Source organism: Myripristis murdjan, chromosome 12 (assembly GCF_902150065.1).
Source record: "Myripristis murdjan chromosome 12, fMyrMur1.1, whole genome shotgun sequence".
NCBI classification, from domain to species: domain Eukaryota; kingdom Metazoa; phylum Chordata; class Actinopteri; order Holocentriformes; family Holocentridae; genus Myripristis; species Myripristis murdjan.
Genome location: NC_043991.1, coordinates 1,528,395 through 1,672,198, shown reverse-complemented (window position 1 = coordinate 1,672,198; position 143,804 = coordinate 1,528,395). Strand labels below are relative to the sequence as shown.

General features: G+C 42.7%; 9 protein-coding genes, 1 long non-coding RNA gene and 1 pseudogene across 11 annotated transcripts; 4 read left to right on the top strand and 7 right to left on the bottom strand.

Moving 5' to 3' along the window:
- Positions 1 to 9,185: 9,185 nt before the first annotated feature.
- On the bottom strand, positions 9,186 to 10,262 carry LOC115368762 (gastrula zinc finger protein XlCGF8.2DB-like; the record flags this gene model as incomplete). The annotated part of the gene is made up of 1 exon (XM_030065090.1): positions 9,186 to 10,262. A coding segment is annotated over one exon (855 nt), but the record flags the coding sequence as incomplete, so codon positions are not given.
- Positions 10,263 to 14,689: 4,427 nt separating this feature from the next.
- On the bottom strand, positions 14,690 to 17,408 carry LOC115368748 (gastrula zinc finger protein XlCGF8.2DB-like; annotated as a pseudogene).
- A 9,107-nt stretch (positions 17,409 to 26,515) lies between these two features.
- On the bottom strand, positions 26,516 to 45,881 carry LOC115369178 (gastrula zinc finger protein XlCGF57.1-like). The gene is made up of 3 exons (XM_030065746.1): positions 45,857 to 45,881; positions 44,753 to 44,979; positions 26,516 to 27,536 (listed from the first exon to the last, which is right to left on the bottom strand). Exons 1-3 carry the CDS (start codon positions 45,879 to 45,881, stop codon positions 26,577 to 26,579), a joined length of 1,212 nt encoding a protein of 403 aa, XP_029921606.1. The 3' UTR covers positions 26,516 to 26,576.
- Positions 45,882 to 54,727: 8,846 nt separating this feature from the next.
- On the bottom strand, positions 54,728 to 57,104 carry LOC115369175 (gastrula zinc finger protein XlCGF8.2DB-like). Its single transcript, XM_030065743.1, has 2 exons — positions 57,080 to 57,104; positions 54,728 to 56,322 (listed from the first exon to the last, which is right to left on the bottom strand). The coding sequence occupies exons 1-2, from the start codon at positions 57,102 to 57,104 to the stop codon at positions 55,346 to 55,348; spliced, it is 1,002 nt and encodes a 333-aa protein (XP_029921603.1). The 3' UTR covers positions 54,728 to 55,345.
- Positions 57,105 to 63,696: 6,592 nt separating this feature from the next.
- On the bottom strand, positions 63,697 to 65,688 carry LOC115368749 (gastrula zinc finger protein XlCGF8.2DB-like). Its single transcript, XM_030065074.1, has one exon. It carries the CDS (start codon positions 65,419 to 65,421, stop codon positions 64,315 to 64,317), a length of 1,107 nt encoding a protein of 368 aa, XP_029920934.1. The 5' UTR covers positions 65,422 to 65,688; the 3' UTR covers positions 63,697 to 64,314.
- A 7,634-nt stretch (positions 65,689 to 73,322) lies between these two features.
- On the bottom strand, positions 73,323 to 86,537 carry LOC115369174 (uncharacterized). Its single transcript, XM_030065742.1, has 3 exons — positions 85,548 to 86,537; positions 77,795 to 79,488; positions 73,323 to 73,465 (listed from the first exon to the last, which is right to left on the bottom strand). The coding sequence occupies exons 2-3, from the start codon at positions 79,230 to 79,232 to the stop codon at positions 73,323 to 73,325; spliced, it is 1,581 nt and encodes a 526-aa protein (XP_029921602.1). The 5' UTR covers positions 79,233 to 79,488; positions 85,548 to 86,537.
- Positions 86,538 to 90,745: 4,208 nt separating this feature from the next.
- Positions 90,746 to 96,273, bottom strand: LOC115368743 (tubulin alpha-1C chain-like). Its single transcript, XM_030065069.1, has 4 exons — positions 96,122 to 96,273; positions 92,272 to 92,494; positions 91,931 to 92,079; positions 90,746 to 91,839 (listed from the first exon to the last, which is right to left on the bottom strand). The coding sequence occupies exons 1-4, from the start codon at positions 96,122 to 96,124 to the stop codon at positions 90,862 to 90,864; spliced, it is 1,353 nt and encodes a 450-aa protein (XP_029920929.1). The 5' UTR covers positions 96,125 to 96,273; the 3' UTR covers positions 90,746 to 90,861.
- A 4,747-nt stretch (positions 96,274 to 101,020) lies between these two features.
- LOC115369173 (gastrula zinc finger protein XlCGF8.2DB-like) lies at positions 101,021 to 102,581 on the top strand. The gene is made up of 2 exons (XM_030065741.1): positions 101,021 to 101,026; positions 101,488 to 102,581. Exons 1-2 carry the CDS (start codon positions 101,021 to 101,023, stop codon positions 102,562 to 102,564), a joined length of 1,083 nt encoding a protein of 360 aa, XP_029921601.1. The 3' UTR covers positions 102,565 to 102,581.
- A 3,712-nt stretch (positions 102,582 to 106,293) lies between these two features.
- Positions 106,294 to 108,235, top strand: LOC115368768 (uncharacterized). Of its 2 annotated transcripts, none has more exons than XR_003929068.1 (3): positions 106,294 to 106,467; positions 107,500 to 107,668; positions 108,176 to 108,235. It is a non-coding gene; the product is annotated as an uncharacterized LOC115368768 (long non-coding RNA). The 2 variants fall into 2 exon arrangements; XR_003929067.1 differs by lacking the exon at positions 108,176 to 108,235 and adding an exon at positions 107,841 to 107,956.
- A 120-nt stretch (positions 108,236 to 108,355) lies between these two features.
- On the top strand, positions 108,356 to 110,136 carry LOC115368754 (gastrula zinc finger protein XlCGF8.2DB-like). The gene has a single exon (XM_030065079.1). The coding sequence runs from the start codon at positions 108,469 to 108,471 to the stop codon at positions 109,396 to 109,398; it is 930 nt and encodes a 309-aa protein (XP_029920939.1). The 5' UTR covers positions 108,356 to 108,468; the 3' UTR covers positions 109,399 to 110,136.
- A 10,073-nt stretch (positions 110,137 to 120,209) lies between these two features.
- txnl1 (thioredoxin-like 1) lies at positions 120,210 to 128,600 on the top strand. Its single transcript, XM_030065081.1, has 8 exons — positions 120,210 to 120,503; positions 122,325 to 122,421; positions 123,692 to 123,865; positions 123,955 to 124,077; positions 125,148 to 125,217; positions 125,335 to 125,507; positions 126,740 to 126,844; positions 128,213 to 128,600. The coding sequence occupies exons 1-8, from the start codon at positions 120,406 to 120,408 to the stop codon at positions 128,240 to 128,242; spliced, it is 870 nt and encodes a 289-aa protein (XP_029920941.1). The 5' UTR covers positions 120,210 to 120,405; the 3' UTR covers positions 128,243 to 128,600.
- The last annotated feature ends 15,204 nt before the right edge of the window (positions 128,601 to 143,804 follow it).

Sequence of the window (143,804 nt, the reverse complement as noted above, 5' to 3'; positions counted from 1 at the left end):
CCGGTATGGATTGGATGTATGGCGGCGCCCATGTCCGCCATCTTGCCTGCAGCAAGGTACTCTTGGCACTGGCCGCCCATCTCTCCCTCGTTCCACTTGCTGTTCGCTTCACTTTTCACACACAAGCACCCAGCCCCCCTGCGCAGTTGACAGAAGTTGTAATTTTGATTTGATAATCATTTATTCGTCAGCCTTTTTGTATTAATGTCTGTACTTTATTTTATTTCCTGGTACTGTTTGTGTTTGTACCTATTTCGTCAGTATCTTAGATCTTGCCATTTATGTTTGTGTGTGGAGACATTTGAGAAAATAATTAAAAATAGCCTAATTAAATTATAAAATGTTAATCTAATGCCCAAATAAATCAGTTAATCAATATCTGTGTTTCCCAATAACTGTCTTTTATCAAAATGTAGTTTGTTAAACACTCTGAAATTGTTATAGTAGCTTTTTGATTTGTCTCAAAGAGTGCCCCCCCACCCCCCCCACGGCAAAACCGGACAGGGGACACAACTTTTATCGGGGATACGTACCTTGGCATAACAACGGCTGTCTTCCTAAATATGATGATAAATCATTTGCATTCAGAATAAACGATTTGTTTTTAAAATGATCTGAAAGTTGTGGCTGAACAGACCCGCTAACATGATATTAGCATGTGAAGTTGGTCATTTAGAGTTGTTATCATGCATTGATATTGATATCATTAGCTGTTATTTTCATGCATTGATATTGATATCATTATCTCACAGATGCTGCAGATTGTCTCAGTGTTTTCTTTTGAATCCTAACTGGCGGTTAGCCTTGCCGGGTCTAGGTGAGTCGGTGATGTGAAAATGGCGTTTAAAAGTTACGAACCTCTGTGCAGTCGCACCTCCGGCAGCAAGACGGCGTCCAGGAGCCTCTGCTGCCTCTCCACCTTCAGTTTCAGGTGAGAGTTTTGCAGCTCGTACTCGGCCAGCGTCTCCTCCGGCAGAGCCAGCGTCTCCTCGGCGGCTGCAGGTTGTCGCCGCATCACCTGCGATCTCTGATGAGCTGGTGAGCTGATGATTCTGATTCTGAGAATGTTGTTCTTTAAAACCATTGTAGTCCAGTCTAGAAGTTTGCTGTAATGATGTGAGTTTATTGAAGTACACCGGCACACTGGTGAACTGACCGACGCAGAGAGTATCTGGGGCGGTGAGCTGACCAAGAGCAATGTCAGAGGAAGACCTTTACACAGTGACTACAGACGGTATGTAAATAGGCAGAGAACAAAAGGTGAAGGAAGCTATTGTAAGGCAGTGATCAGGTAGGGTGCGGTCCCGAATGGGAATAAAAGGCATGAAAAGTGTTTGTGTTCACGCCCACAGGATTAAAGGAAAGGGCCAGACGACAGGATGGTCCAGTCAATTAGCAAGTCTGAATCATTTTTTCCCCAGGTCCCGCAGGATTTTAGCCCAAATTTGCTCGTCTGTTCGGCTCATTTCCACGCTGACTGTTTTATCAACCTGACACAATACAATGTTGGTTCCACAAAGAAATTTTGTAAAGGATGCTGCTGCCCCCACATTGTCTGGACTAACGTCTACTCTGCGACCAGTTAGTGATTTTTTGTCTCTGTCTCATCAAGATGATAACATTTTCAGAAGTTGTAAAGTTTTTCACTGATACTCCTGATAATGTTACAGGTACCGGCTGGCACCACATTAACAGCTTATGCTCTCTCTGTAAACAGGAGAAATGAATGAGACACAGAAACTCCACGTCTGTTTGTCTTCTCGCTCAGCAGAAAGAGGGAGGAGGATTTAATAAAACGTGCACTTTAAACCCTCCATTGTTTTACTGTCAGTACACGTACACTCAGTGTTCTCCATATAAAAAAAAACACAACTTCAAAATGAAATACAATTTCTCATCATTCAGCAAATACTGAGTTATAGGCTTTGTTTGATTAAATAAATCAAAATGACAATAACCACTGTTACACTGAAGGTTATTTTCTTCCAACTGAAAATAACACATAGCTTATACTACAAATTATATATGGTTCCTAAGTGCATGTTTCCTCCTTCAACTTAAATCCTTTACTCTTCCAGAAATGCATGAGCTGACAGATTTTCAACTTGTTTTTAACCAGTTTTAGAATATAGAAAATTAGTGTTTAACATTAGCTTTTAACCTTTTTTACAGTACATGAAATCACCATTTTAAACCTTTACACAATAATACACATTTGAAAAATATAAAGACTTCATAAAAACGTTCAAGGAGCTGAAAATAAAACTCTGACTGACGTGACTTGCATAGCAACAGGTGACGTCATCAAGCGCGAAAATACGGCTACTACTCTTAAAACAAGCTTAATGCCGGACATCAAAACATTCAGCGACATGTTAACATACTGCACTTCAATTACTTTCCTTAATTTACTATTCCACCAACCTGTAAACAGGAGAAATGAATGAGACAGAGAAACTCCACGTCTGTTCGTCTTCTCGCTCAGCACAAAGAGGAAAGCTGCAAAGCGGACCAAACTGACGTAAAGCCCCTGGGGCCCAGTAGACGCCACACTGCCCCCTGCTGGTGATCACGCGTTAATTACTCCTGATATGTACATGAAATATTTTAGTGCAACGTTGGTGCAAACAGGTTGAATATCTACAATGGCCGAGAACTAGTGATGGGACGTTTGAAGCAAAGCTTCGAGGCTTGCATCGGTTTGCTGAAAACCACGTGACGAATTACAAACGAGGCCTCGCATTACACAGGTAACGTGACTGGTTCGTTTTGCGTGTCGTTTTTCAAAATAAAAGCACGACAAAACCACGACGCTTTGTGGGTTGTAGTGGGTGGTATTTTGGTTCGCGCGTTTGTAGCACAGTTTTTATTATAATACAATATATAATGATTACCCTCTCCCCTCCCTGCCCCCCTCCGAACATACTGTGTCACCTAAGCACTGCACTTCCAACACACAACACCTAATGTGTTCAATAAATAATAAACATTGATGGCCACGAAAAGCACAAACCAAAATGGGAAAGAAGGTATAGAAAATGTTTAGGAATAAAAAGGGAGAGCAGGGTTATATAAAACACTATAGACTTTATTATTATTGTACAGGGATTAAACACTATTCTATATTGTGATAACATCCATCCATTCATTTTCTGTCACTGCTTAATAGCACTCGTCATTGTGATAACATTTGAAATCTATTTAACCCTCATGTTGTGTACCGGTCAAATGTGACCGTTTTAAAAGTTTTATCTCTAAAAATATATAGTTAATGTGATCAGACTGACCTAAGATTCCATGACTTTGTCCACAAAGAGGATTTCAACAGACAAAATAAATTTTATTGCATACAACTTTGTGCTTTTTATTCAACTTTAGGACGTTCTTGTTGTTCCCGGTCAAAAATGACCGGCCATTAGAAATGAATGGGGGAACTACAATTAGGGTAAAAAATTGAGCTCAAGTACATCCTCATTGGTCAGCTGGGGTCACAGACACACACTCACACACACACACACACACACACACACACACACACAAGGACTGGGTTCGGGAACCTTTTCCCTGTAGAGACTCTCTCCTGCAGGTGCACGACCTGTTGTCAGTTCTCGCAGACACAGACACACACGCACGTGCAGGCACACACACATACACACACACACACACACACACACACACATACACACACACACACACACACACACACACAAGGACTGGGTTCGGGAACCTTTTCCCTGTAGAGACTCTCTCCTGCAGGTGCATGACCTGTTGTCAGTTCTCACAGACACAGACACACACACACGCGCAGGCACACACACATGTACACATCCATGCATAATCTGCCTGAAGTGCAATGCATATGTTTTCAAGGCACATGCAAAAACCTGCACATATTGTCCAACATGTGCATGAGAAAAAGCACAATTGAGTTAACCCACTCCACCAAATTTAGAAGCCTGATTTTGTTATCCGTTTGTTTGTTTGTTTGTTTGTTATCAGGCAAAGACACATCTGATGGAAATAATAATGTTACTGTTGATGTTATTTGTTCATTATCTTGTAAAATTGTGAAATGTGCAGTGCAGTGTTGGGATAATTTCATTTAAATCTTCCCGGTCACTTTTGACCGGGAACACAACAGGTGTTACTTTTTGTTATTGTATAAAAAGTCTAAATGGTTTCAAAATAAATTTCCTTGGGAACTTTCATACAAAGCAGTCTGTGATAAACAGTATACTATGTTTCATCTGATTAGTTCTTATAGTCAAAATAATCCAGAAATTGTGTTTTTTAGAAATTGAATTCAAGGTGCATAGCTCAGATAAATGAGGCATACAGGCCATAAATGATAGATAGAAATTAAAAACCTGTAATATTCACAAGAACTTAAGTTGGTTAAGAGAACTAATGAAACAAATGATGATAATATATGTATTATTACAGTTTTATGATGAGTCTTAATAGAGCGGTCACTTTTGACCAGGAACACAAAGATGTTTAACATGAAATTTTCACAACATGAGGGTTAAATGACTTGGCTGTCATAGTTTAACTCTAGCAACAGATGGGGCTAGTGAGCACTGAATGAAGCTTCGAGTAGCGAACCTTAGGGCAAAGCAATGGGCTGGAAAGCCTCATTGCTTCAGGAAGCTTCATTTTCCCATCACTACCGAGAACCGCCATCAAAAAACGCTGCATTGCAAATAAAAAAGCAACGATCGCTGCAAATAAAAAATGCTGCAAAAAAAACCCAAAACGCTGCAAATAAAAAAAGGAAAACGCTGCAAATAAAAAAGGAAAACGCTGCATTGCAAATTTTTAAAAAAAGCAACGATGCAAACAAAAAAGCCAAAACGGATTTTTCATGGCAGATTTTTTATATTTGTTATATTTAAGCAATAAGCCCCGAAAAGCCGCGGGTTACAGTGATTTTACAACGGCCGAGGGGCGTTCTAAAATGTAAAATCACCGTTGTAAAATTACTGTAACTCACGGCTTCAAGGGGCTTATTGCTTTTATAAAACGGTTACCCTACATATAGCCCATAAAATGAACACACAAGAAAAAAATCAATAATTTATTGGCAGTGATGGGAGTAACGGCGTTACAAAGAAACGGTGTTACTAACGACGTTACTTTTAGCAGTAACGAGTAATCAAAGAAATGACTGTTTCCCCCGTTACAATGCCGTTACTGTTACTGACAATTAAATGTGCTGTTACTAGCCGTTACTTACTACTAATAATTATTATTATTTTATTATCCTTTTCAAAAAATGTGCGTCTTGTGGAGGAAAAGCGGTGTGTCAATTTTCAAACCGGTCGGACTTTGCAGTTTTTCGTAACTTATCAACATGCATGGAGAATGACTGAGCACAAATTACAAAAAGCACATATGTTCCATGACGGCAGAGCTGATAGTATCTCTGCCTGCCATACAGAAGACTGGGGGTTCAATTCCCCACCTGAGCAAGTTGGTATCACTACTTTAAACTGTAATGAATTACTTTTTCAAAGTAACATGCCCAACACTGACAATGATAGATGAAATTTGACAGCAATGTCCACACTGCAACAGCAAAGCAAAAATATGTGCATTAATAACAGGATTTAAGAAAAGAAAAAAGTAATCATAAAAATTACTTTCCCCAGTAACTGAATTACTCTTCTGCAGCAGTAATTGAGTAGTAATCAAAATTACTTTTTTCCAGATGTAATTAGTAATTGTAACTTATTAGTTTTGTGAGTAATTGGTCCCAACACTGTTTATTGGTAATAATGCAACAATAAAACTAAGAACTATTCATTCTTCCACCAAGCAAGATAGAGTGGACAGAATGGTTGCCAAGCAACACAGACGCTAAGATTGCTTTTTCATCTAGCGCCTTCATCATGTCAAATCAGGCTATTTGGGCTCGTTAATGTTGAATTGGATATTTCCATTAATAGTGCAATTGTTAAAATAGTGTTCAATTATGTTTGGACTCCTCTTTGCAGGGACGGCGGCGTGCGTTTCGCGACAGGTACGTCTTTGCACAGACATATGCCTAACGTTGGTTTTAACAATAACAATAACTAGAAAATTCCCCCGCGGAAATTTTGAGAGTGCCTCGGGGGCCGGCGCCAGGGGGTGTGAATGTGACCTCTGTCTGAATCACTGAAAGTTAAGAAGAAGATGTTGCTTGCCACCCTTGTGACCACCAGACCTATGCTGTTTGTAGGTTGTGTAAAGTTATCGCTCTTGCCGAGGCGGGGAGTTGAACCCTGGTCTCATGCATGGCAGGCAGAGACACTATCCACTGTGCCAGTGGAGCTTGTGTGGGTGGAGCCAGAAATGAGGCTCTATAAAGTGTGTGAGCACACAGCATGCGTGACAGTGGTGCTTGGGAGAGAATCCCCTGAATGTAGTGGTCAAACAAATGCATTTTTCTCAATGACAGTAAGTCCGCAAAATAAAAGGTATCATGAGACAGGCAAGGCTTTGGGCTTTCAAACTGTGTCAAAATTATTTGCCAACTCCCCCAAATGCCCGAGTTTCGGCGAGTTAAAAAAGTGTGTTTCTGCTTCTCTCCCCAGCTTGTGGGTTCCAGGTATAATGGGAGTCTATGGGGGAGAGAGCTGGCACTCCTGCCTCGTTAAGTGTCACTGTGTAAAACGTATACGTTGCTTTGCTTTTCTATTCACATTTTTCAAACAGGAACTATTTTTTCCTACTACTTTCCAAGAAATTATGCATGTGGAGTGAAAATTGTGGCCAGTAGAGCAAGTTGAAGACAAAAGTTGTAGGCGATTTTTCAGGGCTGCTCCACTCTAGCTGTGCTGTCTCTCACTCTCGCTCACGCAATACACACTCATTCAAAAGTCAGAGGTGGCTAAAAAACTGACTGCAAACTTAAAATGTGTTTTATGCCAAACTAAAACATACAGGAAAAAATTGAAGATGACACACATAAAGATGAACTTCTGCTGACCCGTTTAAGCTTTGAATGGAGTCTGTGGGCCAAAGAATGAGGGAGCTGTGAGGCTTTGAAAATGCATGGGTCTTGGCTGGCTCCCCATTATTTTTCAGTGAGGGCAAAATCACGATTTGAAAATTGAATTATGAGAAATCGCAAAGTCCGATCAGTTTGAAAATTGACACACCACTTCCTCTCCACAGGACGCAAGTTTAAGACAAAACTTTTAGGCAAATTTTCAGGGCTGCCTCACTCTAGCTCTCAGGAATGCCAGGAATGCCACTCTAGCTCAACTCCATTAGTGTGTATTGCGTCTGGAATTCCGACTTCAAACTGGAATTGCGGAAAAACGGAATGTCAGATCGGTCTGAAAATCGAAACCCTGCTTCTTCTCAATAAGACACACGCTTTTCGTATGTGGTGCGTGGACGCAGGTCAAAAGCTCTGCGCTGTGGAGCCTTGGGAAGTTTTGGCCATTCATTGCGGATGGGTCATGTGACCCGGTTCGTTTGGGTTTTTGTCGCCATGGTAACTCCAGTAATATACAGAAGTCATAGCACACTATTCCCGAATGAGACGCACGTTTTCATAATTATAATGTCATAGGTATCGTCGAAACTGTGGGAGGAGTAGCGAACCGAAATTTGCTATAATAATAAAAATAAGAAACACGCAGAATAACAATAGTGACTCGTTCCTTCGGACCGAGGCACTAACTCCTTCGGACCGAGTCACTAATAATAATAAGAAAAAGAAACGCGCAGGATAACAAGAGTGATCTCGTTCCTTCGGACCGAGGCACTAAATAAGAAGAAGAAGAAGAAACCCGCAGGATAACAAGAGTAACCTCGTTCCTTCGGACCGAGGCACTAATAATAAACTTATACTGTTATTTTACCATACATCAGCACTGTCACATTGTGTCCGCTTTGGGTGGAAATAAAAGGCAGGTGGATCTGGAGGCAGCAGGGAGAGGTAGGCTATTTCTCCAGGGAAATATCCAATTCAACATTAACGAGCCCAAATAGCCTGATGTGACATGATGATGGCACTAGATGACAACCAATCTTAGTATCTGTGTTGCTTGGCAACCATTCTGTCCAATTCAATTCAATTCAATTCAAAGAACTTTATTATTCCGTTAGGAACTTCAGTTGTGCAGAGCATCAGTGCGTACACTTGACATCACAGACACATGCTAGACAACACAGCACAATACAAAATGACAGCATAACACAATGCGTCCCACAGGCAGGTGAGTGAGTTAAAAATACACAGCAGTGAAAGAGTAGGGACTAGTTAAAAGGGATTATAAAAATTGTATAAAACATACAAATAAATAAATAAATAGGTCAATAGATCAGCCATTCATCAGTCTGATGGATGTAGGCACAAAACTGGACATAGCCCTCTTGGTTCTGAATGTGAGTGACCTGTACCTCTGACCTGAGGGTAAGAGACTGTAATGGCTGTGCAGTGTGTGGGAGGTGTCAGAGGCTATTTGTATTCCTTTTAGTTTAGTCCTTCTGTTGTAAATGCTGATGAGTGGGTCCATGTCCTTTCCAATTATTTTGCTGCTCATTGTAATGGTTTTGTTTAGTGGGTTGCGATGGATACTGGATAGAGACCCAAACCACTCTCAAAGCCCACAACGGATGAACTCAGTAGTGTTTTAAATCAGGAACTTCAAGCAGTAGTAGAATGGATAACCAACAATAAACTGGTTCTTAATATCGCTAAAACAAATAGCATTATGTTTGGGTCAAAAACTATGTTAATGAATGAGCCAAAACTAAAGCTATATGTAAATGATGTGGTGGTAGAACAAGTGCAAGAAACCAAACTTCTAGGAATAGCCTACTATTCAATAGTAAATTAACATGGTCTAAACACATTGAGAAAGTAATAAATAAAATGGGCAGAAGTCTTGCTACTATAAGGAGATGCTGTGATTTTTTACCTTTATATTTAAGGGGACGTGTCATTAAAAGTCTTGTTTTATCACACATATAGCTCATTTCCACTATAAAGAGCCGTTCCGTGAAGGGCCGTGCTGGGCTCATTGCTTATGGCCGCGGTACCGGCCGGTGCCGCGGCCACCCGGTCAGGTCGACCGGATCTGACTTTAGTTGCTGCTGCATAGGAGACCACAGAAACACAGGAAAAGCAGCCACACACACACTGTCTGCATTTGCACATCAAACATTTTATTTAATAAACAGACATTCATTACAGTATCCACTTTGCTGGAACTCTAATTCTCTCTGTATGAACACAACATATGTAACAAAATGTGTTGGGATGTGCTGCATCTCTAACATCAGCATTGACTCTGAAGCATCTCCTGCTGCTGCTCTCACTGACACACTCGTGTTTGCTTACATCTGTATGATGCTCAATGAAGCTTCTCCCACGCACATACACACACACACACACACACAGGACTGAGTCTCTACAGGTTCTCTCCAGCGTGGGTTCTCATGTGTTTGTTGAGGGTTCCTTTCTGTGCAAACCTTTTACCACAGAGTGAGCAGACGAATGGTTTCTCTCCAGTGTGGGTTCTCATGTGTTTGTTGAGGCTTTCTTTATGTGCAAACGCTGTACCACAGAGTGAGCAGACGAACGGTTTCTCTCCAGTGTGGATTCTCATATGTGTGTTGAGGTGTCCTTTCTGTGTAAACCCTTTACCACACAGTGAGCAGGGGAACGGTTTCTCTCCAGTGTGGATTCTCATGTGTGTGTTGAGTTTTCCTTTCTCGGTAAACTGTTTACCACAGAGGGAGCAGACGAACGATTTCTCTCCAGTGTGGATTCTCATGTGTATCTTGAGTTTTCCTTTCTCGGTAAACTGTTTACCACAGAGGGAGCAGACGAATGATTTCTCTCCAGTGTGGATTCTCATGTGTCGCTTGAGGCTTTCTTTATGTGCAAACGCTGTACCACAGAGTGAGCAGACGAACGGTTTCTCTCCAGTGTGGATTCTCATGTGTATCTTGAGGTGTCCTTTCTCGGTAAACTGTTTACCACAGAGGGAGCAGGGGAACGGTTTCTCTCCAGTGTGGATTCTCATGTGTGTGTTGAGTTTTCCTTTCTGTGCAAACCCTTTACCACACAGTGAGCAAGGGAACGGTTTCTCTCCAGTGTGGATTCTCATGTGTGTGTTGAGTTTTCCTTTCTGTGCAAACCCTTTACCACACAGTGAGCAAGGGAACGGTTTCTCTCTAGTGTGGATTCTCATGTGTCTGTTGATTTTTCTTTTCTTGGTAAACTGTTTACCACAGAGGGAGCAGGGGAATGTACTCTTTCCTGTGTTCTTGGTCTTGGAGCTGGAAGCTGGTTTCTCTCCCACATCAGGTCTGTCATGACTGAGAGGGACTTCACTCGGTGGGTTTGAACCTGACTGAGCTTCTGTGGTCTCATCCCAGTCATCACTGTCATCAGTCTCAGCCTCAGAGGAGGTTTCTGGGTTCCTGGCTCGTTCCTCTCCACCATCTTCTGTTTCCATCTGTCCAGTGGAGCGGCGGGCGTCTCTGTTCCACTCAGCTTCCTCTTCATCATCCTCACTCTTCACAGGGACAGCAGTGAACGGAAGCTTGGTGATATCCTGAAGCTGCTCTCCCTGCTGATTGGTCCAGAGTTCCTCCTGTTCCTCCTTAATGTGTGGGGGCTCAAACTCCAGAGTGGGGGTCCGCTGAAGCTGCTCAGGGGGAACCTCCTCTTTACACTCTACTGGAAAAAAAACACACAGACACACACAATTATGCTTGGAAGCTGACCCGAGCCTGTCAGCATCACTTCATGTCAGCATAATCCCTACTAAAGCTTTTGTAAAAAAACAGATATGGTGACAATCAACACTTGCTTTTTTATTGTTTATTTTTTTTGTTTGTTTTGTAATTAGGTGAGAAACAGGTTGTTTCTTATTCTTTAATAGTTCCAGTTCCTTCCATGAAAATAAAAAATTATATATGTATATATGTATATGTATATGTATGTATGTATATATATATATATATATATATATATATATATATATATATATATATATATATATATACATACATATACACACATATATATATGTCTTTAAATTTTAAACCAATTAAATTATGCCAATACAGGTAGACTCTCCCATTAATAGAGATGAAATGCAGCCATGCTGTAGAAAAGGCCCCAAAGTTATTATTTTAAGAAGTGTTGCTGTAATATTATGTGTTTATGTTCAGTTGCTGTTCTTTTATTGAGTGCTCTTATTTTGGTGAGCCAACCCACGTGATGGGAAAAAGTTTGTCAAGTGACGTCACTAAGCTAGACAGGAGAGTTGCGCTGCAGTTAAGCAGCTAGCTACAGAAACGAGTGGAAAATCCCTTTTTGAGATCTGTGCGTGAATGAAGGAGAAACCACAGACACAGACACAGGTACAACCACAGACAACAGACACAGAAGTTGTGTATTTCTGACAAAAGGAAAGTAAAGAGTGAACTGCAGCTCATCCTCTCCGTCCCTTATTCCTCCTACTCTGATAAGGCCTTAAGTGGTGTTCTGGCCGACACTCCTGTGTGAACACAGTAATACACCTTGAACTAGCACCCAGCTCAGTATTCTCTCCCCTACACATGCAGTAGGCTACTTAATGATATACTCAGGATAGCACATTACACACACAAAGTTTGATAACTGTGGAATCAATTGTCATTACACAAAGACAGTCAAGAAACAAAGCATTCTTTCAACTAGTTGTCTTTGTTTTTTTGTTTCAGAACGTGGCCCCGCTCCCCCTGCAGTGACCCTGGTACTCCATCGTACAGAGGCCTGTGTGATCCACAGCAGCCACTTTAACTTCATTTTTTTTTTTTTTTTTTTAAATTTTTGGTTTTAACCAAAAATTCATGATTGTAACTGCTTTTAATTTTGTTCCTGTTTTATTCTGTTTTAATCCCTGTTTTTTCTGTTTTAATCCCTGTTTTATTCTGTCTTAATCCCTGTTTTATTCTGTTTTAATCCCTGTTTTATTCTGCTTTTGTTATTGTATTGTAATTCCATATTGTTTTTATGGTTGTTGTACATTCGGCATCATTGTAAATGAGGGCTTGCTCTCAATGATTCTCCGAATCCAAATAAAGGTTGAATGAAAAAATGAATGACTCTCCAAGAGGCGATAGCACGATAAACGGGTGGCGGCACAGACAGACGAGGCGCCGGCAGGGACAGTTTTTGCTATGGGCAATGTGGGCAACCGCCCAGGGAGCAATCTACTCCAAAAAAAAAAAAAAAAAAAAAAAAAAAAAAAAAAGAAAGAAAGAAAGAAAAAAAAGAAACGAAAAGAAAAGTGCGTCCTCAAAAAAAAAAAAAAAAAAAAAAAAAAAAAAAAAATCGCCAGTTTACTAGATTACCATATTGACACGTCAGGGTTTTCCCTGCCTTCTAATTTCTTAGGCGCACCGCCTAGACGTTTTCACCGACCGCCTAGATCAAATGAACGAGGAAAGGGGAAAAAACGCACATCGACATATTCAATCTGCGGCTCCTTTAGGAATCTGTTGTTGATGCTAGCTTGGATTGTCCGGGGGGAGTTAGGCGGGCACTGGGCCGTACGTCATGAAATACTGACAACGGAATTAACCAATCACTGCAGAGAATAGTTTCTGCGTGCACGCTGAGACGATGGCTTTCAGCCGCAACACATCCGCTGTAGGCTAGGTGGTGGTGGAAGGTATGAATCGCCTAGCGCGAAAAACACAAGCGCTCGCAAATACCAGTGATCCAATGGCAACATAACGACTTTCCAAACTATCCCAAGTGACTTCATAACCTAACGTTAGTCAGAAACTTATTTATGTAACGTCTGTTGTGTTTGTTTTTGTGCCGATATGCCATGCGCTGACTGCCTTCCCATCTCTCCCTCGTTCCACTTGCTGTTCGCTTCGCTTTTCACACACAAGCACCCAGCCCCCCTGCGCAGTTGACAGAAGTTGTGATTTTGATTTGATAATCATTTATTGTCCAGCCTTTTTGTATTAATTTCTGTACTTTATTTTATTTCCTGGTACTGTTTGTGTTTGTACCTATTTTGTCAGTATCTTAGATCTTGCCATTTATGTTTGTGTGTGGAGACATTTGAGAAAATAATTAAAAATAATTAAATTATAAAATGTTAAGCTAATACCCAAATAAATCAGTTAATCAATATCTGTGTTCCCCAGTAACTGCCTTTTATCAAAATGCAGTTTGTTAAACACTCTGAAATTGTTATAGTACTTTCTTGATTTGTCTCTAAGAGTGGTCATTTAGAGTTGTTATTATCATGCATTGATATTGATATCATTAGCTGTTATTATCATGCATTGATATTGATATCATTAGCTGTTATTATCATGCATTGATATTGATATCATTATCTCACAGATGCTGCAGATTGTCTCAGTGTTTTCTTTTGAATCTTAACTGGCGGTTATCCTCGCCTGTCAGGGTCCAGGTGAGTCGGTGATGTGAAAATGGCGTTTAAAAGTTACGTACCTCTGTGCAGTCGCACCTCCGGCAGCAAGACGGCGTCCAGGAGCCTCTGCTGCCTCTCCACCTTCAGTTTCAGGCGAGAGTTTTGCAGCTCGTACTCGGCCAGCGTCTCCTCCGGCAGAGCCAGCGTCTCCTCGGCGGCTGCAGGTTGTCGCCGCATCACCTGCGATCTCTGATGAGCCGGTGAGCTGATGATTCTGATTCTGAGAATGTTGTTCTTTAAAACCATTGTAGTCCAGTCTAAAAGTTTGCTGTAATGATGTGAGTTTATTGAAGTACACCGGCACACTGGTGAACTGACCGACGCAGAGAGTATCTGGGGCGGTGAGCTGACCAAGAGCAATGTCAGAGGAAGACCTTTACACAGTGACTACAGACGGTATGTAAATAGGCAGAGAACAAAAGGTGGGGGAAGCTATTGTAAGGCAGTGATCAGGTAGGGTGCGGTCCCGAATGGGAATAAAAGGCATGAAAAGTGTTTGTGTTCACGCCCACAGGATTAAAGGCCAGGGCCAGACGACAGGATGGGCCAGTCAATTAGCAAGTCTGTCTGAGCTGCCCAAAATGTATTTGCCTTTCACACCTCCCATTGGCATTAAAGGCCCCATGACATGAAAAATGCAATTTTGGTTGTTTTTTGGTGATAGGCAGTACTCGAGTTGAGGGGGATGAGGGCGGATATGGCATCCCCCCTGAAATAAAAACGGTCAACCCTGTAAAACTGCCATTTCCTAGATTAAATTAGCAAATTTCTAGGGAATAAAAAAATCGGATGTTCTCATATTATAAAGTTGGAAAATTGTGAGAAAAAACTCGAGTTATCAGCAACATTCTGAGGGGAGGGGGTAATATTCACAAAAAAAAAACCCTCATAATTCTCAAGATTAAAGTTGTACCTTTATGGGTATCTGTAGACACGGCAGCTCAATCTGGTTCCAGTTAAATTTAGCAGTGTTTTTTAATAACTGAAGGCTGAAGATATTATTAAACATATTAAATCTGTCAGCCTCCAAGAACACAACCATGTAGGAGTGAACACTGAACCAGTGACTGCCGTCGCCGTCTGCTGTCGGTGTCGATTTTTGAGCTTCAAGGCATTCAAACACACATCTAACACCCGCGACACATGCATCGCGAAAGTACACATCTTATTGGATTTGTGTGTTTGCAACACAAATATGCAGAAACAATGCTAACTGAGGTACTGGAACATGTGGGAGCAGTTTTTTTTTAAATCTTCATACACAGTTGAACATTTGAACACATGCAGCTGTGTGCCAAATTTAAAAAAGAAAAAGAAAAAGAAAAAAAGAAACACTCTTTCACACAACCTATTTCTACTTTTTAACCCAAAATGGAGTTTTTAATTTTTTAAAATCACAACCTCTTTCTGCAGACACTCCTGTGATTGTTAAGCTCTGCCTGAGGTGTGTCAGCTTCTGGCAACTATTTCATAATTAAGCAAGAGGCATTTTAAATCTAATGTTAAACTAGCAATCTACAACACAGATATGTAACACCAAGCATCATCATCATCATCATCATCATCATCATCGTCATCATCATCATCATCAGGTATTTGCATCTTATAGTATCGAGTGGCGGTGACATTAACCACCAAACACAATAACCGGTGCTTCAACCTAATGTTAAACCAGCCGTCTTCAGCACAGACCTGTACCACCATGAAACACCGAGCATCCTGACTGGTTTTTAGGTCTGACCCAGACGTGGGTAACTGGAGGCCCACGGGCCCCACGCAGCCCACAAACCTTCATTTTGTGGCCCCTGGGTGAATTTCAAAATTTGGACAGAAATGATTGACTTTGTCTCAGTTCAGGATCATGAGGTCAGAGGTCATGACAAGGGATCATCCACCACTTCATGATGTGGAGAGCTAAAGACACCATGAGCAAAAAAGAAAAATTTATCACAGAAACTTTGTGCTCCAATATAAAAGTTAGACCGGCTGCCTGTTCACAGAGTTCATCAGTACACCATAATGTGCAGACTGTATCAATGATGGCAGAATATATCATTAACCAGCACTAAAACAGCTGCCATAAAGCGAAATGTGAAAAATACATTGGTGCTGCCAGACTCGCCATCATTAAAGATCTTAAAAGAAATATAAACGAGCAAAAGAGCTACCACAGCACAAAAATATTCTTTTGATGCTTCCTAACAAGCAGAGCTGGAGCTAGAAAAAGCCAAAAAGCCCAGTCTGATGGAGAGACAGTGCAGTGTGGCTGTGGGTTCGCTGCCCTGCGAGTCACTGCGGCCCCTAATGATCACTCACATTATTTTGTGGCCCTTACCCCCATAAAAGTTGCCCATCCCTGGTCAATCCTGTAGCCTCGACTCAATACACAACACAACTGTCCAGTAAAGTAACAGACAACCTCAGGATAATAGTAACTCTGTCCTCATGTAGTTTCATTCATTTTTTATGCAAATAATTGTTCTTGCAAGAAGTTATCCTATTTTCACATTGTCAATGAGAATATTTCAAAACATCCTGCTCTGAGAAAGAAAATGTTGAATGATGGTAATAATTGTGGCAGTAAAAGTAACAGCATAAAAAAAGAAAAAAAAAACAAAGCAAAGAATTGCATAAAACAGAAGAAGCAGTAAAATGTATCAGTTTAAAGTAAATGCAGCAGCGGTGGATGCGGATGTCCAAGAGCAAAGAGAGAGTATAGAGTATTATTCAGTTTGCTTATTGTCCCCCTGGGTTGTGGCAAATAGAAACATATGGGCCAGCGGTGCTGACTGCATTAGCCTGTATTAAAACAACATGTGTGTGAGCAGCACTCAGGTGTGTCTCACCGGCACACTCATGACCTCTAACATCTGCACGCCTGCTGAAACCTCTTCCACAGACACTGCAGCTGAACGGTTTCTCTCCTGTGTGCGTTCGCATGTGTGTGTTGAGGTCATGTTTCCATGTGTAATTTTTGCCACACACTGAGCAGCTAAATGGTTTCTCTCCCGTGTGAATTCGTTTGTGTGTGTTGAGGTAATTTTTCCGTGCAAAACTTTTACCACTGACTGAGCAGCTAAATGGTTTTTCTCCGGTGTGGACATTCATGTGAGGTTTTAAATGACGTTTATCACTAAATGCTTTTCCGCAGACTGTGCAGGTAAATGGTTTCTCGCCTGTGTGAACTCTGGTGTGTGCTTTAAAGTGTCCTATCTGTGTAAAACCTTTACCACAAACTGAGCAGCTAAACGGTTTCTCTCCTGTGTGGATTCTCATGTGTACGTGAAAGGTTTTTTTATCTGCAAAACCTTTACCGCAGACCGAGCAGGTAAACGGCTTCTCTCCTGTATGGATTCTCATGTGTGTATTAAAGTGTCCCTTCTGTGTAAAACCTTTACCACAGACTGAGCAACTAAAGGGTTTCTCTCCTGTGTGGACTCTCATGTGTGTACTGACAGTTTTTTTTATCTGTAAAACCTTTACCACAGATGGAGCAGGTAAATGGTTTCTCTCCTGTGTGGACTCTCATATGTCTCTTTATGGTTCCTTTTAGTTTAAAGCTTTGACCACATAGAGAGCAGCTCCACAGTTTCTCTCCTGTGTTCTTGCTCACAGAGCAGGAAGATGGTTTCTCTGCGTCATCAGATCCATCATCACTGAAAAGGAGTTCACTCTGTGGGTTTGAACCTGACTGAGGCTCTCTGCTCTCCTCCCAGTCATCACTGTCATCAGTCTCAGCTTCAGAAGAGTGTGAAGAGAGGAGCTGGCCCTCACTAGTTGCTTGGAAATCAGCAGCTGGATCTGAGTTCCTGGCTGGTTCCTCTCCATCAGCTTCTGTTTTCATCTGTTCAGTGGAGCTGCTGGCTGGAGGCTCTGCCTCTCTGTTCTCCTCAGTTTGGCTCTGATGAAGCTGTGAGCACTGAGCTTCCTCTTCATCATCTTCACTCTTCACAGTGACAGCAGTGAAGGGGAACTTGGTGAGATCTTGAAGCTGCTCTGCCTTCTGATTGGTCCAGAGCTCCTCCTGTTCCTCTTTAATGTGTGGGGGCTCTGGCTCCTCCTGGTCCAGACTGGAGCTGCACTCCTGCTGCTCAGGGGGAACCTCTTCTTTACACACCAGCAGCTGCTGAGGCATCACTGGAACACACACACACACACACACACACACACACACACACACACACACACACACACACACACATATACAATAACTAGTTTTCCATTTATCAGTTATAGGCTGTATGTTTGTACCACAATATAACTTTTGCCCAGATTCGAGCTCAGTGCTGCCCTGAGTGAGGTCAAGGTTGCTGACGTCCTACACAAGAAGTTAGCACCAGGCTCTGGTGAGCATACAACATTATCAGCAAACTCATTTCACTCCCTTCCCCCGATGAAATTTTCCAAGTGAAGGTTATCATTGTTGTGCACAGGTCAGTTTGAATGGTAGCTAGCTAATGACTGCCCCCCTCCTGTCACAATGTAACCGGCACTTGCATTTGTCAACACACACACACACACACACACACACACACACACACATACACACACATATACACACACACACACACACACACACACACACACACACACACACACACACTGATGTAACTGTGTTATTAGGAGGGCTGGGAGAGGAGGAGTGAGACTATTGCCTGAGTCTGTGTGGTTTCCATGGCAACACGAAACATTTCACCAAAACCCGCATCAAAAGCCGCTGTCAACTTTGTTAGCCTGCATAATGGACCTTTTTGTTGTCAATTTTGATTTATTTGGGGACCTAAGTTTGGATAAATCGCTGAACGAGGAAGACAAGACAGAAGAGAAAAAGGAGAGACACGCGAAAGAGACGAGTGAAGACCTGGATCAGCTGGAGAGGTTAAGAAATGAAGCCAGTACGGCCCGGTCAACATCTTGGGCCGTAAAATGTCCACAACACTACCTGAAACACACCAGGCAAACAGCTGATTTTTTTCCAACTGTAAGTAAAGAAGAGCTAAACAAGATCCTCCGTGAATTTTATGGAGCTTAAATTTCTATAGACAGGTTTACGCACCAAATCCTGGGGGGCGCCATTACCCTACACAAATGCACTTCATTTCCGCCGGAAGTGGTTTGCGTAGTGTATGCCGGTGTAAACAAACTTCCATGCTAACGCAGCTTCGTCTGGACATGTAGCTCGCTGCTCGTCAGGTTTCAATTTTAATAATTATGTCCTTACAATGGGAACACGGTTCAACCACCTTGACTGGAGATGCCGTTACTCTCCCCCACCCAAATTCAGTGCAGAACTGGGAGGATAACATGACGACGTGGCCCAGCATAACGTACAGCAAGATTTGCGCTTACTTCGTTTATAATCCCACTAATTTACTCATTGACACAGTCGGCGATTTTTTTTTGCCAGCATTCCTTGCAGCTTCAACTGTGTTGGTTTTTGCCTGGATGATGGATTTATATTCCTCGTATTTATTTCAGATTATTGTCTGCTCCTCCGTTGCAAAGTATGCGGCTCGGGTGGATTTTTCCTTGTCTGCGATTGGTCGCATGCAGCAAACACCGCCCTTTTTATGTGAGCACGCATAGATCTAGATTGGAAAAGCCTGCGTTCGCTTCGCTTTTCCTTTCGTCGGCACGACAGCTAGCTAGCTAAAAACAAACCAGCACGCCAAAACAGAAATGGATTGCATCGATGGGAGGAGTTTAGTATGTAGAGTGGAAACGGCTCATAAAATTGCGTATAATAAAGAGTATGGGCCCTATCTTGTGCCACCCGCTATCCGCTGCCACGACCCGCTACCCGCAAATTGCGGATTTAGGAGCTTCCGCTATCCCTAAACGGTATCTTGCGCCACCCGCTACCCGCTATCCGTTATGCCGACTGCATCATTTGCGCCTGGAGGTGCGTCGTGGGCGTGTTTCATGCGCTATCCCTAAAGTTGCTATCTTGCGCACACACTTTAGGGATAGCGGATAGCGGGTGGTCCTGACCACCCGCTATCCGCTTTCCCTAAAGTTTGGGCTGTTAGGAGAGCGCGCCCAGGCGGCTTCAATGCGCGCCCCGACGGAGCCTCGCCACGCACACGGTCGGACTGATACCGGGGCGCAGCCGGAATGGACTGAGTATATTACTCATATAGACTGTTTAGAGGAAAGACTGTTTTAATTGGACACTTACCCCAGCACGTTTTATTGTTTTATCATAAGCCAGCAGCTGTGCTATATTTTTATTATTATTTTAATATTTTATTTGCCCAATCTACCTTGTTAATAAATTAGTTTACACATAGTTCCACCTCTGCCTCTTGTGTGTGGTGTGTGACCCGGGGATTTTACTCAATCAGTACAACCTTGTGACACGTCCACTTGGACACATGTGGCTCCATCTCCCGAATTAACTCGCCTATAATATAATATATAATATGTATATAAAGCTAACTTGCTTTAGCCTCAGTAGAAGCCCTGAGGAAATCTACCTCCCTCTCTCCATCGCGGGTTTAGGATTTAGGATTTAGGATAGCGTATCCTGCCCTTAAAGGCAATGGCACCTGGCACACTGATTGGTTTAACTGGCGTAACGCCCAAAACACGCCTATACATAATATAGCGGGTAGCGGAGGTGTTTTGCGGATAGCGGGAGGTGCACAAGATAGCAATTTTACGGGGGAATGCCTCTTTCGAAATCCTAAATCCGCAAATAGCGGGTTTAGGGAGTCTGGCGCAAGATAGGGCCCTATGCCTCAGAAGATTCAGCACCACGGACAGCAGCTGCCTCAGCAGAGTCAGCAGCACGGACAGTACCAGCCTCAGCAGATTCAGCACCACGGACAGCACCTGCCTCAGCAGAGTCAGCAGCATGGACAGTACCAGCCTCAGCAGATTCAGCACCACGGACAGCACCGGCCTCAGCAGAGTCAGCAGCATGGACAGTACCAGCCTCAGCAGATTCAGCACCACGGACAGCACCTGCCTCAGCAGAGTCAGCAGCATGGACAGTACCAGATTCAGCACCACGGACAGCACCGGCCTCAGCAGAGTCAGCAGCATGGACAGCGCCTGTCTCAGCAGATTCGGCACCACGGACAGCACCTGCCTATGCAGATTTAGCACCACGGACAGTACCTGCTGAGGCTGATTCAGCACCACGGACAGTACCTGCTGAGGCTGATTCAGCACCACGGACAGTACCTGTAAGATTTTCTATGGAGATGTGCTGCTATAACTTTGTTCTTGTTATTAATGTGTTAATGTTATCAATTATTAATTAGCCTATTAATCATTATTAATTTGTTTATTCTTTATGAGTTGCCTAGGCCATTGATTTAATCAATTTGTCAGTTTGTTTGCATCTGTACATGCATGGCCTTGAGTAGTTGTCATGGCACCTGTTAGATTAAAAACGACTTGGCAGAAGTGTAACTATCAGCCCATGAAAAATATTTTTTCCAGCGCTCTAGTTACAACATGATTGAGCTAGCAAAGCAGTTTTGTGTTGCTATGTGTGGTATTTATTCAGTTTTGGGAAATCATGATGTCTAGAAAACATGATAAGCCCAAGATGGCTGGCTGACAAGGACTAGTTACCGTCAGATCTTAAGTAAACTAGGAAAAAAAAGTTCTGCACAGCTTTTTCAGTCTATAATTTCCCCCCTTTATTTATACCCAATAGTGTTGTATCTTATACCGTTGTAAAGCCTGATTCGTCCTCATGAGATACAACTTGCATTTCTGGAATGAGTGACACCGGTAATTGTATGGGAAGGACCAATTTTATTGATTTTTTTTTTTTGAGAAAATCCCCTGCAATATTTTTTTAGTTGATCATTTCTCCCATTTAACACGACGACGACACATGTTTAGCCATGTTGGTCATACCAATTGATTGACACTGAAAAGGGGACTAATCAGGCTTTCTAACGGTATAAAAGACAACACCAATTGGTATTGATAAATGGGAGAAATGATCGACTGAAAAAGCGGTGCAGAACTTTTTTTGCCTAGTATATATCCACTGAAACGGACAGAATACTGGCAAAAAACTTTTATATTTTGAGAGCGAAATGCCGCCCTGCGATGGACTTGCGACCTGTCCTGAAACTGACCTGAACTGATCAGAAGGCTTTGTAAAAAGGGGAGATTTGTGCTGAGAATTATGACAGTTTTTAAAATGTGATTTGGTGTCAGAAGCAGAGCCAGGAGCCAGTAGTGATGAGGGGATTGCTCCTGTCAGTATGGAAGGAACAGGCGAGCTGTTGTAAGTGTGCGAACAAGCAAGCATTAGTTCCAATATAACCACTTTCTATGCTCAAACGATAGTAGTGACCCGTTATATTTTTTGATTTTAATAATAATAGGTCATGATCTAAAGTGGGCCGGTTTGAGGCATGAAACTCCAGGGCTGAAAATGAGTCCCACTCCGGCCCTGGTCCCAATAGTTCCGATCTCACGGTAAATTCCAACATTTTGTTGGTAACATTGTGAGCATGTTCATGTGTCATTTGCTTGGCTCTGTAACTGGCTATTACTGCATCATCCGTCCGTTCTAATACTTTCCGCTTTCATTTACACTGTAAATTGCAATACATTGTTTCGAACTCACGCCCTCACGGGCACTCGCATGACAGTGGGATCATACCATGACTACACAAAAACGTCACCGCTCTCCACTGAAATAAATTAATAATCACAGAGCGTGATGTTTTCACTGTGATGTGATGTCAAAATGTCTGTGCCTTGTCCAGATTACTTGGTAATGTGAAGGGTTTACAGATCCAGATTATCTGGTAAGAGGGGTTCACAGATTTTTGCAGCTGTCGGACTCATCAGGGCCACCCTGATAAATTTCAAACATGTTTGATACTTTGGATTTAAAATCTGGATGATAACGTCACTACCCTCTGAGCAGGACAACAGCCAACATCCAGCTGTTGTACAGGTGTGTTGGACAGGTGAGACAGACAAGAGGCTTGTCCACATGTGACATGTGACTGAGTCTTCTGAGTACTGATGCTGTGCTTAGTGTGTAAACACACACAGCCTCTCTGAGTGGGGAGAGTTATTGTTCCTGCTGCAGGGCATCACTGACAGGATTTAATAAATTCAGCTGAGAATTAAATTTTTTTCACCCACCCACACCGCTTATTGATCATAATGTTATTTTGTTAACCAGAACTTTCTGATCCCTGTGAGCGAGCGAGCGAGCGAGCGAGAGAGCGCTAATGAGGTGTTTTGCTTCCTCTGTAACAATAATAAGCTAATAAACAAGAAAGTCTTAACTCTATAAATCTTGTGTATTTTTTCAAGGTTTATTTTTTTTGGCAAAGGAGGCACATGGCTTCACTTTGCAGGGTCAGATCAGCCCAGACACTGCAGACGCTGCCGCCAGCCTTGGACCGATTCAGAAGAAAACAGTCTGCTGATTCTGGGCTCAAATCAGCAGGATCTCCTTGTTCCTGAATCCCATGTCAGAGTAGAATCTGCTGAGGGGATCAGCTGCAGGCCAGCAGCAGCAGAGGCTGCACATGTGGAGCACTGACCCAAAAAGTTAAACTATTTTCTATTTGCTCACTATTTGCTAAGTTGTTTTTCGCATAAATTTGAGTTTGTAATCTCAGAATTTTCTATTTTCTTTTCTCATAATTCAGTGTTACTTCCTGATTAACTCATGACTTCAATGTTAGAAATTGAGTTTTTTTTCCCTCTGAATATTGTAATACTTTGCTTCATCAGCATATATTTTCCCCCCTGCAGTGGCCCTGACTCGCCGTCCTACCTGTACCTGAGCCTGGCCTCAGGTGTGTTTAGGTGTCGTGCTCTCATGCAGCTGCGAAAGGCTGGAAATTAAAAATCTATGCGCTCTTAGCGGACAGATGTTAGTAAAACGTATCAGCAGCAGGTCCAAAACAATGGTCTTGCAGAGCTTGAGTGTGTAGCACAAACATATGATGGTGCAGCCGTTATGAGTGGCTCCACTGGAGGTGTACAAGCACATTTTAGAAGGCTCCATCCTGAGGCTATATACAGTACAGGCCAAAAGTTTGGACACACCTTCTCATTCAATGCGTTTTCTTTATTTTCATGACTATTTACATTGTAGATTCTAACTGAAGGAATCAAAACTATGAATGAACACATGTGGAGTTATGTACTTAACAAAAAAAGGTGAAATAACTGAAAACATGTTTTATATTCTAGTTTCTTCAAAATAGCCACCCTTTGCTCTGATTACTGCTTTGCACACTCTTGGCATTCTCTCGATGAGCTTCAAGAGGTAGTCACCTGAAATGGTTTTCACTTCACAGGTGTGCCTTATCAGGGTTAATTAGTGGAATTTCTTGCTTTATCAATGGGGTTGGGACCATCAGTTGTGTTGTGCAGAAGTCAGGTTACTACACAGCCGACAGCCCTATTGGACAACTGTTAAAATTCATATTATGGCAAGAACCAATCAGCTAACTAAAGAAAAATGAGTGGCCATCATTACTTTAAGAAATGAAGCTCTGTCAGTCCGGAAAATTGCAAAAACTTTAAATGTGTCCCCAAGTGGAGTCGCAAAAACCATCAAGCACTACAACGAAACTGGCACACATGAGGACCGACCCAGGAAAGGAAGACCAAGAGTCACCTCTGCTTCTGAGGACAAGTTCATCCGAGTCACCAGCCTCAGAAAACCCAAGTTAACAGCAGCTCAGATCAGAGACCAGATAAATGCCACACAGAGTTCTAGCAGCAGACCCATCTCTAGAACAACTGTTAAGAGGAGACTGCTTGAATCAGGTCTTCATGGTCAAATAGCTGCTAGGAAACCACTGCTAAGGAGAGGCAACAAGCAGAAGAGATTTGTTTGGGCCAAGAAACACAAGGAATGGACATTAGACCAGTGGAAATCTGTGCTTTGGTCTGATGAGTCCAAATTTGAGATCTTTAATTCTGACCGCCGTGTCTTTGTGAGACGCAGAAAAGGTGAACGGATGGATTCCACATGCCTGGTTCCCACTGTGAAGCATGGAGGAGGAGGTGTGATGGTGTGGGGGTGTTTTGCTGGTGACACTGTTGGGGATCTATTCAAAATTGACAGCACACTGAACCAGCATGGCTACCACAGCATCCTGCAGCGACATGCCATCCCATCCGGTGTGCGCTTAGTTGGATGATCATTTATTTTTCAACAGGACAATGACCCCAAACACACCTCCAGGCTGTGTAAGGGCTATTTGACCAAGAAGGAGAGTGATGGAGTGCTGCGGCAGATGACCTGGCCTCCACAGTCACCGGACCTAAACCCAATCGAGATGGTTTGGGGTGAGCTGGACCGCAGAGCGAAGGCAAAGGGGCCAACAAGTGCTAAACACCTCTGGGAACTCCTTCAAGACTGTTGGAAAACCATTTCAGGTGACTACCTCTTGAAGCTCATCGAGAGAATGCCAAGAGTGTGCAAAGCAGTAATCAGAGCAAAGGGTGGCTATTTTGAAGAAACTAGAATATAAAACATGTTTTCAGTTATTTCACCTTTTTTTGTTAAGTACATAACTCCACATGTGTTCATTCATAGTTTTGATTCCTTCAGTTAGAATCTACAATGTAAATAGTCATGAAAATAAAGAAAACGCATTGAATGAGAAGGTGTGTCCAAACTTTTGGCCTGTACTGTATGTGCATTGTTATGCTCATGAACTGAACCCGGTGTTGTGCCATGCTTTCAAGGCTGTCCCAGAGGCTGTGGAGCTTTTCAACTTGTTGGAGTGCGTGTATTCTTTCTTCAGCACTTCCCTAGTGAATCATCATCAGTTCATGGAGGCTCAGTCAAAGCTTGGATTGACATAAATTGAGCTTGTGCAACTTTCACACACTCGCTGGGCATGTCAGTTGCGATCAATCAGTGCAGTTCTTGAGACATTTCCTGCCATTTTGGAGTGCCTTTCTGCCACTGGATCCCCCATAGCTGTTGGTCTCAGAGCAAAGCTCTACAAGTTCTCAGCAGTCTATGCACTACTGATGTTTCAGTCACTTCTGTCTGTAACCGAAGGACTCCACAAGCTCCTGCAGAAAGATTAGACCTGGCAGAAGTTCTCTCTTTTTTGAGGTCTTGCTGTTTGCATCCCTGATTTTAGGTTAATAATGAACAAATAAACAATAAATGAATATAAGACACAGAAGTAAGCTACAATGGTCTAATACTGAAGAATTTCAATATTTGTGAGTGGTGAAAAAGCCTCATGTTTGGGATAAAAAAAAAAAAAAGAAGAACTTTCATAAAGAAAAATTGTTTTATATCCCAAGAAAGAGTAAGCTTTGAACTTTAAATTAAAACAGAGATCAGATTTTTTAAGACATTCCCACATGCAGTTATGGGCCAATGAAAATCTGACACAAAAAGTTTTTTTTGGATTTGGAGAGGCTCCCATCCAGAAACCAATGCATATATCTGACTAACCATTAATGCTTTGAACAGTCCATGTATGTATCTCAAAGCTCTGAAAAAAATCAAGAAGCTGGGGCAAATACAAAGTTGGTTTCTGAAGGCCCAAACATGGTCAACCACAAAACCCGTGTAATTTGTTTTCCATTTTTTAGGGGCTGGCCTGCCTACCAGTTATGATGTATGACAGATGTTTTTGTATAAATGTATATTGTATATTTATATAAAATAACACCCTGGAAAAGTGGACAGCATGTGGCCTTTAATATGGAGTTGGTCCCTTTGCAGCAGCACAGCTTCCACTCTCCTGGGAGGCTTTCTACCAGATGTTGGAGTTTGTCTGCAGGAGTTTGCATTTGTGAGGTCAAAACTTTGGTTGCTGCTGCATAGGAGACCACAGAAACACAGGAAAAGCAGCCACACACACACTGTCTGCATTTGCACATCAAACAGTTTATTTAGTAAACAGGCATTCATTACAGTATCCACTTTGCTGGAACTCTAATTCTCTCTGTATGAACACAACATATGTAACAAAATGTGTTGGGATGTGCTGCATCTCTAACATCAGCACTGACTCTGCAGCATCTCCTGCTGCTGCTCTCACTGACACACTCGTGTTTGCTTACATCTGTATGATGCTCAATGAAGCTTCTCCCACACACAAACACACACACACACACACACACACACACAGGACTGAGTCTCTACAGGTTCTCTCCAGTGTGGATTCTCATGTGATTGTCAAGGTTTCCTTTCTGTGTAAACCCTTTACCACAGAGTGAGCAGGGGAACAGTTTCTCTCCAGTGTGGATTCTCATATGTGTGTTGAGGTTTCCTTTCTCGGTAAACTGTTTACCACAGAGGGAGCAGACGAATGGTTTCTCTCCAGTGTGGATTCTCATATGTTTGTTGAGTTTTCCTTTCTCGGTAAACTGTTTACCACAGAGGGAGCAGGGGAACGGTTTCTCTCCAGTGTGGATTCTCATGTGTCTGTTGAGGTCTGCTGTCTGTGCAAACCCTTTACCACAGAGGGAGCAGAGGAATGGTTTCTCTCCAGTGTGGATTCTCGTGTGTAGTTTGAGTTTTCGTTTCTCGGTAAACTGTTTACCACAGAGTGAGCAGGGGAACGGTTTCTCTCCAGTGTGGATCCTCATGTGTCTGTTGAGGTTTCCTTTCTGTGCAAACCCTTTACCACAGAGTGAGCAGGGGAACGGTTTCTCTCCAGTGTGGTTTCTCATGTGTTTGTTGAGGGTTCCTTTCTGTGCAAACGCTGTACCACAGAGTGAGCAGGGGAACAGTTTCTCTCCAGTGTGGACTCTCATATGTTTGTTGAGTTTTCCTTTCTCGGTAAACTGTTTACCACAGAGTGAGCAGGGGAACGGTTTCTCTCCAGTGTGGATTCTCATGTGTATCTTGAGGGTTCCTTTATGTGGAAACCTTTTACCACAGAGTGAGCAGGGGAACGGTTTCTCTCCAGTGTGGATTCTCATATGTTTGTTGAGTTTTCCTTTCTCGGTAAACTGTTTACCACAGAGGGAGCAGGGGAACGGTTTCTCTCCAGTGTGGATTCTCATGTGTCTGTTGAGGTTTCCTTTCTGTGCAAAGCCTTTACCACAGAGTGAGCAGGGGAACGGTTTCTCTCCAGTGTGGATTCTCATGTGTTTGTTGAGGTTTCCTTTCTCCGTAAACTGTTTACCACAGAGGGAGCAGGGGAATGTACTCTTTCCTGTGTTCTTGGTCTTGGAGCAGGAAGCTGGTTTCTCTCCCACATCAGGACTGTCATGACTGAGAGGGACTTCACTCAGTGGGTTTGAATCTGACTCAGCTTCTGTGGTCTCATCCCAGTCATCACTGTCATCAGTCTCAGCCTCAGAGGAGGGTTCTGGGTTCCTGGCTCGTTCCTCTCCACCATCTTCTGTTTCCATCTGTCCAGTGGAGCGGCGGGCGTCTCTGTTCCACTGAGATTCCTCTTCATCATCCTCACTCTTCACAGGGACAGCAGTGAACGGAAGCTTGGTGATATCCTGAAGCTGCTCTCCCTGCTGATTGGTCCAGAGTTCCTCCTGTTCCTCCTTAATGTGTGGGGGCTCAAACTCCAGAGTGGGGGTCCGCTGAAGCTGCTCAGGGGGAACCTCCTCTTTACACACTACTGGAAAAAAAACACACAGACACACACAATTATGCTTGGAAGCTGACCCGAGCCTGTCAGCATCACTTCATGTCAGCATAATCCCTACTAAAGCTTTTGTAAAAAAAAAAAAAAAAACAGATATGGTGACAATCAACAGTTGCTTTTTTATTGTTTATTTTTTTGTTTGTTTTGTAATTAGGTGAGAAACAGGTTGTTTCTTATTCTTTAATAGTTCCAGTTCCCTCCATGATTGCTTGGCGACCAAAGATCAGATGTCCCTTAACTTTCTCCACCTGAGCCCCTATAAAAACTTTGTTTTACATGGTCCTGATAACCTCACCGCCTCAGTTGATGAGTTTATTGGCCGACTTCACTCTAACATCAAACCCGACACTGAGAATCTCTGTGTCATCTTTGACCAGTTCATGTCTTCATGTCTCCAAGCTCGCCCAGTGTTTTCTTTAAATGAGAAACATCACAAAAATAGCTTGTCTTCTAGAGACCTTGAACTTCTGATGTACACTTTGATTTAGTCCTGTCTACATTATTGTAATTCCCTCTACACAAAAGCCTCAGTCAAGCCGCCTTAAATATTTTACAGTTAGTTCAGATTATGGCTTCATTCCATCACCTCCAAAATTTACAAAAACTAGCTGTTCTCCTCCTGTGGGATTCAGTCAGAAGGAAATCCTGGTGGTTTGAGCCCAGAATCACAATCTTCTCCTCAGCATCTGGACTTTGAAGAGACATTGCCGTGACTTGGCTCCAGTGTTAATTTCTCATTCAATGCGTTTTCTTTATTTTCATGACTATTTACATTGTAGATTCTCACTGAAGGCATCAAAACCATGAATGAACACCTGTGGAGTTATGTACTTAACAAAAAAAGGTGAAATAACTGAAAACATGTTTTATATTCTAGTTTCTTCAAAATAGCCACCCTTTGCTCTGATTACTGCTTTGCACACTCTTGGCATTCTCTCCATGAGCTTCAAGAGGTAGTCACCTGAAATGGTTTTCCAAGTCTTGAAGGAGTTCCCAGAGGTGTTTAGCACTTGTTGGCCCCTTTGCCTTCACTCTGCAGTCCAGCTCACCCCAAACCATCTGGATTGGGTTCAGGTCCGGTGACTGTGGAGGCCAGGTCATCTGCCGCAGCACTCCATCACTCTCCTTCTTGGTCAAATAGCCCTTACACAGCCTGGAGGTGTGTTTGGGGTCATTGTCCTGTTGAAAAATAAATGATGGTCCAACTAAACGCAAACCGGATGAGATGGCATGTCGCTGCAGGATGCTGTGGTAGCCATGCTGGTTCAGTGTGCCTTCAGTTTTGAATAAATCCCCAACAGTGTCACCAGCAAAACACCCCCACACCATCACACCTCCTCCTCCATGCTTCACAGTGGGAACCAGGCATGTGGAATCCATCCGTTCACCTTTTCTGCGTCTCACAAAGACATGGCGGTTGGAACCAAAGATCTCAAATTTGGACTCATCAGACCAAAGCACAGATTTCCACTGGTCTAATGTCCATTCCTTGTGTTTCTTGGCCCAAACAAATCTCTTCTGCTTGTTGCCTCTCCTTAGCAGTGGTTTCCTAGCAGCTATTTGACCATGAAGGCCTGATTGGCGCAGTCTCCTCTTAACAGTTGTTCTAGAGATGGGTCTGCTGCTAGAACTCTGTGTGGCATTTATCTGGTCTCTGATCTGAGCTGCTGTTGACTTGTGATTTCTGAGGCTTGTGACTCAGATGAACTTGTCCTCAGAAGCAGAGGTGACTCTTGGTCTTCCTTTCCTGGGTCGGTCCTCATGTGTGCCAGTTTCGTTGTAGTGCTTGATGGTTTTTGCGACTCCACTTGGGGACACATTTAAAGTTTTTGCAATTTTCCGGACTGACTGACCTTCATTTCTTAAAGTAATGATGGCCACTCGTTTCTCTTTAGTTAGCTGATTGGTTCTTGCCATAATATGAATTTTAACAGTTGTCCAATAGGGCTGTCGGCTGTGTAGTAACCTGACTTCTGCACAACACAACTGATGGTCCCAAACCCATTGATAAAGCAAGAAATTCCACTAATTAACCCTGATAAGGCACACCTGTGAAGTGAAAACCATTTCAGGTGACTACCTCTTGAAGCTCACCGAGAGAATGCCAAGAGTGTGCAAAGCAGTAATCAGAGCAAAGGGTGGCTATTTTGAAGAAACTAGAATATAAAACATGTTTTCAGTTATTTCACCTTTTTTTGTTAAGTACATAACTCCACGTGTTCATTCATAGTTTTGATGCCTTCAGTGAGAATCTACAATGTAAATAGTCATGAAAATAAAGAAAACGCATTGAATGAGAAGGTGTGTCCAAACTTTTGGTCTGTACTGTATATATATGTCTTTAAATTTTAAACCAATTAAATCATGCCAATACAGGTAGACTCTCCCATTAATAGAGATGAAATGCAGCCATGCAGTAGGCTACTTAATGATATACTCAGGATTGCACATTACACACACAAAGTTTGATAACTGTGGAATCAATTGTCATTACACAAAGACAGTCAAGAAACAAAGCATTCTTTCAACTAGTTGTCTCTGTTTTTTTGTTTCAGAATGTGGCCCCGCTCCCCCTGCAGTGACCCTGGTACTCCGTCGTACAGAGGCCTGTGTGATCCACAGCAGCCACTTTAACTGCATTTTTTTTTTTTAATTTTTGGATTTTGACTCTCCAAGAGGCGATAGCACGATAAACGGGTGGCGGCACAGACAGACGAGGTGCCGGCAGGGACAGTTTTTGCTATGGGCAATGTGGGCAACCGCCCAGGGCGCAATCTACTCCAAACAAAAAAAAAAAAAAGAAAAGAAATCACCAGTTTACTACGTTACCATATTGACACGTCAGGGTTTTCCCTGCCTTATACTTTCTTAGGCGCGCCGTCTAGACGTTTTCACCGACCGCCTGCGGCTCCTTTAGGAATCTGTTGTTGATGCTAGCTTGGATTGGGAGGGAGTTAGGCGGGTACTGGGCCGTACGTCATGAAATACTGACAACGGAATTAACCAATCACTGCAGCGAATAGTTTCTGCGTGAACGCTGAGAGGATGGCTTTCAGCCGCAACACATCCGCTGTAGGCTAGGTGGTGGTGGAAGGTATGAATCGCCTAGCGCAAGAAACACAAGCGCCCGCAAATACCAGTGATACAATGGCAACATAGCGACTTTCCAAACTACCCCAAGTGACTTCATGTAATGTTTGTCAGAAACTTATTTAAGTAACGTTTGTTGTGTTAATTTTTGGCCCAATATGCCGTGCGCTGGCGAGGGACCCTACTGCAGTCAAGATGGCGGACATGGGCGCCGCCATACATCCAATCCATATCGGAAGTTTCTTCTTCTTCGCGCGCCATACATCCAATCCATACCGTTTTGTTTTTTCTTTGTCCTTTTGATGTTTCTTTCTCTCTTTGTTTGTGTTGATGTTTCGTCTCTTTTTCTCTAACCCCATTGTATATTGTATATTGTACGTTGTAAATAAAATAATAATAATAATTTTTTAAAAAAAATCCATACCGGAAGTCCATACCGGAAGTTTCTTCTTTGTGTATGGTGTAGAGGAGAGAGAACCGCAGTTCTGGACCCCTCGTTTTTCGCGACAGCGTCATCTTTAAGGTTGGATTTGGTGTTGTGCACTAAAGTGAAATACTAACAATACTAACAACAATTTCACCACCATCTCCGTTTTGCGGAGATGGTGGTGTCTGTTGCTTTTGGAAAACAACACCTTGAGCAGGTAGAAATAAGTATTCAGTAGATGAGATGGCCTAATGAACATTGGTAGCCATTTTTATTTTTCCATTGTTTGCTGTTGTTTTTTTCATTCATGTATTATGTACACGCGAGTGCTGATCTCGGGCCCTTCTTTATTTCAAACTAACTCTATTTTCTCATTTGTTATTCTGTTATTGCTATTGACTGATTGTGTCAGTGCTTTACTGTCTGTTGCACTCCAAGCATGTTTTGGGTTTACTTGGATCTTTAGGAGGCACTGTAAAGTCATTTGATACTTGTTTGACTTGAATAAACTATACTGGACTGGAGTAGAAGAAGCTCAACTTTCTTGTACTTGTAAGATATTATGTCATTATAGTCATGGAAAAGTCTTTGCCCACTGGACCAAGGAATGCCAGGAGCTCCTTGAGGGAAATCATATTCCAGTCTTCAGGCAGAAGAGGAAGGCTGTGCAAGACACTGAGGTTCGTTATCAAGATGGATGATATATAACTGAAGTTTTATTGATTTTAGTGTTATTGAAAACAGTTTAACACAAGATTGTCTCTGTTGGAGTCCTTCAAAATGCACAAGGTTTTCTGGATTACCATTGTCATGACCCTGCAAATTGACTTTTCCAGAAAACCAGGGCAGAGAGGGCCTCTGATGACAACAGACAGTGCATGGCTGACCCAGAGAGATTCTGTGTTTTCCAGACATCAAGAAACACAGGACAGAGGTTGGTTTGAGACTTAGGGCCCTATCTTGCGCCAGACTCCCTAAACCCGCTATTTGCGGATTTAGGATTTAGGACGAGGCATTCCCCCGTAAAAGTTGCTATCTTGTGCACCTCCCGCTATCCGCAAAACACCTGCGCTACCCGCTATATTATGCATAGGCGTGTTTTGGGCGTTACGCCAGTTAAACCAATCAGTGTGCCAGGTGCCATTGCCTTTAAGGGCAGGCTGCGCTATCCTAAATCCTAAATCCTAAACCCGCGATGGAGAGAGGGAGGTAGATTTTCTCAGGGGTTCTACTGAGGCTAAAGCAAGTTGGCTTTATATACATATTATATATTATATTACAGGCGAGTTAATTCGGGAGGTGGAGCCACATGTGTCCAAGTGGACGTGTCACAAGGTTGTACTGATTGAGTAAAATCCCCGGGCCACACCACAGACACACAAGAGGCAGAGGTGGAACTATGTGTAAACTAATTTATTGACAAGGTAGATTGGGCAAATAAAATATTAAAAATAAAAATATAGCACAGCTGCTGGCTTATGATAAAACAATAAAACGTGCTGGCGTAAGTGTCCACTTAAAACAGTCTTTCCTCTAAACAGTCTATATGAGTAATATACTCAGTCCATTCCAGCGGCGTCCCGGTATCAGTCCGACCGTGTGCGTGGCGAGGCTCCGTCGGGGCGCGCATTGAAGCCGCCTGGACGCGCTCTCCTAACAGCATAGACCACCCGCTATCCGCTATCCCTAAAGTGTGTGCGCAAGATAGCAACTTTAGGGATAGCGCATGAAACACGCCCACGGACACACCTCCAGGCGCAAATGACGGAGTCGGCATAACGGATAGCGGGTAGCGGGTGGCGCAAGATACCGTTTAGGGATAGCGGAAGTTCCTAAATCCGCAATTTGCGGGTAGCGGGTAGTGGCAGCGGATAGCGGGTGGCACAAGATAGGGCCCTTAATTTAATAAATGAAAACCTGTAGGCCTATTCAGTGTTTTTAAGAAGTGACTCAGACTTTGTTTAGTTTTTATAGATAAATCTGGGAGAAAAATGATTTATGCACTGTATAAGGATAGCAATTGGATAATATATGTGTGTTTCATTTCAAAGATGTCTCTTATGTGGTTGGACTGTTATACCCAGATGCTGAGTCTCTGGAATGGGTCCAGTGCCAGATGTGCAGGGGTTGGCTGCACAAAGAATGTGCAGGAAAGTATATCAGCAATGACTCATTCAAATGTGGATGCACAGATTTCAATGAACAACCTAGGTATAACACCATTTACTATTTTAATATCTGTACATAGTGTCACTAAAAAATGACAGAAGCAAAGAAGGAAAAGATGAACACTTGGCTGACACAATTAGCCATGACTTTTCTTGATGAACATTTATTTAACTACTGTGAGAAAATGCCTGTTTAGGGAGAATTATTGAGAGGAATTACTAACCCCCAATATCAACCCTTTTTACAGTGGTGTTACAAAATATCTGTGTGCTATCTGTGTGATTGGACAATAGTTCCTAGAATTACTGCAGCTGCTGGCAGTCCTAATTTTTTCCATCTTTCTCTGCAGGATCATGGATGCTGTTGAGAAAGGAGGATTCTGGCAGTATATTAAGACACAGATCAAGGTAAATTTTGAATAGACTGCTTTCAGTGGTTAGAGTCTCTCTTATTTTCTCTGATGATTACATGTTCACCTTTTACTCTTTGGTTTCAGAACTTACGTGATGATCTCATCAATGGAAGCATCCGTTCAAACAGGATGTTTCTCTGGCAGAACCCCTCCACCTCAGTTAACCTCAAACAGCATCTAAAGCTCAGGACGCTTAATTTTAGTGACCAGCGGGTAAATGAAAATGCCATCAGTCATGTGTATGTGTGTTCAGAAAGATATAACATTAAAAAGCTGAATTTGTTTACTTTGTTTTTTTTCTTTTCAATAGATCTTTGAGCTCCTGAGGGTGATTTAGGGGGTCACTGGCATAGGAGAAAAACTAAAGAGAGGGGAGACAGGGCTGCTGGATTTTGTCTTCGATGTGATGCTCCCAGAGGTAAGAATGTCAATCTAGCTTACTTGGGAAATGGAAGGAAATTATTGGATGTTCAATTTTATTCCTCTGGAAAGCATAAAAACAAAAGAGTGCACCCTTTACAGCATCACAAGGTATGATTGGATCATGTATCTATTTTTCAACTTTTGATCAAACACCTTCAAGAAGAAGGGTTGATAAGGCTGAAGGCAGAGAGCATGATGGCCAGTGGTAGCCTATTTTAAGCCCCACTGCCACCACCCGCTACCGCCTACCCCCGAGAGAGCATGATGGCCAGTGGGAGACTGGCGACCTCCAAGTCAAGTTATTATTGCCAGTATGATAGTGTAATATTGTGTTTTATTGGATTCCAGAAATAAAATAGCATTAAGAGAAGACTGACAATAGGAAAATGTAATTGTTGCATTCATTTAATAGCTAAACCTGATCATGAACACATTTGTAGACCCAGGAAATACCTGTTCTGTTGCAGCAACAAATGTCTGGGGGCATTGTGTTGCCCATGATGCCCCCGCTCATCCCTGAAGATCCCTGGTGGGTGAAAATATGACCAGCAGGACTGGAGTCATTTTGCTAAGCTGCTCTTCTCTGCCTTTGAACAAACAATGTGTGGGGAGCTGTGTCTGTGCAGTGTTTGAATGATATTTGCTCCAGAGGCAGATTAATACACCAGGAATCTACAACAATTTTCCTTCCTCCCCAGCAGTCTGCAGCATAAAAGATTGCACAGACTGATGAAACATCTGCAGCATCTTAGTACACATGTCAAGAGATCTGAGCTTCCTTAAGAAAAAGAGGTGGTTCAGACAGCACAGTTCCCCAACCTGACAAACTGGCCTTCCTGTCAGGTAATCTGTGATCCAGGAGATAAAGGAAGGACCATATGATCAATGCATAATGTCTGGGCAGTACTGCCAATGATTTACAGTGGCTTTTTTTTTTTTTTTAATTAAAATTAATATTAATGTCAAAGTAAGTATGACATTTGTTGTGACTGTGCATGTTGCAACTGCTGCCTAATCTGAAAGTCTTCAGTTAATTTGGTTGTGTAAATTCTCATTTTATTAATCCTTAGTTTATTTAATATGAGAATTCAGTCTATTCAATATTAGCTATTATTCAGTCCTATTGAGAGAGTGTGTGTGTGTGTGTGAGGGTGGACCCACCACCACCACCACACAAACACAATATTCACATTTGTATTTATAACGTTATTAAAGTTATATTCATGACACATTAACATTAACACTTAGTGATTAGTGTAGGCTTACTAACTTCTGAGTTTTACAGTAGCCTATAAACTTGAGGAGTCAAAATAACTAGTCAATTCCCCACATCAGCGGATGGATTAAGACCTAGATTCCTCCTAGATTAAGACTCTCACATCTTTGGCTTTCCTTTTCTGTTTTTTTTTTTTTTTTCCTTTAATTATTATTATTATTATTATTATTATTATTGTTCTGTTTTCTTTGTCTGAAAGCTGTTTTAACTTTGGAAAATGGAAACACAAATGGTGCCTTAAATGTTGTATTTTTCAGATGACTAAATAAAGTTATTAAAAAAAACAACAACGAGTCAATTATACGTTTACGATAAACACGTAACTGCCAAAAAAATCCGTAGAATTATTTGTAAAAGTTCGTGTTTTTTATGCTTTTATTTTTTATTTTTGATTGGAGTAGCGATTAACTAACTTCCGCTTGAGACTTCCGGCATCATATGGACCATAAATTACACGAAGAAGAAACTTCCGGTATGGATTGGATGTATGGCGGCGCCCATGTCCGCCATCTTGCCTGCAGCAATTTTTTTTTTTTTTTTAAATTTACGGAGCTGTATTAGAGTGCTGTATTACAATTACAAAAACATCCAGAAAAAGGAACAAACATACATACAACATAAAAGCAGACAGCCCCCCCCCCCCCCCCCCCCCCCCCCACCACCACCACACACACACACACACACACACACAAAAAAAAAAAACGCCAGCCGTTCAGGATATTACTAACAAACAGCAATATAGCCATGGTTCATCAATGCAGGAATACACATTCCATTACCTGGGATAAATATTAAAATATTAAATATTGCCTGCAGCAAGGTACTCTTGGCGCTGGCCGCCCATCTCTCCTTCGTTCCACTTGCTGTTCGCTTCACTTTTCACACACAAGCACCCAGCCCCCCTGTGCAGTTGACAGAAGTTGTAATTTTGATTTGATAATCATTTATTCGTCAGCCTTTTTGTATTAATTTCTGTACTTTATTTTATTTCCTGGTACTGTTTGTGTTTGTACCTATTTTGTCAGTATCTTAGATCTTGCCATTGATGTTTGTGTGTGGAGACATTTGAGAAAATAATTAAAAATAGCCTAATTAAATTATAAAATGTTAATCTAATGCCCAAATAAATCAGTTAATCAATATCTGTGTTTCCCAAAAACTGTCTTTTATCAAAATGTAGTTTGTTAAACTACATTTTGTTATAGTAGCTTCTTGATTTGTCTCAAAGAGTGCCCCGCCACCCCCCCTCGGCAACACCGGACAGGGGACACAACTTTTATCGGGTATACGTACCTTGGCATAACAACGGCTGTCTTCCTAAATATGATGATAAATCATTTGCATTCAGAATAAACGATTTGTTTTTAAAATGATCTGAAAGTTGTGGCTGAACAGACCCGCTAACATGATATTAGCATGTGAAGTTGGTCATTTAGAGTTGTTATTATCATGCATTGATATTGATATCATTAGCTGTTATTTTCATGCATTGATATTGATATCATTAGTTGTTATTATCATGCATTGATATTGATATCATTAGCTGTTATTATCATGCATTGATATTGATATCATTAGCTGTTATTTTCATGCATTGATATTGATATCATTATCTTACAGATGCTGCAGATTGTCTCAGTGTTTTCTTTTGAATCTTAACTGGCAGTTAGCCTCGCCTGTCAGGGTCCAGGTGAGTCGGTGATGTGAAAATGGCATTTAAAAGTTACGAACCTCTGTGCAGTCGCACCTCCGGCAGCAAGACGGCGTCCAGGGGCCTCTGCTGCCTCTCCACCTTCAGTTTCAGGCGAGAGTTTTGCAGCTGGTACTCGGCCAGCGTCTCCTCTGGCAGAGCCAGCGTCTCCTCGGCGGCTGCAGGTTGTCGCCGCATCACCTGCGATCTCTGATGAGCTGGTGAGCTGATGATTCTGATTCTGAGAATGTTGTTCTTTAAAACCATTGTAGTCCAGTCTAGAAGTTTGCTGTAATGATGTGAGTTTACTGAAGTACACCGGCACACTGGTGAACTGACCGACGCAGAGAGTATCTGGGGCGGTGAGCTGACCAAGAGCAATGTCAGAGGAAGACCTTTACACAGTGACTACTGACGGTATGTAAATAGGCAGAGAACAAAAGGTGGGGGAAGCTATTCAGCGACATGTTAACATAATGCACTTCAGTTACTTTTCTTAATTTACTATTCCACCAACCTGTAAACAGGAGAAATGAATGAGACAGAGAAACTCCACGTCTGTTCGTCTTCTCGCTCAGCACAAAGAGGAAAGCTGCAAAGCGGACCAAACTGACGTAAAGCCCCCGGGGCCCAGTAGATGCCACACTGCCCCCTGCTGGTGATCACACGTTAATTACTCCTGATATGTACATGAAATATTTTAGTGCAACGTTGGTGGAAACAGGTTGAATATCTACAATGGCCGAGAACTAGTGATGGGACGTTTGAAGCAAAGCTTCGAGGCTTGCATCGGTTTGCTGAAAACCACGTGACGAATTACAAACGAGGCCTCGCATTACACAGGTAACGTGACTGGTTCATTTTGCGTGTCGTTTTTCAAAATAAAAGCACGACAAAACCGCGACGCTTTGTGGGTTGTAGTAGGTGGTGTTTTGGTTCGCGCGTTTGTAGCACAGTTTGTATTATAATACAATATATAATGATTACCCTCTCCCCTCCCTGCCCCCCTCCGAACATACTGTGTCACCTAAGCACTGCACTTCCAACACACAACACCTAATGTGTTCAATAAATAATAAACATTGATGGCCATGAAAAGCACAAACCAAAATGGAAAAGAAGGTATAGAAAATGTTCAGGAATAAAAAGGGAGAGCAGGGTTATATATAACACTATAGACTTTATTATTATTGTACAGGGATTAAACACTATTCTATATTGTGATAACATCCATCCATTCATTTTCTGTCACTGCTTAATAGCACTCGTCATTGTGATGACATTTGAAATCTATTTAACCCTAATTTTGTGTACCGGTCAAATGTGACCGTTTTAAAAGTTTTATCTCTAAAAATATATAGTTAATGTGATCAGACTGACCTAAGATTCCATGACTTTGTCCACAAAGAGGATTTCAACCGACAAAATAAATTTTATTGCATTCAACTTTGTGCTTTTTATTCAACTTTAGGACGTTCTTGTTGTTCCCGGTCAAAAATGACCGGCCATTAGAAATGAATGGGGGAACTACAATTAGGGTAAAAAATTGAGCTCAAGTACAGCCTCATTGGTCAGCTGGGGTCACAGACACACACTCACACACACACACACACACACACACACACACACACACACACACACACACACACACACACACACACACACACAAGGACTGGGTTCGGGAACCTTTTCCCTGTAGAGACTCTCTCCTGCAGGTGCACGACCTGTTGTCAGTTCTCGCAGACACAGACACACACGCACGTGCAGGCACACACACATACACACACACACACACACATACACACACACACACACACACACACAAGGACTGGGTTCGGGAACCTTTTCCCTGTAGAGACTCTCTCCTGAAGGTGCATGACCTGTTGTCAGTTCTCACAGACACAGACACACACACACGCGCAGGCACACACACATGTACACATCCATGCATAATCTGCCTGAAGTGCAATGTATATGTTTTCAAGGCACATGCAAAAACCTGCACATATTGTCCAACATGTGCATGAGAAAAAGCACAATTGAGTTAACCCACTCCACCAAATTTAGAAGCCTGATTTTGTTATCCGTTTGTTTGTTTGTTTGTTTGTTTGTTTGTTATCAGGCAAAGACACATCTGATGGAAATAATAATGTTACTGTTGATGTTATTTGTTCATTATCTTGTAAAATTGTGAAATGTGCAGTGCAGTGTTGGGATAATTTCATTTAAATCTTCCCGGTCACTTTTGACCGGGAACACAACAGGTGTTACTTTTTGTTATTGTATAAAAAGTCTAAATGGTTTCAAAATAAATTTCCTTGGGAACTTTCATACAAAGCAGTCTGTGATAAACAGTATACTATGTTTCATCTGATTAGTTCTTATAGTCAAAATAATCCAGAAATTGTGTTTTTTAGAAATTGAATTCAAGGTGCATAGCTCAGATAAATGAGGCATACAGGCCATAAATGATAGATAGAAATTAAAAACCTGTAATATTCACAAGAACTTAAGTTGGTTAAGAGAACTAATGAAACAAATGATGATAATATATGTATTATTACAGTTTTATGATGAGTCTTAATAGAGCGGTCACTTTTGACCGGGAACACAAAGATGTTTAACATGAAATTTTCACAACATGAGGGTTAAATGACTTGGCTGTCATAGTTTAACTCTAGCAACAGATGGGGCTAGTGAGCACTGAATGAAGCTTCGAGTAGCGAACCTTAGGGCAAAGCAATGGGCTGGAAAGCCTCATTGCTTCAGGAAGCTTCATTTTCCCATCACTACCGAGAACCGCCATCGAAAAACGCTGCATTGCAAATAAAAAAGCAACGATCGCTGCAAATAAAAAATGCTGCAAAAAAAACCCAAAACGCTGCAAATAAAAAAAGGAAAACGCTGCAAATAAAAAAGGAAAACGCTGCATTGCAAATTTAAAAAAAAAGCAACGATGCAAACAAAAAAGCCAAAACGGATTTTTCATGGCAGATTTTTTATATTTGTTATATTTAAGCAATAAGCCCCGAAAAGCCGTGGGTTACAGTGATTTTACAACGGCTGAGGGGCGTTCTAAAATGTAAAATCGCCGTTGTAAAATTACTGTAACTCACGGCTTCAAGGGGCTTATTGCTTTTATAAAACGGTTACCCTACATATAGCCCATAAAATGAACACACAAGAAAAAAATCAATAATTTATTGGCAGTGATGGGAGTAACGGTGTTACAAAGAAACGGCGTTACTAACGACGTTACTTTTAGCAGTAACGAGTAATCAAAGAAATTACTGTTTCCCCCGTTACAACGCCGTTACTGTTTCTGACAATAAAATGCGCCGTTACTAGCCGTTACTTACTACTAATAATTATTATTATTTTATTATCCTATTCAAAAAATGTGCGTCTTGTGGAGGAAAAGCGGTGTGTCAATTTTCAAACCGGTCGGACTTTGCAGTTTTTCGTAACTTATCAACATGCATGGAGAATGACTGAGCACAAATTACAAAAAGCACATATGTTCCATGACGGCAGAGTGGATAGTATCTTTGCCTGCTATACAGAAGACTGGGGGTTCAATTCCCCACCTGAGCAAGTTGGTATCACTACTTTAAACTGTAATGAATTACTTTTTCAAAGTAACGTGCCCAACACTGACAATGATAGATGAAATTTGACAGCAATGTCCACACTGCAACAGCAAAGCAAAAATATGTGCATTAATAAGAGGATTTAAGAAAAGAAAAAAGTAATCATAAAAAATACTTTCCCCAGTAACTGAATTACTCTTCTGCAGCAGTAATTGAGTAGTAATCAAAATTACTTTTTTCCAGATGTAATTAGTAATTGTAACTTATTAGTTTTGTGAGTAATTGGTCCCAACACTGTTTATTGGTAATAATGCAACAATAAAACTAAGAACTATTCATTCTTCCACCAAGCAAGATAGAGTGGACAGAATGGTTGCCAAGCAACACAGACGCTAAGATTGCTTTTTCATCTAGCGCCTTCATCATGTCAAATCAGGCTATTTGGGCTCGTTAATGTTGAATTGGATATTTCCATTAATAGTGCAATTGTTAAAATAGTGTTCAGTTATGTTTGGACTCCTCTTTGCAGGGACGGCGGCGTGCGTTTCGCGACAGGTGTGTCTTTGCACAGACGTATGCCTAACGTTGGTTGTAACAATAACAATAACTAGAAAATTCCCCCGCGGAAATTTTGAGAGTGCCTCGGGGGCCGGCGCCAGGGGGTGTGAATGTGACCTCTGTCTGAATCACTGAAAGTTAAGAAGAAGATGTTGCTTGCCACCCTTGTGACCACCAGACCTATGCTGTTTGTAGGTTGTGTAAAGTTATTGCTCTTGCCGAGGCGGGGAGTTGAACCCTGGTCTCCTGCATGGCAGGCAGAGACTTTATCCACTGTGCCAGCGGGGCTTGTGTGGGTGGAGCCAGAAATGAGGCTCTATAAAGTGTGTGAGCACACAGCATGCATGACAGTGGTGCTTGGGAGAGAATCCCCTGAATGTAGTGGTCAAACAAATGCATTTTTCTCAATGACAGTAAGTCCGCAAAATAAAAGGTATCATGAGACAGGCAAGGCTTTGGGCTTTCAAACTGTGTCAAAATTATTTGCCAACTCCCCCAAATGCCCGAGTTTCGGCGAGTTAAAAAAGTGTGTTTCTGCTTCTCTCCCCAGCTTGTGGGTTCCAGGTATAATGGGAGTCTATGGGGGAGAGAGCTGGCACTCCTGCCTCGTTAAGTGTCACTGTGTAAAACGTATACGTTGCTTTGCTTTTCTATTCACATTTTTCAAACAGGAACTATTTTTTCCTACTACTTTCCAAGAAATTATGCATGTGGAGTGAAAATTGTGGCCAGTAGAGCAAGTTGAAGACAAAAGTTGTAGGCGATTTTTCAGGGCTGCTCCACTCTAGCTGTGCTGTCTCTCACTCTCGCTCACGCAATACACACTCATTCAAAAGTCAGAGGTGGCTAAAAAACTGACTGCAAACTTAAAATGTGTTTTATGCCAAACTAAAACATACAGGAAAAAACTGAAGATGACACACATAAAGATGAACTTCTGCTGACCCGTTTAAGCTTTGAATGGAGTCTGTGGGCCAAAGAATGAGGGAGCTGTGAGGCTTTGAAAATGCATGGCTCTTGGCCGGCTCCCCATTATTTTTCAGTGAGGGCAAAATCGCGATTTGAAAATTGAATTATGAGAAATCGCAAAGTCCGATCAGTTTGAAAATTGACACACCACTTCTTCTCCACAGGACGCAAGTTTAAGACAAAACTTTTAGGCAAATTTTCAGGGCTGCCTCACTCTAGCTCTCAGGAATGCCAGGAATGCCACTCTAGCTCAACTCCATTAGTGTGTATTGCGTCTGGAATTCCGACTTCAAACTGGAATTGCGGAAAAACGGAATGTCAGATCGGTCTGAAAATCGAAACCCTGCTTCTTCTCAATAAGACGCACGCTTTTCGTATGTGGTGCGTGGACGCAGGTCAAAAGCTCTGCGCTCTGGAGCCTTGGGAAGTTTTGGCCATTCATTGCGGATAGGTCATGTGACCCGGTTCGTTTGGGTTTTTGTCGCCATGGTAACTCCAGTAATATACAGAAGTCATAGCACACTATTCCTGAATGAGACGCACGTTTTCATAATTATAATGTCATAGGTATCGTCGAAACTGTGGGAGGAGTAGCGAACCGAAATTTGCTATAATAATAAAAATAAGAAACACGCAGAATAACAATAGTGACTCGTTCCTTCGGACCGAGGCACTAACTCCTTCGGACCGAGTCACTAATAATAATAAGAATAAGAAACGCGCAGGATAACAAGAGTGATCTCGTTCCTTCGGACCGAGGCACTAAATAAGAAGAAGAAGAAGAAACCCGCAGGATAACAAGAGTGACCTCGTTCCTTTGGACCGAGGTACTAATAATAAAGTTATACTGTTAATTTACCATACATCAGCGCTGTCACATTGTGTCCGCTTTGGGTGGAAATAAAAGGCAGGTGGATCTGGAGGCAGCAGGGAGAGGTAGGCTATTTCTCCAGGGAAATATCCAATTCAACATTAACGAGCCCAAATAGCCTGATGTGACATGATGATGGCGCTAGATGACAACCAATCTTAGTATCTGTGTTGCTTGGCAACCATTCTGTCCACTCTCAAAACCCACAACGGATAAACTCAGTAGTGTTTTAAATCAGGAACTTCAAGCAGTAGTAGAATGGATAACCAACAATAAACTGGTTCTTAATATCGCTAAAACAAATAGCATTATGTTTGGGTCAAAAACTATGTTAATGAATGAGCCAAAACTAAAGCTATATGTAAATGATGTGGCGGTAGAACAAGTGCAAGAAACCAAACTTCTAGGAATAGCCTACTATTCAATAGTAAATTAACATGGTCTAAACACATTGAGAAAGTAATAAATAAAATGGGCAGAAGTCTTGCAACTATAAGGAGATGCTGTGATTTTTTACCTTTATATTTAAGGGGACGTGTCATTAAAAGTCTTGTTTTATCACACATATAGCTCATTTCCACTATAAAGAGCCGTTCCGTGAAGGGCCGTGCTGGGCTCATTGCTTATGATACCAGCGGGTCGGCGTCATGGAATTAGAGAGGCGCGCTCGTTGCCATGGAGTTGTTATAGTAACAAGAGGAGCTGTCAGTTGTTACATTAGCTTTTTGCTACTTTTTTTTTAATGGACAAAATCTTCCGGATCTGACTTTGGTTGCTGCTGCATGGGAGACCACAGAAACACAGGAAAAGCAGCCACACACACACTGTCTGCATTTGCACATCAAACAGTTTATTTAATAAAAAGACATTCATTACAGTATCCACTTTGCTGGAACTCTAATTCTCTCTGTATGAACACAACATATGTAACAAAATGTGTTGGGATGTGCTGCATCTCTAACATCAGCATTGACTCTGAAGCATCTCCTGCTGCTGCTCTCACTGACACACTCTTGTTTGCTTACATCTGTATGATTCTCAATGAAACTTCTCCCACACACACACACACACACACACACACACACACACACACACACAGGACTGAGTCTCTACAGGTTCTCTCCAGCGTGGGTTCTCATGTGTTTGTTGAGGGTTCTTTTCTGTGCAAACGCTGTACCACAGAGTGAGCAGACGAACAGTTTCTCTCCAGTGTGGATTCTCATGTGTATCTTGAGGTTTCCTTTCTGTGTAAACCCTGTACCACAGAGTGAGCAGGGGAACGGTTTCTCTCCAGTGTGGATTCTCATGTGTAGCTTGAGGTTTCCTTTCTGTGCAAACTCTTTACCACAGAGTGAGCAGGGGAACGGTTTCTCTCCAGTGTGGATTCTCATATGTGTGTTGAGGTTTCCTTTCTCAGTAAACCCTTTACCACAGAGGGAGCAGACGACTGATTTCTCTCCAGTGTGGATTCTCATGTGTCTGTTGACTTTTATTTTCTTGGTAAACTGTTTACCACAGAGGGAGCAGGGGAATGTACTCTTTCCTGTGTTCTTGGTCTTGGAGCAGGAAGCTGGTTTCTCTCCCACATCAGGACTGTCATGACTGAGAGGGACTTCACTCGGTGGGTTTGAATCTGACTGAGCTTCTGTGGTCTCATCCCAGTCATCACTGTCATCAGTCTCAGCCTCAGAGGAGGGTTCTGGGTTCCTGGCTCGTTCCTCTCCACCATCTTCTGTTTCCATCTGTCCAGTGGAGCGGCGGACGTCTCTGTTCCACTCAGCTTCCTCTTCATCATCCTCACTCTTCACAGGGACAGCACTGAATGGCAGCTTGGTGATATCCTGAAGCTGCTCTCCCTGCTGATTGGTCCAGAGTTCCTCCTGTTCCTCCTGTTCCTCCTTAATGTGTGGGGGCTCAAACTCCAGACTGGGGGTCCGCTGAAGCTGCTCAGGGGGAACCTCCTCTTTACACACTACTGGAAAAAAAACACACAGACACACACAATTATGCTTGGAAGCTGACCCGAGCCTGTCAGCATCACTTCATGTCAGCATAATGCCTACTAAAGGTTTTGTAAAATACAGATATGGTGACAATCAACACTTGCTTTTTTATTGTTTATTTTTTTGTTTGTTTTGTAATTAGGTGAGAAACAGGTTTCTTCTGATTCTTACCTAATTCCAGTTCCCTTTATGATTGCTTGGCGACCAAAGATCAGATGTCCCTTAACTTTCTCTACCTGAGCCCCAATAAAAACTTTGTTTTACATGGTCCTGATAACCTCACCGCCTCAGTTGATGAGTTTATTGGCCGACTTCACTCTAACATCAAACCTGCCACTGAGAATCTCTGTGTCATCGTTGACCAGATTTGTCTGGTCAACATTGACCAGTTGATTGCTGTCCTTAATAGTTTTAGTCTAGTCTTAGTCGACGAATATTTAAAAAAAATTATATATACAGTACAGGCCAAAAGTTTGGACACACCTTCTCATTCAATGCGTTTTCTTTATTTTCATGACTATTTACATTGTAGATTCTCACTGAAGGCATCAAAACTATGAATGAACACATGTGGAGTTATGTACTTAACAAAAAAAGGTGAAATAACTGAAAACATGCTTTATATTCTAGTTTCTTCAAAATAGCCACCCTTTGCTCTGATTACTGCTTTGCGCACTCTTGGCATTCGCTCGATGAGTTTCAAGAGGTAGTCACCTGAAATGGTTTTCACTTCACAGGTGTGCCTTATCAGGGTTAATTAGTGGAATTTCTTGCTTTATCAATGGGGTTGGGACCATCAGTTGTGTTGTGCAGAAGTCAGGTTACTACACAGTCGACAGCCCTATTGGACAACTGTTAAAATTCATATTATGGCAAGAACCAATCAGCTAACTAAAGAAAAACGAGTGGCCATCATTACTTTAAGAAATGAAGGTCAGTCAGTCCGGAAAATTGCAAAAACTTTAAATGTGTCCCCAAGTGGAGTCGCAAAAACCATCAAGCGCTACAACGAAACTGGCATACATGAGGACCGACCCAGGAAAGGAAGACCAAGAGTCACCTCTGCTTCTGAGGACAAGTTCATCCGAGTCACCAGCCTCAGAAATCGCAAGTTAACAGCAGCTCAGATCAGAGATAAATGCCACACAGAGTTCTAGCAGCAGACCCATCTCTAGAACAACTGTTAAGAGGAGACTGCGCCAATCAGGCCTTCATGGTCAAACAGCTGCTAGGAAACCACTGCTAAGGAGAGGCAACAAGCAGAAGAGATTTGTTTGGGCCAAGAAACACAAGGAATGGACATTAGACCAGTGGAAATCTGTGCTTTGGTCTGATGAGTCCATATTTGAGATCTTTGGTTCCAACCGCCGTGTCTTTGTGAGACGCAGAAAAGGTGAACAGATGGATTCCACATGCCTGGTTCCCACTGTGAAGCACGGAGGAGGAGGTGTGATGGTGTGGAGGTGTTTTGCTGGTGACACTGTTGGGGATTTATTCAAAACTGAAGGCACACTGAACCAGCATGGCTACCACAGCATCCTGCAGCGACATGCCATCCCATCCGGTTTGCGTTTAGTTGGACCATCATTTATTTTTCAACAGGACAATGACCCCAAACACACCTCCAGGCTGTGTAAGGGCTATTTGACCAAGAAGGAGAGTGATGGAGTGCTGCGGCAGATGGCCTGGCCTCCACAGTCACCGGACCTGAACCCAATCCAGATGGTTTGGGGTGAGCTGGACCGCAGAGTGAAGGCAAAGGGGCCAACAAGTGCTAAACACCTCTGGGAACTCCTTCAAGACTGTTGGAAAACCATTTCAGGTGACTACCTCTTGAAGCTCATGGAGAGAATGCCAAGAGTGTGCAAAGCAGTAATCAGAGCAAAGGGTGGCTATTTTGAAGAAACTAGAATATAAAACATGTTTTCAGTTATTTCACCTTTTTTTGTTAAGTACATAACTCCACAGGTGTTCATTCATAGTTTTGATTCCTTCAGTTAGAATCTACAATGTAAATAGTCATGAAAATAAAGAAAACGCATTGAATGAGGTGTGTCCAAACTTTTGGCCTGTACTGTATATATATATATATATATATATATATATATATATATATATATATATATATATATATATGTATATGTCTTTAAATTTTAAACCAATTAAATAATGCCAATACAGGTAGACTCTCCCATTAATAGAGATGAAATGCAGCCATGCAGGCTACTTAATGATATACTCAGGATTGCACATTACACACACAAAGTTTGATAACTGTGGAATCAATTGTCATTACACAATAACAGTCTAGAAACAAAGTATTCTTTCAACTAGTTGTCTTTGTTTTTTTGTTTCAGAATGTGGCCCCGCTCCCCTTGCAGTGACCCTGGTACTCTGTCGTACAGAGGCCCGTGTGATCCACAGCAGCCACTTAATTTTTTTTTTTTTTTTATTAAATGTTTGGTTTTAACCAAAAATTCATGATTGTAAATGCTTTTAATGTTGTTCCATGTTTTATTCTGTTTTAATCCCTGTTTTATTCTGTTTTAATCCCTGTTTTATTCTGTTTTTGTTATTGTATTGTAATTCCATATTGTTTTTATGGTTGTTGTACATTCGGCATCATTGTAAATGAGGGCTTGCTCTCAATGATTCTCCGAATCCACATAAAGGTTGAATGAAAAAATGAATGACTCTCCAAGAGGCGATAGCACGATAAACGGGTGGCGGCACAGACAGACGAGGCGCCGGCAGGGACAGTTTTTGCTATGGGCAATGTGGGCAACCGCCCAGGGCGCAATCTACTCCAAACAAAAAAAAAAAAAAAAAAAAAAAAAAAAAAAAAAAAGAAAAGAAATCACCAGTTTACTAGGTTACCATATTGACACGTCAGGGTTTTCCCTGCCTTATACTTTCTTAGGCGCGCCGTCTAGACGTTTTCACCGACCGCCTGCGGCTCCTTTAGGAATCTGTTGTTGATGCTAGCTTGGATTGGGAGGGAGTTAGGCGGGTACTGGGCCGTACGTCATGAAATACTGACAACGGAATTAACCAATCACTGCAGCGAATAGTTTCTGCGTGAACGCTGAGAGGATGGCTTTCAGCCGCAACACATCCGCTGTAGGCTAGGTGGTGGTGGAAGGTATGAATCGCCTAGCGCGAGAAACACAAGCGCCCGCAAATACCAGTGATACAATGACAACATAGCGACTTTCCAAACTACCCCCAAGTGACTTCATAACCTAACGTTAGTCAGAAACTTATTTATGTAACGTCTGTTGTGTTTGTTTTTGTGCCGATATGCCGTGCGCTGACTGCCTTCCCATCTCTCCTTCGTTCCACTTGCTGTTCGCTTCACTTTTCACACACAAGCACCCAGCCCCCCTGCGCAGTTGACAGAAGTTGTGATTTTGATTTGATAATAATTTATTGTCCAGCCTTTTTGTATTAATTTCTGCACTTTATTTTATTTCCTGGTACTGTTTGTGTTTGTACCTATTTTGTCAGTATCTTAGATCTTGCCATTTATGTTTGTGTGTGGAGACATTTGAGAAAATAATTAAAAATAGCCTAATTAAATTATAAAATGTTAATCTAATGCCCAAATAAATCAGTTAATCAATATCTGTGTTTCCCAATAACTGTCTTTTATCAAAATGCAGTTTGTTAAACACTGAAATTGTTATAGTAGCTTCTTGATTTGTCTCAAAGAGTGCCCCCCCCCCACCCCGCCTCGGCAACACCGGACAGGGGACACAACTTTTATCGGGTATACGTACCTTGGCATAACAACGGCTGTCTTCCTAAATATGATGATAAATCATTTGCATTCAGAATAAACGATTTGTTTTTAAAATGATCTGAAAGTTGTGGCTGACCCGCTAACATGATATTAGCATGTGAAGTTGGTCATTTAGAGTTGTTATCATGCATTGATATTGATATCATTAGTTGTTATTATCATGCATTGATATTGATATCATTCGTTGTTATTATCATGCATTGATATTGATATCATTAGTTGTTATTATCATGCAGTGATATTGATATCATTATCTCACAGATGCTGCAGATTGTCTCAGTGTTTTCTCTTGAATCTTAACTGGCGGTTATCCTCGCCTGTCAGGGTCCAGGTGAGTTGGTGATGTGAAAATGGCATTTAAAAGTTACGAACCTCTGTGCAGTCGCACCTCCGGCAGCAAGACGGCGTCCAGGAGCCTCTGCTGCCTCTCCACCTTCAGTTTCAGGCGAGAGTTTTGCAGCTCGTACTCGGCCAGCGTCTCCTCCGGCAGAGCCAGCGTCTCCTCGGCGGCTGCAGGTTGTCGCCGCATCACCTGCGATCTCTGATGAGCTGGTGAGCTGATGGTTCTGATTCTGAGAATGTTGTTCTTTAAAACCATTGTAGTCCAGTCTAGAAGTTTGCTGTAATGATGTGAGTTTATTGAAGTACACCGGCACACTGGTGAACTGACCGACACAGAGAGTATCTGGGGCGGTGAGCTGACCAAGAGCAATGTCAGAGGAAGACCTTTACACAGTGACTACAGACGGTATGTAAATAGGCAGAGAACAAAAGGTGGGGGAAGCTATTGTAAGGCAGTGATCAGGTAGGGTGCGGTCCCGAATGGGAATAAAAGGCATAAAAAGTGTTTGTGTTCACGCCCACAGGATTAAAGGCCAGGGCCAGACGACAGGATGGTCCAGTCAATTAGCAAGTCTGTCTGAGCTGCCCAAAATGTATTTTCCTTTCACACCTCCCATTGGCATCAAAGGCCCCATGACATGAAAAATGCAATTTTGGTTGTTTTTTGGTGATAGGCAGTACTCGAGTTGAGGGGGATGAGGGCGGATATGGCATCCCCCCTGAAATAAAAACGGTCAACCCTGTAAAACTGCCATTAAATTAGCCAATTTCTAGGGAATAAAAAATCGGATGTTCTCATATTATAAAGTCGGAAAATTGTGAGAAAAAAGTCGGACACTCTGAGGGGAGGGGATAATATTCACAAAAAAAAACAAAAAAAAAAAACTTCATAATTCTCATGATTAAAGATGTACCTTTATGGGTATCTGTAGACACGGCAGCTCAATCTGGTTCCAGTGAAATTTAGCAGTGTTTTTTAATAACTGAAGGCTGAAGATATTCATTCATTCATCTTCTAAACCGCTTATCCTCACTAGGGTCGCGGGGGGGTGCTGGAGCCAATCCCAGCGCTCATAGGGCGAAGGCAAGGAAACACCCTGGACAGGTCGCCAGTCCATCGCAGGGCAGACAGACAAACACTGACGTTCACACACACAGTCATACCTAGGGGCAATTTTAGCTTCTCCAATTCACCTGACCAGCATGTCTTTGGACGGTGGGAGGAAACCGACGCAGACACGGGGAGAACATGCAAACTCCACACAGAAAGGACCTTCTCGCTGTGAGGCGACAGTGCTAACCACTGCACCCACTGCACCACCGTGCCGCCCAGGCCGAAGATATTATTAAACATATTAAATCTGTCAGCCTCCAAGAACACACCGATGTAGGAGTGAACACTGAAACAGTGACTGCCATCGCCGTCTGCTGTCGACAAGGGCGTAACTTTGAGTTGAACATTGGGGGGGTTGAGATTTCCACCTGTGAAGCAGGTCTGAGGACATGCCCCGCATGAGAAAATCTTTAAATATTTCAATTATATAGATAAATATAATATATATAAATATATAATATTACAAACATAAACTTAGTAGTGATCATACACGGCCATGGAACAATCATCTTCATCTATGTAGGCGATCTTTGGCTGATCAAGTGACCGCACAGAACTCTCCTATTGGCTTTTAGCCCATCATGTGACGGCACACGAGTCTCTTATTGGACACATCGATGGGCTCAATGGAAAGTGTCCCGGTTTCATTAAAAAAACAAAAACAAAAAAAAACAACAACAACAACAACAAAAAAAAAACAATCGCGTCTCTCTCCGAATGAGAGCGATGTATGACAATACCCCCAGCATCGTCAACAGGGGCGGACTGGGACAAAAAATCGGCCCGGGCATTTTGGACCAGACCGGCCCACCACATTCGATAACGCACACCTTTCCAGTCTTTTTGCTCTCTTAAATGTGTATAACAACTGTGCAACTCTTTAAAACCATAATGCCATGCAATTAGTTAGCTGTCATCAGCAGTGTTGGGCACGTTACTTTGAAAAAGTAATTAATTATAGTTACTAGTTACTTCTACTAAAAAGTAATTAATTACCAGGAAAAGTAACTATTACGTTACTTTTTAAAAAATTGTTCAAATATGTCAAATTACTTGGCTGCCCCAATCATACTGGACTATAGTACTATAGTGGAACAATAAAATACAATAGATGAATAGGAATTGAACTTTTTTATTCTATTGAACAGGCCACAACTGGCCAACGCCTTTTGGGCATCTATTTCAGATCAGTAAGTGCAGGTGCCTATCAACATGAATGGAGAATGAGCCCAAACTGCACATAGGAATGTCATGGCGACAAACAAAGTATACCACACAAATCCTTTAAATCTGAATCTGATTCGATTGGTATATATATCTCCCCATAAAGTTAGAACAAGGCATTAAAAAAGGCAAAAAAAACAACAACAACAACAACAACAACAAAAAAAAAAACCCAAAACAAAACAAGGCAAAATAATAATAATATTAATAATGATAATAATAATTTAGCACCTGGGTTACAAATTCACAAAAAGAGTACAGAAATGAAAATTACAGAAACCCTAAATGCCACTGTGTGTGTCATCTAGCCAATGACAGGCAGAATGATAAGAATCACTTCACTGTCATGGTTAACAACAAAGTGAGGTAATAAAGTAAAATCCGCCTTTTGTCCGGGTGGGGAATTGAACCGAAGATCTCCTGCATGGCAGACGGGGGCACTATCCGCTCTACCATCGGGAATTGTGTTCCTCAGGTATTGTTTGGGCTTATTCTTCATTCATGTTGATAAATTACGAAAAAGCAAAAAAGTCCGATCGGTTTGAAAATTGACAGCCGTTTTTTTTCTCGCAGTTTCTCTGCGCCACTTTTGCGTTTTCTCTCCATCTCAGTAGATCCTATGAGATAACGTTCGACCCGCGTTGCACTGCACACCGGCGCACCGAGCCACAGGCTCGTGATATGATTGGGCCAGCCCCGTGTCAGTGAAGAAAAATAACCAATGGGCCACAGAGCAGTGTGTCTCAAGGGCCGGCCCGGTGATTAGTAAACAAACTCTTGTAATGACTTTATTTGCCGAAATCATTATGCAGGCGGGACCAAACTACGCAAAAGGGGTTGTTTAGCAATGTGATTGGGCCAGCCCAGTGTCAATCGGGCCGCTGATCTACTGATCTTACGGTCAGCTATTTCAATAATAATAATTAAAAAAAAAAAAAAGTGTCGGGGGACTGTCGGCCCACTTAGCACATCGGCCCACCGGGCAAATGCCCAGTGTGCCCGATGGCCAGTCCACCCCTGATCGTCAAAGATGCCGACCTCTAGACAAACGTCACTACTTTTTACTGCTAAATTGAGAAAATCTACCACATTGTTGTGTTTATAATACTTGGCAATCATTATAAATAATTATGATATGATATTGGGGGGGTTGTGGTGGCTGGTTTGGATTATTGGGTGGGTTGCAACCCACCCATCCCCCCCATAAATTACGCCTATGGCTGTCGATGTTGATTTTTGAGCTTCAAGGCATTCAAACACACATCCAGTGGTGTAGTCTACGTGATACGCAGGTATACGCCGTATACCCACTAGAAAAGGTCCCGAATTTCCGTATTACCACTTAACAATGCGCAAAGATACGTATCAGTATGTTGTTTTTTTTTTTGATATAACGTTCACTTTCCCGTTCATAAAGTCGCCTTCTCTGTGTTAAGAAGCGGGCTCTTTTTGACCATAGGGGCTTCCATCAAGCGTGACGTTTCGGGGGACACTACAGCTGGAGCTAACGTTAACGTTTCAGAAAGGGAGCCGTGTGTGTGTGTGTGTGTGTGTGTGTGTGTGTGTGTGTGTGTGTGTGTGTGTGTGTGTGTGTGTGTGTGTGTGTGTGTGTGCACGCGCGTATAACCACTATAATAAACTAGACTACATCACTGCACACATCTAACACCCGCGACACATGCATCACAAAAGTACACATCTTATTGGACATGTGTATTTGCAACACAAATATGCAGAAACAATGCTAACTGAAGCACTGGAACATGTGGGAGCAGTTTTTTTTTATCTTCATACACAGTTGAACATTTGAGCACATGCAGCTGTGTGCCAAATTAAAAAAAAAAAAGAAAGAAAGAAAAAAAGAAACACTCTTTCACACAACCTATTTCTACTTTTTAACCTAAAATGGAGTTTTTAATGTTTTAAAATCACAACCTCTTTCTGCAGACACTCCTGTGCTTGTTAAGCTCTGCCGGAGGTGTGTCAGCTTCTGGCAACTATTTCATAATTAAGCAAGAAGCATTTTAAATCTAATGTTAAACTAGCAATCTACAACACAGATATGTAACACCAAGCATCATCATCATCATCATCAGCATCAGCATCATCATCATCATCATCGTCATCATCATCAGGTATTTGCATCTTATAGTATCGAGTGGCGGTGACGTTAACCACCAAACACAATAACCGGTGCTTCAACCTAATGTTAAACCAGCCGTCTTCAGCACAGACCTGTACCACCATGAAACACCGAGCATCCTGACTGGTTTTTAGGTCTGACCCAGACGTGGGCAACTGGTGGCCCACGGGCCCCACGCAGCCCACAAACCTTCATTTTGTGGCCCCTGGGTGAATTTCAAAATTTGGACAGAAATGATTGACTTTGTCTCAGTTCAGGATCATGTAGCTCGATGGCTCCACCTGCAGGTCAGTTGTTTACATAACATTATGTCTCATTAGAAGAGGTCAGAGGTCATGACAAGGGATCATCCACCACTTCATGATGTGGAGAGCTAAAGACACCATGAGCAAAAAAGAAAAATTTATCACAGAAACTTTGTGCTCCAATATAAAAGTTAGACCGGCTGCCTGTTCACAGAGTTCATCAGTACACCATAATGTGCAGACTGTATCAATGATGGCAGAATATATCATTAACCAGCACTAAAACAGCTGCCATAAAGCGAAATGTGAAAAATACATTGGTGCTGCCAGACTTGCCATCATTAAAGATCTTAAAAGAAATATAAACGAGCAAAAGAGCTACCACAGCACAAAAATATTCTTTTGATGCTTCCTAACAAGCAGAGCTGGAGCTAGAAAAAGCCAAAAAGCCCAGTCTGATGGAGAGACAGTGCAGTGTGGCTGTGGGTTCGCTGCCCTGCGAGTCACTGCGGCCCCTAATGATCACTCACATTATTTTGTGGCCCTTACCCCCATAAAAGTTGCCCATCCCTGGTCAATCCTGTAGCCTCGACTCAATACACAACACAACTGTCCAGTAAAGTAACAGACAACCTCAGGATAATAGTAACTCTGTCCTCATGTAGTTTCATTCATTTTTTATGCAAATAATTGTTCTTGCAAGAAGTTATCCTATTTTCACATTGTCAATGAGAATATTTCAAAACATCCTGCTCTGAGAAAGAAAATGTTGAATGATGGTAATAATTGTGGCAGTAAAAGTAACAGCATAAGAGAAAAAAACAAAACAAAACAAAGAATTGCATAAAACAGAAAAAGCAGTAAAATGTATCAGTTTAAAGTAAATGCAGCAGCGGTGTATGTGGATGTCCAAGAGCAAAGAGAGAGTATAGAGTATTATTCAGTTTGCTTATTGTCCCCCTGGGTTGTGGCAAATAGAAACATATGGGCCAGCGGTGCTGACTGCATTAGCCTGTATTAAAACAACATGTGTGTGAGCAGCACTCAGGTGTGTCTCACCGGCACACTCATGACCTCTAACATCTGCACGCCTGCTGAAACCTCTTCCACAGACACTGCAGCTGAACGGTTTCTCTCCTGTGTGTGTTCGCATGTGTGTGTTGAGGTCATGTTTCCATGTGTAATTTTTGCCACACACTGAGCAGCTAAATGGTTTCTCTCCCGTGTGAATTCGTTTGTGTGTGTTGAGGTAATTTTTCCGTGCAAAACTTTTACCACAGACTGAGCAGCTAAATGGTTTTTCTCCGGTGTGGACATTCATGTGAGGTTTTAAATGACGTTTATCACTAAATGCTTTTCCGCAGACTGTGCAGGTAAATGGTTTCTCGCCTGTGTGAACTCTGGTGTGTGCTTTAAAGTGTCCTATCTGTGTAAAACCTTTACCGCAAACTGAGCAGCTAAACGGTTTCTCTCCTGTGTGGATTCTCATGTGTACGTGAAAGGTTTTTTTATCTGCAAAACCTTTACCGCAGACCGAGCAGGTAAACGGCTTCTCTCCTGTATGGATTCTCATGTGTGTATTAAAGTGTCCCTTCTGTGTAAAACCTTTACCACAGACTGAGCAACTAAAGGGTTTCTCTCCAGTGTGGATTCTCATGTGTAGTTTGAGGTTTCCTTTCTGTGAAAACTCTTTACCACAGAGTGAGCAGGGGAACGGTTTCTCTCCAGTGTGGGTTCTCATGTGTGTGTTGAGGTTTCCTTTCTCGGTAAACCCTTTACCACAGAGGGAGCAGACGACTGATTTCTCTCCAGTGTGGATTCTCATATGTCTGTTGAGGGTTCCTTTCTCGGTAAACTGTTTACCACAGAGGGAGCAGGGGAATGTACTCTTTCCTGTGTTCTTGGTCTTGGAGCAGGAAGCTGGTTTCTCTCCCACATCAGGACTGTCATGACTGAGAGGGACTTCACTCGGTGGGTTTGAATCTGACTGAGCTTCTGTGGTCTCATCCCAGTCATCACTGTCATCAGTCTCAGCCTCAGAGGAGGGTTCTGGGTTCCTGGCTCGTTCCTCTCCACCATCTTCTGTTTCCATCTGTCCAGTGGAGCGGCGGACGTCTCTGTTCCACTCAGCTTCCTCTTCATCATCCTCACTCTTCACAGGGACAGCACTGAACGGCAGCTTGGTGATATCCTGAAGCTGCTCTCCCTGCTGATTGGTCCAGAGTTCCTCCTGTTCCTCCTGTTCCTCCTTAATGTGTGGGGGCTCAAACTCCAGAGTGGTGGTCCGCTGAAGCTGCTCAGGGGGAACCTCCTCTTTACACACTACTGGAAAAAAAACACACAGACACACACAATTATGCTTGGAAGCTGACCCGAGCCTGTCAGCATCACTTCATGTCAGCATAATCCCTACTAAAGCTTTTGTAAAATACAGATATGGTGACAATCAACACTCGCTTTTTTATTGTTTATTTTTTTGTTTGTTTCGTAATTAGGTGAGAAACAGGTTTCTTCTGATTCTTACCTAATTCCAGTTCCCTTTATGATTGCTTGGCGACCAAAGATCAGATGTCCCTTAACTTTCTCCACCTGAGCCCCAATAAAAACTTTGTTTTACATGGTCCTGATAACCTCACCGCCTCAGTTGATGAGTTTACTGGCCGACTTCACTCTAACATCAAACCTGCCACTGAGAATCTCTGTGTCATCGTTGACCAGATTTGTCTGGTCAACATTGACCAGTTGATTGCTGTCCTTAATAGTTTTAGTCTAGTCTTAGTCAACGAATATTTAAAAAAATTATATATACAGTACAGGCCAAAAGTTTGGACACACCTTCTCATTCAATGCGTTTTCTTTATTTTCATGACTATTTACATTGTAGATTCTCACTGAAGGAATCAAAACTATGAATGAACACATGTGGAGTTATGTACTTAACAAAAAAAGGTGAAATAACTGAAAACATGCTTTATATTCTAGTTTCTTCAAAATAGCCACCCTTTGCTCTGATTACTGCTTTGCACACTCTTGGCATTCTCTCGATGAGACAAGAGGTAGTCACCTGAAATGGTTTTCACTTCACAGGTGTGCCTTATCAGGGTTAATTAGTGGAATTTCTTGCTTTATCAATGGGGTTGGGACCATCAGTTGTGTTGTGCAGAAGTCAGGTTACTACACAGCCGACAGCCCTATTGGACAACTGTTAAAATTCATATTATGGCAAGAACCAATGAGCTAACTAAAGAAAAACGAGTGGCCATCATTACTTTAAGAAATGAAGGTCAGTCAGTCCAGAAAATTGCAAAAACTTTAAATGTGTCCCCAAGTGGAGTCGCAAAAACCATCAAGCGCTACAATGAAACTGGCACAAATGAGGACCGACCCAGGAAAGGAAGACCAAGAGTCACCTCTGCTTCTGAGGACAAGTTCATCCGAGTCACCAGCCTCAGAAATCGCAAGTTAACAGCAACTCAGATCAGAGATAAATGCCACACAGAGTTCTAGCAGCAGACCCATCTCTAGAACAACTGTTAAGAGGAGACTGCGCCAATCAGGCCTTCATGGTCAAATAGCTGCTAGGAAACCACTGCTAAGGAGAGGCAACAAGCAGAAGAGATTTGTTTGGGCCAAGAAACACAAGGAATGGACATTAGACCAGTGGAAATCTGTGCTTTGGTCTGATGAGTCCAAATTTGAGATCTTTGGTTCCAACCGCCGTGTCTTTGTGAGACGCAGAAAAGGTGAACGGATGGATTCCACATGCCTGGTTCCCACTGTGAAGCATGGAGGAGGAGGTGTGATGGTGTGGGGGTGTTTTGCTGGTGACACTGTTGGGAATTTATTCAAAACTGAAGGCACACTGAACCAGCATGGCTACCACAGCATCCTGCAGCGACATGCCATCCCATCCGGTTTGCGTTTAGTTGGACGATCATTTATTTTTCAACAGGACAATGACCCCAAACACACCTCCAGGCTGTGTAAGGGCTATTTGACCAAGAAGGAGAGTGATGGAGTGCTGCGCCAGATGGCCTGGCCTCCACAGTCACCGGACCTGAACCCAATCCAGATGGTTTGGGGTGAGCTGGACCGCAGAGCGAAGGCAAAGGGGCCAACAAGTGCTAAACACCTCTGGGAACTCCTTCAAGACTGTTGGAAAACCATTTCAGGTGACTACCTCTTGAAGCTCATGGAGAGAATGCCAAGAGTGTGCAAAGCAGTAATCAGAGCAAAGGGTGGCTATTTTGAAGAAACTAGAATATAAAACATGTTTTCAGTTATTTCACCTTTTTTTGTTAAGTACATAACTCCACGTGTTCATTCATAGTTTTGATTCCTTCATTTAGAATCTACAATGTAAATTGTCATGAAAATAAAGAAAACGCATTGAATGAGGTGTGTCCAAACTTTTGGCCTGTACTGTATATATATATATATATATATATATATATGTCTTTAAATTTTAAACCAATTAAATCATGCCAATACAGGTAGACTCTCCCATTAATAGAGATGAAATGCAGCCATGCAGTAGGCTACTTAATGATATACTCAGGATTGCACATTACACACACAAAGTTTGATAACTGTGGAATCAATTGTCATTACACAAAGACAGTCAAGAAACAAAGCATTCTTTCAACTAGTTGTCTTTGTTTTTTTGTTTCAGAATGTGGCCCCGCTCCCCCTGCAGTGACCCTGGTACTCCGTCGTACAGAGGCCTGTGTGATCCACAGCAGCCACTTCATTTTTTTTAATTTTTTTTTTATTTTTGGTTTTAACCAAAAATTCATGATTGTAACTGCTTTTAATGTTGTTCCATGTTTTATTCTGTTTTAATCCCTGTTTTATTCTGTTTTTGTTATTGTATTGTAATTCCATGTTGTTTTTATGGTTGTTGTAGGTTCGGCATCATTGTAAATGAGGGCTTGCTCTCAATGATTCTCCGAATCCAAATAAAGGTTGAATGAAAAAATGAATGACTCTTCAAGAGGCGATAGCACGATAAACGGGTGGCGGCACAGACAGACGAGGCGCCGGCAGGGACAGTTTTTGCTATGGGCAATATGGGCAACCGCCCAGGGCGCAATCTACTCCAAACAAACAAACAAAAAAAAAAAAGAAAAAGAAAAGAAATCACCAGTTTACTAGGTTACCGTATTGACACGTCAGGGTTTTCCCTGCCTTATACTTTCTTAGGCGCGCCGCCTAAACGTTTTCACCGACCGCCTAGATCAAATGAACGAGGAAAGGGGAAAAAACGCACATCGACATATTCAATCTGCGGCTCCTTTAGGAATCTGTTGTTGATGCTAGCTTGGATTGTCCGGAGGGAGTTAGGCGGGTACTGGGCCGTACGTCATGAAATACTGACAACGGAATTAACCAATCACTGCAGAGAATAGTTTCTGCGTGCACGCTGAGAGGATGGCTTTCAGCCGCAACACATCCGCTGTAGGCTAGGCGGAGGGGGAATGTATGAATCGCCTAGCGCGAAAAACACAAGCGCCCGCAAATACCAGTGATACAATGGCAACATAGCGACTTTCCAAACTATCCCAAGTGACTTCATAACCTAACGTTAGTCAGAAACTTATTTATGTCACGTCTGTTGTGTTTGTTTTTGTGCCGATATGCCGTGCGCTGGCTGCCTTCCCATCTCTCCCTCGTTCCACTTGCTGTTCGCTTTGCTTTTCACACACAAGCACCCAGCCCCCCTGCGCAGTTGACAGAAGTTGTGATTTTGATTTGATAATCATTTATTGTCCAGCCTTTTTGTATTAATTTCTGTACTTTATTTTATTTCCTGGTACTGTTTGTGTTTGTACCTATTTTGTCAGTATCTCAGATCTTGCCATTTATGTTTGTGTGTGGAGACATTTGAGAAAATAATTAAAAATAGCCTAATTAAATTATAAAATGTTAATCTAATGCCCAAATAAATCAGTTAATCAATATCTGTGTTTCCCAATAACTGTCTTTTATCAAAATGCAGTTTGTTAAACACTCTGAAATTGTTATAGTAGCTTCTTGATTTGTCTCAAAGAGTGCCCCCCCACCCCGCCTCGGCAACACCGGACAGGGGACACAACTTTTATCGGGTATACGTACCTTGGCATAACAACGGCTGTCTTCCTAAATATGATGATAAATCATTTGCATTCAGAATAAACGATTTGTTTTTAAAATGATCTGAAAGTTGTGGCTGAACAGACCCGCTAACATGATATTAGCATGTGAAGTTGGTCATTTAGAGTTGTTATCATGCATTGATATTGATATCATTAGCTGTTATTATCATGCATTGATATTGATATCATTAGTTGTTATTATCATGCATTGATAGATATCATTATCTCACAGATGCTGCAGATTGTCTCAGTGTTTTCTCTTGAATCTTAACTGGCGGTTATCCTCGCCTGTCAGGGTCCAGGTGAGTCGGTGATGTGAAAATGGCGTTTAAAAGTTACGAACCTCTGTGCAGTCGCACCTCCGGCAGCAAGACGGCGTCCAGGGGCCTCTGCTGCCTCTCCACCTTCAGTTTCAGGCGAGAGTTTTGCAGCTCGTACTCGGCCAGCGTCTCCTCCGGCAGAGCCAGCGTCTCCTCGGCGGCTGCAGGTTGTCGCCGCATCACCTGCGATCTCTGATGAGCTGGTGAGCTGATGGTTCTGATTCTGAGAATGTTGTTCTTTAAAACCATTGTAGTCCAGTCTAGAAGTTTGCTGTAATGATGTGAGTTTATTGAAGTACACCGGCACACTGGTGAACTGACCGACACAGAGAGTATCTGGGGCGGTGAGCTGACCAAGAGCAATGTCAGAGGAAGACCTTTACACAGTGACTACAGACGGTATGTAAATAGGCAGAGAACAAAAGGTGAAGGAAGCTATTGTAAGGCAGTGATCAGGTAGGGTGCGGTCCCGAATGGGAATAAAAGGCATAAAAAGTGTTTGTGTTCACGCCCACAGGATTAAAGGCCAGGGCCAGACGACAGGATGGTCCAGTCAATTAGCAAGTCTGAATCAATCAGGATGTCTGAGCTGCCCAAAATGTATTTTCCTTTCACACCTCCCATTGGCATCAAAGGCCCCATGACATGAAAAATGCAATTTTGGTTGTTTTTTGGTGATAGGCAGTACTCGAGTTGAGGGGGATGAGGGCGGATATGGCATCCCCCTGAAATAAAAACGGTCAACCCTGTAAAACTGCCATTAAATTAGCCAATTTCTAGGGAATAAAAAATCGGATGTTCTCATATTATAAAGTCGGAAAATTGTGAGAAAAAAGTCGGACACTCTGAGGGGAGGGGGTAATATTCACAAAAAAACAAAAAAAAAAAAACTTCATAATTCTCATGATTAAAGATGTAGCCTACCTTTATGGGTATCTGTAGACACGGCAGCTCAATCTGGTTCCAATCTGGTTCTGGGGGGGGGGGAGCCAATCCCAGCGCTCATAGGGCGAAGGCAAGGAAACACCCTGGACAGGTCGCCAGTCCATCGCAGGGCAGACAGACAAACACTGACATTCACACACACAGTCATACCTAGGGGCAATTTTAGCTTCTCCAATTCACCTGACCAGCATGTCTTTGGACGGTGGGAGGAAACCGACGCAGACACGGGGAGAACATGCAAACTCCACACAGAAAGGACCTTCTCGCTGTGAGGCGACAGAGCTAACCACTGCACCCACTGCACCACCGTGCCGCCCAGGCCGAAGACATTATTAAACATATTAAATCTGTCAGCCTCCAAGAACACACCGATGTAGGAGTGAACACTGAAACAGTGACTGCCATCGCCGTCTGCTGTCGATGTTGATTTTTGAGCTTCAAGGCATTCAAACACACATCCAGTGGTGTAGTCTACGTGATACGCAGGTATACGCCGTATACCCACTAGAAAAGGTCCCGAATTTCCGTATTACCACTTAACAATGCGCAAAGATACGTATCAGTATGTTGTTTTTTTTTTTGATATAACGTTCACTTTCCCGTTCATAAAGTCGCCTTCTCTGTGTTAAGAAGCGGGCTCTTTTTGACCATAGGGGCTTCCATCAAGCGTGACGTTTCGGGGGACACTACAGCTGGAGCTAACGTTAACGTTTCAGAAAGGGAGCCGTGTGTGTGTGTGTGTGTGTGTGTGTGTGTGTGTGTGTGTGTGTGTGTGTGTGTGTGTGTGTGTGTGTGCACGCGCGTATAACCACTATAATAAACTAGACTACATCACTGCACACATCTAACACCCGCGACACATGCATCACAAAAGTACACATCTTATTGGATTTGTGTGTTTGCAACACAAATATGCAGAAACAATGTTAACTGAGGCACTGGAACATGTGGGAGCAGTTTTTTTTTATCTTCATACACAGTTGAACATTTGAGCACATGCAGCTGTGTGCCAAATTAAAAAAAAAAAAGAAAGAAAGAAAAAAAGAAACACTCTTTCACACAACCTATTTCTACTTTTTAACCTAAAATGGAGTTTTTAATGTTTTAAAATCACAACCTCTTTCTGCAGACACTCCTGTGCTTGTTAAGCTCTGCCGGAGGTGTGTCAGCTTCTGGCAACTATTTCATAATTAAGCAAGAAGCATTTTAAATCTAATGTTAAACTAGCAATCTACAACACAGATATGTAACACCAAGCATCATCATCATCATCATCAGCATCAGCATCATCATCATCATCATCGTCATCATCATCAGGTATTTGCATCTTATAGTATCGAGTGGCGGTGACGTTAACCACCAAACACAATAACCGGTGCTTCAACCTAATGTTAAACCAGCCGTCTTCAGCACAGACCTGTACCACCATGGAACACCGAGCATCCTGACTGGTTTTTAGGTCTGACCCAGACGTGGGCAACTGGTGGCCCACGGGCCCCACGCAGCCCACAAACCTTCATTTTGTGGCCCCTGGGTGAATTTCAAAATTTGGACAGAAATGATTGACTTTGTCTCAGTTCAGGATCATGTAGCTCGATGGCTCTACCTGCAGGTCAGTTGTTTACATAACATTATGTCTCATTAGAAGAGGTCAGAGGTCATGACAAGGGATCATCCACCACTTCATGATGTGGAGAGCTAAAGACACCATGAGCAAAAAAGAAAAATTTATCACAGAAACTTTGTGCTCCAATATAAAAGTTAGACCGGCTGCCTGTTCACAGAGTTCATCAGTACACCATAATGTGCAGACTGTATCAATGATGGCAGAATATATCATTAACCAGCACTAAAACAGCTGCCATAAAGCGAAATGTGAAAAATACATTGGTGCTGCCAGACTTGCCATCATTAAAGATCTTAAAAGAAATATAAACGAGCAAAAGAGCTACCACAGCACAAAAATATTCTTTTGATGCTTCCTAACAAGCAGAGCTGGAGCTAGAAAAAGCCAAAAAGCCCAGTCTGATGGAGAGACAGTGCAGTGTGGCTGTGGGTTCGCTGCCCTGCGAGTCACTGCGGCCCCTAATGATCACTCACATTATTTTGTGGCCCTTACCCCCATAAAAGTTGCCCATCCCTGGTCAATCCTGTAGCCTCGACTCAATACACAACACAACTGTCCAGTAAAGTAACAGACAACCTCAGGATAATAGTAACTCTGTCCTCATGTAGTTTCATTCATTTTTTATGCAAATAATTGTTCTTGCAAGAAGTTATCCTATTTTCACATTGTCAATGAGAATATTTCAAAACATCCTGCTCTGAGAAAGAAAATGTTGAATGATGGTAATAATTGTGGCAGTAAAAGTAACAGCATAAGAGAAAAAAACAAAACAAAACAAAGAATTGCATAAAACAGAAAAAGCAGTAAAATGTATCAGTTTAAAGTAAATGCAGCAGCGGTGTATGTGGATGTCCAAGAGCAAAGAGAGAGTATAGAGTATTATTCAGTTTGCTTATTGTCCCCCTGGGTTGTGGCAAATAGAAACATATGGGCCAGTGGTGTTGACTGCATTAGCCTGTATTAAAACAACATGTGTGTGAGCAGCACTCAGGTGTGTCTCACCGGCACACTCATGACCTCTAACATCTGCACGCCTGCTGAAACCTCTTCCACAGACACTGCAGCTGAACGGTTTCTCTCCTGTGTGTGTTCGCATGTGTGTGTTGAGGTCATGTTTCCATGTGTAATTTTTGCCACACACTGAGCAGCTAAATGGTTTCCAAATGGTGTGAATTCGTTTGTGTGTGCTGAGGTAATTTTTCCGTGCAAAACTTTTACCACAGACTGAGCAGCTAAATGGTTTTTCTCCGGTGTGGACATTCATGTGAGGTTTTAAATGACGTTTATCACTAAATGCTTTTCCGCAGACTGTGCAGGTAAATGGTTTCTCGCCTGTGTGAACTCTGGTGTGTGCTTTAAAGTGTCCTATCTGTGTAAAACCTTTACCGCAAACTGAGCAGCTAAACGGTTTCTCTCCTGTGTGGATTCTCATGTGTACGTGAAAGGTTTTTTTATCTGCAAAACCTTTACCGCAGACCGAGCAGGTAAACGGCTTCTCTCCTGTATGGATTCTCATGTGTGTATTAAAGTGTCCCTTCTGTGTAAAACCTTTACCACAGACTGAGCAGCTAAAGGGTTTCTCTCCTGTGTGGACTCTCATGTGTGTACTGACAGTTTTTTTATCTGTAAAACCTTTACCACAGATGGAGCAGGTAAATGGTTTCTCTCCTGTGTGGACTCTCATATGTCTCTTTATGGTTCCTTTTAGTTTAAAGCTTTGACCACATAGAGAGCAGCTCCACACTTTCTCTCCTGTGTTCTTGTTCACAGAACAGGAAGATGGTTTCTCTGCATCATCAGATCCATCATCACTGAAAAGGAGTTCACTCTGTGGGTTTGAACCTGACTGAGGCTCTCTGCTCTCCTCCCAGTCATCACTGTCATCAGTCTCAGCTTCAGAAGAGTGTGAAGAGAGGAGCTGGCCCTCACTAGTTGCTTGGAAATCAGCAGCTGGATCTGAGTTCCTGGCTGGTTCCTCTCCATCAGCTTCTGTTTTCATCTGTTCAGTGGAGCTGCTGGCTGGAGGCTTTGCCTCTCTGTTCTCCTCAGTTTGGCTCTGATGAAGCTGTGAGCACTGAGCTTCCTCTTCATTATCTTCACTCTTCACAGTGACGGCAGTGAAGGGGAACTTGGTGAGATCTTGAAGCTGCTCTGCCTCCTGATTGGTCCAGAGCTCCTCCTGTTCCTCTTTAATGTGTGGGGGCTCTGGCTCCTCCTGGTCCAGACTGGAGCTGCACTCCTGCTGCTCAGGGGGAACCTCTTCTTTACACACCAGCAGCTGCTGAGGCATCACTGGAACACACACACACACACACACACACACATATACAATAACTAGTTTTCCATTTATCAGTTATAGGCTGTATGTTTGTACCACAATATAACTTTTGCCCAGATTCGAGCTCAGTGCTGCCCTGAGTGAGGTCAAGGTTGCTGACCTCCTACACAAGAAGTTAGCACCAGGCTCTGGTGAGCATACAACATTATCAGCAAACTCATTTCACTCCCTTCCCCCGATGAAATTTTCCAAGTGAAGGTTATCATTGTTGTGCACAGGTCAGTTTGAATGGTAGCTACCTAATGACTGCCCCCCTCCTGACACAATGTAACCGGCACTTGCATTTGTCAACACACACACACACACACACACACACACACACACACACACTGATGTAACTGTGTTATTAGGAGGGCTGGGAGAGGAGGAGTGAGACTATTGCTCGAGTCTGTGTGGTTTCCATGGCAACACGAAACATTTCACTGAAACCCGCATCAAAAGCCGCTGTCAACTTTGTTAGCCTGCATAATGGACCTTTTTGTTGTCAATTTTGATTTATTTGGGGACCTAAGTTTGGATAAATCGCTGAATGAGGAAGACAAGACAGAAGAGAAAAAGGAGAGATACGCGAAAGAGACGAGTGAAGAGCTGGATCAGCTGGAGAGGTTAAGAAATGAAGCCAGTACAGCCCGGTCAACATCTTGGGCCGTAAAATGTCCACAACACTACCAGAAAAACACCGGGCAAACAGCTGATTTTTTTCCAACTGTAAGTAAAGAAGAGCTAAACAAGATCCTCCGTGAATTTTATGGAGCTTAAATTTCTATAGACAGGTTTACGCACCAAATCCCGGGGGGCGCCATTACCCTACACAAATGCACTTCATTTCCGCCGGAAGTGGTTTGCGTAGTGTATGCCGGTGTAAACAAACTTCCATGCTAACGCAGCTTCGTCTGGACATGTAGCTCGCTGCTCGTCAGGTTTCAATTTTAATAATTATGTCCTTACAATGGGAACACGGTTCAACCACCTTGACTGGAGATGCGTTACTCTCCCCCACCCAAATTCAGTGCAGAACTGGGAGGATAACATGACGACGTGGCCCAGCATAACGTACAGCAAGATTTGCGCTTACTTCGTTTATAATCCCACTAATTTACTCATTGACACAGTCGGCGATTTTTTTTTTTACCAACATTCCTTGCAGCTTCAACTCTGTTGGTTTTTGCCTGGATGATGGAGTTATATTCCTCGTATTTATTTCAGATTATTGTCTGCTCCTCCGTTGCAAAGTATGCGGCTCGGGTGGATTTTTCCTTGTCTGCGATTGGTCGCATGCAGCAAACACCGCCCTTTTTATGTGAGCGCGCATAGATCTAGATTGGAAAAGCCTGCGTTCGCTTCGCTTTTCCTTTCGTCGGCACGACAGCTAGCTAGCTAAAAACAAACCAGCACGCCAAAACAGAAATGGATTGCATCGATGGGAGGAGTTTAGGATGTAGAGTGGAAATGGCTCATAAAATTGCGTATAATAAAGAGTATGCCTCAGCAGATTCAGCACCACGGACAGCACCTGCCTCAGCAGAGTCAGCAGCACAGACAGTACCAGCCTCAGCAGATTCAGCACCACGGACAGCACCTGCCTCAGCAGATTCAGCACCACGGACAGCACCTGCCTCAGCAGATTCAGCACCACGGACAGCACCTGCCTCAGCAGAGTCAGCAGCATGGACAGTACCTGCTGAGGCTGATTCAGCACCACGGACAGTACCTGTAAGATTTTCTATGGAGATGTGCTGCTATAACTTTGTTCTTGTTATTAATGTGTTAATGTTATCAATTATTAATTAGCCTATTAATCATTATTAATTTGTTTATTCTTTATGAGTTGCCTAGGCCATTGATTTAATAAATTTGTCAGTTTGTTTGCATCTGTACATGCATGGCCTTGAGTAGTTGTCATGGCACCTGTTAGATTAAAAACGACTTGGCAGAAGTGTAACTGTCAGCCCATGAAAAATAGTTTTTCCAGCGGATACTCTAGTTACAACATGATTGAGCTAGCAAAGCAGTTTTGTGTTGGTATGTGTGGTATTTATTCAGTTTTGGGAAATCATGATGTCTAGAAAACATGATAAGCCCAAGTTGGCTGGCTGACAAGGACTAGTTACCGTCAGATCTTAAGTAAACTAGGCAAAAAAAAGTTCTGCACTGCTTTTTCAGTCTATGATTTCCCCCCTTTATTTATACCCAATAGTGTTGTATCTTATACCGTTGTAAAGCCTGATTCGTCCTCTTTCCAATGAGATACAACTTGCATTTCTGGAATGAGTGACACCGGTAATTGTATGAGAAGGACCAATTTTTTTTTTTTTGACAAAATCCCCTGCAATATTTTTTTAGTTGATGATTTCTCCCATTTAACACGACAACGACGACAACGACAATGACGACGACGACACATGTTTAGCCATGTTGGTCATACCAATCGATTGGCATTGAAAAGGGGACTAATCAGGCTTTCTAACGGTATAAAAGACAACACCAATTGGTATTGATAAATGGGAGAAATGATCGACTGAAAAAATATTGCAGGGGATTTTGTCAAAAAAAATTGGTCGCTTCCCACACAGTTACCGGTGTCACTCATTCCAGAAATGCAGGATCCTTACAAGTTGTATCTTATTGGAAAGAGAACGAATCAGGCTTTACAACGGTATAAGATACAACACTATTGGGTATAAATAACACCTACAGGAGGAAGATGGAGGATCAGCTGCAGCAGAGAGATGTCTGTGGAGTCTGGAAAGGCCTGAAAACCATCTCTGGCCACAAGAAACCTGACTCCCAAGCTACGGGGGACCAAAAGTGGGCTGATGATCTGAACTTATTCTTCAATAGATTTGATCAGTCATCTGCCCCTCCCCCAGCCCAGTCCTCCATGCTGCAGCCCCCCCTCTCTGCACCCAGTGTTAACTGCCCAAATTCCTCCCCCTCCCCCTCTACAACACTCAGCTCTCAGCCACCCCCCACTTCTCACCTCATCAACCCAACCCCCCCACTCACACCCTCCAGCACACAGCCCCCCTGCTCCAACCTGTCTCTCACAACGACCCAGGTGAGAAACCAGCTCCGGAGGATCAAGGCAAGAAAGGCTGCAGGTCCAGACGGCATCAGCTCCAGACTCCTCAAGTCCTGCGCAGATCAGCTGTGCGGGATTGTTGAGCACATGTTCAACCTGAGCCTGAAGCTGAGGAGAGTGCCACAGCTGTGGAAAACATCCTGCGTGGTACCTGTGCCCAAGACTCCGCACCCCAAGGATCTCAACAGCTACAGGCCGGTGGCGCTAACATCCCACCTGATGAAGACCCTGGAGCGGCTGGTCCTTGTTCATCTCCGCCCCCTGGTGGGACCATCACTGGATCCACTTCAGTTTGCCTACCAGCCTGGCATTGGGGTGGATGACGCTGTGATCTTCCTCCAACACCGAGCTCTCTCTCACCTGGAGAAACCTGGGAGCACTGTGAGAATCATGTTTTTTGACTTCTCCAGTGCTTTTAATACCATACAGCCTGTACTTCTGAGGGACAAGCTAGAGCACACCGGGGTGGACCACCACCTCACACACTGGATTCTGGACTATCTCACCAACCGTCCACAGTATGTGAGGACCCGGGACTGTGTGTCCGACACCGTAGTCTGCAGCACGGGGGCCCCGCAAGGAACGGTCCTGGCTCCGTTCCTCTTCACCCTCTATACTGCAGACTTCTCATACAACACACCCACCTGTCACCTGCAGAAGTTCTCTGATGACTCTGCAATCGTCGGCCTCATCACAGAGGGGGACGACAGAGAGTACAGAGAACTGACGCAGGACTTTGTGGACTGGTGCCAGCGGAACTGCCTCCAGATCAACGCGGGGAAAACCAAAGAACTGGTGGTGGATTTCCGCAGACGTGCACTCTGCCCCTCGACACCGGTGAACATCAAGGGAACAGATATTGAGATGGTGACATCTTATAAATACCTGGGTGTTCACCTGAACAATAAACTGGACTGGAGCCACAACACAACTGCACTTTATAAGAAAGGCCAGAGCAGACTCTATCTGCTCAGGAGACTGAGGTCTTTTGGAGTGCAGGGGGCACTCCTGAAGACCTTTTATGACACCGTGGTGGCATCAGCCATCTTTTATGGAGTGGTCTGCTGGGGGAGCAGCATCTCAACGGCTGACAGAAAGAGACTTGATAAACTGATCAGGAAGGCCAGCTCTGTCCTGGGATGCCCCCTCGACTCAGTGGAGGTGGTAGGTGAGAGGAGGATGATGGCTAAGCTGTCATCCATGATTGTGAACGACTCCCACCCCCTGCAGGACACTTTAACTACACTGGAGAGCTCCTTCAGCGACAGACTGCTTCACCCAAAGTGTGTGAAGGAACGCTATCGCAGGTCCTTCCTTCCTGCAGCCGTCAGACTCTATAACAAGCAGTGCTCCCAGTAGACCACACACTCTCCAGGACTGCACTGACTGCACTAGAATGCACATTCTCAGCACCTTAACTACCCCCCCACCCCCACCCCCACCCACGTACACACATACACACACACGCACACTGCACTACTGCACACACATAAAGACGGGAGGGACGGGGAGATCCCATAAGGCAGGATCAAGTGTGACAGTTCCTGAGACCCAGTCCGGGAGTCAGGTTCTGCCACTTGGTCTCATGGGTTCACACTAACCCTGAACCTCCAGAGTGTGTTGCTCCCCAGGTTTTGGGTTTTTTTCTTCTGTGGTTCAAATTGTTCACAGAGTATTTTTCTCATTCCTTGTTTACAGTGTTTATATTGCTCATTCCTTGTTTACAGTGTTTATATTGCTCATTCCTTGTTTACAGTGTTTATATTGCTTTATTGTGTAAATTGTGCTTCGTATCTTGCTATCCACTTTGCTGCTGTGATGCGGGAAATTTCCCCACCGTGGGACTAATAAAGGAATATCTTATCTTATCTTATCTTATCTTAAAGGGGAGAAATTATAGACTGAAAAAGCGGTGCAGAACTTTTTTTGCCCAGTATATATCCACTGAAACGGACAGAATACTGGCAAAAAACTTTTATATTTTTAGAGCGAAATGCCCACAGTCTAAATACATTTTGATTATACATTTTATTTTGTTGGTAATAGTTGTATAATCGCAAGATTAATAATGCTCAAATATATGTTTAAAAATAGCATCCATGCAAGGTTCCTTAAAAATCATTAATTAGCCTAATAAATATTCATTAAAATATAAATGGAAGTTCATAATCGGAATTTTATATTCAGTATTCAATTTCATCATCCTGAAAAACCTCGAGACCGCTCGTGCGCCCCCAAGTAAATTGCGCCCTGGGTGGTTGCCCACATTGCCCATAGCAAAAACCGTCCCTGCATATAACATAACCTCATATAAATAATAGTATGATACAATGCCACATTACTGGGAAACTTTGTCTTGTAGCCCCTCAGAGTCAGAAGCAAGATCCAGCACCAAGCACCAGCCATGAGCCCACAAGTCCAGAGTGGGCAGGTTGGATTGCTCATTGAGTGAATATTATTAGAATTAATATAATGAAGAGCATGGTGTAGACCTGCTCTATATGAAAAGTGTCCTGAGATGCTAGATGATTCAGCAGTACGTTAATGAAACTGACCTGAATTGATCAGAAGGCTTTGTAAAAAGGGGAGATTTGTTCTGAGAATTATGACAATTTTTAAAATGTGATTTGGTGTCAGAAGCAGAGCCAGGAGCCAGTAGTGATGGGGGGATTGCTCCTGTCAGTATGGAAAGAACAGGTGAGCTGTTGTAAGTGTGCAAACAAGCAAGCATTAGTTCCAATACAACCACTTTCTATGCTCAAATGATAGTAGTGACCCGTTATACTTTTTTATTTTAATAATAATAGGTCGTGATCTAAAGTGGGCCGGTCTGAGGCATGAAACTCCAGGGCTGAAAAGGAGTCCCACTCCGGCCCTGGTCCCAATAGTTCCCATCTCACCGTAAATTCCAACATTTTGTTGGTAACATTGTGAGCATGTTCATGTGTCATTTGCTTGACTCTGTAACTGGTTATTACTGCATCATCCGTCCGTTCTAATACTTTCCGCTTTCATTTACACTGTAAATTGCAACACATTGTTGTTGGTAACATTGGGGCAAAATGCGGACGCGTGTCTATCAAAATCGAGTTGTCGAGTTGATATAGTATAGTTAAAAACCATATTATGCGTTTTTATTAATAAATAAATGCCCAAAAATTTTGAGCTCACGCCCTCACGGGCGCTCGCATGACAGTGGGATCATACCATGACTACACAAAAACGTCACCGCTCACCACTGAAATAAATTAATAATCACAGAGCGTGATGTTTTCACTGTGATGTGATGGCAAAATGTCTGTGCCTTGTCCAGATTACTTGGTAATGTGAAGGGTTTACAGATCCAGATTATCTGGTATGAGGGGTTCACAGATTTTTGCAGCTGTCAGACTCATCGGGGCCACCCTGATAAATTTCAAACATGTTTGATACTTTGGATTTAAAATCTGGATGATAACGTCACTACCCTCTGAGCAGGACAACAGCCAACATCCAGCTGTTGTACAGGTGAGACAGACGAGAGGCTTGTCCACATGTGACATGTGACTGAGTCTTCTGAGTACTGATGCTGTGCTTAGTGTGTAAACACACACAGCCTCTCTGAGTGGGGAGAGTTATTGTTCCTGCTGCAGGGCATCACTGACAGGATTTAATAAATTCAGCTGAGAATTTCATTTTTTTCACCCACCCACACCGCTTATTGATCAGAATGTTATTTTGTTAAGCTGAACCGTCAGATCCCTGTGAGGGAGTGAGAGAGAGAGAGAGAGAGAGAGAGAGAGAGAGAGCTAATGAGGTGTTTTGCTTCCTCTGTAACAATAATAAGTTAATAAACAAGAAAGTCTGAACTCTATAAATCTTGTGTATTTTTTCAAGGTTTATTTTTTTGGCAAAGGAGGTACATGGCTTCACTTTGCAGGGTCAGATCAGCCCAGACACTGCAGACGCTGCCGCCAGCCTTGGACCGATTCAGAAGAAAACAATCTGCTGATTCTGGGCTCAAATCAGCAGGATCTCCTTGTTCCTGAATCCCATGTCAGAGTAGAATCTGCTGAGGGGATCAGCTGCAGGCCAGCAGCAGCAGAGGCTGCACATGTGGAGCACTGACGCAAAAAGTTAAACTATTTTCTATTTGCTCACTATTTGCTAAGTTGTTTTTCGCATAAATTTGAGTTTGTAATCTCAGAATTTTCTATTTTCTTTTCTCATAATTCAGTGTTACTTCCTTATAAAAATATGACTTCAATATTGGAAATTGATTTTTTTTTCTCTGAATATTGTAATACTTTGCTTCATCAGCATATATTTCCCCCCCCTGCAGTGGCCCTGACTCGCCGTCCTACCTGTACCTGAGCCTGGCCTCAGGTGTGTTTAGGTGTCTCTCATGCAGCTGCGAAAGGCGACGCTGGAAATTAAATATCTATGTGCTCTTAGCGGACAGATGTTAGTAAAACGTGTCTTCACAGTCTCTTCCTTTATTTCACTTACTGCCGCTGCTGTCCCTGCACACCGCGGCTCCGGGCTGCGTCAGCTGGCGGAGGACGGAGGACGGCCGCTGGTCAGAGCACAGAGCCTCGCCGGGGGCTGCGGCTGCGCGGACACGGTTTCTGCTTTTATTATAGACTAAACGCAACACAGTGCACATGTAACGCCAACGTTACTGCGGAGCTGAGAGGCTAAACACATAGATATAATAATACGAGCTGCACAACGTCCATCCATCACTGTGTGCGCCGAACACAAGGCGCTGGATGATGACGTCGCCTCTCCCGTATCCAGGTAGCACAGTAAACTAGACTCTTGCGCGCGCGCGTGTGTGTGTGTGTGTGTGTGTTTCCAATATTCTGTCCCCGCTCATGTATATAAATAGGGAGGGACAAAAACAAATCAGAAACACCTCTCAATATAATATAGTCCAGTACAAGACCTCTGCAAACTACAACCTCAATAAACAATTAAATTTACTCATTCTCCACAATGTCAACAAAAAAGATTGTAGTCAGGTAGATTACATAAATATGTTACATGCATGTTTCTTAAAAAAAAAAGAAAGCTGCAAATATACTTCAGTATTAAAAATTAATATAAAAATTATTTCATCATTTCAGTTCAATTACAATGAAAAATGTAGGGAACAGAGAAAAATTAACTGACTGGAGTAAAAACATTCTTGAGTTTTAAATTTTCAGCAGTCAAATATGCATTAAAATCTGAATCTTTAAAAATATAAAATTTTTAATGTTGAGCCAAAATAATAATCAAATTCATTATGACTTGTGCTGAAAACATGGGATCGTTAAGAGTAATTTAATCTGTCTGTGTGAGAATTAACTGTCTAAATTTGAGAAATAATTTCGTAAATAAAACCAAAAAAAGTTCTATGAAAACCTTTTTTCTGAAACATTACAAGATGACGCTGTGTTGAGGCTGTGATGTCGCCTCAAGGTTTTTATATTCTCATATGAGCAACTACAAACTGTTGCTCGAGTACACATATTCTGACTGCAGTACAAGTACTGTTCCTCTGCTGGTATCTGACTGCAGTAGAAGTAGAGGTACTGTTCCTCTGCTGGTATGTGACTGCAGTAGAAGTAGAAGTACTGTTCCTCTGCTGGTATGTGACTGCAGTAGAAGTAGAAGTAGTGCAGTAAAAATGTCCTGCAGTAAAAGTCCAAAGTGTCTCATGTCAAATGTCCTGGCAGTAAAAGTGACTGAGCTCCTTTTTCCAAACAGTAACTGTGTTAGCTGGGATCTTTTCCATGCAGTTAGAAAAGGAGGAGAGAACACGCTGCACACTGCATGCTTTTAAAGGGGCATTACACTCAACTGGAGTGAGGACCCTGTAGACTCAACTGATGTGGAATTAGCACTTAATAATGGTTGAGTCTACTTGGTTCTTGTCACCTTTTTCTCTACACTTTTGACAAATTTGCCAGTTGAGTCTAAATGGTCCTTACTGCAGTTTTGCATGCTGCAGGTTTCATTGTGAAATTTGGAAAATGACAAAAAGTAGAACCAACAAAAGTAGAAGCAGGTTCCTCCTCTCATCTTTACTGACTGAGCTTTTATTGTGAAAGGCTCCACAGTGTCACTGATCATCTGTTCTCTGTAATGGATCTGATTTAAAACGTAGTGAAGGACAAAACTAAAGCAGATATGGACTGAAGGAAAAGTCAAATTACTGACTTAAAGATATACTCCAAAAACGTACAGTAACATGAGTAAATGTAATAAACTGAAATAAACTATTGTAAAACCACAGAAATAGAATGAGCAGAATCAATATAGTAGGATTCTGCAGTTGCTACCAGGCTGAGTGAACGTCTGACTGTTCCACTGTGACAAAACAAGCATTATCAAAATAACTGTCAAGTCAATTTTATTTGCATAGCCCAATAACACAAATTACAGATTTATAGCAATACCACAATCCTCTGTCCTTTGACCCTCACATCAGATGAGGAACAACTCCCTTAAAAAAGGTGCTCCTTTTGACCTGGACCAGGAGGAGCCAGAGCCCCCACACATTAAAGAGGAACAGGAGGAGCTCTGCACCAATCAGGAGGCAGAGCAGCTTCAAGATCTCACTTCATCAGGTTGAGATATTGCTAGATAGATAGATAGATTTATTTATGGATTAAGACGAATAAAACAGCAATCCATCGGATGACATGCAAAAGTACAAAACTTATTTCCAGCATGGTCCTTGGTGTTACATACAAGAAACAAAATAGACAAGAAACAGACAAAGTCAAGACAGAGGTCATACAAAAATAGGTGGGAACAGAAGACATCCCAATAAAACAAATACACAAATAAAACAATTAAAAAGCAGAAAAACTATCTAGAATCAAGGCACATTCACCTTCTTCCATAAAAGCTGCTTGACCTGCCTTTTAAAAATTTCTCTAGATGTTACGAGTCTTATGGCAGTAGGCAGACAATTCCATGCCATGATCCCAGTGTAGAAAAAAGAATTTTTAACTGCATTATTACACACTCTGGGGACAACACAGGAGCGGATACTGGCCCTCGTGTTATGACCATGGTGTGTGTGGACCATGGTAACACCAGAGCATAAATATTTGGGAGCCTGCCCATTTACAATGCTAAACATATGGTTTAGCTTTTGTTGTTCCACTCTTAGGTGAACAGGAAGTAGACCAGCTCTTGCAAACTCCTCCCTGCCAATATGAGTACGGGGGGGTGCATTTAACAGGTACCGAATAACATTGTTTTGCAACACTTGGAATTTGTTTTTAAGTTTCACAGTCAGCCCAGAAAACCATGAAGAACAGGCAAAATCCACATGACACTGAATCAGCGTTACTGCCAATAATTTCTTCACAGAAAACTCAAACAACGTGGTCTTGCGATACAAAAACTTCAACTTACAGGCACATTTAGCTAACACTTTGGCTGCAATGAATTCACCAGTAAGTGATTGATCCAATGTCAAACCCAAATATGAAACACTTGATTTAGACACAATTTCAGCCCCATTACACATCACCTTTAAAGTATTTGATTTTGCCAACTTCCTTTTTGTACCAAACAAGATTGATTCCGTCTTGCCAAGATGCATAGAGAGCTTGTTGTCAATTAGCCACTGGTTGACGGACTCAAGCTCTATGCCAAGAGTGTTTTCAATGGCTTTTACATTACGCCCTGGGACAAGTAAAGCAGAATCATCAGCATATAATAACAACTTGCACCGCACAGCAGCTGACAGATCATTAATGTATACTAAAAATAACAGGGGCCCTAGGATAGAGCCTTGGGGCACCCCACATGTTATACTCAAAGAATCCGAGAGGGTCCCTTCAACATCACAGACTTGTTTCCTATGTGTCAAGTAAGAAGTGAACCACTTGAGTGCTGAGTTACTAAAACCCATGCATTGCAATTTAGTAAGCAAAATATCATGGTTCACAGTATCAAACGCTTTTTGAAGGTCAATCAGTAACATACCAACATAATTTCCCTGATCAAGATTCTGACGCACATAGTCAAAGAGGTGGATGAGACAGGTGTCGGTGGAATATGCAGCTCTAAAACCTGACTGGAGCTCATATAATAGACCATGTGTGATAAGGTACTCCTCCACCTGTTCATACACAAGACGCTCAAAAATCTTTGAAATAGTTGACAGAATAGATACTGGTCTATAATTCCCAGCAACGGCTCTGCTATTTTTCTTAAAAAGAGGAACTACCCTGGCTTTCTTCATATCGTCTGGGAAAACACCCTGACTTATGGACAGATTTATGACATGAGTAAGAATAGTGGATATAACCACAGCACTATCCCTAAGAAACCTGGAGGGGATAAGGTCTAGGCCAGTGGCTTTATTCATTGACAGAGTGGAGAGGCACGTTCTCACTTTATCCTCTGAGACAGGACTAATTACAAATGCATCTGCAGAGACATTTTTACTTCTATAAAAGGAGTTAACAAATGATTTGCCATATTTATTAGAACCACTGGGCAATTTACTGACCAGACTAGCCGCAACGGTTGTAAAGTATTGGTTAAAATGGCAGGCAATCCGCCTCTTATCAAAGCACATCTCATCATCAATATTAAGCCCTGCTTTACCAGACTTTGATTTAGATTTTGCTGTTGATCCCAACTCATTGAGAATTTTCCATAGTTTTTTAGGCTGTTTTGCATTTACAGCAATGGAATCAGTGTAGAATTCAGACTTAGCCTGTTGTACTTTAGAGCTAACTTGATTTCTAAGATGGGCATAAGAGTTATAGTCAGCTGGTAATTTGGACTTTTTAAACTTTGTGAAACATCTGTTACGTTGTCTGATCAGATCAACGATTTCAGATGTCATCCAACATGCACTTCTTTGCTTAATTCTTGTTTCCCTCATTGGTGCGACATCATCCAGAGCAGCTTTGAAACGCTGCTTGAACAAATCCCAAGCCTTATCAACATCTTTACATTCAAGCACATCAGACCAGTCTCTCACAGATAGCCTTTGATTGAACGCTTCAGCAGTGTACTGTTTGGTACATCTGTATTTGATGGAGCAATGCTCATTCATTGGCTGAAATTTCATTTTCTTGCGTGTGCAAAAGACTACATTATGATCACTAAAAGCCAAATCTAAAACACCTGATTGACTTATCATTCCACAATCTGATACTAAAATTAAGTCCAGAAGGGACTGGCTATTTGCCGACAGCCTAGTAGGCTCAGATATTATTTGTTGTAAACCAGACACCTTACAAAGATAAGAGAGAGACTCTTTCAGGCTACTGCGTGGCAACAATAAATCTGTATTAAAATCACCCATGATGATGCATTCTTTCTCCAAGCATACATTACTTTTACAACAGACAGATTCAAGGAGTTCATAGAAGTCCGTTTGTTTAGGTGGGCGATAACAGACACCTACAATGATGGGCTTGGTTTTAGGAAGTATCAACTCAACCCAGGCTGCCTCCAAGCCATCCACCTGTAGATCGTGGCGCGGATTGAAAGTTATGTCAGACCTTATAAAGAGGCACACTCCTCCGCCGTGCCTGTTGCGATCGCGTCGAAAGATGTAATAGCCTGTAAGCCCAGCTTCACCATCCAGTATAGAACTGTCTAGCCAGGTCTCCGACACGGCAATCACAGCCGCTTTAGACGTGGACGCGAAGTGCTCGATTTCATCCTTTTTGGGTAGAAGACTCCTGGCATTGACGTGAATAAAGTGCAGCCCTTTCTGATTAAGCAGGCCGAGTGAATCATAGTCTCTCCCATCCACAGTATCCTTGTCATACACTTTCAAGCCAACTGTGTCATCAAGCACATCTGCGCTGCACATTTCACGCACACAACATTGGTTACAAACCAACGGAATAACCGACTTATTCCTTACTGCCCGGTCATACAATTTCGGAGCAATATTCCCACATCTTATGTGAACAAAAACGTCACAAGAGTCACAAGCAACTGCTTTGGCGTTTGCTCTTACCACCTTTCCGCAGTTTGGGCAGCAGCCGCTACAACTGATGGTGGGCTTGCTTTGCTGGTGTTTCGCCGTTTGCAAGACTGCTGGGCCCGGGCACTGATGAATATCTCCCGAAAGCAGTAGGCAGATTGTTAATATTCTGCCGAGGGCATCGGGTCGCTGGGTCGCTCCAGATCTTGCTTTGCATGCGGCTTTGGATTTCCAGGTGATCAGGGCAACACCGCCATATCCACAAAGTTTGTCAGCATTTACTGACAGACGACCGGTTATGTCCAAACGCTCAGTATTCCGCTGCAAAAACGTATCATATTCCAAGCACTCCTCAGAAATTTTAAAACGGAGACCTAGAATGCTTAAAAACACAGTATAAACGGATACTGCTACTAGAGCTCCAAACACACCTGGCGCACCTGACGCCATTGTCAGCTCAATGGCCTGGCTGTGCCACCGTGCTGCATATCTTTATCCATGTCACACCTTACGTTACAACGGCTCAACCAGGTTTACAATGGAGGAAGAAAAATTCAGTCCGATCTGCAAGAGCGTGTGGAGCCTGCGGGCGGGCAGGTGGAGCGTGTGGCCTCATCACTCGATTCGTCGGTTCCAAGATGCGGTCCTTGCGAGAGCGTCGTCTCTGGATGAGTAGTCTGAGTCCCATACGTCCTTTGTTTCGTCTCTATGATTTAAAAGAGTGAAAGGCAAATACAAATGTAAAATATTAGAAAATACAATCTTATGACATACTAAAATAAAATAAGTACATACAGATATAAACATCAGCATGAAACATACACAAAGGCCAAACAAATGAACAAAGCTAGGGTAAAGCTTGAAGCTAGTAAACAGACCAGAAACGAAAAGCTATCCACTTAACACTACTGTTGAAGGAGAAACAAAACTAGCAAATATACTGATATGTGGGCTAAGAATGAAGAAAATGTAAAAAAAAAAAAAAAAAAAAAAAAATTCAGAGGTTAGAGCAGAATACAGAGAGATCGGGGGAGCGGACAGCAGCATCGACCTCACGAAGCCGGAAACAGCGTCACTTTACCTGGTTACCAAGGAGACGAGACAACCAAACTGCCAGTCTATCAGGGTTAGTAATGTCCTAGAACACAACAGCAGCCTAGGAATCACCAAAAACTACTGCACCCAACAAAACCAAGTTGCTCGACTCCCTACATTCACACAGAGCGGTGTGTGTGTGTGTGTGTGTGTGTGTGAACAAAGGCCAGCGAATGCCACCACCAGATCAGAAGCTGATGTTTCTAACCTGCTCTAGAACCTGCCTGGTTCCCTCTCTACCTAAGAGCCTGTAAGTCTATCTAAACAGACCTCCGCTAGTCTTCGTCGGCTTTCCCGGGCACGCCAGGGGCCCCCCCAGGGTTACCGCACAAAAACAAAAAAAAGTGGTGATGGTCACACCAACACCCGCAGGCTTACTTAACCAGGCAAGCTCTCCAAAATGAAAAATCTACCTCATGTGGCAACATCAGCATGAACCCACTACATCAAAAGACACAAAAAACAGAAAAGTTAGTCTGTGGGCGCAAAAACGAACTCACCTACTCAAAAACTGAGCCGTCATGTTACAAATGGCTCAAATCAAACTCAATTTAAACCACTGGAACAGATTAGCAGACTTGATTAATACCGAATGACAAAATAGAAACTGTATCTGAGCCAGAGAAGCCAGTGATTTTTAACTGAGACACAAAAATTGGAAGTGAATCTGCAGACACGATCTCGAGGAGGCGGCTGGTCCCAAGTGTAGCAGCCGTCACTGAGAAAGCTCGGTCGGCCCAAAGTGCCAGTCAGTTTGTCTTTCAGGCTGAAGTGCAGCAACACTTAGCGTCTTAAATCAAATCTCAAGGGGATGCTTCCAGCTCAGGTTTTTGCCTCTGCAGTGATGTAGTTTTTCCAATTCTGAGTCTTTTAATACTTAAGTGGCACCGCCAGCGAGTTTAAAAGCTGATGTTTGGATGTATTTCGGATTTAACAACAAGCATGAGGAATAGGGCTGGGTATCAATTCAGATTTTCCAGATCGATTCAATATTACAAGGCCCCAATTCAATTCGATTCAAGATTTGATATCGATTCAGTCAGAATTTGTTTTTATATCCAAGTAAAATTGGTATTTTAACTGAAATATCCCTGAGAAAAATTCTGAGAAATATTGCCGTAAATGTCCTTGCATATAAAAATACCAACAGCCTCAGTTATTTTCTGTGCACACTGAGAGTTTGCTGTTAACTTACACACCAATACCTGCTCCAGGTTGGTTGGTTTGAGCCGTGCCGACTGTGTTTCTGATTGATGTCTCATTAAATGGTTGCGGAGAATCGTCGTATTTCCTCAGTATTTTACTTTCCCGTTGCACATCGCTTGTTTTTTTGTCCAACTCATCGTTTTCCTCGTGCTTGTTGTTAAATCCGAAATACAGTGGTCCCTCGCTATAACGCGGTTCACCTTTCGCGGCCTCACAGTTTCGCAGATTTTTTTTAGTGCAATTTTTAATGTTTTTTTTTTTTACTGCACTTATTTTTCGACGAAGGTTTGAACTTTGAGTGTTTAAACAAGAGAGAAAAGTGAGAAAATGTTAATGCCTGTCTGAGAAAAGTGTATAATGAGGGGTTTTACAGCCTTAAAACATCTATAATAATTGTCAAAAATAAAGCTGACTACTTCGCGGATTTCGCCTATTGCGGGTTATTTTTGGAACGTAACTCCCGCGATAAACGAGGGACCACTGTATATCCAAACATCAGCTTTTAAAACGGCTGGCGGTGCCTTCAGTGGTGCACTCGCTCCAGCCATGCTGTTTGAGCGCTGGCAGGAACAACATCTCATGAGATCTCGTGCCATGAAACGCAGCGCTAAATGTTGATCACGTGAGACGAGCTGGGCTGATACCACAGGCTGCTTCTCTGCACCGTACGTCCAAAGAAGAAAAAACTAGTTAAATTAAAAGATCGATTTTTGGATTTTATGAATCGATATCGAACCATTTAAAAAGGGAACTCAATTAAATTGTTTTTTTTTCCCAGTCTGGGATCAATAAAGTATACCTATCTATCTAACGAGGAAAATGAAGAGTTGGACAAAAAATAAGTGATATGCAAGATATGTAACAGGAATAGGGCTGGGTATTGATTCAGATTTTCAAGATCAATTCGATTTTACAAGGTCCCAATTCAATTCAAGATTCGATATCGATTCAGTCAGGGATATTTCAGTTAAAATACCAGTTTTACTTGGATATATATATAAAAAAAAATTCTGAGAAATAATGCTGTAAATTTAAAAAAGGAACCTTTTGACCTGATATATTAAAAATTGTGTTTAGATTAAGAATTGAACCCAAACCAGTTACATTAATCATGTATTTATTCAAACATGACCTGACCAACACAAAAAAATGAATTTATTTAAATGATTAAACTGTCCTTTTAACTACACCAAACACTCCTCACATGGGAAACACGGGAAAAAGAAAAAAAAAGAAAAAAAAAAAAAAGATGTCAGCCATTCACTACCAAAACCAGTGAGAATAGTAAGTGATAACGCTCAGCGCAACTGTTTGTGGGTTGGAGACTCCCGCTACCTGAAAGAGAGAACAAACACACACAACACACAGAGCCAAACAAATACAAACCAAAACCAAAAAAATGCTGGCAGCTCACACCAGAGTTCTCACAATTACAAGAGAAAAACATTAGTCCAAAACAGCACAAAGCAGCCTATTCCTAATCCAGCTCACATCCAGCTCAATCTGCAAATTTACCCACAAGCACAGTGTGGCCATTTCCCAAAACAATCAATCAAATATAATCTGACAAAACAGGCATCCAGAGCAAGACTAATGCCAAATGCACACCAGTCACAAGGCTGTCTTATCAAACCAAGTCCACAAGCTGACTGGGAAAAAAAAAAAAAAAAAAAAAAAAAAACACCACCAGTAAGCCCAGACTGGATGACCCGTGATCCAGACTGTTAAACCATGACACCGCCGTCAGCACGGGAAAAAATAACTTAAGTTCAGCTTCAAGATATCACCAAGTTCCCGTTCATTCCCATTCAGAGTGAAGATGAAGAGGAAGCTCCGTGCTCACAGCGTCAGAGAGGAACCAGCCAGGAACTCAGATCCAGCTGCTGATTTCCAACCAACTAGTGAGAGCCAGCTCCTCTCTTCACACTCCTGAGGCTGAGACTGATGACAGGAGACAAACTATGGAGCTGCTTTTTGTGGTACAACAAAAAGCCACCCTCATCACAGACATGATGATGCATTAGAGAGTAAAACCATTCAGCTGCTCAGTCTGAGGTCAAAGTTTTACAGACAGAGGAAACTTTCCCTGCCTTCAAGTGAGAAGCTCAGATTCCAGCACTGGAGCTACTGCATACAATTTGACAGGCACTGAAATATTTTAGTCGGATATATCAGACAAGCATAAAAACCTCAAACATGGAACCAACCTGAGCCCAAAAAAAAAAAAAAAAAAAAAAAAAAAAAAAAAAATCTGTCCAAGCCCGACCTGAACCACGGCATCACTTTTGGGCCAAGCCCCGCCTCAATCTGAAAATATAAATTAATTAAATGGTTTGTTACAAGCTTAAGTAAGCCACGTTGTCAATCCATTTTGTAAAACATGCAGACTGATAGCAGCAGTTTTGGGCTCAAAATCAATTAGAGAATCAAAGGACCCGACCTGTTAACACAAGACCTGCAACCCAAACCAGAGCCACTATCAAATAAGATTAAATCGCTCCAAATTCTGTTTTAATAAGGATTTTTATTGTTAGTCACTGGATGTAATTCAAGGAGGCACAACTTTGAATTTCAGCATCAATGTTTTCCAGTTTCTGACTGATAAGTTCAAGCTGTTTGTGTTGCTTTTTAACTCAAAACTATGGTAAATAAAAAAGTTTCTCATTGGCACTTGAAGGCAGTATGAGAAACACATGAGAATCCACACAGGAGAGAAACCATCCAGCTGCAGTTTGTGTAGAAGTTTCAGCCTCATGTTAGCAGATTTAAGTATGCTGCTGAGAGTCGGGGCAGGTGAAGCTGCAGAGCTGCTGTTTGAGCCTACCTGTTGAGGTTGAGGTCTAGGCTTCTTTAGGAAAATTACAGGCATCTGGCACAACTCACCACCTTTAGAAAACTCCTGTAAAACTTTTAAACTAACCATCATCAATCTGAAATGAAAACAGATTCAGCAGCTGCAGGGTTGATTTCTGCCTCAAATGTTTTCAGACATATTTCACTGAACTGTTTTAGCAACAACAAAGACACTTTCAAAAAGAGCCGCCATGTTGGCCCGGTTTGAAACCCAGGAGTGGACCGCCCACAAGTGAAGCGCCCAATCAGGTGCAGCTAGGAAGTGTTTGGGTGGTTACAGGAGAGAGCAGCTGTCAATCAGGAGAGGCTTGACCATCATCCAAAGTGTCCAAATCTGGGAAGCAGCGCCACACCTGACGTCTAACACGCGCCCCTGTGGACACGTACCATCAGTCTTATGAGGAACCTGCTGAGCCCTGTGGGCCAGGAGACAGGACTTCATGTAACCCCAAGCCTGGTGAAACTGTGCGGAGCCGTAGTTCGACTCTATACCATCACATGAACGGGCACCTCAGGCATTACACCAAGAGTCAGCATGGCAGAGCCTCAGTAAGCAGCCGCACCAGCAGGAGGCTGTTACAGGTGTGGAATCAGCTGCACAGAGCTGAGGAGGAGGTTTACAAATGACGTGTAAACCACTTAGCTGCTCCGTCTGTAGTAGAGATTTTAGTCAGAAGTGTTTAAGAAACATGAGAATCCACACAGTACAAAGTATTTGCAGCATGAACGTACATGTTATTCTGCGTCCATTCATGAGCTCTCTCTCTAAAGTCCCTTCCTACACAGCTCTCGCTATGAAGATGATGAAGAGGAAGCTCATTCCTCGTAGCTTCAGAGCCAAACTGAGGAGAACAGAGAGGCAGAGCCTCCAGCCAGCAGCTCCACTGGACAGATGAGATGAGGCTGAGCTAGCGCTAACATTAGCAGGCCTGCTGTCGAGCCCGGGTTTATGACTATCTGGAGAGTCCATCATGTCTAACGTAATCCTAGCTGAAAGAAGCCGTTTCAACTCATGGACAGATCTTTCTAACAGTCTGTAACTGTGAAACAGTCACTGCACATCATCTTTGAATAAGGCTGTTTTGACTGCAAATGAATAAAGTTAAGTGCAAGCCGGGGTAACACTCGAAGCTGGTAAACAAACAAGGAACGAAAAGCTATCCACTTAACACTACTGTTGATTAAGACAACTAGCAAATCTAGTGATATGTGGGCTAAGGATATATACAAAGAGGATATATAGAGAGCAGACGGCAGTATCGATCTCACGAAGCCGGAAACAGCATCACTTTACCTGGTTACCAAGGAGACGAGACAACCAAACTGCCAGTCTATCAGGGTTAGTAATGTCCAAGAACACAACAGCAGCCTAGGAATCACCAAAAACCACTGCACCCAACCGAATTGCTCGACTCCCTACATTCACACAGAGCACGGTGTGTGTGTGTGTGTGTGTGTGTTTTAACAACAAATGTACACAAAATTCTGTGTACATTCATGAGCGCTCTCTAAAGTCCCTTCCTACTCAGCTCTCGCTATGAAGACGATAAAGAGGAAGCTCAGGCCTCACAGCTTCAGAGCCAAACTGAGGAGAACAGAGAGGCAACCAACTAGTGAGGGCCAGCTCCTCTCTTCACACTCTTCTGAAGCTGAGACTGATGACAGTGATGACTGGGAGGAGAGCAGAGAGCCTCAGTCAGGTTCAAACCCACAGAGTGAACTCCTTTTCAGTGATGATGGATCTGATGATGCAGAGAAACCATCTTCCTGCTCTGTGAGCAAGAACACAGGAGAGAAACTGTGGAGCTGCTCTCTTTGCAGGCAAAGCTTTAAATGAAAAGAAACTGAAAAACAAACATGATGTTCAAGGGAGAGAAACCATTCAGCTGCTCAGTCTGTGATAAAGGTTTTACACAGAAAGCCTGACAGATGAAAACAGAAGCTGATGGACTGTGGAGGATCAGAACCAGCCATGAACTAATCCTGCCTTCAACTGCCAAGTCAGGGGCTTTTATTTCTGACATCAAAGCTCCATCACACACCCTGACCAGCACTGAGGCGCTTTGGTCAGAAATCTCAGGTAACCATAGCAACCTAACAAAAATGGAAGCCGTTACACACCTTTACAAATCATGACTAGGAAGCCGCGACTGTATCGATGTTCGCTCTCTTGTGAATGTTAATTACAAGTTCAGGGTAGCTTTCATCTAGCGGTGTAAGGATCTATCTAACTGGATCAATATATTCACCAAATGACCAACAATCTAATATAATCAATATGAAGTGAAAATATCCAAAATATCCATGTCATCATCTTAGGAAATAAACCTCAATTTTGAGACTCCCATGGCAAGTCTGTCATCATTTCAAACAGCACCAGGCACGTAAAGGCAGCCAAGAAAAAGACAATAAGGATCACCTGCTCGTCTCTCTGGAATAAAGATTTGAGAGAAAAGACAGGAGGGCTGGGTTAAAAAAAAAAAGTAATCATTTTGAATTGATTTCCCTTTAAATGGTTCGATATCAATTCATAAAATCCAAAAATCGATCTTTTAATTTAACTAGTTTTTTCTTCTTTGGACGTACGGTGCAGAGCAGCAGCCTGTGGTATCAGCCCAGCTCGTCTTGCGTGATCAGCATTTAGCGCTGCATTTCATGGCACGAGATCTCATGAGATGTTGTTACTGCCAGCGCTCAAACAACACGGCTGGAGCGAGTGCACCACTGAAGGCACCGCCAGCCGTTTTAAAAGCTGATGTTTGGGTGTGTCCGATTTAACAACAAGCACAAGCAAAACAACCAGTTGGACAAAAAACAAGCGATATGCAAGATGTGCAATGGGAAGGTAAAATACTGTGGAAATATGACGAATCTCTGCAACCATTTAACGAGACATCACCCAGAGACAGTCGGCACGGCTCAAACCAACCAACCTGGAGCAGGTACTGGCGCGTAAGTTACCAGCAAACTCTCAGCGTGCACAGAAAATAACCGAGGCTGTTGGTATTTTTATATGCAAGGAAATACGATCATACAGCATCGTTGAAAATGATGGTTTCCAAAGCCTCATATCTTAATGTAAACACAATTTTTAATAATGTACCAGGTCAAAAGGTTCCTTGATAAATTCACAGCATTATTTCTCTGAATTTTTTTATATCAAAGTAAAATTGGTATTTTAAGTGAAACATCCCTGACTGAATCGATATCAAATCGATCCAGAAAATCTGAATCGACACCCAGCCCTAGAAGACAGGTCGTCTGATGAATCATACGCCATGAGCAAACAATGCCAGCACGAGATAAAAACACACATTAAACAGCTTTGTCAAGTTTCAAAGTCTGAATGCTGATGAGAATATTGTGATTCTGGGCTCAAATCACCAGGATTTCTTCTGACTGAATCCCACAGGAGAAGAAAAACCAGTTTTCACAGGTTTTGTCATAAATTGGTGACTTTCAAAACTCAGAATTTTCTAGTTTGTCATAAATTGTGTTTTCTTTTGTAAATTTCAAACTTAAATTTCCGTTTCCAGTTGTTTTTTCCCTCAGAATATTGCCCCATGAGCCAACATGCAGTTTTTCATTGATCTGTTGACTAAAAGTTTATTGATTTAAAATAAATTAGAAAGTCACCTAAAATATTCATGTGTCGACTTGGGTCATGTTCACTTTAGCAAAAAAAAAAAACAAAAAACAAAAAACAAAACAAAACAAAACAAAACAAAACAAAAAAAAACTTGGTCCCGGTGAAGGTCTCATTTGAACAAATGCTGTCTGTTTCCTGATACGAGTCTCACTACCCTGTTATACATATTCAGTTTTAACATATGAAGCTGAGGATACAAAGATGGCGCTCTCCGGCTGAGGGCGGCGCTGGATCTTGCTTCCTGCGGTCGGAGTCGGAGCCAGAACCCTCGCAGATTTGCACCGGTCCTCATCATGGAGGGACAAACCCCGGCTGAAGACCCACCATCCCCCGTCAGTCTGCACACTGTGCTGCCAAGAAGAAAAAATACTCTTAATACTGTGTATCCTGTAGAACAGAGTACCACATGTGGCAAAATGACCTTTACAGGTGAACTTAATGTGACCTTCTGTAAACTTTTGAATGCACATGTCCAACTGTTCAATGTTTCAGTACTTTTTGCACAAGTTGCTGTTCTCTAACAAGGAGCTTCACGGCAAAATTCACATCAGGTGTTTGATGCTCCAGCTCATCGAGGTCGTATCATTAGGGAACGGCTGCTGGAGACTGGGGTACCTCAGATGGAGTGGCCTGCACTTTCTCCAGACCCGAATCCCATAGAAAACCTATGGGATCAGCTGAGTCGCCGTGTAGAGGCTCGGAGCTCTGTACCCCAGAACCTCAATGTCCTGAGGGCCGCCCTTCAAGAAGAGTGGGATGCCATGCCTCAGCAGACAATAAGTCGACTTGTGAACAGCATGAGACGTCGTTGTCAAGCTGTAATTGATGCTCAAGGGCACATGACAAGTTATTGACACTGACATTTCTTGTTGTGGTATATCCACCACTGTTGTTGGCTTTTGTTTCAAGAAATGGTTTGAGATGAGGAAATCACCAGTGCATGCTTCTACTTAAATGCCCTACTTTCATGATATAATATCACTGTAGCGTGAACTTTTTATATTTTCCATAAATTTCACCCAAAAGCCAAATATCCCTAACTTTTTGTGAGTAGAGTATATTTTGGTAGTGTGCAACAAAATATTGGATGGAGGGCAAAAACAGTTGACAAAGGCACAATATCCACATGCTGCTCTACAACATTTATTATACACACAATATGTTTAATATCCATGGTGGCCATCACGCTCAGGGCGGGATGCACAAATTCAAAATAAAACAAAAAGAAAAGCAAAAACTAATGAAAAGTACATAACTATAACTCAATATGCATCATTTTCATATACAGCACGGTTTACTGACACATGTACTGTTCGAAAACCACAGGCCTCCGTCATCAGATCCGACTCAGGACGTTATAAATAAATAAATAGATAAATAAATCACTTTCTACAAAGATATAGAGGGACTGAGTATCACACGCCGGAATTTAACACACAAAAAATTAAAATAAAATGAAAACTTCATAAAATAACAAACTGGTGGTGTATGACAGGTGCGGTCCGCCCTCACACGCACGCGGCCGGCGGCCACATCCGCCCTCATCCGCCGCCCGCACCGCCCGCATCACATCATCCGGGTACAGCGACGAAAAGCACGCGTTTCCGCGGCCCCTCATGTCGGTATGAACAGCTGCTGCTCAGATTTACACCTTTATTTTCCACAACGCTCACCTGCGCCGCGCCGCTCACCTGAAGGCCCCAAGGCCAGAGGAAGCCCATGATGCACCTGGCGCGCTGCTGGCAACATCGGCCGCGACGCTGCCACCTTGTGTCCAAAACCAGGAACTGCAAGCTTTTTTTTTTTGCACTGTAATATTTCTTCAGTAAATCAGCTGCGTCTAGAGGAAAAAAATGGACCGTGACTCCTAAGCAGTTTGACAATTTACACACTGAATACTGTGGCAACGCGTTTTCTTCTTTCAGAATTTATATCAAGTCAAATAATAACTATAGGATCTGTTTCATCTGCCGTCTCCATTCTCTCCAACTCTTCTTCTTGTAATAAATAAATACATAACTCCGTATTTGCAAAGGTAAAGACAGATTCTTTGTGGGGAAACTCGCCTGGTGTCAGTCGGGGAGCTCGATCATGTCGTGAGATTGAGGAGACAAATGAATGAAGCCGCGTTAAGAAATGAAGACCAACCACCTGCCAGGTGTGCCTAGTCAGGTAATTAACACAAGCGCGAACGCAGCTCTTCTTCTTTGGTGGCGCTTTTCTGGGCGCATTGTGCTGTAGGCCTATACTAAACAGCGCCATAGTGGATTGTTCCGGAAGAGAAAACCTGCATATTGTTTATTAGAGATCCTTCAAATTTTCTTGTTAAGCTCCCCTGTAGTTCCCACCCGGATACGAACACATTTCTTTTTGTCATACAGGCAACTTAGAAATTAGTGATTAAATACAACGTAATGTTGGGGGGAAATACTGTAGATAATTTAACCAAAAATGGAGTCTTTTAAACCTTACTGGATGGGGTATTATATTGAATTCACCACCTGGCTGCATCAAACTCTCATCTTTAAAACTAGTGAAAATACTTTGTCTTGACTTCCTGTTGTCCTCACTTGCATTTCATATCAGGGCGTGTCTTTGGCGTTGGTCATGTGTTGCTCTTGGGCCGCCCAAAGACACTAAAAACGTGATGAACCAGCTCGCTATTGTTTTGAAACAGGTTGCATAACACTGCCCCCTAGCGACAAAAAATGATAGCAGTGATGAATCAACAAATTTTACTGAATAGCCGTGGTAAATCAGATGTAACATCAAATTTATTTTATTTATTCTTGTGTCTTCTTGTGTGTCTTCTTTTAAAATGTTCTTGTGAGTTTTCTTTTCTATAACTTTTTAAATGGCACTAGGGAGGACTGCGCCTTTCAATTTCGTTGTGCTTGTTGCAATGACAAGCAAGACATTCCATTCCAATCCATTCCATTCCATGTGGGCAACATGGAGGCCAGTTCAATCTGCTCTGTTCCCAACACTTACAAAATTCACTCAAAGAATAAGCAACTGCCGAAGAAAGTTAAAGCTTTAGCTGTAGGACATGAGCCACCAAGAAGTAATAAAACATGAGCTAGTCATGGAATGTGGAACATATTTATGAAATGAAGTGCAACGTTTAAAAAAAAAAAAAAAAAATCAGAGGCAAAGCAAGTGCAGTCGAGTAAACTTTTATTTATCATTTATTCATAAGCACAGAACAGAGGTGAAATAAATAGAAGGGGAATAACAGATTTGGTGGTAGATAGATTTGTAAGTATGCAGGGATATCTAATACTCCTCTCCCTCATCCTCCTCTGCCTCGTTGGAATCGGCTCCGACCTCCTCGTAATCTTTCTCCAGGGCGGCCATGTCCTCTCTGGCCTCGGCGAACTCGCCCTCCTCCATTCCCTCGCCCACATACCAGTGCACAAAGGCACGCTTGGCGTACATCAGATCAAACTTGTGGTCGAGCCGAGCCCAGGCCTCAGCGATGGCGGTGGTGTTGCTCAGCATGCACACGGCCCGGTGGACCTTGGCCAGGTCTCCACCGGGAACCACGGTGGGAGGCTGGTAGTTGATGCCAACCTTGAAACCAGTTGGGCACCAGTCCACAAACTGGATGGTGCGTTTGGTCTTGATGGTGGCGATGGCAGCGTTGACATCTTTGGGCACCACATCACCACGGAACAGGAGGCAGCACGCCATGTACTTGCCGTGGCGGGGGTCACATTTCACCAGCTGATTGGCCGGCTCGAAGCAGGCGTTGGTGATCTCAGAAACCGTTAGCTGCTCATGGTAAGCCTTCTCAGCAGAGATAACGGGGGCGTAGGTGGCCAAGGGGAAGTGGATACGGGGATACGGCACCAAATTGGTCTGGAACTCCGTCAGATCAACATTGAGGGCGCCATCGAAACGAAGGGAAGCGGTGATGGAGGAGACGATCTGGCTGATGAGCCTGTTGAGGTTGGTGTAGGTAGGACGCTCAATATCGAGGTTCCTCCGGCAGATATCATAGATGGCCTCATTATCCACCATGAAGGCGCAGTCGGAGTGCTCCAGGGTGGTGTGGGTGGTCAGGATGGAGTTGTAGGGCTCCACCACAGCAGTGGACACCTGGGGAGCCGGGTAGATGGAGAACTCCAGCTTGGACTTCTTTCCGTAGTCGACGGACAGACGCTCCATTAGCAGGGAGGTGAAACCAGAGCCGGTGCCGCCTCCAAAGCTGTGGAAAACCAGGAAGCCCTGAAGACCGGTGCACTGGTCAGCCTGGGGGCAAGAGGGACAGAAAATCCAGAAACACATGGTTTAGACAGACGTGTGAAAATTATTTGAACCAGTTCTTCCTCAAATTACCCACCAGTTTGCGGATCCTGTCCAGCACCACATCGATGAGCTCTTTGCCGATGGTGTAGTGGCCGCGGGCGTAGTTGTTGGCAGCATCCTCCTTGCCGGTGATCAGCTGCTCAGGGTGGAACAGCTGGCGGTAGGTCCCGGTGCGCACCTCATCTGAGAACACAGGTGACAAATGTTATTAACAGTGTGACAAACTGAAAAATCAAATGACACTGAACCAGATGCAGGAGGAGGCAATATTCAGACAAATCAGGGCTGGGTGACAAAGCAAATTTTATTTTCAGTCACAATTTTGGCCTCCGATGATTATGAAAGCAAAATCTCCTCATTTTATGAAGATTTTACCGATGACAGTGGGCTCCAGGTCCACAAATACGGCCCTGGGCACATGCTTTCCAGCGCCGGTCTCACTGAAGAAGGTGTTGAAAGAGTTGTCCCCTCCACCAGTGGATTTTACACTCGGCATCTGTCCATCCGGCTGGATCCCGTGTTCCAGACAGTAGAGCTCCCAGCAGGCGTTGCCAATCTGGACACCAGCCTGACCGACGTGAACTGAGATGCACTCACGCTGGAGAAAGACACAAAGACACTCTTCAAAAACAAAACCTCCATGTCAAAAGTTCCAACAACCACGCAGAATCACTTGTCAGCAGGCTCAGGCTGACAAAGGAGCCATCTAGCCAAGTTTAGGTGTCATTTAAGAACAGCTGATCACATGGCGCTGTGATAGAGCAACGCCTTAAGGACTTGGTGGATGAACATCAAAGATAAAGGCTCTCTTAAAGCCAGCAGAACATCATGACCAAATCGCCTGACAAGCTGCGAGCTCAGTTCCCCCGCTAAGACAGAGAGCCACTTATTCCCAGGGTAAAAAATAAATAAAAATAGAGACAAGGTTGAGTTTTCATTTACGCATCTAAATATGCCTGAGGGAGAGTGGAAAACATTACACCGAGAATAAATTCCCGTTGAGATCAAAGGGCCTCATTCACCCACAAACAAAATTTGTTTTTAAAAACCCCCCTTGACATATTTTCCAGAATATTCTGGCATTCACCAGTGTTTTCTTACAGGCAAGAACACAATCCACACACACTCCAGATAACTCTTGCCAACATTTTAGAGCTCACATAAAGGCACATAGTAACTGGTTAATGGGTTTTCTTCAATCTCCAGTTTATAGGATTAAAGGTAAAATTAGATTTTTTCCATTTATAGTCATTTCTAAATTATTTAAACTGTTTTGCACAACATTATTGTCTTTAAATATAAATGAACACTACAGCTCACATCAGTTCTGTTAACTGGTAACCATCCTGTGCCATGCAGTAATCAGAGACTGATCAGCGACCTGGTGTCAATTTGGGAGCTCGAACATGTCATGTGATTTAAGGGACAGATTTATAAAGCTGCTTTGGTGAAAAAGAAATCTAGACCCAACTACCTGTCAGGTGTGCCCAGCCAGGTAATCAGCAGGTTGGAGAACGACTGTACAGAGCGGTGTTTATTATTACTGTACGTACAAAACGTGTGCTTAATCTGCCGGGGCACTACATTTAAGATATGCGGCCGCATCCGAGCTCTCTCCCAGAGCCTCTCACTGGTTAGCGTCTTTTAGTGATGACCAAGTCCACAAACACTTCTACTGCCTCTGTTCCTACAATGACTTGTTGGATGAGGAGATCGGGGATACGCCCTGCCCCTGCTTCATGACACCACTCAGCAACACCCAGACTAACTCACTCGGGAGGCGTCCTTCAATATTCCGAGAGAAAAACGACTTTCCGAGATTAAATTCGTAATTTTACGAGAAAAACACTGGGATGCTCTGAGATTCGAGCGGTAGCCTACATTATCGAGGAAAAAAAAAAACTACAAAATAGTTTTCATGCGGGATTTAGTAAGGGAAACCTCCTGGTGATTTTAGCCCAGAATCACAATCTTCTCCTCAGCATCTGGACTTTGAAGATTCAGAAGAAAACACTGATATCAATTGCATATTATTGATGATTTTTTTTTTTTTTTTTTAAATCAAGCTGTAGTGACCTCATAGTGGGGTTTCAATTATGCACTGTACTGCAAAAACAAGTGTTTCGTATTTAATCTAAACTTACAGCACTTAGGTAAAATGCCTACTTGGACATGCTGAAGAGGAAAACACTTTAATCACAAAATAATCAGCTTCCTTCGGGTTTTACGGTGCTCACATGTTAGATGTGTCACATGTTCATTTCTTTTACAGCTGTGGTTTTTGGAAAGTTTTGCCATTAAATTGTACTGATTCAGAATAAAAACAGCTTGCGTTCAGGTGAAGCCGCTGACTCGGGGCGCGGCTCTGCGTCCGGATGCTGATGCTCAGCAGGGAGAGCCGTGCGTCCGGTGACGGCCCTGCGTCCTGATCCAGCCCTCCGTCTCTCACCTGGGTCTGGATTCTTTTTTAATGGCCTCAGATTTAAGATCAAACCATTTTTCTTTACATCATCTGTTGTGCGCCCTTCGCCGGACCCAACGTGAACCGGGCGAGTGATGCTTCCCATGCATCTGTTTTCCTGTTATTTTATACCCACTCCTGCCGCTGGAGTCGACGGGAAACCCCCATATGGCCTCTGTGAAACCCCGCAGTGTTGTTTCCTGTTACCTTATGATTAAAATGTCATCTGCAGGCCTCGCAGATGAGACGAAGTTTGCTGAAAGTTGCGTCACCAACATGGATTTAGACTCTCAGATCACCTTTCCAAGTTCACTAGAAGCTAAATTACAGCCTTCTCCAGTTGTTGTGATTAATTAGCTCTTTATGCTAATTACACAAATTAGCCAACATGCATCTTTCAGCAGCCGAGCTTCATCTCCTCTGCTGAGACCGTAGATGACATTTTAATGCTAAAAGTTCACAGGAAACAGCTCTGCTGGCTGCAGGAAGTTTGCAGCGGAACCTCCACTTCAGAGCTACTGAAGTTATTTTATTTTATTTTATTTTATTTTATTTTATTTTATTTTATTTTATAGGTTTTCCGTTGGGTGCTCCGCTCTTTGGACATTTTTTTTTTTTTTATCTTCTCTCAACTTGATCCAGTTCTGTGTGATTTCTGGGAGCACACGGCCCTGCAGCCCATGCCCTTTTAAACGGGGCTTGGCGGGGCGCTCTCTTATTTCTGTTTCTATTTTTGTAATATTATGTAGGGTTACTGCACATATTGAAACTTAATACACACACGTTTGATACAACGTATACATAATGCACACTTTAAAAAAATTGTAAGGCACATAGGCCTACTTTTACATATCATATTTCTTTCTATTTTCTCATAACTTAATTCTTCTGGAGAACTCACCACTGCAGCTGACCCACCTTCCCCTCAAGGATCAATACAGTATTTCTGATTCTGATTAACACGATGCATTTAGCAAGAGTCAAACTGAATGCATCTTCTCTACTTTACGCCCAGTTCGGCATTTTATAATTTTTTTTTTTTTTTTTTTTTTTTTGTAAAACTGTAAACGCTGCTGTTTACATCGCTGCACTATTTTGCCAACTGCCTTTCCGCATTTACACGTGAGAAAACACTTTTACATGAACAATGAGCTCTCTTACAAATCAGGGAAACATTTGATTTGGACAAGAATAGAGGCCAGTGTTGGACAGAAAGGAGGAGGGGAGAGAACTGCAGAGGAGGAGGAAGAGGAGGAGGAGGAGGAGGTGAAGTAAGATCAAGTCTTATGGACAGACCCATAAAAGATAACGGCTATTTTTTTCCCCCCTGTTTTTTCTTCTTCTTCTGTGCTTCTGTTGTTTGGAGTGTTACAGAGCATTCCCTCTTTATGTGCTGATGCCGTGTTACAGATAGTGTGTGTAGTTGCTGCTTTGTGTTGCATATTTGCATATTCACATGATGGTGTGTGTGTGTGTGTGTGTGTGTGTGTGTGTGTGTGTGTGTGTGTGTAATGGACTGAGGCAAAAGCACGTTAAGAGTTTTGCTTTTGGAAGAGCTGGTTAAGGTCTGGCAGATTTTGGTGTGAGGTTTTGTGCTGAGTGTGTGGAGCTTTGCAAAAATCAGACAACGCCTAAGCAATCAGGAAAAAACTAACTCGTGAAGCTTTGAAAATGCGAGGACACTTCTACTTTCACTGCCTTGCCACGAGTTTTCCGTTCAGAGGAAAGACTGAAGCTCATCGGGAGTTCATGAACAAAACTCACCATTTTCCCCCGAGTCTGCAGGCAGAGTCCAGATGAAGAGAAGAGGAGAGGCTGGGTTGGTTCTTACAGGTCGGCCTTTAGGAGTCCTGAGTAAGAAGTTCTGTTCCTGACTCCGACTGGGTGCGGCTTTTTATAAACTCCGACAAGGAAAAAAAAAATGTCTGTCTGAATCACATGACATTTTTTCCCATTGGACAGACGAGCAGCGTCACGTCCCGCTGCAGCGCGTCACGGCACACAGGAGCCCTCTGCAGGTTTAAATTCCCCAGTTAAATTACACAGATTCCTCTTAATTAATGTCAAAGATGAGAAGCAGTGACATGGTTGCTTGTGAAATAGGCCTATGTTGAAATTTAGTTGAACTTTCAAGAATTTTACGTAAAAAATAAAATAAAATAAAATAAAATAAAAATAAAATATTCCCAAGAATAATAATGGCGTCAACTGCTAAGTCATGTGACCCATCTTTCCTGAATATACCAGAAATATTGTTTTCTTTTGTTAACGTCGAAAACTTGTCAGATTTAGGATATAAGCCAGTGATGTAGGCTACATCTTATAGTAAACTTGCAATCATAAAATAAATGTTCTGTTGTTTGAGCTTGTTCATCACCAAAGGAGCAGTTTGTTGTGATCCAAACCAAATCCACGTCTAAAAAAAAAAAAAAAAAAAAAAGAAGAAGTTTTAAAATAAACTTCCTTTACTTTAGGTGCAATTGAATTTCTGTGCTTAAATTGGGGAAAAAATGAAATGCTGTTTGATAAAAACAGATTTAATTTCTTAGCAAATGCTTTCCAGAGTTTGGATTAGTGAGAGTATGACCATTCACCAAAAGCGAAAAAGAAGATCCAGATTAACATCACTTTGATATAAGCTATAGACATCACGAGTCTAGATTTTGGAACAGCTGTCATAAGACGTTCATACTGTTTCCAGTCATTTAAATTAAACTTTGAACAATCCCCCCACCACCCCAAAAAAAATCATCAACACTAATAAATAATTTTGAATAATACAGTAATATTCAATGAAAGCACAATGCAAGCGGTGCTTATTATAAATGTAAAACAGTGCGTTTTTAAGTGTTAAAAATGAACAGCATGGATGGAAGAGTTTGGAGAGTGAGCAGTTGAATGTTTTTTCTTCTGTGTGGATTCAACAGACATGGCATGATGCTGTTTTTTGCAGTTGTGTTTGTCTGTAAAGCCTTTACCACAGATTGAGCAGCTGAATGTTTTCGTTCCTGTGTGGACTCTCTGTGTTGATGTGATGTTTATGCACAAAACTCCCCCCCCCACCCCCCACCCCCCCACCCCCACCCCCACAAAAAAAATAATAAAACAAACAAACAAAAAAAAACACTGTAAGAAAGAATATTTTTGAATGAATTTGTGAGTGTTTTACGACTTTAATCTCAGAAATTTGGAGTGTGTTTTTTTATCTAATCTTCCAAATTGAAGCCACGTGGTTCCTTTACCAAAAAGGAAAAGAAAAACGGCTTTCCCGTCTTTTTTCTCGTTATTTCTCGTAAATTTGGGATTTTTTTAAAAAAATTATTATTATTATTTTATTGTATTATACTTTATTTTATGATTTCCCACACGGCCAGCAGCAGCAGGATGTTGGAGTCCATGCTTACAGTTATTCTCACCTGATTGGCCGGGATCAGCCAATCAGCGGCCTTGTTGTTGGTCTGCCCGGAAACAGCGGCCGCCATGTTGAGTTGTAGTTTGCGGTGGAAAGTGTCTGAGAGAGGAAGAGAAGTCCATCTGCTGTGTGTTGTGGAAATAAGTTTGCAGCCATAAGTGCAGCCGTCCGTGCGTGTGCGCGTCCAGGAGCATGTAAGTGCAGCTGTGTGATGTGTTTGTGCGCTCTGACTGAATCTCGGCGCTGTGAATCTGCTCCGTGTGGAACCAGCCGTTAGCATCCAGAGCGCTAGCCGCATGCTAACAGTGGGAGCAGCAGGCCTGATGGGGAAGCAGCGGCTGTCCGGAGCTCACATGTGGACTCTGAGCGTCTCTCTGGACATGTGAGGATTCACTGTGACGGCCTGCTGCTTCCTGTTGAACAGCCTCTGCCGGCAGCGCTCTGAGGCTGCTGTGTGCGGCGGCTGCTGGCTCACTAGCAGCTTCAGCCTCCAGCTGCGCTCCTGAGGAGTCAGGAGCTCTGATGTCAGCTGATGTTAACAACATCACTGCTTAATGCTTCCTTAATGGTACCAGCTGTTATCAGTAAGATAACTGGAGAGAACATCCTTGTGTTGTTGCTGATGCAGCGCACTGGTCTCATCCTCCCAGCTGTGATGAAGCTGTGATGAAGCTGTGATGAAGATGTGGTGAAGATGTGATGAAGAGATGTCTGGGCTGTTTGGAAGAAGCAGAGCAGAGTCTGAGGAGGAAACGTCACCATCAGCAGAGGAGAACAAACAGCATGAGAAGCTGCTGGACGCTGTTTTAGAAGCTGAAGAGCAGATTGACCCAGCAGGTTTGTCACATCTGGCAGGTTTTGATCTGTTTCTGTACCTCTCTATCTGGCTCTGAGCTCCTGACCTCAGTATGTGGATTAAACAAACATCAAGGAGGCTGTTAGTGGTGTTACTGGAAACAAGGCCGTGAAGCGGATGCAGCCATGACAAATTCTCTGGGCATCCATAACCATGTGTCTGACCGTTTATATCTCCCACAAATCCAGCCAAATGCTTCTTCAGGTCTAACATCTTGGTAGCATGTTAATACAGCAGAAGTTGCTTTATAGCAGGTTTGACATCCCTGCAGAGCAACAGGGAACAGACTCCAGATTATCAGACTGTCCAGATTATCAGCCCGAGCAGCTCAACAGCCGCTTGTCTTCTGCTGCTCGCATCACCAACAAGGGCTTGAGATGGGAGTTTCCTACTGAACCTGCTGTTACAGCGACACCTACTGTCACAAAAAATATTACCATTACACCAACTCTATTACCTGGAAGGAGACTAACTTATAGAGTAACGCTGATAGATTTTTTTTTTTTTTTTTTTTTAAATAAGAGTGTGTCAGTTTTTATTTCTAACTTCCAATAGAGGCTCTATTTTTCCCTCCCTCTACAGCTACAAGTAGTCAGCATCATGGATCTCATTAACACTCTGAAATAATGGTGACAGGCACAGGGATACATCCAACCATGGTGTGTGTGTGTGTGTGTTCCAGTGATGCCTCAGCAGCTGCTGGTGTGTAAAGAAGAGGTTCCCCCTGAGCAGCAGGAGTGCAGCTCCAGTCTGGACCAGGAGGAGCCAGAGCCCCCACACATTAAAGAGGAACAGGAGGAGCTGTGGACCAATCAGGAGGCAGAGCAGCTTCAAGATCTCACCAAGTTCCCCTTCACTGCTGTCACTGTGAAGAGTGAAGGTAGGAAAAAGCAGTATGAGGTATCAAGGAACTTCGGTGCACCAGGGTATTTAGAAATCCTGAAGGTTTGATTTTCAATATTGTCAACAGTACAGACGCTCCACTTTCTGTTAAACTGATAGCGAGATGCTGTATTGAGGTTGTAGAAAATACTCCTACCTGCCCAGGCCTGGTGGGCGGGACTCACACACATCAACCAAACAGACCTTACCTGGGGTGGTAAGAGCTTCAATCAGGCACTGCTCTGCCTCTTTCCACTGTTTGTTGAAGCATGCTGATAATGCTACTCACTCAGGTAATGCTGATGCATTCTATCTTATCTATCTATCTTATCTGAGTGAGTTAATGTTGGTTCTTTATATACTGAAATAATGAGTACTCTAATAGATTAATTCCTGTACTGTTGGTAATTTATTATTGCTCTAATTTATTTGTAGCTGTTGAATCATCATCACCATCATCTGTACAACAATCAACTCTGATTAAGAAGGGAATAAAATGTTGAAAGGCTCTCCTCTGGTCTTCATATTTTAACTGATATGCCAATGTAGAAGCTCTGTGTGCAATCCAGCCAAGAGCAAGCAGGTTTTTACAGCTTTTACAGGTATTGTTGAATAAACTATTTGCAGTTGCTGATGTTATCATGGGCTTGTCTCTGCAGGGTTTCCTCCAGGATTTTCCGCCTGCGATTCTGTGATTGCCGGAAATTATAGGGCCCTACCATGTTAACATTAACGATAACATTAGGGTTGTTTTCACAGGCTTGAACAAAAAATGGATTAAATTTAATCTTGCCTCGGTACCTTTCTCTTGCCCTTTTCTCTCCCTCTGCGAGCGTGCAGCAGCAGAATCAAACAGGCGGCTGATGACGCCGGTGTTCATTTTTCAAAATAAAGTTAATTGAAGTGTTATGTTACATTCATGATATTTAAATTATCATTTCAAACTCTGATTATAGTAATTATTTGTGCGCAAATCTAGGCTATATATATGTGTGTATATATATCCATTCATACAATATACTTTAAATTGTTTTAACATCTGAAAAAAAAAAATCATCATTCTGAAGGCGGCTTTTATTTTGCCGTGGCGGTGCGCCAAGATCAATTACATGTAGTGGAAACCCTGCTCTGTGAGATAAACTCTGTCTGGTCAGTGTGGAAAAGCTGCAGAAGGAACGTTTGGACTCTTGGCCAAAGTCGATGTGTATAGTTTATCAGTGTTGAGAACCAGACTGGTCTAAACCAGTCGTTCTCAAACTGGGCGGCAGGACCTCCCCACGGGGTTGTGAGATGATTTTGGGGGTCGCAAGATGATGAAGACATAAGTGAAAGAAAAAAAATGTTTTTAATATGCAAAATTATCAGGATTTTTTTCCATATGTTTTCTCTTGTGAAAAACTGAGTAGTTTGAATATGCGGCCTCTGATAATGAAGTAAATGAAACAACCTGAACAGGTGGTTGTCCTTCAGGTGGACTGTTTACCACTCTGCATGTGCAGCCTGTGACGGGGGGATGCGAGTAAGCATGGGTTTGTTCGATTTGATAAGATTAGGATTTGGCTTCTTTTTATGTTTTGTCTCTGGCTCTTTTAGTTCTCTGTTTTGCCCGATTTCCTGTGGCTGTTGCTCGACTTGGTTCTTCTTGCGGCTCTTTCAAACATCTCTAAGTTTATGTCCTAGTGTGTTGTGTTAAAAATCACATACCAATAAGCTTGTATTTGAGTCTTTATACAAACGTGGACAGCAACAGCCGCTTAATACTACTAAAACACTGTAAAATTACATAGTTCTCTGTGTGTGTGTGTGTGTGTGTGTGTGTGTGTGTGTGTGTGTGTGTGTGTTGCAGTGATGCCTCAGCAGCTGCTGGTGTGTAAAGAAGAGGTTCCCCCTGAGCAGCAGGAGTGCAGCTCCAGTCTGGACCAGGAGGAGCCAGAGCCCCCACACATTAAAGAGGAACAGGAGGAGCTGTGGACCAATCAGGAGGCAGAGCAGCTTCAAGATCTCACCAAGTTCCCCTTCACTGCTGTCACTGTGAAGAGTGAAGATGATGAAGAGGAAGCTCAGTGCTCACAGCTTCATCAGAGCCAAACTGAGGAGAACAGAGAGGCAGAGCCTCCAGCCAGCAGCTCCACTGAACAGATGAAAACAGAAGCTGATGGAGAGGAAGCAGCCAGGAACTCAGATCCAGCTGCTGATTTCCAAGCAACTAGTGAGGGCCAGCTCCTCTCTTCACACTCTTCTGAAGCTGAGACTGATGACAGTGATGACTGGGAGGAGAGCAGAGAGCCTCAGTCAGGTTCAAACCCACAGAGTGAACTCCTTTTCAGTGATGATGGATCTGATGATGCAGAGAAACCATCTTCCTGCTCTGTGATTAAGATTGGAGGAGAGAAAGTCTGGAGATGCTCTCTTTGTGGTAAAAGCTCAAAACACAAAAAAACCTTAAAAGCACACTTGAAAACCCACATAGTAGAGAAACCGTGTAGCTGCTCAATCTGTGGTAAAAGTTATAGATGGAAAGGTGAACTAAAGAACCACATGAGAGTCCACACAGGAGAGAAACCATTCAGCTGCTCAGTCTGCAGTAAAAGTTTTGCACAGAAAAGAACTCTCACAATGCACATGCAAATTCACACGGGAGAGAAATCATTCATGTGCTCAGACTGTGGGAAAATTTTTCAATATAAACATAATTTGACCAAACACACGAGGGTTCACACAGGAGAGAAACCATATATGTGCTCAGTCTGCTTTAAAGGTTTTAGTGCTAAACGGAATTTAACAGTACACATGAGAATCCACACAGGAGAGAAACCATACAAGTGCTCAGTCTGTGATAAAGGTTTTAGATGGAAAGGTGAACTAAACAACCACACGAGAGTCCACACAGGACCAGTGAAAAAAAAAATAGTGAACTGTTCAGTCTCTGGTAAAGATTTAACGGTGGTACAAAGCGTCAGCACACACACGGTGATCCACACCGAAAACAAATCAGCTGTTCAGTCTCAGTCTTTGCTGAAGGTCTTGGTGATAAAACTAAGTGATAAAGCTCATTAAATTCAATTGAAAATTCTTTTTTTTGTTGTTGTTTTTGTTTGCCTCAAATTGTGGTTTCCATTCCCATGTCAGTTTCATTATATGATACATGTCATTTAGTGTTCTGGGCAACATTTGTCATTCTTAGTTGAACTTATATTGTGATACTCTTTGATGTATTTTATTGTGGGAATTCTGCTTCCTAATAAAAGATCAGAGGACAGCAACATTTCAAGATGCCTCAGAACTGTTTACAGATGGATGAATGAATGAATCAATGGATAAGTGAATGAATAGACTGATGGCAAAATCCACAGTATGAGTTCCAAAACAGTATCAGGAATGTTTTTAAATAATAGTTGTAGCATATTTTCCAACCATCCATCCATTTTCTGCTGCTTATCCGGGACTGGCTCACGGAGACAGCAGGCTGAGGAGGCAGGCCAGACTCCTTGGCATTCCCAGGCCAAATGGGATGTGTACTTCCCCCCCAGCGTGTGGTGGGTCTGCCCCGGGCTCTCCTCCCAGCTGGACGTGCCTGGAACACCTCCACAGGGAGGCTCGCAGGAGGCGTCCTAACCGGATGCCTGAACACTTGAACTGGCTGCTGTCCACCCTGAGGAGCAGCTGCTCTTCTCCAAGCCCGTCCCGGATGTTTGAGCTCCTCACCCTCTGCCTAAGTGTGAGCCCACCGCCTGTATCTGCGACCTTATTCTGGGTGAAGGTTAGAACTCAAGTTATCAGTAAACCAGAGTGAGGTTCTACCGCTAATAATGTCCAATCAGGTGCCTTTGACCACCCTGACCTGGATGACTGAGAACCTTCACAGGACCTTCAGAGGTGTTACTGATCTGGGTTTTCAGCTGCAGGAAGACAGGTATATTAGGGGTCAGTAACCATGGTAACTGGCTCTTCAACAAACCCTGAGTTTCTCGGACTCCTCCCTCCTTCAGGATCAGACAGGCTGCTTCATTTTCTCATTGACTGAGTTCATATCTCAGCACATTAATTAGCCAAAGTTACTGTATGTCCAAATGAAATCCTGATTGGATATTAGTTTGTTACTCAAGGAAAGTTGATGCTTTTACGGAGCGATCAGCAGTTTTGACCTCCTGTTCAAATGTTCCACAGCGTGAGTTCACCTCAGCTCAGAATGAAACCTCTGAGTGGAAGTTATTTTATTTTTTATAACACCGGCTCTGCTTACAAGACAGCTGTTAGTTTGTCAGAGCAGTTCCTGTGCTGAAATGTTTATTCCAATGTGTGAGATCATTTTAAATAATAATAATGATAAAAACCCTGTATGAAGCTTTAGATAGCTTTAGTATCAGTGAATTGTCCTGCTCCGTGCCCAGTGTTTCCCTCGGCCAGTCCTCTGTCTCCTCCAGTCTTGAGTTCCAGCTGCTTCCCCAGGTGTGTCGTGTGTATTCAGGTCCTGTTTTCAGGTCTGTCTTTGTCTGTTTATTGTGTGTGTGTTGTGGCCTGTGTACATTTGGTTTGTCATGAGTCCCTCATGCCTTTACTCTGAAATCCTGTGTGAAGCCTGCTCACCTTCACCTGCTGCATTTGGGCCTCCTGCCGTGCTTACAGCTGGCACCGTGCACACATCACCATTACACACAGAGAGGTAACACCCAATTAGCCTGTCATGTGCTGTGATTTTGCCTCACGTGCTGCTCTTTTCCAAGTAGTGAGTGATAGAATGAGCCGTAACTGTTATCCCACACATAAGCAACTGAAATAAAGCCACTGAATGCTGCTGAGTCTATAAAGACTATAAATAAATCTACTGTATTTTAACATCGACGTCTTTTCATGTCAAGTGTAAATCATTATTACTGGATCAGATTCTCAGCTTACAATCAAGTCTCAAAGCCAGGGGCACCGCCAGGGATTTTGAGCGCCAAGAAAAGAAATCTTATTGGGCCCTTGTATAGCCGGCCAATAGATAAACCTTTTTATTTCAGGCCTTTCGAGGGCCCCCTCCCCCATTGTGGCCCTGGGTAATCAGTCCCGCTTTTCCCCCCACTACGACGCCCCTGCTCAAAGCCCCCGGTTGTACTTCCTGCGCCGGCTTAGGAAGTTCAACCTGCCTCTGGAGCTGCTCACACTCTTCTACTCCGCCATCAGCCAGTCTGTCATGTGCACTTCCATCACTGTCTGGTTTGGCTCTGCCCAGGGGCGGATCTAGACAAATATTCACAGGGTGGCAAGAGGGTGGCATGGAGACTTTAAGGGGTGGCAGAAATATATATGCTGATTTAATACCACACGATCACATATGTCAATATTTGCTTGGAAAACCCCCAATGAGGATATGTCTCTCAAAAACATTCCATTATTGTCGTGCATGAGTAAAGCATTGAATAGAAAACCAAAAGGTGGCCTTAGAAATCTATATTTTCATTTATTTATTTATCTATTTATCAACCTCTTAAATAGTGGGAGTGTCATCTCTTGCGCATTTACTTGCGCTCGGACATTTGAGTTTCATAACAGCGAGTTTCCGAACCGACACAATTAAAAAATAAATAAATAAACTGTCTGAAATTGGGGTGGCAACTAGGGTGGCAAGGCATTTTTCTAGGGTAGCAGCTGCCACCCCCTGCCACCCCCCAGAACCGCCTATGGCTCTGCCACCAAACAGGACAGGAACAGACTGCAAAGAACAATCCAGTCTGCAGAGAGGATGATCGAGACTAACCTCCCCTCCATTCAGGACCTGTACCAGTCCGAGGTCAGGAACAGGGCCCGTAGGATCCCTGCAGACCCTCTCATCTGTTGCTCTGATGAACTCCTCAGAGTGTCGGGTCCATACACACTGCACTACACAGCTGTTACACTGGTTCTTTGTTTACTTGTTTATCTTTCCTGGTCCCTTCTGTTTTCTCTTTTGTTATTTAATTGATGTCTATTTGCACTGTTCACTTTTTCTATTTGAACTGAGAGTTTAAAGTTTACCGGAGTCAAATTCCTTGTATGGGAACGCATACTTGGCCAGTGAAGCTGATTCTGATTGTGATCCCTTCCCAAGAGATTGAACCAGCACACACACCTGAGCTCATGCGGCATCAGGGACCCTGACAACGAGCCCACAGAGGAGAAACACCTGGGATTCCCTGCCAGTCAGTCAGGACTGAAGAAGCTTCTTGGAGGAGAAGCTAAACGTCTTCAAGCACGTTTACAGTTATTCTCACCTGATTGGTTGGCCGGGATGAGCCAATCAGCTCTCTGGTCTCCTCCCAGTCATCACTGTCATCAGTCTCAGCTTCAGAAGAGTGTGAAGACGGGAAATTTTCATAAATTTATGGGAGAAAAAAACTCACAAATTTCTGGGGAAAAAAATTCTGAGATTATAAAATCACAAATGCACAATATTTTTTTTTTATCATTCTATCAGATTTAGTCAAAAGGAAATACTTCTGATGGTGCATTGAGGCCACTGTAGGGGGACAAAAATATGGACCTGGGAGAGGTGGTAATAGTCCAAGAAAAAAACTTTACCAAAAAGGGAAAAAAGGGCTTTTCCGTCTTTTTTTCTCGTTATTTCTCGTAAATTTGGGAGGTTTTTTTTATTTTATTGTATTATACTTTATTTTATGATTAAGTGCGTTTTAAGTGAGTTTTTTATTATCATTATCATTATTAGTTTATTGTATTATACTTTATTTTATGATTTCCCACACGGCCAGCAGCAGCAGGCTGTTGGAGTCCATGCTTACAGTTATTCTCACCTGATTGGCCGGGATCAGCCAATCAGCGGCCTTGTTGTTGGTCTGCCCGGAAACAGCGGCCGCCATGTTGAGTTGTAGTTTGCGGTGGAAAGTGTCTGAGAGAGGAAGAGAAGTCCATCTGCTGTGTGTTGTGGAAATAAGTTTGCAGCCATAAGTGCAGCCGTCCGTGCGTGTGCGCGTCCAGGAGCATGTAAGTGCAGCTGTGTGATGTGTTTGTGCGCTCTGACTGAATCTCGGCGCTGTGAATCTGCTCCGTGTGGAACCAGCCGTTAGCATCCAGAGCGCTAGCCGCATGCTAACAGTGGGAGCAGCAGGCCTGATGGGGAAGCAGCGGCTGTCCGGAGCTCACATGTGGACTCTGAGCGTCTCTCTGGACATGTGAGGATTCACTGTGACGGCCTGCTGCTTCATGTTGAACAGCCTCTGCCGGCAGCGCTCTGAGGCTGCTGTGTGCGGCGGCTGCTGGCTCACTAGCAGCTTCAGCCTCCAGCTGCGCTCCTGAGGAGGAGCCGCGGGCCTTTCAGAGTCCCTTTATTATTTTAGTGAAGTCAAATCCAGACAGGCACAGACCAGAGACACGACTTTCTGTTTCTGCGTTTCGTTAAAAAAAAAAAAAAAGAGAGAGAGAGAGAGAGAGAGAGAGAAAACTGAAAACACAAGTCGGATTCTCCGCGTCGTGTTCAGACTGTAGCAGCACACTGCAAAAACTCAAAATCTTACCAAGATTATTTGTCTTATTTCAAGTCAAAAATGTCTTATTACTAGTCAAAATATCTCATTACACTTAAAATAAGACATGATCACCTCAGAAGTAACTTGTTTTTAGACAATTGTCTCTTGTTTCAAGTGAAAATTTGCTTGTTTCATTGGCAAAATTTGTTTCTTGTTTCTAGCTAATTTTCACTGATTTTAAGTGAATTTTCACTTTTTCCACTGGCAAATTTTGCCAATGAAACAAGCAAATTTTCACTTGTTTCAAGTGAAATTTCACTTAGAACAAGTGAAAATTGTTTCATCCAGCAGCAGTTGGAGCTGGTCTCGTCTGGTCACTGGTCTGTCCACTGATCACTAGGGGGCGCTGGAGCAAAATCTCACAATGTCATGATCCTTTGCCTATTATTAGCAGTAGTAGTGGTAGTGACCAGTGAACCTCTACAGCCCCCTCTCATTTAATCCAATAAACAAACTATCTAATTCTGCTGTCATTCTTTCATCACTACAGAGCTCGATGGTGAACCAGCCTGACTGCGGGTGATAAAATGTGATGAAGACGTGATGAGAGAAGCAGAGCAGAGTCTGAGGAGGAAACGTCGCCGTCAGCAGAGGAGAACAAACAGCATCAAAGCTCCTGGACGCTGTTTTAGAAGCTGAAGAGCAGATTCACCCAGCAGGTTTGTCTGAGTCACTGTTTCCCTCCACATCACAAATGCAGCTTTACAAGTGCAGGTCTTTAAAAAAAAAAAAAGAAAAGTGCTGCTGGCCTGTGGTGGACTGGACAGGGTGCTGCCTGCGAGCCGTGTTTTTCCTAAGATGCCCTCATCGTTGGTTCCGTCTCTATCCTAGGCAGCAAAAGCTCCACAACTTAGCCAGGGAGGAGGGGCCAACCTTACCTGTTGTGTTTACCAACCGCAACCACAAATCTTATTCATTCTACCTTTCAATAAAAAAATCAATAAATAAAATAAGAGTGTGTCACTTTTTATTTCTAACCTCCAGCAGAGGCTGCACATATAGCATCAAGGATCTCATGAACATTACGGAGCAGTGGTGACACGTTCAGGTAAACTTCCTACCATGGTTTTCTTTAATATGTGTGTGTGTGTGTGTGTGTGTGTGTGTGTGTGTGTGTGTGTGTGTGTGTGTGTGTGTGTGTGTGTGTGTGTGTGTGTGTGTTGCAGTGATGCCTCAGCAGCTGCTGGCTTGTAAAGAAGAGGTTCCCCCTGAGCAGCAGGAGTGCAGCTCCAGTCTGGACCAGGAGGAGCCAGAGCCCCCACACATTAAAGAGGAACAGGAGGAGCTGTGGACCAATCAGGAGGCAGAGCAGCTTCAAGATCTCACCAAGTTCCCCTTCACTGCTGTCACTGTGAAGAGTGAAGATGATGAAGAGGAAGCTCAGTGCTCACAGCTTCATCAGAGCCAAACTGAGGAGAACAGAGAGGCAGAGCCTCCAGCCAGCAGCTCCACTGAACAGATGAAAACAGAAGCTGATGGAGAGGAACCAGCCAGGAACTCAGATCCAGCTGCTGATTTCCAAGCAACTAGTGAGGGCCAGCTCCTCTCTTCACACTCTTCTGAAGCTGAGACTGATGACAGTGATGACTGGGAGGAGAGCAGAGAGCCTCAGTCAGGTTCAAACCCACAGAGTGAACTCCTTTTCAGTGATGATGGATCTGATGATGCAGAGAAACCATCTTCCTGCTCTGTGAACAAGAACACAGGAGAGAAAGTCTGGAGCTGCTCTCTTTGTGGTAAAAGCTTTACACGAAAAGAAACTTTAACCAGACACGTGAAGATGCACAAGGGAGAGAAACCATTCAGCTGCTCAGTGTGCGGTAAAAGTTTTGCACATAAACATCACTTCAACACGCACAAGAGAGTCCACACAGGAGAGAAACCATTTCACTGCTCTGTCTGTGGTAAAGGTTTTACACAGAAACAAACCTTCATTACGCACACGAGAATTCATACAGGAGAAAAACCGTTTAGCTGCTCTGTCTGCGGTAAAGCTTTTATACGGAAAAGTCACTTTAACACACACTTGAGAATCCACACAGGAGAGAAACCATTCAGCTGCCCCATCTGTGGTAAAGGTTTTACGGTGCAGCAAAATGTCAAAACACACATGGTGATCCATGCAGAAGAGAAACCATTACGCTGCTCAGTCTGCGGTAAAGGGTTCACACGGAAAAGCAACTTCAACACTCACATGAGAATCCACACAGGCGATAAACCGTACAGCTGCTCGTTCTGTGGTAAAACCTTTAGTGTAAAAAGTAATTTAAAGGCTCACAGGAGAGTCCACACAGGAGAGAAAGCGTTCAGTTGCAGTGTGTGTGGGAGAAGTTTCAGCGGGCGTGCGCACGCTACAGGCCATAAGTGTGTGTGTGAGAGCAGCAGGTGAAGCTACAGAGCTGCTGGCTGAACATGTGAGTACTGCTCACACACACACACACACGTGTTCATACTGACTGATGTAGTCCACACTGCTATACTCTTCTTTACATCTCTACATGCCACCACCTGAAGGACAATGAGAAAAAAGACTCACTAAATAATAGCAATAACGAGAATAAAACTGATAGTGATCCTTCTTTGTATTGAACATCAGCTGACTCCACTGTTCAGTTTTCTTATTGATATATTTTACTGCATTTTCTCTTTTAAAATATTGTCTGTGATATACTTTTGCTGATAATTTCATTCTCATTACCATCATTCAGCATCCTTTCCATTTTACCGAGCTCCGTCATCAGTGCTGATGCGATTGTTAAAGTCCCCATGAAATGATGTCACATGACTTTTACTTCCTGTGAAACAGAGCGTCTTAAACAGTGGCATCATCCTGCACTAGTGGCTGTAAATTGAAATTTCATCCAGTAAAACCTTCACACATCCCCTCCCATCCACCTGTCCCTTCAAAATAAAAGTGTTCCTCTCCCAAACTGAGATCCTGTTGGTTTTGCGCCTGTGAATGACCCTCCCCTGCACCCTGTCCCACCCAAACCTCCTGTTTCAAGAGGAAATACGTCAAATCAAGAAAGTAAGAGTCCATTTCATGGGGTCTTTCACTACTGCAACAAGGCTTTGCCAGAATATACTGATCTGTACTTGGTGCCAATAAAACTCGTTGATCTGAAAATTAAAATTCTTGGTGCTGCTGTTTGTCTCAAATCACAAAACTTGTGTATCGCTGTGACCAACAGGAGCTGTTTTTATTCTGCTGCTCGCATCGCCAACAAATGCTTGAGATGGGAGTTCCCTACTGGATCTGCTGTGACAGCGACACCTACTGTCATAAATAAATATTACCATTACACCAACTGTTTTATCTGGAAGGAGACTGAATTATAGAGAAGCTTTGGTATGTTAAAAAATGGTGGGTCCGTTTTTAATTCTAACTTCCAATAGAGGCTCTATTTTTCATTCCTCTACAGATGCGATCATGCTGCACAGGCTGCATCATGGATCTCATTAATGTTAAGAAGTAAAGGTGACAGGCTCAGGTAAACTTCCTGTTAAGTCTGCGTTTAAAGTTTTGCACAGAAACATCACTTCAAAACACACACACGCACACGAGTGTCCACATGGGAGAGCAACCACTTCACTGCTCTGTCTGTGGTCAAGGTTTTACACTGAAAAAAGGCTTTAATCACGCATGAGGAGTCACACCAGAGAGAAACCATCTAGCTGCTCCGTCTGCGGTATAACAGCACACACAGGAGAGAAACCGTTGAGTTGCAGTTTGTGCAGGAGACGTTTCACCAGGCGTTAAGACGTTCAAAGACATGAAACACGTCTGAATTCTGCTCATGCGCATCGTGGACTCAATGACTTGAACTTAAAATTTAAATTCCTGTCACTACTGCTTTTCTCAAATCCAGGTAGATGTTCCTGTGTCAGTTTCTGTGTCTGTTGGTGCTGGTCAGAGGAGTAACACTGACACATCAGCACCTCTCCTGCACATTTTCCAGTGTCTGCACAGCGGGAGGGTGGACGTGTAGATTCAGCCGCTGGGTCTTTTTTTTTTTTCCTTTTCTGATATTCTTCTTGCACGCTGAAATAGCGAAATGCACCTTTAGGACATGAGTCCAGCCTATTATATTACCCAGGGGAGCAGTTTGTTGTGTTGTTGAGTTTGTACTTTCTTTTGCCTCTCAACTCAGCTGTAACGTTTGGGTTACATGTGGCCTCAGTTTTCTTCATGGATGATTAAATCGTAGCTGCACAACTGGGGCCGCATGTAAACACACTGCATCTGCACAGAAACAGTGTTTATAAAAAAGAAGAAGAAGAAGAAGAAGAAGGTGTGGTGAGAATGTGCATGCTTCCCTGCAGACTTCACACCGTGCACGCACAGTTTTGGCTGCAGGCTGCTGGACAAGTGGCAGAAAATAACATGAAGTTGGGAATTTATTTTTATAACTTTATTTTTGTCCTTAATGTCCGATTTCATTATGCATCTGTGGTTTTGTACAAGCCTGTTTATCTTTTTTAATATTCATTATGATGAGCTGTAAACGGGCTGAGCCGTGTGGAATGATGGCAATTGCAAGTGTTTACTGCACCTTCTGACAAATTAGAAAAAACACTTACTGTCAATGAGTTTTGCTTTTTATCGTATTTGATACATCTGGAATTTGTTGCAATTTATTAAATAATTATTTATTATTTTTTAACAGAAAAATATACAGAGCACAACATTTGTAGCCCCTTAAACTCTGAGATTTATTGATGTTTTTCCTCAAGTAATTTCAAACATAAGACATTTACTCATTGTATGACATCATACATATTCTGTATCTGTTGCGTTGAAGCTACATCACATCAGCTTAACTTTTTCAAAACTGGCAAAAATATTCAAGTAAACCCCGCAGTGAGTCGCTAACTGACAGCGTCCACTTTGTCTGTGGTGCTGTAATGCTCTGATAATTCACCAGGGGGCAGAAGACTTGTGTCAGATTAAATACGTTAAGTTTTTCAGGATTTCTTTTTTACTCGCAGTGACGATGTAGAGGTCTCACACTCTGCAGACTTTAATGACTTTGTAATCTTAGAATTTCAGTTTTATCTCACAATTTGGTGACTTTATGATCTCAGAATTTTCAAGTTTTTTTTTCACATAAATTTGTCATTTTTTTTCTCAAAAATCATTTTAATCTCAGAGAATACTCGTGTTTTTTTCTCCTAAATTTATGACTTTGAATATTACCGGAATATTTAGCATGTCAACATTAGCTAGCTGTTTATTTCATGTTAGCCAGCTGTGCCAACTTACCAAAGTCCCTTTTATCTCAGCTCAGCCTTATTGATGCAGCCCAAAGTGCTTTACATAGCAAGATTAAAAGCACACAGACAAAAATATAAAACAATAAACAATAATGAGAAAAAAAATACACTAAACTAAAAGTTACAATAAAAACAAGTTTTTTTTTTCTTTAATTGAGTCAAATAAAACAGACACAACAAGGACAAATATAAATCTGGAAATCGATGATTTAAAAAAAAAAAAAAAAAAAAAAAAAAAACTAAGGTTACAACACTACTCCAAATCTGAGGCGGATCTACAGGTGGGCCTGGATGGGCATAGGCCCACCCAGATTGACAGCTTGCCCACCCTATCAGATTCAAGACCAAAAAATAACTAACTAAATAAATAAATGTTTTAATGTCCTTTTTCCAACGTGTATTTTATGCTCGTTTACAACCTCTCGGCTCGTTTACCGAGAGGTTTTTTTTTCTTTCATCATATCATTTTATACATGTCTATCTAAAAAAATAAACAAAATGAAATAACAGGCCCATCCAGAATTTTTTAGGCCCACCCATTACCCATGTTCTGTATCCGCCACTGCTCCAAATTAAAAGCCAGACTTACTGAAACATTAGTGCTTTCATTTACTTAATCTGGGTTTCTGTTTTAGCACATGACACTCAGAATGCACATACACACACACACACACACACACACAGATAAATAACTGAACACACAGATTGTGGTTTCACAGATCAAACAGTTTTATTAGCGCATTTCTACAGCACAGTTCTGTTCAGAGAGCAAACATTTATTTAACTTTCTTCATCTTATTCATCTTCCCAGAACTCAGTGGCTTAATTTTCATGAAGTTGATTCATTTGTCTTTGAGTGACTAGTTCACTTTAATTCTTTGTTGTTTTTGCTCAGACACGTTCTGAGGCTTCTGCAGATGGTTCAATGCCCGGGTCCATCAGCTCAGTTTGAGCTGCTCAGGTTTTTTGTGAGTTCAGTTTACTTGTTATTTTCACCTCTTTTATGATCACAGACCTATTGTCAGAAGTGTTTTTTTTTTTTTTTCATAAAGCCACCTGCCTCTCTTTGGTCTCCACAATAAAAGTATCAATATGTACAATAAAGTATCTAGTACTAAAATATAATTTTCAAACATTCCCAATACCGTTTTGGAGCTCATATTGTGAAATTTGCCACACACCACATTAACACAACGTGTGTGTGCAGTATTCAGATGTTCTCAAGCAGCTATGCAGCTTCACCTGCTGCTGCTTGCGCATGCACACACACACACACACACACACGGCATCTACCTTTTGTTTGCCTGCTGAAATGTCTCCCACGCTCTACACTGAAAAGTAACTCCGTCCGACACTCTCATGTGTCTGTTGAAGTTACTTTTCAGTGTGAAACTTTTACCACAGATGGAGCAAGTAAACGGTTTCTCGCCTGTGTGAACTCTCAGGTGTGTGTTGAAGTGACTTTTCCGTGTAAAACTTTTCCCGCAGACCGAGCAGCTGAACGGTTTCTCTCCTGTGTGAACTCTCAAGTGTGCATTGAAATGGCTTTTCCGTGCAAAACTTTTACTACAAACTGAGCAGCTGAATGGTTTCTCTCCAGTGTGAATTCGCATGTGTATGTTTAGGTAACCTTTCCGTGGAAAACCTTTACCGCAGACTGAACAACTAAATGCTCTCTCTCCTGTGTGAATTGTGACGTGTGTTTTAAGATGTTCTTTCTGTGTAAAACTTTTGCCGCACACTGAGCAGCTGAATGGTTTCTCTCCTTTGTGCATCATCATGTGTCTGTTGAAGTTTCCTTTCCCTTTAAAGTTTTTGCCACAAAGAGAGCAGCTCCACAGTTTCTCTCCTGTGTTCTTGTTCACAGAGCAGGAAGATGGTTTCTCTGCATCATCAGATCCATCATCACTGAAAAGGAGTTCACTCTGTGGGTTTGAACCTGACTGAGGCTCTCTGCTCTCCTCCCAGTCATCACTGTCATCAGTCTCAGCTTCAGAAGAGTGTGAAGAGAGGAGCTGGCCCTCACTAGTTGCTTGGAAATCAGCAGCTGGATCTGAGTTCCTGGCTGGTTCCTCTCCATCAGCTTCTGTTTTCATCTGTTCAGTGGAGCTGCTGGCTGGAGGCTCTGCCTCTCTGTTCTCCTCAGTTTGGCTCTGATGAAGCTGTGAGCACTGAGCTTCCTCTTCATCATCTTCACTCTTCACAGTGACAGCAGTGAAGGGGAACTTGGTGAGATCTTGAAGCTGCTCTGCCTCCTGATTGGTCCACAGCTCCTCCTGTTCCTCTTTAATGTGTGGGGGCTCTGGCTCCTCCTGGTCCAGACTGGAGCTGCACTCCTGCTGCTCAGGGGGAACCTCTTCTTTACACACCAGCAGCTGCTGAGGCATCACTGGAACACACACACACACACACACACACACACACGCACACACATTGAGCGAACTATGTAATTTTACAGTGTTTTAATAGCATTAAGTGGCTGTTGCTGTCCACGTCTTTATACAGACTCAAATACAAGCTTATTGGTACGTGATTTATCTCAATTAGAGGCTACATTTTTAACACAACACACTAGGACATAAACTTACAGATGTTTCAAAGAGCTGCAAGAAGAACCAAGTCATCAAACCATGACCCATTAAAACAAACCCATGCTTACTCGCATCCCCCCGTCACAGGCTGCACATGCAGAGTGGTAAACAGTCCACCTGAAGGACGACCACCTGTTCAGGTTGTTTCATTTACTTCATTATCAGAGGCCGCATATTCAAACCACTCAGTTTTTCACAAGAAAACAGAAAAAAAGAGTAACATATGGAAAAAAAATCATGAACTAAAACCAAGGAGTTAGAAATAAAACCAAAGCTACTTTATAATTTAGTTTCCTTCCTTTCAAGCTGGCGTCCGTGGCTTCACTGCCTCGTTCCCAGTAACACCAGTAACGATGTGGAAATAACAGCCTCCTTGAACCTGTGAGTGAGAACAGCGTGTGGAACCAGGTACAGGTGTGTACGACGGTTTGTTAGAGCCTCCACGCAAAATACTCGCAATTTCTGAGATTAAAGCCGTAAATTTATGACAGAAAATTTGGAAAAGTAGTTTTCTCATGTTATTGGATTAAGGAACAAAGAAATCCTGGTGATATTAAATTTATGAGTTTTTTTCCCTTAAATGTCTGATTTTAAATTTATGAGTTTTTCTTGCAAATTTGTGCATTTATTACCCCAGAATTTTTAATTTTTCTCATAAATTTGTGATTTTTTTTCTTGTTAATTTACCACTTTAACCTGAGAGAATACTCAAGTTTTTTCTGCTAAATCGGACAGACAGCTGAGACGGGCAGAGACGTCCAAACACAGACGGCTGATAACTCACACAGAGCTCCTTAAGTTCAGGATTTTGCGAACCTTTCTGTAAACATCGATCATGTCCCTCTGCGCCATCACAGACTCTCTGTTTCTTCCCATTGTATAATTCTTTTAATTTTCATTTTTGCGTAAACTTTCTTGATGCTAATTAAACCTCGAGGCTTGATCATGCAGAGCAGAAATTTACTGAACCAGAACAGATTTCATGGCGGCTCCATGGGAAGAAATCGACAGTGTTTGTACATATCGACTCTGATTTTATTTTATATATCGTAGCGAGCGAGGCGACCCAGACCGGCCTTGACTGGTCGATGTGGACGCGGTTTGCTTAATAAGTTTAAAACACATTTACCGCTGGATGTTTGTGAGATTTACAGAGTCTGAGCTGACAGAGCGCCGCCCTCGTCCCGCTCCCTGCATCCAGTTACATCACCATGCACCCAACCTCTATTCAAAGAAAAAAAAATAGTATGGCAAAGATATATTACTACATTGCCAAGGTGTGTTCAAATGTAATCTTGAAAATTTTAGCTTTTGGCAAGAATAAATCCAGCTGTTTGAATGAGAAGTTTGTTGGTTTTCACAGCAGCGTCAGATGTTCGAGTTGTTTATTATGCAGTGACATGTTAGAGCCACCAGGGGGCGCACACGCTGTTTGAGACCGTTCAGGTTAACGAAGAGAGGCGAGATTATCACCCGTCTCTTTCTTCTCTATGTTATGAGGACACAACAGGGATTATGGTGCATTTAACTTCCTAACACTAATCCCAACTAACATCTGATAATCCATGAATTCACCACTTTATGCATTAATCTGTGACGGGGTGTTTGGGCCTTTACAGGAATAAAAAAAATAATAATGGAGATAATAATGGAGCCGAGGGAGGAGGGGTAATATTCCAAGAAAAAAAAAAAAAAAAAAAAAACTCTGATTCCCAAGATTAAAAATTAAATTCATCAGAAAAAAATCAAATTTTCTCTGAGATTTAAATTGTTAAATTTAAGAGAAAAAAAAACTGAGAGGGGAGGGACTTTTTACCGCGGAGCCCAGAGGAGATATGTTGCTCAAACACTTGCTATGTAGTGTTAGTGTATGATTATGAGTTGTAGAACATAATAAATTATCTTGAACGAGTAGATGTTTACCAGTAAGCTTGACTCAAATAATTTAACAATATGTTAAATTATTATTTGTTTTAAAAATGTAAATTACTTATCAAACAGACATAACAATTCAACTACCAATGAATGAGCAGTAGTATGCATGTAATAACACAGACCAGTGTGCTGCTGTTAGCCAGTGAAACTACAGCAGAGTGGCACCTCTTCACTTTGTTACACAATCTATGTCAGTGCGCTGCTGTAGCTGGAGAGTGTCTTTGCCTTTTGGCTCCTGTGGTGCCGGTGCAGGTGTTATTATGTCAAATTACGCGTTAAAAATAGATTCCGTTTTATTTGGCTAATTCAGTGATTCCGTGATTGATAAGTTGATTTAAGTTGATCCAGAAACATTTCAGACGTGAAACTCGCTCCTCACTTGTTTACATGTGAGCTGTGGAAAGATTTTAGTTAATAGTTAATAACATTTTCTCAGATTTCTCTTTTATATGGAAACGTTATATTTGGCTGCTATGTTTATAGTAACAAAAACGATAATGCGTTTTCCTTATTAATTGAGTTTTTTTTTTTTTTAAATAATTTCTTTGTTATGAAGCGGGTCAGCGTTTTATTTCTTCCTCACAAATGCAGGCTGTGTTTACAGTGTTTTTCAGTGAGTTTATCGTCATAACCTCGCATTTTTTTTTGTTTGTTATTGTTATATTTTCATTACTTCTCTTTTCTTTTTTTTTTTTTTAGGTTTATTTTGTTTTTGCTGTATTTCTCTCTTTTGACCACTTGATGTTTTCTTGTCTTGCAGCTTCACCTGTGTGCACGCAGTCCTGCTATCTTCTGTGTTCAGGACTTTCAATAAAGATTTACAGATAAATAATAGATAAATTAATAAATTAATAAACACAATAAAACAAGGCGCATGCGAGATTTATTTCTTCCTCACGAAACAAAACAAACAAACAAATACTAATCTAAAACAGTGACTGACAGCCGATGCGACATTCTCTATCATGTTTTAGATAGATAGATAGATAGATAGATAGATAGATAGATAGACAGATAGATTTACTTTATTGATCCCAAACTGGGAAATTTTGAAGTGACTTTGTTTTTACTTGATTAATGAATAAATGATTTTTTTTCTCCTCTGTGTTTTGGTTCTGGCCGGATCTTCACTCTGACATTTACTTTGGTTTTGTTGATTGTGTGTTTGTGTTTTTAAATAAAGATTTACTTACTTTCAGCAAACAAACAAACAAACAAACAAACAAAGGTCAGGTCACGCGCTTCCTCTCTCACCGCGGGACTGTCAATAAAGTTATTCAGTGGGTTCTTCAAAGATGGCGGCCCCCATGGTGGATCCCCGGTGCAGTTTCTGTGGAGCTGCGGCGAAGAGGAGCAACACGCCGGCTCCTGCTGCTCCTCCTGGCCCTCCTCCTGCTTCTGCTGCTGCTCCTCCTGCTTCTGCTTCTGCTCCTCTTCCTATTCCTCCTCTGCTGATGGACACGTTTCCTCCTCAGACTCTGCTCCGCTTCCGTCAGCACATCATCTTCATCACCTCCTCATCATCCGCCGCAGCCTCGGTGCTCTGTTCACAACTGATGTTTTTTAAAAAGCAGTTTTATACCTCTAATCTGTTTGAGGAGCGCGAGCCGCTGCTAATCCCGTTCAGTTGCGCTGCTGCTTCAGTAAATACGGTAACTACGGCAACACCGCGGAGCCACACAGAGCCAATCCGCTGCTGTCTATCTCACATACGACGGCGGGTTGGGGGTGCAGGGGGTTCAGAGCCCTGACGTAATCATGGGGGGGGGGGGGAGTACATATTCCCAGATTTAATATAAAAAAAAAAAGAAAAAAGAAAAAAAAAGAAAAGAAAAGAAAATGAAAAAGAAACAAAAGAAAAAAGAAAAAAGCAGATATTCTGTAAATGTACAAGAAACATGTACAAGAAAAAAACTCGTATATTCGTATATAACGTATATTTGTGAGGAAAAAACCTAATTTCATGAGAAAAAACATACACAAACTCTAATACTGTAAAATCACAAATTTGTGAGAGAAAAAAACAACAACCCCTAACCCTGAATCTGATATCATTTCCCTTTGACAAATTAATATCATGCATGTTCAAATCTAGAAATCAATATGATAACAATATACATCGTTCAGCCCTGCAAGAAATCCCATGTACCGAACAGATTAATATTTATATCCATCGGCATTTACAAGAAACCAGAACGTAGCCTACACATGTGGAGTGTAATAACCGGGTTAATGATGCTTGTTGAGTATTCATTACTAAACTGTTATTAAAATTATTATTATTGAAACAGCTGCACCTTTGTGATCATGTGTATGATTCAGTTTCCCTGCAGTCTCTCAGTTTCAGTTCAGACCGTCTTTATCAGGGCTAGAAAGGATTACGACACATGAATAAAGGCGTCATTCCTATACTTATTTTACAGATAAATTAAATGACAGTCAGTTTCTGGTATGACAGTCAGTTGTTGGTACAAACGTCTCCTGTCTCTCTCTCTCGGGGTCCGAGACGAGGCAGAAGTTTGGGATTCATGATTCAAACTGTGGAAAATGTTTATTATGAATATTGTTGTTGGGTCGGTCCGTCAGAAAGTGGCTCCAGTCTGTGGCTCCTGGGGGCCGCGGTGTTTCTCCTGTCTGCTGCGAGGGCCGACGGTCCAGGGGGCACCTGCCCACAGCGCCCCCTGTCTGCCACCTGCCCACAGCGCCCCCTGTCTGCCACCTGCCCACAGCGCCCCCTGTCTGTCGCCGGGCTGACAGGTCAGACAGACAGGCAGCGCGTCTCACTGCAGCTGCCAGAAACGAGGAGAAAAAAAGCAGCCGGTAAACGAGTTTTAATCTGCAGAGGAAGCACCTCTGCCCCCCCCCCCCCATCTCTCTCTCTCTCTCTCTCTCTCTCTCTCTCTCTCTCACACACACACACACACACACACACACAAATCGGGTTGTGTGTGTGTTACCACACAGACCTATCTGTCTCACACACGAATTTATTTTGCTTTCTTTGGATTTTGAGGTTCAAGGGGCGCTGGGATATTGTTTTAATGTTGTTTTATTGTTTTGTTGTTTTGCTGTGTGTGTGCAGCAGAACTCCCAGGCCCTCGCTCCAGTTTCCGTTTCTCTGCCTCGGATTTTGTTCAGTTTAGCGTCTAAAACCTCCATAACTCTGTAATTTATTCTTCTTTATTTTTTCTTTAGTTTACTACATTGGAGTGTGATGCGCTGTCTGTGTCCTCTGCGACAGTTTGTATGGCCATAAGTATGTTCAACAACAACAACAACAACAACAACAACAACAACAACAATAATAATAATAATAATAATAATAATAATAATAATAATAATAATAATGATGATGATGTTTCTTCCTTGGTCGCATATCCCAGAATGCATTCGGAGCCATGACGTCAGTGCGCTCTGTAGTCACACTGCGTCAGTGCGTGAGCGCGGTCTGTTGTAGTGCGAACAGCCGAACAGCGCAACACAAAACGTGTTTTTATTTGTTTGTTTGTGTGTTTGTTTGTTTGTGAGCGAGCCCCGTCCCCGCCGCCATCACCGCACCGACCCAGCACGCTGACACCGCCGCTGTAAACTCCACCATGGTCGGCGTGAAGGTAATCGGGAACGACTCGGACTTCCAGCCGGAGCTCGCGGCCGCCGGCTCCCGGCTCGCCGTGGTCAAGTTCACGATGGCCGGGTAAGACACGGACCGGGCGCCGAGGCCGCTCCGCCGCTAACGGGCTTAGCATGTAGCACACGAGGTGCCAGCCGCTGTGGGAGCCGGGTTAGCACGCTAGCCACGTTAGCATGCTAACGTTAGCAGGCGTTAGCAGCAGCGCTAGCCATGACACGGCAATATTCCGGAGCGGAGCCGAGCCGCCGGGTCCGGAGCCGCCGGGTCCTGGGCCGGGGTGTGTTTGAGGAACCGGCCGGGACGGAGCTCCGCTCCATGACCAGGCTCACCGGCTCACCGGCTCCTCAGAGGAAAACACAGCTGATCTGAACTTGTGGCTAAACTTTGAGCAGCTTGTGCCTGTGAGGACTCATGTACACCAGGATGGCTGCGACTAGCACCTGTGTTGTCATCGATTAATCGATTAACCGGGTGGTTCTCACCCAAATCGTCAAAGCCCACCTGCTGCTGCACACCTGCTCCAGCTGCGGGCCGCACACTGACTGCGTTTACATGCACACCATATTCCGATTCGGTCAATATTCTGGATAAGGTGATTTTTTGAATAAGGTGTTTATATGCGCTGCAGCAACTGGAATATTCCGTTTACATGATACTTGGCATATTCAGGCTGCTGCACCTGGACCAGGTGTCTGAGGGATTATAATCTCTGACAGATGCCAGTCACAAGTTACCAGAGACCCACACAACGTACAGACAGTTAGATACTAAAATCCCCTTTTCATTATAGATTAATGTGTCTATCATTTTCTTGAGTAATCGATGAAGTTGTTTGGTCCATAAAATGGTTCAAAATGTTGATCCCAGTTTCCCACAGCCCAAAGCCACGACCTCAGGTGATCTTCAGATCAGAATCAGAGTCAGAAAAACTTTATTGATCCCTCGGGGAGACTGGATCAGCTGCAGCTGCTCAGCTCTCAAGAGGAGAACTACGTTATAAGAAATAGAAAGAAATAAGAAATATGTGCCTTACAAATTTAAAAATACATAACGTGAATTATGTCTGAAGTTGTGTCAAAAGTGCATTAAGTCTCAATATGTGCATTAATGCTACAAAATATTATAGCAATAAATACAGAGATAAGAAGCTGAGCATACACAGGGATACAGCACTGTTGAATTATTGTCATGTCCACCATATATAGGTATAACTTACTGCACAGTTAAATGGTTAAATAAACAATGTAAGCAGTGTAATAAAGATAATAATGTTGTGTAATAATCTTGTTTTGTCCACAACCCAAAGATATTCAGTTTTTCTGTCACAGAGGAATAAAGTAACAAGGAAATATTCACATCTGACAGGCTGGAATCAGAGAATTTGGGTTTTTTCCTCTTAAAAATGACTCAGAATGATCAGTCGATTAGCAAAATAGTGGGTGATTAATTAATAGTCTATGGCTAATCAATTACTGGGCTATTCATTGCAGCTTTCACAATGCCAGTGTTAATATTTCTCGACACAATACCCAGGAAAATATCAATATCAGATACTATTGGAAAATGGAAAATGCTAAAGTTTGGTTGAGGTCATGTGATTCAGGTGTCTTCCCCTCAGCTCAGGTTGCGTCTCAGCGCCCGTTCACCCCCAGCTGTCATGTGTTGGCGTTGTGCAGCTTCACGTGTGTGTACGGAAGCCCAAACAGCTCAAAAACACGTAAAAAAACCCCGAACACCTTGATCAACTCTTAGTTTACACATAAACGAGGCTTTGTGATCTGTCACTGTCACTGCCTTGTGTTTGAATTCAAGGTACAGATTTAGAGTAAAGACTTTGTGACATGAGGCTGGCGGTTTGCTGACGAGCTCTGTCTGACCCCCCAGGTGTCGGCCTTGTGTCAGAATAGGTCCTGCCTTCGCCCTGCTGAGCAACAAGTACCCACAGGTTGTCTTCCTCGAAGTCGACGTCCACGTCTGTCAGGTGAGTCGCGGCAGCTCCGCCGCCACAGACACGCCGACCTTTAACTCGGCATTCGTTTTTTTCAAGCAACGCCTACATTGTTTTTCACCAGCGGCGCATTCTCAGAGAGAGAGAGAGAGAGATGTTAGTTTAAAGGGCCGCCCCGGTTCCTCTGCAGGTTCCAGAACGTTCCTCTGCTCTCCTCCCAGAGCGAGCAGTGGGCTTTCAGAGCTGCCACATCACTCCTCCTCCCTTTCCTCCAGCCGCTGGTTTCCATTCATTCCACTACGATATGAACATGAACTTTCAGAGCCTTCACACTTTCTTCACTCCAGTTTTCCATCAGCGGAATAAAGTCCTCCACATGAGTTTTCCTAAAAGCAGCAGCACTGTTGGCTTTTCAGGACTTTTTCACACTGAAACGCTCCCTCCTCCTCCTCCTCCTCCTCCTCCTCCGCCAGGGAAAATAGTCCCCCAAGGAAAATAGTCCCCCAGGGAAACGTTTTGCTTTTTAAAAATTCCCCAAATTCCCATTTTGATTCTGTGTTGTTGAAATCTGTAGTTCCTCCACATGATTTGATAAATGGTCTCTTGACCATTTATAAACAGGACAAACATTTAAAATCACTGGGACGGTTGTTCATATGTGGAAGTAAATCTCTTCCCCTCGGTTATGAAAGCTGCTGTGTATGAACAGATAGTCGATATGTGGCAGTCGGGCTGTAACGATCAACTAAACCTCTGGAGAAATCAATTTGACATGATCAGGGATGTTTTCTCTCCTATTTGTGATTTGTAAAACTGTGATCCCACCTGAACCTTACAAATCTGTAAAAGGTGTGTGAACTCTGTGTATGTAACTGTATGTGTGTATATACACACATACACACTTTTTAAAAAATTTGGTTTATGTTAGGACAAAGTATCAGGTCAACATGGTGATATAAAAATTGCTGCATTGTTTACTTACTTATTTATTCATTTATTTATTTTGATAAAGGGAAAATGTCTAACAGAACGTTGTTGTAAATAAAGTTGTATGTTGCTGCAGAGACGCCCTGGAGAACAAATTGTCTTTTCCAGACGAGAGAAAATGTTTTAACATCCAAAAAAGCTAAAAGTTATTGATGAAATTTATTAAAGCAAAAATTACTATTTTGTCAGCTGTGAGTTTGTGGGCCGACGAGTCGAGTCTGCAGCTTTACATCTCACTGTCAATACATCTTTTCACTGTCTCTCTCTCTCTCTCTCTCTGTCTGTCTCTCTCTCTCTCTCTCTCTCTCTCTCTCAGGCGACAGCGGCCAGCAACAACATCTCAGCGACGCCCACGTTCCTGTTCTTCAGGAACCGGGTGCGGGTGGATCAGTATCAGGGTGCGGACGCCGCCGGCCTGGAGGAGAAGATCAAACAGCACACAGAGAACGACCCGGGGAACAGCGAGGACTCCGACATTCCAAAGGGATACGTGAGTCCACGCGCCTCACTGCCCGCCGCGCACCGTTTCGTGTTCTGGGCTCGGTGACGCGGCTCGGTGACACTCTGCTGTCTTTTCAGATGGACCTCATGCCTTTTGTGAACAAAGCCGGCTGTGAGTGCCTGAACGAGAGCGACGACATGGGCTTCGACAACTGCCTAAACAAAGAGCCGAGCTACCTGGAGTCCGACTGCGACGAACAGGTCAGAACAATAATGATGATGAGCGTACTAACAGTCATGATTATCATGAAAAATTAAAAAATCCCCCGCTTTACCAACCAACTGCAGGTGAAGAACACAGGTTCTGTTCTTTTAGTGACAGAGAGGGAGAGATGAGCCTTTCTGTCAGCCTGTTTATAGAATAACTGAAAAATCAACAAACACGTAGTCCTAAAACAAGAATACATTATTATAAACAATACATTATTTGTATTGTCTTGCATGAACAGATTTTTTTTTTTGCATCAAATAGTTTTTTTTTTTTTTTTTTTTTTTAAACTCAAACTCCAAACCTCTGAAGTGGCAGTTTTTTTTTAGAAAGTGGTGGAGTGTTAGCGAGCCTGCTGTTGCGGCGCTAGCAGCTGGGTTTCTCCGGTCATGAACAGATCCTGGAAAAGTCCTGGAACCTGAAAACATGTTTTCCACGTCCGAAAATATTTTGGAAAATTCTGAAATAATCCCCGAAGTTCTGGAACAGTCATGGAATTAAAAAAAAATAATAATAATAATAATAATAATTATTAACAGGTGGAGCTGCAACCGACGGAGCCCGAGAAAGTGGAATGTGAGGAAGAAATATTTTGGGGCCGTGACAGATTAATAAATCAGGTCCTTGAAATATTTTTTCTTCTTCCTCTTGGGCAGCATCCCCTTTCCCGACCTCCGCAGACTGACCCCTGGATTCCACTGGATCTGTTTGTAACGCCGCCGAGCCGTGCAGGAACAAACACGGATCCAGTGGAATCCAGACTGGGACCAGATCTCTCCTCTGGACGTCCGGTGGTCCACTTCCTGTGGGTAGCATTTCCGGTTAGCTTAGCATAAAGACTGGAAGTCTATGATAAATGGAGCTTCCAGCAGCTCTGAAGTGGTCTGACTCGCAGTCCCAGGGTTCAGGTGATGGTTTTCTCCTCCTGGACAAACAGCTGATCTGAGGGAGGAAACGCTGCAGAGCTTTGATAAACTGATCCGGACGCGCTGCCTTTGAACGCTCACAAGACAAAATTTAATATTTTGATATGTATAAATATATTTTTTTTTATCCCTTCCAGTTGTTGATAACCATCGCCTTCAACCAGCCGGTGAAGCTCTTCTCCATGAAGCTGGTGTCTTCAGACTTTGGTGAGGTTTGGTTTTTGTTTTTTTCATTCATGTGACTCGCAAGGGGAGGCTGGGTAAAGGGAGGGAAGGATTTGAAGGCTTACGGGACCCCGTCCGTCTCCCCGTCATGTCTCTCAGCGAAAGCCCCCAAGGAGATGAAGGTCTTCATCAATCTTCCTCGGTCGATGGGCTTTGACGACGCCGAGCGGAGCGAAGCCACGCAGACTCTCGACCTGTCAGAGGAGGACTACAAGGACGACGGTTTGATTCCTCTGCGCTACGTCAAGTTCCAGAACGTGCAGAGCGTCACGGTACGACGGCTAACCCAACACCCACATTTAACATATAAATAGCATAATTAATAAAACAGTTATTTGCAAGTAGTCAGTACTAGATAAATTAAATTCAGAGTCCCTCTACTGATTCAGTAAAATTATTACATGTTATATTTAAATGAGTCAGCAAGTAATAAAACAATAAATAAACAAGATAAATGTCAAAGTTGCTGATGTTGGGAGTCACACAGCTCTTAAAAAAATAGCAAAACAATAACAAAATAGTTTTTGGAGATAGAGATTTTTTTTTAAGGAAAGGAAAAACTCTTCCTCCTCTTTGCTCAAGGAGGAATAAAATCATGTTTTGTTTTTTTTTCATTTGTGAACTCAGAATTTCAGGTGGCAAAATTTCTAATAATTTCACATTTTAATTTAATTTTGTGAGAGTGGATTTTCTCTCTGCTCTTCCTCCGACTTCCTCCATGATCCAGGAGCTGCTGCTTTTTTCGCTCTGCAGTGCATTAAAGTCAGAACAGTAGACATGTAAAGACGACATGAAGGCACAGGTGACAGGTGAGAAAATAATGTGTTGCCGTTGTTATTGGTCAAAGGTAAGTCAGGAGAAGAGGAGGGCAAATAATAAACTAAGAGTCCACAAATCTCAAATTTAGATATATTTATTTAATTAAAAAAGTCTAATATGAAAAAAATAATTTAGATTCTTGTTAAATCTTAGCATATTGACTTGATTTCTTACAAAAACGTGGAGGGAATGGTGATTAGTGAAAAGTATTGTGGAACATTAGAAAAAAAAAATGCAAAATACTTACCTGTAAAATTAGCAAAATGTTAAAATGACAGGAAAACTGAAATAATACCCGATTGTTTGTGTTGAAATGCTTGTGGAAGCCTCAGGCTGCGTTCAGACTTCGATCCCTGAGCACATTCTCTTTATTTCTTTTCAAAAACATCGAGAAAAAAGGTGACGAGCAAATCAGGCCGAGAAAACCCTGAAAACCAACAAGGAACGAGTCAAACGTGACAGAAAAATATGCAGAAAATTACAAACTGATAACAAAAGTTCAGAAAACGATGAGAACAGTGTCAGTGTGAAGGTGAGAGCTCTCTGATGTGTAATGTATGTGGTGATGTGATGCACTGCTGCCATCTAGTGGTGGAAAAACACAACTACAGGCTCACCCCACTCCATTGGGTTTGTATTGATGGTGTTTATTTGTTATTGATCATTTCATGTTTTCTCTCTGCAGTTGTTTGTCAAATCCAACCAAGGAGACGAGGAAACGACAAAAATCAACTACCTGACGTTCATAGGAACTCCAGTGCAGGCCACCAACATGAACGACTTCAAAAGAGTACGTATCGATCACAGCTGACTGGGTATCGATCACAGCTGACTGGTATCGATCACAGCTGACCGGGTATCGATCGCAGCTGACCGGGTATCGATCGCAGCTGACCGGGTATCGATCGCAGCTGACCGGGTATCGATCACAGCTGACCGGGTATCGATCGCAGCTGACCGGGTATCGATCGCAGCTGACCGGGTATCGATCACAGCTGACCGGGTATCGATCAGCTGACCGGGTGTCGATCACAGCTGACCGGTATCGATCATATCTGACCGGGTATTGATCATAGCTAACCGGGTATCAATCACAGCTGACCGGGTATCGATCGCAGCTGACCGGGTATCGATCAGCTGACCGGGTATCGATCACAGCTGACTGGGTATCGATCAGCTGACCGGTATCGATCATATCTGACCGGGTATTGATCATAGCTAACCGGGTATTGATCTCAGCTGACCTGGTATCGATCGCAGCCGACCGGGTATCGATCGCAGCCGACCGGGTATCGATCGCAGCTGATTGGGTATCGATCACAGCTTGGGTATCGATCACAGCTGACCGGGTATCGATCACAGCTGATTGGATATCGACTGCAGCTGACCGGGTATCGATCAGCTGACCGGGTATCGATCAGCTGACCGGGTATCGATCAGCTGACCGGGTATCGATCACAGCTGACCAGGTATCGATCGCAGAGCTGAGCTGCACCTCAAATTAATCTGCAGGTTCCAGCTTTCAGATGATGTTCACCTCTTCTGTTTGGCTTTTACTGTTGACCTTTGACCCCCCCCCCCACCCCCTCCCACACACACACACACACACACACACACACACACACTAAAACGGGTCTAAGAAAAGGTTAATGTGTTTAGTTTATGGCTTTTATTTCGTATTAACCTTTTAATTCTCTTTGATATTCTATTATCTTGTGTTTCTATTGGAAAGTACTTTTGCTATATCAGTAAGATTTATTATTATTGTTGTTTTTACAGTACTGCTGCTAGGACAGTTACCATAGTGTAGCACAGTAAACCTGTGGCAGTACTACAGGTGAGAGTACAGTAATGACAGTTAGCACACAGTAAAACTGTAGTAACGTCATAAAAACCAGAGTGACTTAACGGAACGTGAGAGATCGATTCCCACCAGTTTTATAGTTAATACATGGACTGAGCACTGGGACAAGTGTGTGTGTGTGTGTGTGTGTGTGTGTGTGTGTGTGTGTGTGGCAGCAAGGATGATGTAAGAGGAAATGCAAGTATTTGGGTTGAAGAAAAATGATTTTGATGGTATTTTATTTATATATATATATATATATTTTTTTTTTAAGCTTTCCTCACCGTTGGTTGTTTTGTTTGTGTTTACATGCAGGTCGTGGGGAAGAAGGGAGAGAGTCACTGAGCGAGCGAGAGAAGGAAGGATGGAAAGAAAGAAAGAAAGACAGACAGGAGAAGAGAGGAAGGGAGGAAGCGGAGGCCATATTGCTGCAGATACATCCAAGGACTTCCCTCTGCCAAAGCTGCTGCACACTCCGCTGTAACACACACACACACACACACACTTAACCTTCACACACACACGGCATACACATAAATTGGCGCTGTCTCTCAAACACACACACACACACACACACACACTCAGAGTCTCCAGCTGTACCCAACATGCCCCCTGACTGTGCAGACTCTCATTCTATAAACCATTTGTATTGTAATTCAGATGAAAGTCGCTGTAAATAAAACACAATCACTTTCTCAAAAGGCAAGTGTGTCGCGTCTGGTTTCTATGGTAACGAGTCGTTCCTGCAGCGGCATCGCAGGCAGCGCCGCAACGTGGAGACGTCACAAGAGCCACGGGAACCGATGCCACGGCAACGGTTAGAGTTAGCCACGCCGAGGTCAAATCTGAAGAAACCTGAAGGGGCAACGCTCTGCCTGGCCCCGCCCCCGCACCGCCTGCCCCGCCCTGCCAGGCCCGGTCCGGCCCGGCGCCAGCAGGGAAGGCTCTGCGGTGTGTGTTGGTGTTTAATGGAGGCTCCTCACTGTGAAAAAGTGAATAAAGTGTGAGACGGGTGTTTTTTTGTTTTTTGTTTTTATTATTTTGACTCTGTGTGTGTGTGTGTGTGTGTGTGTCTGTGTGTGTGTCTGTGTGTGTGTGTGTCGCAGGCCGTGCAGGCATTGTAACACTATTCAACTTAGCAGCTTGAAAACTAAGAGAATTTACAGATCTGGGGTGTAATTACTTTTTCCCTGTAAATTTTATGGCAGTTTAATTTGTAGTTTCCTTTTTATTTTTTTCAAATTTTTGGTCAGTTTTGTGGTGATGTCATGGCCATGCAGAAATCAAGTGAATTTAGTTTCTGATCAGGGGCAAGACAGAATTTTATTTAATATTATTTTTTAAAATTATTTTTATGTTTTATTTTATTTTTATTCATTTATTTGTTTTTGTCTCAGTTACTTAAAAAAAATCCCCTTGGGCCCGCATGATCGATCAGTGCAATGAGTGAATTACACAGGTGATGTGAAAATGTAATTATTGTAATTATCCATAATGGGAAGTCTTGAGATTTACAGAAGAAGATTAGGGCCACACACACACACACACACACACACACACACACACATAATTAATTAATCAATTAATTAGTTAATTAATTAACTAATTAATTAAAAAAATAAAAGTAGAAATAAAATAAAAAAAATAGAAGTAAGATAGAAAAACAATTGAAATAGAAAAAATGTCTGGAGTTCTGAGATTAATGCAGAATTTAGTGGGAAAATTAGAGATTAAAGTCACTCTGACTTTAATCTCAGTATTCTGACATTTTTCTCCTTTTCCCCCATCGTTGTGTGGCCCCGGTCCTCTTCCATGTGTCTTCCAAAGTCACATATAAATTATTTTGAGACAAGATAAATAAAGAAAAAGGCCAAGTGGTGTTGGAGAGTAGTTCTCCGAGCGGCCTCTGGGTGTCAGTAGCACTCCGCCGGCAGCTCTGCTCTCATCACTTCCTGCCTCGTCTGTCTCGCCGGGCGCGCTCAGATGTTCCCACATGAAATATCGGAGGAGATTTCATCAGTCATGATTTGCCATATTCCTGCAGTTTCACCTCACGGGGCAAACTAAGGCCTCCTGACACTTTGTGTGGGTGAGATCTTTTTTTTTAATATATAAGTATACAATAATATAATTTTTTTTTTGAGGTTTTATGTTTTGCAGATGCTTTCCTGGCTTTTACCTTTAGTTGTACCTGTAGGGAAAAGCATACTGCAGTTGTTACATGATTAATTATTATTATTATTTTTTTTTAGTATGGTTTTAAAGACCCCATGAAATGGACTCTTACTTTCTTGATTTGATGTATTTCCTGCTGAAACAGGAAGTTTGGGCGGGACACGGTGCAGGGAAGGATCACGCACAAGTGCAAACCAACAGGACGTCAGTTTAGGGGAAGGACACCATTTTATTTTGAAGGGACAGGCGGATGACAGTGGATGTTTAGTTGTAATGGTTTTATTGGCTGAAACTTTAGTGCAGGATGACGTCGCTGTTAAAGATGCTGTCGGACAGGAAGTCGAGGTCATGTGAGGTCGTTTCACGAGGACTTAAACCCACTTACTGAAGAAAATCTCTCTTTTATTTTTAAAGATTTTATTTGGGGGATTTCTGCTCTGTTTGATGGCCACAGTTGGAAAAGACAGACAAGACAGAGAGAGAGGGCGACATGCAGCCTGGGCTCAGGTCGAGCTTCTGCCTGTCTGTCTCTCTGCCTGTCTCTCTGTCTGTCTCTCTGTGCTCTCCTGGCTGAGCCCTCGGGTTGATGTTAAATTTCAGATGAGCGGCGTGCGGCCCTCTGAGGCGTCCGCTCTCTGCTCTCCGGCGTCCAGGCCAGCCGAGGACGCCGTGCCTCACGCTGGTCTCATCTTGAATAAATTACTGCCATCACTTTTGTTCCTGTCACCATCAAAACTCTCTGCCACACACACACACACACACGAGCCGGGCCGGCAGCACGTTCCAGCGAGAGCGCAGAGACAGCAGCGGCGGCGTAACTCTCGACTTAATGTTCACTGGAGATCGACCTGATTTTGATTTTGATTTTTCAGGACCGATATGGAAACAGAGTATTAGTCATCAAGGAAACTGATAGTCAATATTTAGGGCTAAGGTTCATTTGCAATCAGTTTGAAAAGTCACAGTGTTAGATTCTCCAGCACAAACCTCGCTTTGAATGAATAAAAGCTGAATTAACATTATAAATAAATAAATCACACTACATTTTGGAAATAACCCAGCAAATTAACCATTATTAAAACCATTAATAAAATGATGCATTTAAAGGTGAGATGATTGATGCTGGATCAGATTTCTTGCACTTAAATGCTTGTGAAGTTCGTTCGGCCACGATCGATAATCGATCAATCCCTAATGTTCCCTCATGCCTGTAATGATCTGCTGGTGACCGACTCACAGCCACGGTGTTTTTTACTGTCACACACAGTGTCCTACTGTTTCTACTGCTCCGCCCCAAAAAATAGTCCCCCTAACTAAAACTTACCTCTGTTACAATATTACACCTGTTACATCGCATCAGTTTGTTACGTTACATCTGTGTTACAGCGTCACACCTGTTACATCAGTTTGTTACGTTGCATCTGTGTTACAGCGTCACACCTGTTACATCAGTTTGTTACGTTGCATCTGTGTTACAGCGTCACACCTGTTACATCAGTTTGTTACGTTGCATCTGTGTTACAGCGTCACACCTGTTACCTCGCATCAGTTTGTTACGTTACATCTGTGTTACAGCGTCACACCTGTTACATCAGTTTGTTACGTTGCATCTGTGTTACAGCGTCACACCTGTTACCTCACATCAGTTTGTTACGTTACATCTGTGTTACAGCGTCACACCTGTTACCTCACATTAGTTTTAATGTTACAAACGTTACAACGTCACATCTGTTTCCAAGTGTCATCTGTTACATGTTTTTCAGTGTTACATCTGTCGTGTTACATCGATCTCTATATTTACATCTGCTACCTGTCATCTGTGTTACAGCGTCACATCTGTTACGTTACATCAGTTTGCAAGTTTCATCAGTTTTAATGTTATTTATTTTTCAGCGTCACGTCAGTTACATTTCTTTCTGTGCTGCTGTCAAACCAGCGGAGGGCGTGACAGCCGACAGGCGGCGTGTCTTTCTTGCAGCTCCTCGTTTCTCCTGCAGTTTGTTCAGCTCCTCTTCAGCTCCTCTCCTGGTTAGGGTTAGGGTTAGGCTCCTCTCCTGCGCCGAGTCCAATCTGATCAACGTCTTCCACTTCAGACTCACAGTCCAGTGCCTTCCTCCCTGTGGTTATGAACGGGGAGGTTGTTGTTTCTGTCAGCTGTTCGCTCGCTGAACAGAAGTTGGCAGAGAAAATTTTTGAAAATGTTTAGTTTCAGTTTAGTTCTCATTAGTTTCAGTGTTCGGTTTGCATTTTCACCGACATTTGAGCTTATTTCAGTTAGTTCTGTAAACACACAGTACAGTGTCAGTTAGTTATTGTTTGTTTCATTTCTATTTGATTCAATGAAAATGTTTTTTTTTTTTTTTTGCAGCTAGTTGTTGTTATTTCGTTAGTTTTCGTTAACGATAGTAACTTTGCCTCACTGTCACGGTGTTTTTCTGTCACATGCTGCCAGCTCTTTTTGGATTTTTTTTTTTGTTTGTTTGTTTTTTTACATGGATAGGTTATCTACCATGACACAACTTTAACAAAATAGCCTCGTCTTCTCAAGCTCTTCAGCCACGATTTCAGCTTCAGAATCAGTTCTTCTTTTCTTTGATGTCCATTCTGTTATCACATTTAAAGAATGAATAAGCAGCAGCAGATATTTAGATGGAAATATAATAATTAGTCGTGTGTCAACCTCCATTTATGCCTGACCATCAGAGTGGGTGTTGGGCTTGTACCTGTTCCCTTGTGTTAACACTTCTTTATTATTTTATTATTTTTATTTTTTAAAAAAATCAACAATACACACTCAAAATGTCTGCTTCACATGAATAATATTAGTGCAACCAAGAGATTTTGAAAAAAAAAAAAAAAGTTTTTTACATGGATGGATTATCGACTGCGATACAACTTTGAGTTGTAAGTATGACAGCATATTAGGACCATTATAGGGGAAAAAATTGTGTTGTAATACTCTGAGAAAACCCCCCCAAAAAACTCTGAATTTGCAAGATTAAACTTGTGAATTTGCGAGAAAATACTTTGATATTCTCTGAGATTAAAGCAGAAAAAAGGAAAAAAATCGAATCTAATCATGGGAAAAACCAGGGGCCCTCAAGTGAATTTTGCCCTGGGGCCCCCAGACGTCTAGGGCGGCCCTGCTCTCAGTCCACACACACACGCACACACACACACACACACCATCGCCCACAGGACGAGGAGACATGTTAAATTAAATCTGCGATAATTCAAATATTTTCAGTTTTTATCGAAGCAGCTCTGAAAAACAGATTTAAATCTTCCATCACTGTACATTATATTACTTAAAATAATGTCTACATTTTACATTTGAATTTGTTTGTGTGGCACAATGCTCAACACGACACAGAAGATAAGAATACACACACACACACACACACACACACTGCGGCTTCCTCATGTTGTGGACCCCCAGTCGACCCTCATGAAGTCCGGGACCATGTGAGGGGATTTTATTCTTGGGAGCCCAATGAGAAAAAATATATTTTAGGTTGAGCAAATTGACCTCCTTTCAAAAACATGAGGAAAAAATTATTAGTAGCAAAATAATAATAATAATAATAATAATACATCTACATCAAAAATTACATGAAAAAATAGCAAAAAATAGCATATTTTTTAATTATAATGAAATTTATAATTATTAAATTATATAATTTTATATTATTAAATTATCAATAACTGATTTCTTGCATTTACAATTACAATGTCACAATTTTATTTTGCAGAGTTTCAGTTTAATTGAATTTAAGTTTACTTTTAAGAGTCGAGCCGTGTTTCTTTTTCTGAGTTTCGGCGTGCAGTGCTGAAACAATTTCTGTGGAATTGAATTATTGAATTATTGTCAAAATGGACTTTTCCTCTTTGCTAAGGACCGCCTGGAAGCCCCTCGAGGACCCCTAGGGGCCCTTGGACCCTATTTTGAAAACGTCTGGCCTCCTGTGCCTGTAACGGCTCAGTGTGGATCAATAATTTATCGATTTGTCAGCGATACGAGGGCAGACGGGCCACAGTGGAAATGACTGGAGCGTAATTCTCAAATCCAGCTCGTCATTCAGGACGAGTGGATCCAAAATAATCCTCACTTTGGATTTTCAACAGAATCTCAGCTGATATATAAGTTAAATTTGATATTTAACTTACTGATATTCTAATGAACTCTTGTTGATATTTAACCTTTTATTTAACTGACATTCTGTTGAATTTCTGCAGGGAACTATCCATAGAAAGTGTTTTTATTGTGTAGAAAATATGTTTTCTTTTTGAATCAGCGTGGCCTCCTGCAGGCAGCTCGGCTGGTTCACTGACAGGCAACGGGATCATTTTCGCTCTAACACCGCTCCTCTGCTCGGTAATGCGTTCCTCAAATAAAAAATAAATAAATAAATAAATAAACAAATACCTGGCCTACCTGGCAAAGCAGTTTTAAAGGTTGAAACTTTATTGAATTCATCCCTGTAACAATAACATTGTTAACACTGCTAACAGCATGTTCACATTTTTTGGCTCTACCTCTCCAATCTGCATCGGCTGTGCCTCGGTCCCTCCAGGCGCAGTTAGATAATGCTCTCCATATTTACAGCGGCTGGGGGATTTTTTTTTTTTTTTTTTTTTTTTTTTTTGACTAGATCCTATTTGTGTGAACCTATTAGTGCTCGGCGCTCTGAGCTGCCTCTGATACGCCTCTGAGATTAGGCAATGGTATTACTGTAAGAGGATAGAGCGCCTCGAGGTGAGGAGCGAACACACCGAGACACACACACACACACAGAGAGAGAGAGAGAGAGAGAGAGAGAGAGAGAGAGAGGAACACACACAAAGACGGGAACACACTCGCACAGATAGGACCACACACTCCTCAAATAATCGAGGCCGGGCGAGCGACAGCGGGGAAGAGAGAGGGAGAGAGAGGAGAGCAAGAACATGCACATACATTTTTGAAAAGGAAATTGAAAAAAATTTGAAGTCGAGGCCCGGCCGTGGTGGTGACGGGACCGAAAAGGTCGCGGTGACCTGCAGCTGAAAGCTATGACGGCGTTTTAGGGCCACTGCAGGAGGAAAAAATGACAGAGCCTGGGAAGGAGGGGACAATAATCCAAGAAAAAAAAAAAAAAAACTCAGAATTTTTCAGATTAAAGTGGTAAATTTATGAGGGAAAAACTCACAAATTTATGAGAAAGAAGCTCAAAAATTCAGAAAATATAAAGTCACAAGTTTGCAAGAAATAACTCAGATATTATGACATTAAAGTCTTAAATTTATGAGAGAAAACCTGTGAAAACCAGCTGTTCTCCTCCTGTGGGATCCAGTCAGAAGGAAATCCTGCTGGTCTGAGTCCAGAACCCCAATCTCCTCCTCAGCATCTGGACTCTGAAGAGACGTTGCTGTGACTTGGGCCGATTCAGAAGAAAACTATCTGCTGATTCTGGGCTCAGATCAGCAGGATCTCCTTGTTCCTGAATCCCATGTCAGAGTAGAATCTGCTGAGGGGATCAGCTGCAGGCCTGAGACACGGCCAGCAGGGGGCAGCACAGGTGGAGCCGCCGACACAGAGGAAAACTAGTTTGTTGAGTTTTCTTCTCATAAATTGGTGAATGTTTTTTTTTTTTTTTTTTTAATATAAATTTACAACTTTTTTCCTCAGAAGATTACCCACTCTCATCTGGGTCCCTAATTTTTTTCCTACAATGGCCCTAATATGCCATCATATAAATCTCTCCGTGACTCAAAAATTAAATAAATACACAAGTAAAACTGAAATACTTTTATAGGTTTAAGTAAAATGAAGTCATACAACTTGGTGATGGATGATGTTTAAACCTGAGGCGAGGTGTGTTGCTGTAAATCCACACAAACATGGGATTCAAACAGGTCCACTGGGTTTTCTGGCTTTCAGTGTCACAGGGTTCGGGTTTAGGCACCTTAGCTTGATGGCTAAGGCTAACGAAAAGCACTCGGTTAAGGTCAGACTCGGGGTTTAGGCTCTGGAGGCACTTGGTTAAGGCTGGTCGCAGTACTGAGGAGTTTGGAAAAAGAAAAGAGAAGTTTAGATTCCGGGGGCGCTGTTGCTCTGTATAATCAAAATCGAAGAGTGAGCCTCTAAAGTCTTGAACTCCTTGAAACCCTTCGGTGTAAAGTGCTCTGTAATGGGTTTATAATGCTGCTGTAACGAGAGCGCCACGACGTTAACACAGAGAACAACAAAGACGTCTCCTGCTTTAAGAGATGACTCGACACGCAGGCGAGTGAGATTTATTCATAAAGTGCTTTTAACAAACAGATTTGTCACAATATTTGAATAAAATCACGAAAGAACGAGCGCTTTGCAGACTCAAGGCCACAGTGTGTTTGTGTGCCTGTGTGTGTGCCTGTGTGTGTGTGTGTGTGTGTGTGTGTGTGTGTGGGAAAAGCCTCGGTCAGGAAGTGGAACGATGACGAGGAGGAAGTCGCAGGCCCTGCGGCAGAGAGAGCGCAGAGTCATAATTTATGACTTAAAAAGCATTAATTTTTCAGTGCACAGTGTGGCGATGGCACTTCATGTTTACGACAATCATTTCCTTAGTGAATGATTCATGGGGACAAGGGCGGGGGGGCGTATGTGCGGGGGGGCTTATGAATCTTTAAGGGAACAAACAGAAAAATTGATGCTCAGAGCTTTAAACTCCTTTACTCAGGTTTGATCGCTGCGTTAACACACAAACTTTTACAAAAATCCCTTCATTCTCTGCCTGTGGATCTTATTTCTCGTGTGTGTTTTTCTAGCGCTGCTCTTTAATCTTTTGTGATTTTATGGTTTCAACAAGAGTCCGCTCTCTGCTTGCCATGTTAATGAGTCCAAGCTGCACTAAGTGATTTCTGACCACTGGAGGGAGTCGGGGGACAAACCCGCCTTTGTAGATTCAGATTTGGTAATCATCCCTGGATTAACAAGATGCTTTCATATGTAAGAGTGCAGCGATCCAATCAGAACTCCAGCTCTGTTTTCATTCCTCCCGCCTCCGTTTGATGGACTCTTACCTGCTCACCGGTCCAAACGTGTGTTAAACTTCATCTGAAAGCTGGAACCTGAGGATTAATTTGAGATTTTTGTTTAGAGTGTATAAGGGTTAGAAGATTATGATCAGAATCAGAATCAGAAATTCTTTATTGATCCCCGAGGGGAAATTTTAGAGACTTTGAGATTTAATAAAAGTGGTTAAAAATCCCTCCAAAATCCCACATTAGGACACCAAGATCTTGAGGAACACCACCAGATTATTTTCTCCAGCGACGTCCAGTTTGACAAAAGTCTCTGGCTGCAGTGAAATGGCTGCTATGGGGGCCAACATCATCACACAGGAATCAAATGTGGCTCATTGAATCCACAAGAGTCTCAGCTTTCCAGTCAAAGCAACTGATGCAGCTCCAAGACTGTTTAGGCCCCAGTCTGCACACACACACCATTTACAACAGGCCACAAGAACACATGTGGACTGCAGGCTTTGGGGCCCAAACTGCATGGGATTAGCAGAAGGTGGGCGTGTCTGCAAAGGGGAGAGAACCCATTTTCATTCACACATCTGGAGGTCAGAGGTCAAGGGACCCCGATGGAAACAGACATGACAGATTTTCCTCTTGCAGTGATGTTCAGCCCAACATGACAGGCTTGGTATCAGTGGTTCCTCAGGTTGTCCAGTTTCAGAGGACTCCAGGATCTTCACTGCGACCTTACAGCTGAGCCTCATCGCCAGAGGTTTCGCTTCAAGCCGTGTGATTGGTCGTCAAAGTCCAGATGCTGATGAGAAGATTGTGATTCTGGGCTCAAATCAGCAGGATTTCCCTCTGACTGAATCCCACAGGAGAAGAAAAACTCATTTTCTGAGGTTTCCATTTTGTGATTATATAACCTCTGAATATTCAAGTTTTTTTTCTCATAATTTGCCCATGTTGATCTCAGAAAACATCTGAGTTTTTTCTTGAGATATTACTCCTCCTCCCTCGGCTCTGAATTTTTTTTCCCCCTACAGTGGCCCTAATACGCTGACGTATACTTGTACATTTCTCTAAGACAGTGTTGAAAAAAGTGTGTTTATATAGTTGAATTAATTAAATTAAAACGGTGGAAATGTCCATCACATTTAATTGACATTCACATTATATGAAAGACAGCAGCCTTTTTTTTTTTCTTCCATCCCCGCCCCCCAGCCATTTTTGGCGATTATTGGCTTTTAATTGTTTTTTATGTGAAGAAACACGGTTTCACTTCCAAACGGATTCTGAACGAGGTGGTACATCACGAGGGGGGGTTATTCCTAATAAAGCATCTCTAATGAAACATGATATTTATTTTCACATCATGTTCTCACTTCCCCCTGCAGAGGAAAACAAGAAGATTTACCTTTCATACATTTTTTTTTGGTCAAGGACAAAAACAAAAGTCATGGAAAAAGCCAGGGAGGAGGGCTTAAATGTGTGGGATCTAATGCAGTAATGTTAAAAAAACAAAAGAGGCCCGGGTGGCCCTTTGCTCCTCGGTGTGCTCCTGCGGGGAAACAGACATCCTGCAGCTCCCGGTGATGCCAGTGTGGCTCCTTTAAGCCACGTCCGTCTTTAGAAATCACATTTATCTGTTTGCTGGGAGCTGCAGCAGCCCGGTGGAAATCTTTCATCTTCCCTCTGTAGTGCCCTTCACAGGTCCCGACCGGCTGTTTGGACTTCCGCCAAGGTTACTATAGAAACACAGAGAGGAGCCAAATAAATAAATAAATAAATAAATAGAAATAAACAGGAAGCGCTCGCTCGCTCGCTCGCTCACACTCGGAGGGGAAAACACAGATTCACAGATTCCCACGCAAACTGAGGCGAACCTGAACATCTCGTGTTCGTTTCTGTCAATCAATCAGTCGGTCAATCAATCAATCAATCAGTCAGTCAATCAATCAATCAGTCAGTCAATCTGTGTAACTTCTCCTTATGACCAACGTCAGCTCAGGAAAACATATGTAAACACTGATGAGCTGATTGATTGATTGAGTGATTGATTGATTGACTGACTGATTGACTGATTGATTTTTCACTGATTATATGAGAGCAGAGTGTGTGAGAAGGTTTTTTAAGCTGCTTTGCTGTGCTGCTACATGCACATGCACACACACACACACACACACACACACACAAACAGGGTAACAGGAACACGTGTAAGCAGTGATTGATTGATTGATTGATTGATTGATTGATTGACTGACTGGTTGGTTTTTACTGATTACAGGAGAGCAGAGTGTGTGAGAAGGTAGACGGCCTTTCAATAAGATGTTTACATGTGAGTGTGTGTGTGTGTGTGTGTGTGTTTCTTTTCAGCAACTTTGCTTTTCTGCTACATGCATACACACACACACACACACACACACACACACACAGACATAAAATCACAGCCAGCATCATTATCTATTCACAGCGAGGCTTCAGCTCCCTGTCAAACCACAGCCGGAGCCTTTAAAGGCCTGTTCCGCGAATTTATTTTGAGCCTCTGTGGAACCAAACAGGAAATCAAAGGAAAACCATTTACAACACACACACACACACACACACACACACACACACACACACACTGCCGCCTCTCACCTTTTCTTTATGTGCAGACGAAAATGTAATTTGGGATAAATAATGTATTATCCCTTTGAGGGCAACCAAAACTTAAAAAAAGAAAGTAGGAAATAATTAAATATATAAATGAGCGAGAGAGAGAGACAGAGAGAGACAGAGACAGAGGGATAGAGAGAGAGACCTACATTGCAAGTGATTAGATTAGGATTAGATTAAGGTTAGAGTTAGATTAAGGTTAGGGTTAGGTTAAGGTTAGGATTAGATTAATTTTAGGGTTAGGTTAAGGTTAGAATTAGGTTATGGTTAGGGTTAGATAAAGGTTAGGGTTTGGTATGTAGTTGTATGGTTGGTGTTAGGGTCTTCAGAAAATGAATGTAAGTCTGTGTAATGTCCCCCAAAGTGACGTAAGTCAAGGTGTGTGTGTGTGTGTGTTTCTTCTCTGAGAGTCGCCACCTTGTTGTGGTGGAGAGGCTTGTGTGTACCAAAGATCCCACGAGCAAGGCCGTCTGGATCGGAGCTCCTGGAAGGGTCACCCATGGTGGAAAGGTTGAGTGGTCCAAAGACAGGAAGAAGATCTTAAAAACAGAGGAGGAGGTCAAGGCCCGCTGGAGAGAACACTTTCAGGATTTGTTAAACCAGGAAACAACCGTTGATGAGGAGGTCCTCAACAGTGTTCCACAACGTCCCATGAATGAAGACATGGCTGATCCACCAAGCCTGTCAGAGGTCTGTGATGCCATCTCAGCAATGCGGAACAACAAAGCTACTGTCCCTGATGGGATCCCTGCAGAGATCCTGAGGGCTGGAGGGGCTAACCTCCATCAGCATATGTTTGTCCTCATCAAGAAGATCTGGGACCTTGAGATAATTCCATCAGATCTCAGAGATGCCCTTATTGTCATACTGTTCAAAAACTACAGGGGAATCTCTTTCCTGTCAACCACTGGAAAGATCATTGCCCGCACCCTTTTTAAGAGACTCCCCCCTCTCTCAGAACAGATCCTTCCTGAGTCTGAGTGTGGTTTCCGTCCTGCCCGTGGTACAACCGATATGATTTTCACAGCAAGACAGTTACAAGAAGCAGCCACTATATACACTATATTACCAAAAGTATTCGCTCACCTGCCTTTACTCATACTATGAACTGAAGTGCCATCCATTCCTAACCCATAGAGTTCAATATGATGTCGGTCCACCTTTTGCAGCTATTACAGCTTCAACTCTTCTGGGAAGACTGTCCACAAGGTTGAGGAGAGTGTTTATAGGAATTTTTGACCATTCTTCCAAAAGCGCATTGGTGAGGTCACACACTGATGTTGGTCGAGAAGGCCTGGCTCTCAGTCTCCGCTCTAATTCATCCCAAAGGTGTTCTGTCGGGTTCAGGTCAGGACTCTGTGCAGGCCAGTCAAGTTCATCCACACCAGACTCTGTCATCCATGTCTTTATGGACCTTGCTTTGTGCACTGGTGCACAGTCATGTTGGAAGAGGAAGGGGCCCGCTCCAAACTGTTCCCACAAGGTTGGGAGCATGGAATTGTCCAAAATGTTTTGGTATCCTGAAGCATTCAAAGTTCCTTTCACTGGAACTAAGGGGCCAAGCCCAGCTCCTGAAAAACAACCCCACACCATAATTCCTCCTCCACCAAATTTCACAGTCGGCACAATGCAGTCTGAAATGTACCGTTCTCCTGGCAACCTCCAAACCCAGACTCGTCCATCAGATTGCCAGATGGAAAAGCGTGATTCATCACTCCAGAGAACGCGTCTCCACTGCTCTAGAGGCCAGTGGCGGCGTGCTTTACACCATTGCATCCGACGCTTTGCATTGCACTTGGTGATGTGTGGCTTGGCTGCAGCTGCTCGGCCATGGAAACCCATTCCATGAAGCTCTCTGCGTACTGTACTTGGGCTAATCTGAAGGTCACATGAAGTTTGTAGCTCTGTAGCAATTGACTGTGCAGAAAGTCGGCGACCTCTTTGCACTATGCGCTTCAGCATCCGCTGACCCCTCTCCGTCACTTTACGTGGCCTACCACTTCGTGGCTGAGTTGCTGTTGTTCCCAAACGCTTCCATTTTGTTATAATAGAGCTGACAGTTGACTGTGGAATATTTAGGAGCGAGGAAATTTCACGACTGGATTTGTTGCACAGGTGGCATCCTATGACAGTTCCACGCTGGAATTCACTGAGCTCCTGAGAGCGGCCCATTCTTTCACAAATGTCTTGTTTCACAGTCTGCATGCCTGAGTGCTTGATTTTATACACCTGTGGCCAGGCCAAGTGATTAGGACACCTGATTCTGATCATTTGAATGGGTGAGCGAATACTTTTGGTAATATAGTGTATGTCCTTCATAGATCTCACTAAAGCCTTTCACTCAGTCAACTGTCAGGCCCTCTGGACAATCCTATGCAAATGTGGATGTCCAGGAAAGTACATCCGGGTCTTAAGACTCTTACATGACAACATGTCAGCAGCTGTCCTCTGTCATGGCAGTGAGACTGAACCATTTAAGGTTGAAACTGGCATCAAGCAAGGCTGTATTATTGCCTCCACCCTTTCCATAGTTTTCATAGCAGCCACTCTCCACCTTGTTGGGAACAGTGTCCCAGTGGTGTTCAAATAGTCTGCAGAACAGATGGTAAACTCTTCAATCTCAATAGAGTCAAAGTCAAATCCAAGATCTCCCACACTGCCGTCATGGAGACGACATGCAGATGACAACGCTGTTGTAGCCCACACCGAAAAGGATCTTCAGGCCACCCTCACTGCCTTTGCCAGGGCCTATCAGCTACTTGGTCTGACCATGATCATCAAAAAGACCAAGGTTCTCCACCAGCCTCCACCAGACACCCCTGCTCTCCTGCCAAGAATAAAAACTGACAATGAATGCCTTGAGAATGTGGACCACGTTCCCTACATGGGAAGCCACTTCTCCTCTAAAGCAGACATTGGCAGTGAAATACACCATCGGAGACATGGACCACCTACAGTAGGCATCTAAGAGCTCTTGAGTCTTACCACCAGAGATGCCTGTGAAACATACTGCATGTTAGCTGAGAGGAGAAGAGGACAAATGCCAGCATCCTAGTGGAGGCAAATGTAGACAGCATCACTACAAGCATCATAAAGCACCAACTACGATGGACAGGCCATGTAATACGCATGCCTGATACACGCCTTCCAAAACAGGTCCTCTACTCAGAATTATTTACCGGCCAACGTGCAGCTGGAGGCCAGAAAAAGCGCTACAAGGACAACATCAAAACTAACTTAAAAAAAAATCCATATCAACAGCTCAAACTGGGAAGGCATCGCTAGTCAGAGATCTACATGGAGAAACTGCCTGCATGAAGGTGCCACTCTGCATGAAGACCTTCTCCAACAGGCTGCCAGACTCAAGCAGCAACAAAGGAAGGAGAGGCCTCAAACAGGTCCCCACAAACCCCACCACCAGCACACCACATCCATGCCCACACTGCAAGAAGGTCTGTGGCTCCAGAATAGGCCTCTTCAGCCATCTGAAGACCCACAACGAGGACATCCCAGGAGGACCATCATACTCAACTCTGAGTGATCACCGATGATGATGGTGTGTGTGTGTATATGTGTGTGTGTGTGTGTGTGTGTGTGTGTGTGTGTGCGGCAGGCCTCAGGAGGACCGTCAGGCTCTTTGAGGTGGATTTGATATTCAGCACAAACACCTGCACGGATCACAACTGAAAAATTAAAACCTCGGCGGAGCGTGGTGCGTTCGAGTCACCTGGGAAAACACGGAGCGGGTGAATGAATGAATTAAACTGCTGATCAAACAGATTCAGATGAGATTAATTAACACGATATAAATCAGCAGTGCCGAGCGCACTGATTCATTCATGCTGGTGAGAAAAAAATGTGGATGAATGAATGAATGGAAAAACATTCACGAATGAAAAAACAAATGGATAAATACATGATGAAATTAGTTGCCGTGTGAATGAATGAGTCACTGAAAGTCACTCCAAGATGGAATAAATCCATGAATGAATGTATGAATGAATGAATGAAAAATGAAAGAGGTAACAAACATGACTGAACCACTGGAGAAATGTGTAAAATGAATTTTGATTGATTGATTGACTGATTG

What these genes read in the sequence shown, in the direction of transcription:
- txnl1 (XM_030065081.1), top strand. Translation starts at nt 120,406, where the DNA reads ATGGTCGGCGTGAAGGTAATCGGGAACGACTCGGACTTCCAGCCGGAG. An exon ending in CCGACATTCCAAAGGGATAC is followed by an intron (nt 123,866 to 123,954) that starts GTGAGTCCACGC and finishes CTGTCTTTTCAG; the next exon opens with ATGGACCTCATGCCTTTTGT. An exon ending in AGAACGTGCAGAGCGTCACG is followed by an intron (nt 125,508 to 126,739) that starts GTACGACGGCTA and finishes TTCTCTCTGCAG; the next exon opens with TTGTTTGTCAAATCCAACCA.
- LOC115369175 (XM_030065743.1), bottom strand. Translation starts at nt 57,104, where the DNA reads ATGACACAGAGATTCTCAGTGGCAG. An exon ending in ACAGAGATTCTCAGTGGCAG is followed by an intron (nt 56,323 to 57,079) that starts GTTTGATGTTAG and finishes ATGTGGGAGAGA; the next exon opens with AACCAGCTTCCTGCTCCAAG.
- LOC115369178 (XM_030065746.1), bottom strand. Translation starts at nt 45,881, where the DNA reads ATGACACAGAGATTCTCAGTGGCAG. An exon ending in ACAGAGATTCTCAGTGGCAG is followed by an intron (nt 44,980 to 45,856) that starts GTTTGATGTTAG and finishes TCCACACTGGAG; the next exon opens with AGAAATCAGTCGTCTGCTCC. An exon ending in CACAGAAAGGAAACCTCAAG is followed by an intron (nt 27,537 to 44,752) that starts ATACACATGAGA and finishes GGAAACCTCAAC; the next exon opens with AAACACATGAGAATCCACAC.
- LOC115369174 (XM_030065742.1), bottom strand. Translation starts at nt 79,232, where the DNA reads ATGGCGTCAGGTGCGCCAGGTGTGTTTGGAGCTCTAGTAGCAGTATCC. An exon ending in CTGGTCTGATGTGCTTGAAT is followed by an intron (nt 73,466 to 77,794) that starts GTAAAGATGTTG and finishes TGTTGCGTTTAG; the next exon opens with TCTATAATAAAAGCAGAAAC.
- LOC115368754 (XM_030065079.1), top strand. Translation starts at nt 108,469, where the DNA reads ATGAAAACAGAAGCTGATGGAGAGGAACCAGCCAGGAACTCAGATCCA.
- LOC115368749 (XM_030065074.1), bottom strand. Translation starts at nt 65,421, where the DNA reads ATGAAAACAGAAGCTGATGGAGAGGAACCAGCCAGGAACTCAGATCCA.
- LOC115368743 (XM_030065069.1), bottom strand. An exon ending in CCTGGAGCCCACTGTCATCG is followed by an intron (nt 92,080 to 92,271) that starts GTAAAATCTTCA and finishes CTGTGTTCTCAG; the next exon opens with ATGAGGTGCGCACCGGGACC. An exon ending in TGGACAGGATCCGCAAACTG is followed by an intron (nt 91,840 to 91,930) that starts GTGGGTAATTTG and finishes TCTTGCCCCCAG; the next exon opens with GCTGACCAGTGCACCGGTCT.